The 112092-nt window shown below is 54.7% G+C and overlaps 2 protein-coding genes, 1 long non-coding RNA gene and 2 pseudogenes across 6 annotated transcripts; 2 read left to right on the top strand and 3 right to left on the bottom strand.

Annotated features, from left to right (window-relative positions):
- Nucleotides 1-7722: 7722 nt before the first annotated feature.
- LOC122910908 lies at nucleotides 7723-7908 on the bottom strand (annotated as a pseudogene).
- A 12873-nt stretch (nucleotides 7909-20781) lies between these two features.
- On the bottom strand, nucleotides 20782-28744 carry LOC122909798. 4 transcript variants are annotated; one of them, XR_006385184.1, is made up of 7 exons: nucleotides 28574-28744; nucleotides 27940-28059; nucleotides 27544-27651; nucleotides 26951-27027; nucleotides 26049-26199; nucleotides 22554-22659; nucleotides 20782-22140 (listed from the first exon to the last, which is right to left on the bottom strand). It is a non-coding gene; the product is annotated as an uncharacterized LOC122909798 (long non-coding RNA). The 4 variants fall into 4 exon arrangements; XR_006385182.1 differs by lacking the exon at nucleotides 27544-27651; XR_006385183.1 differs by lacking the exon at nucleotides 27544-27651 and having other exon boundaries at nucleotides 26049-26171.
- Nucleotides 28745-28974: 230 nt separating this feature from the next.
- ELAVL1 (ELAV like RNA binding protein 1) lies at nucleotides 28975-69263 on the top strand. The gene is made up of 6 exons (XM_044254361.1): nucleotides 28975-29045; nucleotides 40629-40816; nucleotides 50891-50994; nucleotides 56350-56503; nucleotides 61189-61414; nucleotides 64091-69263. The coding sequence occupies exons 2-6, from the start codon at nucleotides 40645-40647 to the stop codon at nucleotides 64413-64415; spliced, it is 981 nt and encodes a 326-aa protein (XP_044110296.1). The 5' UTR covers nucleotides 28975-29045; nucleotides 40629-40644; the 3' UTR covers nucleotides 64416-69263.
- A 9383-nt stretch (nucleotides 69264-78646) lies between these two features.
- LOC122910915 lies at nucleotides 78647-78765 on the bottom strand (annotated as a pseudogene).
- A 19275-nt stretch (nucleotides 78766-98040) lies between these two features.
- TIMM44 (translocase of inner mitochondrial membrane 44) lies at nucleotides 98041-111950 on the top strand. The gene is made up of 13 exons (XM_044254360.1): nucleotides 98041-98122; nucleotides 100208-100309; nucleotides 102999-103169; nucleotides 104106-104186; nucleotides 104917-105066; nucleotides 105790-105929; nucleotides 106180-106265; nucleotides 106993-107085; nucleotides 107172-107296; nucleotides 108606-108656; nucleotides 110323-110412; nucleotides 110984-111094; nucleotides 111396-111950. Exons 1-13 carry the CDS (start codon nucleotides 98078-98080, stop codon nucleotides 111513-111515), a joined length of 1365 nt encoding a protein of 454 aa, XP_044110295.1. The 5' UTR covers nucleotides 98041-98077; the 3' UTR covers nucleotides 111516-111950.
- The last annotated feature ends 142 nt before the right edge of the window (nucleotides 111951-112092 follow it).

Genomic DNA, 112092 nt, shown 5'->3' with positions numbered 1-112092 from the left:
ACATTCCCTCTCCTCCTGGACCCCAGGGCGTACCTCGGCTTCCCACAGACGGGCCTCAGGCTGCCCAGAGCCTCTGCCTTGTTCCCTGCTCCCAAGCCACCTGTTCCCATGGGGCCCTGACTTCACCCCACTTTTTTCTCCTTCCGCACAATGGGGAGCCTTACAGTTCTGCAGAAATGCCCTGGTTTTGAGAACAGGAAAATCCACAGAAGCAGAAAATAAAATCCGTCATTGCCATGGGCTGGGAGGGGAGAACAGGGGTTCGGTACCACGAGTATAGTAAGCACATGAACCTTACGCTTTCTTTTTTTAAAGATTTTATTTTATCTGTTTTAAAGTTTTATTTATCTGAGAGAGAGCGAGAGAGCAGGCACACGCTCAGCAGGGAGAGGGGCAGAGAGAGAGGGAGAAAGACTCCTCAAGCAGATTCCGGACTGAACCCAGAGCCCTGGCCAGTTGGAGCTGATTCCAAGACCCTGAGATGGTGACCTGAGCTGAAATCAAGAGTCAGACGCTTAGCTGACGGAGCCAGCCAGGCGCCCCTGCGACCTTCCCTTCCAGCGGTATGTGAATTTTCTCGAATATTATCTGGGGAAAGTTATTAACAACCACCAGAACAAAGACATGCTCTAGTTTGGGAAGAAATGCCCGGATTCCCAGGTAACCACGGCGACACGAAGCAAAGCAAAACCTATGCAGAAGGCCTCTTTTGCCTTCCCCTGGCTCGGCGTGGCTCACCCGGTCAGCGGTGCGGCCGGTGGGAGTGGGCGGTTGCCGCGGGAGGGGGCCTCTGCAGAGACCTCGCAGCTGATCGCTTGTAACTTTTAAGTTTTTAATCCCCCGCATCCTTAACTGGAGACCACCCCAGGTATTTATCACACTCGTACCCATTTCTCATCTCCCCGTCCCCCACCCCCAGCCCACGGGAGCCCCTTGGCAGGGACCCTTCAGGGGGGCTCCCCGGGATGGAAGCGAATTGCTTTGGGGGCGGGGAGGGGCGGGGCCTAGGCGTGGGGTGGAGCTTACGAGCCTTGCCCCGCCCCACTCTGGCGGGTGAGCCACGTGAGACTGCAGTTCCTCTACCTCCTGCTCTGGGGGGTGGGGGGGCGGGACGCGGCTCCGCGTGGCTGGGGGCGTAGGGACGCGGCGTGGCGGGCCGGCCAGCCTCTCTGCTCCAGTCTACTGCACCTGCTCGTCCCGCCAGCGGCAGCCGCCAAGACGTGGTGTGACCCAGACTTGGCTGAGATCCCCCGCGAACGAGCCCACCTCCCCTTTCTCCACCCCCCCCCCGCACGGTTTGTCCCACCCGCAGCCTTAACGGGGAGGAGACTGAGGCACACGGGCACAGGTGCTCCCTTTGGAGTGAGTTCCTCTGGGGGCCTGGCTAACTCTCATTTCTCTGCTGGAGCACCCTCCCAGGTGTTCAGTGTTGGACAACTTTGCAGAGGAAGAGACAGAGGGTCAGGGAGGCTCTGAGAGTCATCAGAAAGGCACAGGGGCCCTGGGGAAGTGCCACCAGCTGAAGTGGGGGTCCTTCTGAAGTTGCTGCTGCATATTAGATTCCCCCCCCTTCCCAGTGCTGTGGACAGCTCTCCTGAACCTCTGGTGTCCCCAGCTCCCTGCTCAGGTGGGCTGGGAAAGCAGCAGCTAGGGGCCCTCCCCCCACGCCTCGTTGTTGCGCATGTCAGGAGGAGCACACCAACCCGTCTGGGGGCCTGGACTCCCGTTGTGCCTAGCTGCCTCCTGCTCTGGCCCAGATGCACAGTGGTTACCAGGCAACTGGAGGAAGGGAGGAAAAAAGGTTTTTCTAGGATGCCTTGCAAGCCTCTGGCCTGACTTTCAGGGACTTAATTTATAGACTGTCCCTGTGTGACCCCTTTCACTGTGCTCCTGATGTGGTTGACCTTGACGCCTCCTAGAAAGCTGGCTTTGGGGGCTTCCCTCCCTGGGCTGACCAGTGGTCTCTGTGTTCCATGGGGTAGCTGCGGTGGCTGTCTGTCTAGGTGGGGGCCAGGCCGTCCAGAGGGACTTGGGCCACCAGCCCTGGTTGTATGCAGCCTTGGCCTCAGTCCTGGTGCTTCCCCTGCTCTCACAGGACAGCTGGACGGCCCCAGCTAGGAAGGGGGCCTACTGCCAGGCCTGCCAGGCTGGGGCACAGGCAGGGCTGTCGTGGGGAGGAAGGGCGGTGGGCTCTGCGGGGACGGGCCCATGGGACCCTCCAGGAGACCCTCTGTGAAGTTGCTGAGCTCCAGTCACCCCTTGTACACAGGTTTCCTGGGCGCCTCTCCCATGCTGGCCATTTGCTAGGCCCCAGGGTGATGGCCGATGTGTCCCAGCCACGGAAGATGACTGTGATGTCACCGATCCTTACCAAACATCTGCTGGGGGCGATTCGTTACCTTGTTCATTCAGCGAACACTTAGCAAGTGCCGACTGTATGCCAGGCACTGGGCTGGGTGCCAGGGGAACCAGTGAAGGAGACAGATGGTCCCAGGGTAGATCACACAAGACACGCGGCAAATGTGAAGCAAGATGCTTCGAGATTAGGATCACGGCTACAGTCCTGGTGTGACAGGAAGACGCTGGGGATGGCCTGGGCTCCTCCAAAGAGACTGGCCGGAGAGGATCACAACTCTGTAGGATTAACATTCATCCCCATTTCACCGGGAAAAACTCAGTCAACTAAAGCACAAGAGGTTACATTGTCTGCCCAAGTAAGCGGCGGGTTCGAAGCTCGGCTCTGAGCCGGTCGGTTAAGCGGCTGCCTTCAGCTGGGGTCACGATCCCAGAGTCCTGGGATCAAGTCCGGCACTGGGCTCCTGCTCACCTGGGAGCCCTTGTCTCCGTATCACCCTGCTCCTGCTCCCTAATAAATAAATAAATAAATAAATAAAATCTTTATTTTTTAATTTTTAAAACAATTTTAAAAAGATTTTATTTATTTATTTGACAGACAGAGATCACAATTAAGCAGAGAGGCAAGCAGAGAGAGGAGGAAGCAGGCTCCCCACTGAGCAGAGAGCCTGATGCGGGGCTCGATCCCAGGACGCTGAGATCATGACCTGAGCCGAAGGCAGAGAATTTAACCCACTAAGCCACCCAGGTGCCCCAAATCTTTATTTTTATAAAGAAAAGCATGTCTTCAAAAAAATTTTAATACTGTATTTTATTTAATCCTATCTATAAAAATATTATCATTTCCACATGTAATCAAATAAGAACGACTCATGAGATATGCGCCCCCTTTTTTGGCATAATAGAACTTGGCTATAGGTTCACAGCGCGTTTCAAGAGTCGTTCGAACAGCCCGGTGGGGCGGCTAGCGGCTACCTCAGTGGGCAGGGCAGCTCTAGCCCTAGATAATTGTCATTCATAATTTCATACTGATTCTTTTTTCATTTCTGTTCTTTATTAAGACTTTTTTTTTAAGGGGCGCCTGGGTGGCTCAGTGGGTTAAGGCCTCTGCCTTTGGCTCAGGTCAGGATCCCGGGGTGCTGGGATCAAGCTCCGCATCGGGCTCTCTGCTCGGCAGGGACCCTGCTTCCCTTCCTCTCTCTCTGCCTGCCTCTCTGCCTAATTGTGATCTCTGTCTGTCAAATAAATAAAATCTTTTAAAAAAGAAAAGACATTTTTTTTTTAAAGAGCAGCTTAATTTTCCCCTTCCCGAGGGGAAGGTGCAGAGATTTCCCACATACCCTTTGCCCCACGCATAGACAGTCTCCTTCGTTATCAATCCATCCCGCCCTGGAGCCCCGGACAGCACGTCGCTATCATCCAAAGTCCATAGTTTATATCAGGGTCCACTCCGGGGCCCTGTGTTCCATGCATTTGTACAAACGTATAATGATACGCATCCATCTTTATGGCATCAGGGTACTTTACTGCCCTAAAAATCCTCTGTGTTCCAAGCATGTCTTTTTTATGATGTTTCAAAAGCTGGGACCTCCCTGATCATGGAAGGACTGCCTGTCCCAAGGTGAGCAGATTCCTAGAGATCATAAATGCCTCCCAAGCGAACCTCCCATCTGCAAACGAGCCGATCCAGAGCCCACACCAGAGCCCCTTCCTTTCTGGCTCTCACACTCAGGGACACTGTCCCCTGCTCTGATCACCCCAGAGCCTGGTGCCAGACAACTAAGACACAGCTCCTACGCCCCAGAGTCCTCTGAAATCATGCAAACCAGCCAGTGAGCCTGCAGGGGCTGCCTCACCCTTCCCTCCCATGGAAACTGGAGTACAGGCTCTTACCCACGTTTTCCCTCGCTCCCTCTGCCTCCTGACCAACTCTTGTGCTTCCCCCCGCCGTCCAGGGTGGCAGGGTGTGCCCCCTACTCTTGAGATCTGTGAATAGCAACTTTTTTCTTTTTAATGATTTATTTTGAGAGAGAGAGAGAGAGAGCGCATGTGTGCATGAACAGGGGGAGGGGCAAAGGGAGAGAGAGAGAGTCTCAAGCAGACCCCTCATTGAGCAGGGATCCCGAGGCGGGACTTGATCCCTCTACCCTGAGATCATGACCTGAGCCAAAACCAAAAGTCGGACACCAGATGCCGACCCAGATGCCCCAGCAATCTGTCTTTTTAATGGCCATTGCCTCCTCATCTGTTGGCCTCACCACATCTGAAAAAGAACAAAACCTATCTTTGAAAACAGGTGCCAAGTAATGTGCAGAAAGCTGGAGACAGAGGGCAGCTCACAACATACCACTCCCCGCGTAAGGCCCCCAGCTGATGCGGGACCATAGTCCACATCCTGGAGGACTGTCCATGTGCAGACTGTGGGGATGCAGAGGGCAGCCCACCAGGTCTCCAGAGAGAACAGCTACTGAATGGAGACCTGCTGGGGAAGCAGGTGTCAGAAGTCAGACAGAGAAGGACACCTGAAGGACCTGCCAAGTGCAGGACAGCTGCGGCGGGAGATGGGGTGGGAGGGGACAGTCTATTCAGGGCCTCCCACACTGAGCCAAGAAGGGTGACCTTCATTGAAAGGACACCGGGGAGCTGCTGAGGAATTTAGCCAGGGGAGGGTTGTGGTCAGCCCCGTGTCTGAGCTCTGCCAAGGTCATGCAGAAGATACAGTGTGGGGACATCAGCCCAGGCAAGAGAAGACTCAAGAGTAGCAGCCTGTCTTTTGTTAGGGCTTGAGCAAGGCCCTTTCTAGTCCCTTCCGTGCTCTACACCAGCAAGAACTAATTCAGGAAATATTTACCGAGAATATTTACATGCCAGGTTTGGTAGTTACAACATGGTGACAAGACAGATTTAGTCCCTACTATCACAAAGATTTTTTTAATTTTACTTTTTAACAATGGGTTTACAAAGGCATCTGAGGAATGCTGACATGACATAAAACAGGGAACCAGAAAAGAGAAAACAACAACAACAACAACAAATAACTAAAATCAGAATGAAAATGGGGCAGGGGCAACTGGCTGGCTCAGTCCATACAGTATGCAACTCTTAATCTCAGTTCCATAAGTTCAAGTCCCACATGGGGCTAGAGAGCACTAATAAGGGTTACTACAGGTGAGGTGACTATATGTGCAATCAAAATCCCCCAGCATATTATGCTTAGTGAAATAAGTCAATCGGAGAAAGACAACTATCATATGATCTCCCTGATATGAGGAAGTGGAGATGCAACATGGGGGGGTTGAGGGTAGGAAAAGAATAAATGAAACAAGATGGGATCGGGAGGGAGACAAACCATAAGTGACTCTTAATCTCACAAAACAAACTGAGGGTTGCTGGGGGGAGGGGGGTCGAGGGGGGGGTGGGGTTATGGACATTGGGGAGGGTATGTGCTATGGTGAGTGCTGTGAAGTGTGTGAACCTGATGATTCACAGACCTGTATCCCTGGGGATAAAAATACATTATATGTTTATTAAAAAAATAAATAAATTTAATTAAAAAAAAAAACTCAACCAAGAAAATGCAGGCCCAGATGGCTTCCTTGGTGAATCCTGCCAAACATCAAAAGAAGAATTAACACCAATCCTTCTCAAACTCTTCCCCAAAAACAGAAGAGGAGGGAACACCTCCTACCTTATTTTATTCTATGAGGTCAGCATTACCCTGATACCACAGCCAGGCAAAGCCATTGCAGGTACCCATGTCCCTGATGAAGACAGATGCAAATTCCTCAACACATATCCCTGAAACTAATAGTACAGTATATGTTAATTAAGTTGAGTTTAAATAAAAAAATTTTTCAAAATCCTCAACACCAGGGACACTTGGGTGGTTCAGTCGGTTAAGTGTCAGCCTTTGGCTCATGTCATGATCCCCGGGTCCCGGGATTGAGCCCTGTGTTGGGCTCTCTGCTCAGTGGGGAACCTGCTTCTCCCACTTCCTCTGCAACTCTCCCTGCTCATGCTGACGTTCTCTCTCAAATAAAAAAATAAAATCTTAAAAAAAAAAAAGTCCTCAACACCAGAGTAGCAAACTAAATCCAGGAGCGTATTAAAAGGATCATGGACCATGAGCAAGTAGACTTATCTTGAGAATGCAAGGATAGTTCAACACTTGAAAATCAACTTAATATAGCACATTAATAGAATGAAGGAAAAACTACACGATCATCTCAACAGATGCAGTGAAAAGCATTTGACAAAATTCAACACTTTTTCACAATAAAAGCACTCACGAAACAAGGAATGGAAATAAACTTCCTCAACATCAAATGATAAAGGGCATTTACAAAATACCAGCACTGAACATTATACTCTGCAGTTGAGAGATTGAAAGCTGTCCCCCTTAGATCAGAAACAAGAAAATGATGCCCACTTTCATCACTTCCAATCAACAGTGTGCTCAGTGCTAGAGTTGGAGCAGTTAGGCAAGAAAAGGAAATTAAAAAGGCAATCAAACTGGGAAGAAATAGACTATCTTCACCAACGACATGATCATATAGAGAGAAAAATCCTAAAGAACACACACACACACACACACACACACACATGATTAGAGCTAATAAAGCCAGCAGAGTTACAGAACACAAGCTCAACACATAAAAAAAATCAGTTACATTTCTATACAGTAGCAATGAGCAATTGACTAGGAAATTTAAAAGACAATTACATTTACAATAGCATCAACAAAAAATAAAATACATAAGAATAAACTTAACTAAGGAAGCACAAGACTTATGACTAAAAACTACAAACCATGCTTAAAGAAATTAAGGAAAACCTAAGTACATGGAAAGACATCTCCATGTTTACGGAAGGCTTGACATGGTTATGACGACAGTACTACCCAATGTAGCCTATATATTCAGTGCAATTCCTATCAGAATACCAATGAAAATTTTTGCAGAAATGGAAAAAGGGAGTCTAAAATTCATAAGGAATTGCAGGGGACACTGAACAGCCAATCAAACAGGAGACAAGGGCTACCATGAGGGGAGTGGGACCAGCCAGGCAGGACTTGTCAGAACCTGCAGCTCCCTCGGGCTGCTATGGCTGTACATGTCCTTCCTCTGAGCAGCCCCAGCCTGGCACTGCCCCTTGCTTGGCTATGGAGCCCTGACACATCCACCTGGCCAGATTTTCTTCTTTACAGGGTTTGCTAGGTCAAATCCACAGGGCCTGACTCTTTAAGAAATGCTCTGCAGACCCCTTCACCCACCAAGAACAGAACAGATGAAAATAGAACTGTGTGGTTTAACCAGGGGTTGGGGTGCCTAAGAGCACCCCCAACCCCATTCACCCTAGGTATGTGGGAACCCTTAGGCCACTGAAAAGAGTTTGAAAAACCACTGGCTTAGCGGGGGTTGGGAGGAGTCAAATCCTTAGGGTAGCACATTGAACTGGTCAAATTTTCTATTTCTTCTTGTGTCAGTTTTCAATTAGCAATAATCGCGCCTCGGATAAACCCCACTGGCCACGATACTGCCACTGCGCAAAGCTCTTCTTGTGTCAGTTTTAGTAGTGTGTTTCTGTGAATTTGTTCATTACTCTCAGGCTATCTAATTTGTTGGCATTTAATTGTTCATAGCATTGTCTTACAAACTTTTACTTCTCTGAGGTCCAGAGTTTTGTCCCCACTTTCATTTCTGATTTTAGTTATTTCCTCTTTTTTATTTAGTCTAGGTAGTTTGCCAGTTTATCATAAAACCAACTGTTTTGTTGACGTTCTCTGTTGTTTTGTATTCTCTATTCCACTTATCTCCCTTATAATCTTTATTATTTCCTTCTTTCTGCTAGTTTTGGGGATTAATTTACTCTACTTTGTCTAATTCCTTAAGGTATAAAGTGAAGTTATTGGTTTGAGATCTTTCTTCTCTCTCTCTCTCTCTCTTTTAAAAGATTTTATTTATCTGACAGAGATAGAGAGAGCACAAGCATGGGAAGCAGTAAGCAGAGGGAGAAGCAGGCTCCCTGCTGAGCAGGAAGCCCGATGCAGGACTCAATCCCAGATTCCTAGGATCATGACCTGAGCCAAAAGCAGATGTTTAACTGACTGAGCCACCCAGGTGCCCCCACGATCTTTCTTCTTTTTTAACGCAGGCACTTATACCTATACACTTCTCTGAGCAGTTTTTGCTGCATCCTGTAAGTTTTGGCATGTTGTGTTTTTGTTTTCATTCATCTCAAAATAGGTTTTAATTTCCCTTGTAATTTCTTTTTTTGGCTCATTGGTGTTTAAGAGTGTGTTGCTTAAGAAATCCAGATGGCCAACAAACACATGAAAAGATGCTCAACATCACTCATCATCAGGGAAATACTATCAAAACCACAATGAGATATCACCTCACACCTGTCAGAATGACTAGAACCAAAAACACAAGAAACAACAGGTGTTGGTGAGGATGTAGAGAAAAAGGAACCCTCGTGCTCTGTTGGTGGGAACACAAACTGGTGCAGCCACTAAAGAAAACAGTATGTGGATTCCTCAAAAAATTAAAAATAGAGCTACCATGTGATGCAGTAATATCTACTACTGGGTATTTACCCAAAGAATACAAAAACACTAATTTGAAAAGATATATGCACCCCTATGTTTACTGCAACATTACTTAGAATGGCCAAATTATGGAAAGAATCCAAGTGTCCATCAACAGATGAATGGATAAAGACAACATAGCACGTATGCAACAGAATATTTCTCAGCCATAAAAGAAAAGGAAACCTTGCCATTTGCGATAACGTGGATAGAGCTGGAGAGTATAATGCTAAGTGAAATGAGTCAGAGAAAGACAAATATCATATGATTTCACTTGTATGTAGCACTTAAGCACCAAGATAAATGAACAGAGGAAAAAAGAGACAAGCCAAGAAACAGAGTGCTAGCCATGGAGAATGATGAGATGGTGACCAGAGGGGATGGGGTAGGGGATGGGTGCAATACATAAAGGGGATTAAGATTATGGTTATGCAATGAGCACTGAGTAGTGTATAGAAGTGTTTAATCACTGGATTCCACACCTGAAACTAACAGAACACTGTATGTTAACTGGAGTTTTGTTTTTTTTAAGTGGTGTTTAAATTCCAAATACTGAAGAATTTTCCAGTTTTCCTTCCATCATTCATTTCTAGCTTCATTCTGTTGTGGTCAGAGAGGATAGTTTGTGTGATTTCAATCTTTCAAAATTCACTGGACTTGTGTGGCCTGACTTATGGCCTATAAAGGAGGATGGACGACACGCATTTGAGAAGAATGTGTGTTCTGCTGTTGTTTGCTGGAGTATTCTCAGCATGTCGAGTAGGTCTGGTTATAACTATTGTTGAAAATGGGGATTTTCTTTATCGGGTAGGAAGGATGTTAGGTTTGAGGTTGGTGTTGAGGAGAATAACTACCATGACTTCCAGTGCTTTGACGAAACCTCATGCGAGGCCTTCTGGCCAAGCATCTGCGATTTCATGTTGTTGGAGCCTTTGTTGTAGCCCTGGGTGTTGCAGCTTTCTTTACGTTTGCTGTGGCTGAACCCAGAAAGAAGGCATATGCAGATTTCTACAGAAATTATGATTCCATGAAAGATTCTGAGGAGATGAAGAGGGCTGGTATCTTTCAGAGTGCCAAGTGATTTTGGAATGTACAGAATTTCTTTGGATTGAGTTCAATTGAAGTTTGTCACTGACATGTGTTCCTGAACTCTGAAGCACGAATATTGGGTTATGGAATCGTTTGTCTTGATAAATGAACAACTAACAAATTAAAAAAAAAAACCTGTTGTTGAAAATGGGAGTATTGCTGTCACCAGCTACTACTGTAAAAGGGTCTATTTCTTCCTTCAGTTCCGCCAATGTTTGATCCATATTTTCTGGGGCTCTGTAGTTTGGTATGTATACGTTTATATTTTTTAAAATATTTTAGATTTTTTAAAAATGTTAAGCAATCTCTACACCCCACATGGGGCTCAAACCCACAGCCCTGAGATCAAGAGTCCCATGGTCCACCTGCTGCACTGACCAGGCACCCTGGTAGGTGTAGGTTTATAATTTTCATATCCTTTTGGTAGATTGACCCTTTTATCAGTTGGTAATGTTCTTCTTTGTTTCTCATATTTTTTTTTAAGATTTTATTTATTTATTTGACAGACAGAGATCACAAGTAGACAGAGAAGTAGGCAGAGAGAGAGAGAGAGAGGAGGAAGAAGGCTCCCTGCAGAGCAGAGAGCCCCAATGCGGGGCTTGATCCCAAGGGAAGCACGAGTGGAAGGCAGAGGCTTTAACCCACTGAGCCACTATCCCAGCTCTCTTTCAATTACTATTTACATGGACTTTCTTTTCCCCTCTCTTTCATTTCTATCTATTTGTATCTGTGGATCTAAAATGAGTCTCTTGTGGGAAGCATGCAGCTGGATCCTGTCTCTTATCTCTTCTGTCACTGCCTGCCTTCTCTTTGGAGAGTTTAATCTACTTATCTTTAAAGTAATTACTGATAAGAAAGGACTTACTTCTGGGGTGCCTGGGTGGCTCAGTCGGTGGAGTGTCTGCCTTCACCTGGGGTCATGATCCCAGAGCTCTGGGATCAAGCCCCACATTGGGCTCCCTGCTCAGCAGGGAGTCTGATTTTCCCTCTCCTGCTCCCCCTGCTTGTGCTCTCTCTCTCACTCAATCTGTCATATAAATAAATAAAATCTTTTAAGAAAATAGAAAGGACTTACTTCTGCTATTTTATTATTTGTTTTACAAGTGTGTCTTATACTTATTTTGTTCCTTAATTTGTTCATTACAATTTTCTCCTGTGTTTCATCGATTTTTTTTTACAATGTACCACTTTGATTCCCTTATTTTGTTTTCTGTATATACTCCATTATTTTCTTCTTATTTACCTAAGGTGACAGTTAGTATCCTCAACTTGTGACAATCCAGTTCCAATTAGCACAACTTATCTTCAACAGTGTAAAAACTCTGCTCATCTGCATCCCTTCCCCTTTGTATTGTTAACTATCACAAATTACATCTTGATACATTGCATTTCCATTAACATACCTTTATAATTCTTGCTTTATGGACTTGTTTCCTAAATCATATATGGGGGGGAGGAGTTACAAACCAAGAATACAGTAAATCTGGATTTTATATTCACTTATGTGATTATCTTCCTAGTGTTATTTTTTCCTGGGTCTTCTAATTGCTAGCGAGTGTTCATTTCAGTCAGAAGGACTCCTTTTAGTAATTTTTTGTAGGCCAGGTATACTAGCTTCAAAGTCTCTGAACTTTTGTTTATCTGGGAGTATCTTAGTTTCTCTTTCCTTTCTGAAGGATAGTTTTACCAGATACAGAATGCTTGGTTGACAGGTTTTTTCCTTTCATCACTTTAAATGACTTTTGCTGTTTACTGGACTCCATGATATCTGATGAGAAATCAGCTGTTATTCTCACTGGCAATCCCTTGTATGTAATGAGTCACTTCTCTCTTGCTGCTTTAAAGGTTCTCTTGGTCCTTCTTTGTCTTTGTAAATATTTATTTATCTATTTATTTTAGTGGGGCAGAGGGAGAGAGAACGTCAAGCAGATTCTGTGCTGAGTGTGATCTCATGACCCTGAGATCATGACCTGAGCCAAAACCAAGTCAGCTGCTTCACTGACTGTACCACCCAGGCACCCCTCTTGGTTTTATTTTTCAATAACTTAATTATAATGTCTGGTATGGATCTCTGGTTTATTTTCTGCTTGGAATTTGTCAAATTTCTTGCACGTACAGATTCATGATTGTTACTAAACAAGCAGTCAGCCATTGTTTCTTTGAAAGTTTTTCTCCTTTTCTTCTGGGATGCCCGTTATCTCTTGCTTATACTCTGGCTGGTGTCCCAAAGGTCCTACTCATTTTTCTTCATTCTTTCTTCTTTTGGCTCCCCAAACTGGATAATTTCAATTGACCAATTTTCAAGTTCAGTGGTTCTTTCTTTTGCCCACTGAAATCTTCTGTTGAAACTGTCCAGGGAAATTTTCATCTTGTCTTATTTTATGGCTCCAGAATTTCTATTTGTTTCTTTCATATACGTTCTCTTTCTTATTGATAGTCTCTATTTGATGAGACATCATTCTCCTGATTTCCCCTAGTTCTTTGTCTATGGTTCCCCTTAGCTTTTCGAGTATACTTAACACAGTTGATTTAAAGTCTTCAAGTCTAATATATGTGTCCTCAAGGGATCACTTGTTAGTTTCTCATTTTCCTGCAAATGGGACATGCTCTTGTTTCTCAGCATGCTTCATTTTTGTTGTTGTTGAAAATTAGGTAATTTGAATACAGCTGTTGGACATTTCTTAAAGGCCTGAAGGAAGGACACAAGGAGGAGGAGGAGGGGGAGGAGACGGAGAAAGGTGGAAAAGGAGAGAGGAAGAGGGCAGGGTGGAAGGGAGGAAAGAGGAGAGGAGACAAAGTACTTTCTTGGTGTTTGCAGACTGACTCTGCATTGGGGCACTCCTGTAACTCCAAGCCAGGTCGCTTACAACTCTGCCTTAGCCTTCACTTCCTGCTTGGGGTGAGACTAAAGATCACCGGAGGTGAACACTTAGGGGCTTCTAAAATCTTTTCTGAGCACACATCCTGCCCCAGGGATGTGAGGATTTTCAAAGTCATTACTCCCCCAAGTAGCTCCTCCCCCAAGTAGCTCCTCCCCCAGCTTTTCCTCTCAGGCTTTCAGCACTTCTATTGTTTGTCCCAACTGTCATCTTTTCCCACATATGCAGCACTTTGTTCATTTGCCTGTCAGCTGTACTCAGGGAATGCCCTCTGCATAGTCCCTCCCTGCTTTGAGAGTTACAACGTGGGAAAAACAGAAGCCAGGGACTTGCATCATTCCTTCAAGGAACCCCCAGACAGGTCAAAACAGGCACACACAATTCCTCAGGAGATAACGAATTGCTCTATTTGAAGGAATGGTACAAGTGTATGAAGTGGACACCACTGAGCGAAAAGGGCATGGAACACACGGCACACGTTCACTCCCTGCCATGGACGTCACTCGTGGCTGCAGGGAAGCCTGGCGAAGGCTCTGTCGTCATCACCCTCCTGGGGTGTCCTTGTCAAAAAGAAACTGCCATGCAGGGGTTCTGGGGTCCCATTTTGTGCAGGCTGGTTAGGTGATCGCCCAAGTCTTTGATGGAAGTCACCCTCACTGAAGTTACAGGGATGACTTGGCCATTTTTGTCGATGGCCGCTTTGTGCAGTGCTGGTGGTGACCAAATCACATTTTGCACCAAGAGTATTCTATGCTCTGTGGTCTCCAGCTTGCTCTCCCAGTCACCACAGTCTGCTTTCTTGACATCCGATGAAAACTTGGCCACCTTGTGGGTCCCACAGTGCCATCATTTTCTCAGCATGGTCCCTCTCCTCAAGAGCTTGGTGAGGAAAATCAGTGGCAACATTCCTCAAAGCCAAACTCACCATGGTCAGAATAGAAAGATGGGGACAGGCAGATGCAGGAGGCACAGAGTTCAAAGGGGATCCGGTGGCTGACGGTGGCCTCCAGGTCCTGGTGGTGGTCTGAGCCCACCTGTAAGGGGGACACCATTGTCATGGTTGTCACCATGGCAGGTGGCTTAGAAGGGTGGTGGCCGAGGGGCATTGGAGTGGCAACTGGTGTTTTGGGAGGGTCCAAGGGTGCTGGGAGCAGGTGTTAGCACTTGTGGCTTGGGACAGCATGAGTACCATGGACGCTTCTGAGAGCCTACTCTCTGCCAGGCCACGTTCCAGAATAGGAGGCTACACAGTGAGTGACAGGAACTAAACCCCTGGCCTCTCACAGCTCACATTCAAGGGTAGGGCTTCTCAGTCCCAGCACTGTGGACACTAGAGGCTAGACACTTCTGTGTTGCCGAGGGTCATGCTGTGTGTCACAGGATGCTGGGCCGCATCCCTGGCCTCCACCCACGAGCTGTCACGGGCATGGCTCCCTGGTTGTGACAGCCCCAAATGTCCCCAGACAAAAATCCCTGGCTCCCCCACCCCCACTGGGAACCACTGCTCCAGTGAGGAACTAGGGGATCCGAGTTTCTGTTCTCACAGGCTGTGCTGCTGTATCTGTGTATGTTGAAGCCATCGTCCCTGTTTGATCCCTTAGCAGCTGTAGCAACAAAGAATGCAACCGCCACTGTCGTCTACTTGCAACACGCCAGGTCCCCTCCCCAGGAATTTTATATCCACTGATGTGACAACTGAGGCTGGGGCCAGTCAGTGCTGTGCCCGGGGAGTCAGGGATGAGCAGCTCGGCCAGGCCTGCTTGACTGCAGAAGTCTGGCACCTCCTAACTGCTGCGCTGAGCGGTGCCTCCGTTAAAAAAGGAAGGGACGGGTAAGCTGAGGGGTCCGAAAGCCCCACAGGGCCCCAGGCTGTGCCCAAGCTGACAGCAACAGGGGGTCGGGGCTGAGGGACTGGGGGGCATGGTGCGCGGCCCGCGGGCGGCTCTCCCCCAGGTGACTCTGGATGCCGGGGCCGTGCTGGGCGCGGGTCACCATGCGGGTGTTTTGGTGCTGCGGGGCGAGTGGCAGCTTCGTCCTGGGCTGCTGCGGCCAGCCAGTGCCAGCCAGGAGGGGGGCAAGGCCAGCTACCTCGCGGGGCTCATGGGGTGGGACCCGCAGAGGGTGAGGGCGTGGCGGCTCCGGTGCACAGCCCACGGGAAGCCCGGCGACTGCTGAGAGCGGACGGCAGCACAGGACGGGTCACCCCCTGCACACATCAGCTCCCATGGGCTTCGAGCTGAGCGAGCAGTCCCCCCTCCTCCAGTGTCACCCAGACAAGGGGGCCCGTGTGTCCACTCCCTCTTCCTCCTTTGGACACCATTTTCTCCTTTCTGGCCCTCCCCAGGGACAGGTGGGTCCCCTGGGGTTTTAAAATGTAGGTTTTATTATTATTATTATTTTTAAAGTTACATTTTTTAAAAGATTTTATTTAATTTGACAAACAGAGATCACAAGTAGACAGAGAGGCAGGTAGAGAGAGAGGAAGGGAAGCAGGCTCCCTGCTGAGCAGAGAGCCTGATGTGGGGCTCTATCCCAGGACTCTGGGATCATGACCTGAGCTGAAGGCAGAGGCTTTAACCCACTGAGCCACCCAGGTGCCATATGGTGAGGCTAACAAAGCAGGAGACAGTCCGTTACTCACAGACCCCAGGAGGAGGGGGCACCACACCCCGTGGGGCCACTTAAGGGAGCAAGCAAGGCAGAGATGTGGGCAGGAGCCTTCACAGTGTTTTCTACGGGACGGAAGGCAGGGTCAGTTGGCTTAGGACCGGCTGGTTTGAACGACGTCTTCGGGCTCTGGGGGACAGTGGCCGGCCTAGTCATCTGGTCCTGGGCCCTGGGGACATCAGGGCAAGGGGACACTGCCTCCTAGAGTGTGGCGGCCTGCTGATGGGTCGGAGGAGGAGCGGAGGCAGGCGAGGCGTGTGCTCTCGCTAGGATCAGCGAGCCCGGGGAGGGGCAGTTCCTCCCACAGCAGCGAGGCCCCCGGAACTCAAAGCATCAGAGCGGAGAAAATAAAAACCACAGCGGACACTTTCCCCACCTCTCTGCTCCCATCACCGGTTCTCCCGTCTTGCCTGTTTGTGCGGCCACCCCGTCTGCTGGGGATAAAGGCCAAGGATGCCTCTCCAGTCTCCCTGACCCCAAGAAACCTGGCATCCCCGACCCCTCCTGCCGACTGTCCCTGTCACCCCTGCTCCGGCTCCACGGGTCCCTGACGGCTGCTTGTGTGGCCCGCAGACCCCTGGTGGCTCCCCTAGGGCTCCCGCCTGCCTTGGCTTTGAAGATACACCCGCTCTGGGTCCTTCTCCCCTCCTTTCCGTCATCTCTGGGACAAGAGCATTTTCTCATGGTTCAGTCCCTGGTCCCTTTCTCTGGGGTCAGGCTGAGGCCACACAACCAGCCCCACTTGGTATTTTTGCTGCTGATAAAGGGGCTGGAGGTGCCTCATGGGCTATGTGTCTAATTGCAAACTTCTGAACGCAAAATTCACTTTCCCTTTTATGTTGGCTAAAAAAATCCAAGAGGCCTCTTCCTGGGGATGGGGGCGAAAGGAACGGGGCCCACGACGCCTTGAAGAACGCGAGAAGAATTTCCAAGTCTGCAACGTGAAGCAAAGACAGGAGCTTTCTGGTCTTTTTATGTGTGATTCTTGGGCGTGTGGAGTGGGGAGAAAAGTGCCCCCCCGCCGTCTGCTTCACTGCGGTGTTCTCAGCCTGAGAACGTCTGGTCCACGCAAAGCCCGACCCCTAACCCTCATACACGGAGTCCTCGGCACGAGTGCGAGAGACAGCAGGCCTGTGGTAGAGCACAGCTCGTGCCCCAAGAAGGACGGAGGCCAGCTTGACCGCCCAGTGCCCCCACCCCCGACTCGGGCTCCAGAGGGAACGCACGCCTGTCCCGAGCTCCCGCGGCCACGGTCATGAACTACCCCCAAGCAGAGTGGCTTAAAACAACATGAATTTCTGATCTTTGGGTTCTGGAGGGCAGAAGTGCTCAAATCAAGCTACTGGCCGGGGCCAAGATCCTTCTGGAGGCTCTGTGGGCCGTGTGTGTCTCCACCCCTCCAGCTTTCAGAGTGGCCCACGCTCCCTGGCGCACGGCCTTCCTCCTCCTGCAAAGCCAGCGGTTGGAGCCCGTTCCAGTCTCTCTCTGTGTCCTACTTCTGTTGTCTCTTTCTCTCTCTGGCTCGGAGCCTCCTGCCTCCCTGTCCTGAGGACCCTCGTGTGACGTGTCGCCCTCGGCATCATCCAGGATCCTCTTCCGTCTCCAGAGCCTTGCCTCAGCCCCGTCTGCCAAGTCCCTTCCGCTGTGGAAGGTGACAGCGTCAGGTTCCGGGGATGAGGACATGGACACCTGACACGGGGGACGATTCTGCCTGCCACGGCACCCACGGAGCACTTCTTGGGGGAAGTGGTATGTGGACCCCGTTCTGGAAAAGGGCGGGTGGGGATGGGGGTGGGGAGAATTCCAGGCCCCCGAACAGGGCACATCAAACAGCAGCCTCCCCGAATAGCTGCCCCGATGTGATCTGAAGGCCCTTGACATCAGCCTCCGAACCCCAGGCAAAGGAGGCCCCTTTCCAGGCTTGGTTCTCTCAAGTGGGGGATTCTCACCTGGGCCGATTTTGCTCGCAGGGGACACCTGGCAATGACTGGAGAGAGAACTGGTTGGCACAGCAGGGGAGGAGGGATGGCTAGAGCTGCACTGCCCCCGCCCCCCACTGGAAGACTCCTCCGGCTCAAAGGTCAATGGGAGAGAGAGAGAGAGAGAGAGAGAGAGAGAGAGACCCCGTTTACAGCACAGAGACTAACAGCTGCTTCCTGGCTCTGTCTCTCCAAACTTGGAGGGGCTCCCCCCACCCCCTAGAGGGATTCTGCTCAGAGACCTTTGGCCTTGCACAACAGTCCTGCCTTTCTTGGGAAAAGCAGCTTTCAGTTCCTCCTGACCCTTGGCCTGCCCTGGGTGCGCTCAGATGGGTTAAACACCCCTCCCCGGGGAATGCAAGACCCAGACCCAAGACGGCGGCCTGAAGAGCTGGAAGAGCCGAGGCGCTTCTCCTCACCCCAACCGACCCCGCTTCACCTTGTCCCGCCCCACCCCGGCTCACCACTCTGGCCTCTGGGTCCCCGCACGCACTAAGGACACAGGACACTGGTCACTGGGCAGGCACTAAGCAAGCTCATTCACAAAGCATGGGGCAGCAGGGGACAGAACCGGTGACAGGTGGAGGGGTTGGCTGTGTGGTCACTGGGCTGGGGCAGGAGTGGGGAGACCTCGCTCACCAGCCATGGAAGGGACCCTGGCGTGAGGGGCCTGATTCACCGCCGGGGGCAACAGTGGCGGGCCGAGCCAGAATGGGACAAACCCAGGCCGGGGTCTTAAGTGTGGCTGGCCTCCCAGGAAGGGCCTGTTTCTTGCTCCTTCGGCCAGCAAACCTCTGACATCCGGCTGCCAGGCCCTGTGCTGGGCACTGGTGGGGACGAGACCAGCCGGTCCCGCAGGAGCCACAGCGACTGGGGAGAGCAGGGCTCGTGCTGGCGGCTGCCGGGGCCTCTCAGCTCCGTTCTCATCACAGCACCTGTGGAAACTCGCTGGCTGCACGGCTGTGCCAAGGGTCGGGGGCGGGTGGCCAGGGGAAAGGAGGGAGGCAGGGGTAGGAGCAAAACCGGGCCTGGTGCGGAGGCACGGAGAGGAGAGGAAAGAGAGCACGTGTCCTGTGGGGCTTCCCTCTCGGTGGGAGCCCAGTGGAACCCCTGCTCCTGGGGGCAGGAGGACTGTCTGGGAGATGGCCAGTGCCCCCTCCCCGCCAGCTGCTCGTGGATCCCCTTTCCTGCTCCTGTGCCAGCTGTAGCTCATCTGGCCAGCCTCTGGGGACATCCAGGGGGCCCGTCACCAGGCCTGAGCCCCTGACGGATGCCCCCACACCCCCGTCCTCCCACCGGGGCTCCGAGCCAGCCCCATCCACCAGAGAACCTCGCATCCCTAACTGCAGAGGCTGGGCAGTGCCCATGGGAGCTAAGGGCCACCTGAGCTGAAACCCAGCGGGCTTACCTAGGGGGACGGACCGAACCGTGTGCCCCCTCCAACATTCATGTGTCGCAGCCCTAACCCGCAGGGCCTTGGGATGTGACTGTATTTGGAGGGAGGGCCTCTGAAGCGGTGATCAAGATAAAATGAGGCCATTAGGGTGGGCCCAAATCCAGTGACTGGTGTCCTTACAGAAAGGGGAAAATAGGACACAGAAGAACACAGAAGGAAGACCATGTGAGGCCACGGGGAGAAGGCGGCCATCTGCAAGCCAAGGAGGGACACCTCAGAAAGAACCAGCCCTGCCAACACCTTGAGCTTGGGCTCCTGGCCTCCAGAACGAACTGTGAGGAAAGAACTCTGTTTACTAATAAAACGATTTTACTTCAAATGCACCTTCACATACATATGATAATATCAAACATCTCTTTAGGGGCGCCAGCTGGCTCAGTCTGTGGAATGGGCGACTTGAGGTCTTGGGGTTATGGGTTCGAGGTCCATGCCGGGTGGAGAGATTACTTAAAAATAAAATCTTTTTTTTTTTTCTTAAGATTTTATTTATTTATTTGACAGACAGAAATCACAAGTAGGCAGAGAGGCAGGCAGAGAGAGAGAGGAGGAAGCAGGCGCCCTGCCGAGCAGAGAGCCCGATGCAGGGCTCGATCCCAGGATCCTGGGACCATGACCTGAGCTGAAGGCAGAGGCTTTAACCCACTGAGCCACCCAGGTGCCCCTAAAAATAAAATCTTTAAACAAACAAAAAACATTTATCTGACACTCTGTGAGAAATTAGATTTCTGTTGTTCCGGGGCCACCCAGACCGGCCGGCTTTGCTTCGGCAGCCAGAGCAAACCCAGGCGCCCGGGACGGACCTGAGTAAGGCGGGAGAGGTGTCGGGTGCCTAGGGACGTGGGGAGGGAATGAAGGCCAAGACAGGCCCTTTCCCCATGGCCTTGGTCTCCCCACTCTCCCACGCGGACCTCGTGCTTTAACTGCATACTGAGGATGTCCCCTTCCCTCCAAACCCAACCATCTTAAGCCACTGGGCTCTGGTTGAAAGGGGGAGTGGAATTAACACGTCAGAGACGCACTGTGGCCCCATGATGCCCACCCGCTGGGCTCTTCTCTTCCAGAGTCATCTACGCAAGCCTTCTCCTCGGCCCCTCCTCTCTCCTAGACGCAACCCCCCACACCCCCGCCTCTTATCTGCATCCTACGCAGTCTAACCGCCCATCCATCCCCTTGCGGTTGAGGCTGGGGCCTCTCTCGCGCTGGCCTGCACCCTCCCCTTTCTCCACTCTCCCCAGGATTCTTCCAGCTGCAGGTGGACGGCCACGTGTCATGTAGATGCACTTCTGTGCCCCATCCTTTTCTCTCACATCATGAGCTGTTTGGCCCTGTGGTCCCCACGCCTAGCTCCGCCCTGCCACCCTCTGGGAGTGTGTGACCTTGGGTTCCCTTGATCCTTCTGTAAAATGGGGGTAAGAGGCCCCAGCTCAGAGGCTTACCATGAGGACTGAACTGTGTCCGCACACGGGGCACCTGCACGGCTCAGTCGGTTAGGCGTCCAACTCTTGATCTCAGCTCAGGTCGTGATCTCAGGGTTGTGAGTTCGAGTGCCACGTTGGGCTCCATGCTGGGAGGGGAGCTGACTTTAAAAAATAATAATAAAAATTAAAATTTTCTTTTAAAGATTTTGTTTATTTGTTTGACAGAGATCACAAGTAGACAGAGAGGCAGGCAGAGAGAAAGGGGGAAGCAGGCTCCCTGCTGAGCAGAGAGCCCGATGTGGGGCTCGATCCCAGGACCCCAGGATCACAACCTGAGCCAAAGGCAGAGGATTTAACCCACTGAGCCACCCAGGCGCCCCAAAAAATTAAAAGTTTTTAAAAAGGAAAGGCATCCACACAGTGGCCAATCTAGAGGCCGGGAGCCACTCTAACTCCGTATGGTCACAGGCCTCTACCCATTTTTTCTAGTGAATGGGCAATTCATTAAGCCAGCCTCATCTCTGGGCATTTGGACCAGTGCCAAGCCGAAGGTCTAGAATGCCAAATGTCCTTCGGCCTACAGCCCTTCCATGGGTGGCTCAGGAGAATGGTCAGCACTTCAGCGACAGAGGCAGAAAGTGACCCTTTTTCTATGCTGGGCAGGTATCTTCCAATGGGTGTCTTTCTGGCATCACATGGCTGCCAGCCCTGGGGAAAGCCAGTGTGGGGGTTCTGGCAATGCTGGAATGATCTACACCTTGGGTCCTACCCTTGGGCCCCCTGGTTGACCTGCTCTGAGGTTTTTGGACTCTGCCTGCAAACTGTTTCTGACCTTTGCTCCCTTGGTTCTTATCAATTTGCGTGAGCTCTTAATAGACTGATAACACATGGCTTGTTCCTACCGCACACCTCGCTCTCCACTGCACGCCGGCAAGCACGGGGCGCTCTGAGAAACGTGTGCGTTTGGAAACAATGTCTGGGGAGCTGAGAGGTTTGAAGATTTTGTGATACGGGGAGTGGGGGTATTGCTGGGGAGTGGATGGGGGCAGGACCCAGAAACAGAAACACCCGTCCTCGGTGTTCCTGTGCCAGCACATCAGGGGCCGGCGGGAGGCACCTTGCACGCAAACCACAGCACACGCATGAGCCCCCCAGTCTGCTTGCTGTGAGTCGCCGTGAAGAACGAGGCTGGAGACACGTCGCAGCCAGCCGACAGCCTGCCGTGACAGCAAGCACGGAGCGTCCACCTCATTTATAAACAAAGGATTGGGGAAAACGGTCTCTCAAAACATTAAACATAGAGTGATCAATGGGACCCCGCCATCCCACTCCTAGGAATCGACCCAAGAGAACGGAGAACATATGTTCGTAAAAAACTCGTCCGTGAAGGCTCACAGCAGCGTTATTCCCAAGAGCCAAGGGGTGGGAAGAGCCCCATGTTCGTCACGTGATGACTGGAGCGAGAAAATATGGCGTCGCCACGGTGCAATGCTACTCAGCCACGAGGTACCAGTTCACACTCCAGTGTGGATGGACCTTGATGGAGGATGCTCAAACACAAAAGGCCACACGAGACATGATTCCAGTTCCATGAAGGGACCAGAACAGGCGAATCCCTGGGGTCAGGAAATAGACTCGTGGTCGCCAGAGGCTGGGGAGGGACTGCTACCGGGCATGGGTTTCTTTCACTCTGGGGTAAAGAAATGATCTGGAACGAAACAGTGGTGAAGTTTGCACCACTTTGTGGATATATTAGAAACGCCTGAATTTTCACTTAAAAAAAAAAAAAACAATTAAAAAGCATTGCAGAAAGCCCCACAAATACACAGGAAACATTAGCCCAGCAAGAAAGAGAACTTATATGCCATAAAAAGGAAACATCAGAAACCTTACAAACGGAAACTAAAAGTGCTAACGGCTGCTGCACGATCAGCGTGGGACCGAGGGCGACCGGCTGAGGACACCTGGAGGAGAAAGTGATGGCTATCGACAACCCCAGGACAACAGGGAAAGCCAGGCCATGCCGTGACCCTTGGGAACCAGACCTGCAGGGCCTTTCCTAACCTTTGACCTCAGGAGAGATAAAACGCCCAGTGCTGTTCTTGCCAGAAAGATACTCACGGGAATGGTTATGGGTCAGTTGCAGAAAGATCATTCTGGAAAGCAAAATGTGCCGCGGTTGTCCAGATCAGTGACCCACGTTATCTCGGGGGTGGCATTCCAGGAGCTGCGGTTTTAAGACAAAATGCAGACTGGGTGCCTGGGTGGCTCAGTCGGTGAAGTGACCAACCCTTGATCTTAGCTCAGGTCTCGATCTCAGGGTCGTGAGTTCAAGCCTCGCACTGGGCTCCATGCTGGGCATGGAGCTGACTTAAAAAAAATAAAATAAAATAAGAGCAGACCCTTCCTGCTCTCTGTGGTGTCAGTCGCGTTAGACGCTCAGCTCGGTGCCTGCTTCACGCCTGTCCCTGAGGCGGTGGTGCCACCTGCCTTTCACAGATAAGCAAACGGAGATGCAGGGAGGTAGGAGCACAGCAGTGCCGGAAAGCAAGCCCTGCATTCCTACGCCTCCTCCAGGGCCGGGTTTTTCGGGGCAGAAATGTGCACATGCAGGAACCAAGGTGACCCACACCTGGAAGGGGCCGGTGTCCTTGGCACAAGGCCATGACCTCCAAACTGTGGCTAACCTGAAAATGCATGCTGTTGCCTAAGGAAAAATAAAGAAAGTTTCTGTTTCTTGACACAACTGACCTATTGGGCATTTGAGATGGAATTGGATGGCAGCAGTAAAGCGTGCTGAGTTCCAGAAGGCTCTCTGGGCTTGTCCAGGCCCGTCCAGCCTCTGACCTCCTGAGCAGTGTCTGCTGCAATGCCTCAGCTCTGCTTGGGAGGCCAGTAACTGCCTGACAGTGAAACCCGTTTCTTGTGTCCCCAAAATAGCCCCCACCTATGTTCGCAGCCCTAGAAATGGTTCAGACGTCACGGCTTCCCCTCACATCCCTGGGTCTAATAAATCAGGACACCTCCTTCTCCACTTTTGACTGGGCACTGACCAGTTTCCGGATCCCACCTCGTCAACATCTGGAACCCTCCTGTCCATATCCAGCCCCCCGGTCCCTGCCCTGGCTATCCACCCCCTGCCTCCGGTTTGTTTTCCTCATATAAATAAGCAAAGGCAGTCTCTCATCTAAGATTCTCTTTAGCTACAAAATAAATTCTTGTCCATGCTCGTTGCCTGGGACAGGTGCATCAGTGCCCTGTGGCCGCTGTGACAAACGGCTGCCCTGCCTTCCCGCAGGAGTGCAGGCTAAGTCATCTTTGTGTCTCCTGAACAAACGCTTACTCTCTTACGACCCCCGAGGTCAGAAGCGTGAAAGCAGTCTTACGAGGCTAAAATTAAGGTGTCAGCCGCGCTGTGGGCCCTTCTGGGAGTGCTAGGAGGAAATCTGTTTCCAGGCCTTTGCCAGTTTCCAGAAGCTGCCTGCACCCTGTGGCTCAAGGCCTCTCCTAAACGGGCACAGCCGGCAACGGGCACACCGGCCGCTGCTTCCGTCATCACTTCTTTGCTCTGATCCTCCTGGCCCCCTCCCATGGGACCCCTGTGATTACACGTGCTGTGTGGATCATCCGTGATCATCTCTCCCTCTGCAGATCCTTGGCCGGGTTCCCTCTGCCAGGTAAGGTCACGCAGCTGTAGGTGCCAGAGATGAGGTCATGGCCGTCTTGGAGGGGCTGCGATTCTGAACAGGATTCATGTACTTCTGAGAAGGACCCGACAGTAAATACTGTAGGCCTGGCAGGCCATTCGGTCTCTGTCACTAGCCTGGCTATGTAATTTTCAGGGCCTGATGCAAGACAGAAACGAGGGGCCCCTCGTGCACAGATAACTAAGAATTTCGAAACGGTGACAGAGGAGCAGGGTCCAGTGAGACCCCACAGCATGTCCAGGCAGGACGCGGCCCTGCCTCTGCGGCGGGGGCTGGAAAGCCGCCACAGGCCACATGCAAACGACAGGTGACGCTGTGTCACTACCCAACCTAATAGGACACCTAAATTATAATTTTCTCACGTCATGAGATGCTATTCCGCTTCTGCTTTTCCTTTCATTTTTGTTATAAGTAGGCTCCAAGCCCAGTGTGCGGTTTGAACTCAGGACCCTAAGATCAAAAGTCATGTGCTCCACCCACTGAAGCAGCCAGAGCTCCTCTCCTGTTATTTTTCTCAACCCCTTCAAAACGTAAACATCAAAGGGGCCCGGATGGCTCAGTTGGTTAAGCTTCTGACTCTTCGGCTCAGGTCATGATCTCAGGGTCGGGAGATCGAACCCCGCCAGGGGCTCCATGCTGGACATGAAGCCTGTTTGGGACTCTCTCTCTCCCTCTCCCTCTGCCCCTCCCCACCTCCTCATGCACTCGCGCGCTCTCTCTTTAAGAAAAAAACCAGAGCAGCCCTCACTGTTAGTCAAAGGCAGTACAAATACGGTGTGGGCCGAGTAAGCTGTAATTTGCTGGCTCCTGGTCTACAGGATAAAATCCCTGTTTCTCTGCCTGACTCTCCAGAGCCCTTTGAGGCTGGAGACAGATGTCGCCCCAGTGCGACCTCACAAGCTGCATCCAGTGCTTCTGATGGCTCCCGTTTCCTACCAGATCCCCTGGGACAAATCCGTGCCTGCGCTCCTCGGGGCCCCTCTGTCCAGAAGCCCTACCTCCCACCTGCTCCAATGGTATTCCAGCTTGGACACTGAGCTCCATGAGAGGTGGTGCTCTGTGCCTATCCCTCGTCACCCTGGCTGGATTTATGTGTCTCTGTGTCCTCCTCTCCCTTGGGTAGTGAGGTGCCCAAGGGCGGGAATGCAGGCTAAGTCATCTTTGTGTCTCCTGACCTCACCAGCCCTCAGAGCTGGTACTCAGAGGGATGACAAGAACAACCCAGAATCTGGGTGGCTGGAGTATATTCAGATTCTGACCCCTAAGAACAAAAGCTGCTTTTTACCAAAAACAAACCAAAATAAGCCCCCCACCAACCAAGAACTTCCTCTCTCAAATTCAGACCAAGAAAATAAAGATCTCTGAGACTAAACAGAACTGGGTTCCAATCCTGACTGTCCTTGCTAGACATGTGCCCTTGAAAAAGTCACCTCCCTTGCTCTTAAGACTGAGTCTCAATTCGCCATGGCCCACCAGGCGCTGTGTGACGTGCCCCTTCCAATCCCATGAGTCTCCTCTCCTGTTCGTCTCCACCACTGGCCTCTTCTCAGTCCCTAAGTGTGCCCGACCGCTGCCTGAATCAGGGTCTTTGCACTTCCTGTTCTGTCAGAAACATTCTGCCCTCCCCTTTGCCTGGTGACTCACCCTTCTTGCCATAGCTGCAACCCCTCTGACGTGGGAAGCTTTCCTGGCATTCTGAACCTCTGCAGATCGTAATTATTTTGTAATGATCGTAATTGTGCAATTTCTGATCACTATAAACAAGAATCAAATTCAATAAACATGTCACACCAAAGGTTCTAAGAGTGGGGAGATCAATTTAATTTTCCCAGGGCCCTCCTGAAGTCTTATAATCACCCGCACCTCGCGGATGGGGAGGCTGAAGCTCAGAGAGATTAAGAAAACTTACCCAAGGTTGCACACCTTGTCAGTGCTGGAGTTGCCCGCTTCAGCCCATTCCCACAGGCTGACTGTGACTTCCGTGTGGCACGGCTGCTGTGGTATCCCCAGGGCGGAGCACCTGCAGGGCACACTGGGGCCGAGGAAAAAGTACTGAGGACCTAAAAGAAACAACACCCCAGTGGCAACGAGCACTCCGAGTGCCCAGATCTTGATTTCTAACACTACTCTCTAATAAAAGGAACCAGGCAGGGAGAAGTGGCTGATTCTAGGACTGGGGCAGGAAATATATGAGATGAGCCCGGAACATCTTGTAGTACCAGGAAGTTAGGAAGTGTTCCCAGGAAAACAAAAACATCCCAAGCCAAACACACTGATGGGAATGTGTTAAGGGGTCACAGGAGCCAGCTGGAAAAGCTCCCGATGGCCAAAGCTGGAAGAATTCGAACAACAGAATACAGTCGTGTTGGATTATAACCCAGAGTAGGAAATAAATATCCAGCGGCCACATTGTTATAATTAAATCATGGGTAAGCTAATAAGTCAGGGAGAGAAGAGAACGCTCCCATGCAGAAGAATTCCACATAATTCACATAGACATCTCATGTAAGGAAGATTTCTCACTCTTTAGGCGTGTGCTGCACATGATTTCCTTCCAAAATACACACTACAGAAAGGTGGGGGGCAGCAAGTAATTTTCCGGTGGAGAACCCTGACCAATGCTACCTCAGCCTGCAGTCAAGGTCAACATCAACGGTACAGATAATGCTGGCTGTAGGTGCCCTTACAGGAGGTGATGAGAGTCATGCTTTACCTCTGGGGTTCTTCCTCCCCCCAAACCCATCATCCCAGTCTTATCACAAGAAAAACACCAGACAGAGTCCAATAGAAGCGCATTCTACTACAAAATACCTGATCATTTCTTCTCAAAACCGTCAAGGTCATCAAAAATAAGGAGAATCTGAGAACCCACCACAGCCGCGAGGTGCCTAAAGAAACAGCACAGCCAAGTGAGTGGATCTTAAAAGTTCTCATCACAACAACAACAAAATATTTACAATTATGGGTGGTGACAAGTGTTAACTGAACTTTTGTGCTAATTAGCTTACAACATACACATACGTTAAATCATTATGCCGTACATCAAAAACTGGCATGTGTTACATGTCAGTTCTAGCTCAAGAAAGAAGAGAGAGAGAGACAGAGAGTGAAAACCAGGACAACTTTTAGTAATGTGGCACCCTGCATGGGACTCCGGAAGGGAAGAAGGACATTAAGTAAAAACAAAGGAAATTTAAATAAACCACAAACTTCGATTCATAATGTATCAAGATTGATTCATTAATTATAACAAATGTATCGTGCTAATGAACCCTGTTACTGATAGGAGAAACTGGGTGTGGAGAAAATGGTAACTCTGTACTTTCTTTCAAGTATTTCTGTAAATCTCAAGCTGCTCCAAAAGACAATGTCTACTAATGAGAACAAAGACAAAATATAAATACATGAAGGACTTCGTTCTTCCCCACGGCGACTCAAAGGCCTGCTGTGAGCATCACACAGGAGAACGCACACGAAGTATTCAGTGTGAAGAACGGCCATCCTCTATGTGACTAAATTTAAATTAAGTAAAAATTAAGGACGTTAAAAATTCAGTTCTTCCACGGCACCAGCCACATGTCAAGTGCCCAGAAGCCACATGCAGCGAGTGGCTCCTAAATTAGGCACTGATGGTGGAAAACATTCCCATCATTGCAGGAAGTCCTAAAAGACAAACAGTGCGTTAAACAATGAACGGCAATAATTACTTGCTCGGTTCCTTCAGCAAATGCCATCTTCCCGACCTTCCCCACCTTCCCCATACCTTTCTCCAATTTACTTTTCTTCTTACCCCTACCCACCTACTTGATGGGAAATCCACTTGGTGTCTCTTCCAGGACCCCATCTAGCACTGCAGGGTCAGCGCGGTAGCCACGTGGTTGCTCGGCTGTGGAAATGCAGCCAGTCCGATCTGAGATGCACTGTGTAAGACACACCAGATTTCAGAGGCGTGGACGGGGGGGCAGAAAAATGTAAAAAATCTCATAACTTTTATATTGATTACACATAGAAATAACATTTTGGACACGCTGTTAAATAAAGCACATTAATAATTGTAACATCACCTGGATTTTTTAAACTTTTCTTTCCTTTAACACAGCTCCTAGGAAATTTAAATCATACACCTAACATTTGTGGCTAACGTTTTTGCCCGTTTGCTGCCCAATACAAGCGACTGGCATATAGTAGACGCTCAATAAAATTTTAATGACTGACTCAGGATGCCCCTCTGAGAACCCGCTAGCTCCAACAGTCAACACTGATGTAAGGCAGACCACGTCCCATGCTCCACCTCCTCACCATACCAGATAAGGAAACTGAGGCCCGGCGAGGTGACGTCAGCCACTTCCCAACGGCACGTAGTGCGGAAACGTCGGGGTCGGGATTCGAACCCGGGTCCTGTCCCCACAGCCCTGGCGCGCTGACCATTCCTACCTGGCAGGGAGGCGGCGGCGGCGGGAAAGACAGGCGCGAGGCACACAGCATGCGCTCGCCAAGGGGCGCGGTTCTTTGGCCACCGCCTTCCGTCGGCCTCCATGAGCCCGGCCCCAGCCGGCCTCCTCCGCGGCCATCGCCGGCCACCCGCGTCTCCGCCGGCCGCCGAGCCCTTCGCAGGCGGCGCCGGCCGGAAGTCCCGCCTCCGCCGCGCGCCCCGGGGCGCCGAGACAGGCACGTCGGCCAATGAGAAGCGCGCCGTGGCGGACGCCGGCCAATGGGCGCGCGCGCCGGGGGGGCGTGTCCGGGCCGCGGGCCGGAGCGGGTCGTGCGCGCTGAGGAGGAGCCGCCGCCGCCGTCGCCGTCGCCGCTGCCGCCGCCGCCGCTACCGAGGCCGAGCGGAGCCGTTAGTGCCGCGCCGCCGCCGCCCGCCCGCCCCGGAGCAGCCCCGGGCCCGCCCGCCCGCGTCCAGGTGAGGCGGGGGCCTTCGGCGGCACCCGACGGGGTAGGCCGCGGCAGGCCTGAGCTCGCCTGGCCCGGCCGCGGGCGCCCGCGGGCCTGCACCGGCCGAGGCCCAGGCCGCACCGGGCCGGGAGGGGACGCGCGCGGGCCGCGGCGGGCGGGCGGGGGCCGGCCGGTGTGGGCGCCGGCGTCAGGCCCCGGGCCGGATTCCTCGGCCGCCGCGAGGGGCGGGCGAGGGGGACCACGGCGTGGGCACGCGCCTGGCGGCCGGGCTCCGCGGCCGGGGCCCCAGCAGTCCTGGGAGCCGAGGAGCCGGGGGCGGGAGAGCGAAGCCAGAGGCGAGGGAGTGGGGTGAGCGCCTTCAGCGCGCAGAGGTCACGGCCCACGGGCTCGCTCCCCGGGGAAATCCTACAGATTCTTTTGTAGTCGTTGTCAGAGAACCGCGGTCGATCGGAGGTCCTTTTAGAAGTGTGCATACCTTTCCGAATGTATGGGAGTCCTAGAAAAATATGTATTTTTTGAACGCCATCTCTAACAAAGCTGTTTTTGGGGCGTGGGACGTTGGGATTTGTAAAATATGTGTGTGTGTGTTGAAAACACAACCTGCATGCAATTGAACAATGGGGGATGGATGCTCTTCCTTTTCCGGTCTCTTCTGCTGCTAGGCTTATTAAAATGGGTTCTGATACCTACTGTGTGCGGGCAGGTGGAGAAGAACTTTTGCATGCGCTGCCCCGGGAGGGACAGAGCCCCCCCATTACCAAAAGTATTCATGTAGGATCTTTATGGTCAGTGGTCCAGAAGTGGGGAAATGGGAAAGATGGTCCTACTGGAGAAGGATTTCATAACCTGGTCACTACTGACATTTTGGGTCTGATCACGCTGGGTGGTGGTGGGGGTGGGGTGGAGAGGATGTCCTGTATATTGTAGGATGTTGAGTAGCATCCCACTAGATGCCTGCAGGATCTCTTTCCTTTCCTCCCTCCCCCCACCCCCGCCCCCAGTTGTGAAGATCAGAAATGTCTTGAGGTATTGTCAAAAGTATTACACACACAAGAGAAGCACCACTGAACTAAGGGATCTTTTACTAAAAGTTCCTCCGGCCTCATTTCTGATACATCGGGATCCAAGGCTCCCCAGAACTTGTACAAATTCAACTGTGGCAGCCTTAGTTTTCTTATCTGTAAAATGGAGTGGAAAAATTGCTGTGCAGATTTAAGGGTATGGGAAGCCCCTAGCAATGGCTTGAGCACGGTAAGCACTGAATAGATAATGTCATAAGTAATCACCAGTATTTAGTGAGGATTTACTACGGGCTTGTTCCTTTACAGATCTTTATCTCTAGCCCTTGAGATAGGTGCTGTTGTAACTTCCATCTTCAGGACAAACAAACCAAGGCTTAGATGGGTCACTTGTTATGACCAGTCTCGCACCATAAGATGGCCGAGGCAGGATTTGAACTCAGGCCCTCTGACTCAAAATCCTTACTCTTAATCATGAGATTTTATCGCTCTTACGGTCACAAGGGTCCAGGGAATCCCGAGAGGAATTCCGTTCAGTTTTCATTCACCGTCTTCTGTGTGCGAAGGTTTGTGCTGGGATCTATTACACAATTTTGTGACTTCAGGGTCTACAAAGAGGCTGAGATACACAAGCATCTCAAAATGTGGAAATAAATGTTTCTGTTGAAGCACTGGTTTTGGAGGAGGCAGAGTTCGCTTTGGATGTGCTGAGTCTGAGGTCATGGTGCAGCAAATGGAAAACGAGAGAATTATGAAAATACTCTTCACGGCTTGCTTTATTGCTTCTCTCGCTCTCTGCTTCCTTCTCGTCTCTGTCCTTTCATACTCCAGCAAAAGTTGTCTTTTTAAAATGCAGGTCTGATCATCATTCCTGATTAAAAGTTTTCTGTGTGGAACAGATTTTAATTTTTTCCCCTCTTTAGGTGATTTAAAAGTTTGGGATCTCAGGTCTTGCATCTTCTAACCCTCCTTCCCTTTTGCATTTCACCTGCACCTGGACCTGAAACTCCATCCTCTCTGCCCTTTGTCCACATGGCCTAGAACTTTCCAGTTCTGCTCCACCTAGGGATGCTTTCCTCATGCTGCTAGACCCCGCTCAGAGCTCGCTTACCGTTCGGAACCTCCCCTGATTGCCACTCTCCCTTGACCCGCCCTGGAAACGGCTAACCGTTCCCTCCTTCCCTCGCCTGTGTTCTTATCCCATTCAATTGAGCCAAATTAAATGCTGAATGGTGAGGAAAGTGCAGTTGCCGCCTTTTGCCCCTAGGTGGCAATAGTAAAGCAGCGAGGCCGGCCGGAGTCTGTAAGTCAGGGGAAGAGCAGAGGAAAGCAGCCTACAGAAGGGAAGTGAGTCTTGCTTCCCTCCTTTAACCAACCCTCCCTGCCCCGCTGCTAGGCTCTCAGAGGCAGTGGTGATTACAGTGTGGGCAGATTTAGCCACACGTGCGGTGAGGGTTATGCACTGGCTGATGTGTAAGCACAGAAAAGGAGACTGTTCACCTAGGCCGGGTAGGCAAAACAGATCACATAATGCTTCCTGGAGGAGGCCAAGCAATGGTGGGGGAGGTGCGGGTTAGCCAGACACAGACCACAGGGAACAGCTTTGCAGGATACAGGAAGAGCGTATGCAAAAGCATGGAAGTAGGAACATCTTGGTTTGTTCCGGGAACCATTTGGGGTCTGATCCTTCAGGGGCAAGCAAAGCAAAGTAGGTAGTGGCAAGAGGACTCCTGTGACTGGTGTGCAGCGGGGTTGTCCTGTAGGCCAGGCCAGGGGTGATTTTAGTCCACGAAGTGAAGGGTTAGGGAGTTAGAGCAGAGTTGGAGGGGGATGGTGCTGCAGGCCAGCAAACCAGTTAGAAGGTGATCGCTTTGCTCTATGTAGGAAAAGCTGCGGCTGTGACCCGGAGCTGTAGTGGTAGGGAAAGAGGGGGATGGGTTTGAGACATGGTTGGGGGGTAAGAGGACTCTGGGGGTATTTAGATGTGGGATGTGAGTGAGCAAGAGAGGACACCAGTGGGTGATTCTGGGTCTCCGCCTGAGGGACCAGTAGAAGGCCGGTGGTCAGTAAGAGAAACAGGAAAGGCAAGAGAAGGAGCAGTTTGAAATGCAGACACAGGAAAGCGTGCAGTGGATATGCTGTGAAGCAGAGAGGGGACAGAGGCATTGTCCATGTCCGTACATGCGGGGGTGGGGGGGGACTCGCTTTCATGAGCACTGTTGGTTTCACTTGACCCAGGGCCTGTGTGTGTCTTGGCCAAGTCGATGGTCACACTTTTGTAGGTTGAAAACATGAAACGTGACTGCTTGTGCATTGTCATGGGGAATAGGGAGAAGGGGAAGAAACGGCCTCTTTGAGGAACTTCCAGCCTGAGCTGGGGAGAAGAGATCTGTGTAGATATGAAGTAGCAAAAGGATAAGCGGCGGGGAGTGTTGAAAGAAAGGATTGTCTGGTGCTGGGTTTCTGTGTTTGATGAAAGAGCTGGTGTCCATACCGATCGTTGTGATCAAAGAGGCATGGGCAGGAGTCTTAAGGTGCAGCCAGTGGCCCAGGGTGAGTAAGAGAGGAGAGACAAAGTGGTCCGGAAGCCTGAGTGGACTGGTTGGGGCAGGCAGAGAGGGGTTGAGAGGGTGAACTTGGAGATAAGTCTGGAAAAGTATGTCAGGGTCAGGTGGTAGAGGGTTTCTGGATACAGACGAGAGGTGATCTTGGAAGTTTGTTTTCCTGGGGGAGACTTAAGGATGGATGGGCTGGTCAGGATGCTTTTGTGGTACAAGGTGGCCTGGTAATGGCCTGAACAGGAGGACCGAGACTGGGACTGTTCCTTTATCTCATATACCCAGTACCTTGCTCCGTGCCTGGCCATGTGGTTGGCACTCTGTGTTTTCTTGGGAGAGGGAGGGCCAGAAGGGCGCTCATGAGTGACTGGATCCAGCCTCCCAGCAAAAAGACATCTCTTCTGGAGGAAGGATTCACAGAGGGGGGAAACAGAAGGCAGAGGAGTGATTTGGAGGGAGAAGGCCTGGTTGGGTTTGGAGAGACTGGGTTTGAAATAATCCCATGGCGGGGAGACCATTTGGGACTCTGTCTAGGTTAGAGATAAAGGGACCCAAACCAGAATAGTGGCAGAGAGATGGAGAAGGAGATCCATTGCCGATGTGCAACTGGCAGATTTTGATGCCTGCTTAGGTATGAGGGAGGGAGAGAGGTGGCTTGGGGGACAAATGTGTCCTGCCACCAGGGGGAGAAGAGGCTTGAAGAGGGGGACAAGGGCAGGAGGGGAGGACTTGAGGGTGCCTGCAGTTGGAGACGGGGAGATCAGGGAGGCATACTCCCATTTTGTCAGTGAAGTCAGAGGAAGGGCACAGGGCAGGAGTAAGGTTCATGTCTCTGGTGGACAGAGTGAGAAACCAGATGACCCATCCAAGCTGGTGTGTGCAGTTGATGGTGAGTGAGCATAGACAGCACCAAGGTGTTCCACATACGTAAGGCTGCAGCCGTGAGCCTTGACTGGTGTGACTCCCTGTGACTCCCACGGAGCCCAGGCCCATTAGAAATGGCATCAGCAGTTTGGATCATTTCCAGGGTTCCGGGGCAAAGAGTCAAAGCGTTCCTTTGTGGACCTGGAGGCGGGTGAAGTGGCCACTTGCCAAGGGTCAGGAGCTGTGCTGGGCACTGCGAAGCAGGTGGTACCCCCCCCTCCCCCATTTCACAGACGAGGAGACTGAGGCTTCAGGAAAGGAAGTGCCTTACAGTCAGTCAGCTGATCAGCAGTAGGGTAGTATTGGGGCGCAGGTCTGTCAGACTCTGCATCCCGGGAGTTTGCCGTGCCTTGTTGCTCTGCGGTTCTCTGCAAGAGCCCTGGAGTGGCCTTGACCAGCCAGGAAGGAGTGAGAACTCTTTCACAGGGCTGTGGAGCCAGTCGTGTCCCCGCAGGCCCGCGCAGCACTCGGACTGGGCCACACACTGGCTACACCTCATGTGCTTCTACCCGAAGCTTTTCAGCCTGGTGGATACCGAATTGCTGTGACGTAGCCGGGGCTGGCGGGTCCAGCCGCTCTCCGCGCCGGGTGTTGCGGGAAGGGGCGAAGAAGGAAATTCGTGCCGTGTTCACTTAAGCCCTCGCCTCACATAGCAGTTATAACTGGGTCAGGGGATACATTCACTTTGTCTCTGGCACCCTCAAGTGTTTCCTGGGTGACCTGACATTGCTGAGGCTTTTACCTTGGAGAACTCAGAATTTTACATCTGGAAGGGACCTTAGAAATAATTGAGTCCAAGCCGCATCATGTGATGTGTGAAGTGTCAAGGTTGAGCCTGAGGACATATTTGACTGTTCTAGTTTTGCTCGGACTTGAGTAGTTCAGCAGGGCTGCTGTGTGAGTATCCAATGAGACAGATTCTCAGGGGTGCCTAATGGGAACTGGTCTTGGTGCTTTACATGTATATTACCTGTGTAAGTTCTCACGTCCTTTGTACACACACGTCTTCCCTATGTGCATAGTGGTAATACTTCTGATGGGAACAGCATTGCTGAAGTCTTACAGACAACCAGGATTGTTGAAAATAGTGCAATGGGGCTGAAAACCCTCAGAGATCATCCAAACAGGGCTTCTCCATGGGACGTGCAGTTACTGGAAGTGTTTCCAGCTCAGCAGGAATTGCTTTGCTAAACTGAGTTTCCCTGTTTGCCCTCTACAATGGAGTTTGATTTTGTGGGATGGGACGAGTAGTAAGTAAAAGTCAGGTACTGGGGCATCTAGGTGGCTCAGTCGGTTGAGCGTCTGACTCTGGGTTTCAGCTCAGGTTGTGATCTCACGGTTGTGGGGCCGAGCCCCCCGTTGGGATCTGTGCTCAGCATGGAGTCTGCTTGTCCCTCTCCTGCCCCTTCTGCCTCTCGCCTGTTTGCTCTTGCATTCTCACTCTAAAATAGTAAGTAAATCTTAAAAAAAAAAAAAAAAAAAGGTAAGGTACCGAATATATTAAGACTGTTAATACAATTTTCAGCTGCCCTTTAACTTGAAGTGGCAAATATACACGATTCCCAGGTGACTCTGAGACCTGGTGTCTGTCCATCCCCGACCCCACCGGCCCTCCAGGCTCTCACCAACGATGTGGGTAAAAAGCAAATAATTAGGGGGACGCCTGGGTGGCTCAGTTGGTTAAGCAGCTGCCTTCGGCTCAGGTCATGATCCCAGCGTCCTGGGATCAAGTCCCACATCGGGCTCCTTGCTCGGCAGGGAGCCTGCTTCTCCCTCTGCCTCTGCCTGCCTCTCTGTCTGCCTGTGCTCGCTCTCTCTCCCCCTCTCTCTGACAAATAAATAAATAAAATCTTTAAAAAAAAAAAAAAGCAAATAATTAGGAGTTAGAGTGATTCGTGCATCTGTAAAGTTTTGGGCTAATGGCGTGTGGGCCCAGGGAACTGGAGCAACCTATTGTCCGGGGGGACGTTTCACAGATGAGTGAGGAGGTGATGGAGAGAGCGGACAGTCTCTGTAAAGGGAGCAGCCGGAACAGGGGCACAGAGATGGGGAGGTCTGCCGCCCTCTAGGGAAGAAGCTGGAGCGAAGGGCCACGTTTCGAAGTGGGGGCTGCTCTGTAGCGACAGTTGGAGGCCCTGCGCTGCCACTGTGAACCGTGCCATGGCTGACCCTGACCGTGAGCACAGTACCGAAGACTCTGAGCCTCAGTGGGCGGCGCCGCCATGGACAGGGGCCTCCGAATGTGCTGACCTGGAGACGTCTCCCTGGAGAGCCCCCGAGCAAGAGGAGACAGCCGGACAAGCCAAGGGGCGGCCAGCAGTGGCTACAACTTGGAAGTCACTGATTGTCGGGGAGAGACAAAGGCCCAGCTGTGGTTGGTGCTTGACAGAAGCTGGCTTGGCCAGGGATTAGGGACGTGGATTTGGAAAGGTCAGGGGGAGGAACACAGAGAGCAGGGCGGCGCAGCCCTGAAGCTTTGAGAAGCTGTGCTCTGTTTGGGGTTTGGGTTTCTCCGTCATGGGCAGTCGACCTAAGAACTGGGTCCGCAGAGGCTGCTCAGCCTTCCAGGGGGCATCAGGGAGGACCCCGAGTGCTGTGGAGTAAGGCTCACTTTTCAAATCTTAAAATTTATTTTCCAGTTCACTTGAAATCCTGGTGTAGGATTCTTTGAGTTTTGACAAATGTGTAAAGTCGTGTTACTGCCTCCACCATCAAGACACGGGAGGTGCAGTCCCCAAGAAACAAAGTGCTCTCTTGTGCTCCCCCATGTACTCAGCGCCCCCCTTGCTCCCCGCCCCTGGCCACCACTGGTCCATCCCTGCAGTTCTGCTTTTGCCAGGACGCACCCTTACACTGCGGAGCCTCGGAGTCCGGTTCCTTTCACTCTGCGGAGTGTATTTGAGGCCGATTCAAGTTGCGCGGACGGCAGCACTTGGCTTACTGGGAGCAGAGCTCCATTGCATGGCCTTCCCTAGTCTGGCCGCGCTGATGGCTCGAGGGGCACCTGGGCTGCTGCAGTTTCAGGTGTGACTGAGTAAAGCCGCTGTGAACACTTGGCGTGTGGGTTTTTATACGAGCGTAGCTTTGCACTTCTCTTGTATGTCTACTGGTGTGGAATTGCTGGGTCTTGGAAAGCGTATGTTTCAGAAACTGCCCTTACGTCTTCTAAAGCGACTTTAAGGGACACCTGAGTGGCTCAGTTGGGCGGCTGCCTTCTGCTCGGGTCGTGATCCCGGGGTCCTGGGATCGAGTTCTACATTGGGTGCTCCCTGCTGTGCGGGAGCCTGCTTTCCCCTCTCCCTTTGCCTGCCATTCTCCTTGCTTGGGCTCTGTCGAGTAAATAAATAAAATTTTAAAAAAATTAAAAACTAAAGCGACTTTAACATTTTTACATTTCTACCAGCTATGCATGAAAATTCTGGTTTCTCCATATCCTTGATAACGTCTGTTTTGTTGTCGCCTGCCTGCTTTTGTTTTATTTTGGTTTAACCGTTCTAAATGGGTGGTGGTGTCTTGATTCTCATTCCAGATGGGTAATGGTATCTTAATGTAGTTTTAATCTACACTTCCATAATAACTAATAATGTCGAACGTCTTTTCATGTGTCTGTTTGCCATCCGTATATCTTTTTTGATGCATTGTTTGTTCGTCTTTTGTCATCTTTAAAATTAGGTTGTCTTCTTATGAAGTTTTGAGAGTTAATATATGTTCGGAATTCAAGTCCTTTTTCAGATATGTGATTTGCAAATATTTTCTTCTTCTCTGTAGCCTGTAAGCTTTGCAGAGCAAAAGTTTTACATTGTGATGGTATCCAGTTCTTCAATTTTTAAAAAAATGGATTGTACTTTTGGTGTGGTATCTCAGAAATCTTTGCCTCACCCTGTGTCACAAAGATTTTCTCTTAGAAAATTTCTTTTTTTATATTTTAGAACAGAGGTCGTCACACTTTTTCTGTGAAGAGCCAGATGGTAAATATTTTCAGCTTTTTGGGCCATCTGGTCTCTGTCACAACTACTCAACTCTGTCACTGTAGTGCAAAAGCAGCCACAGACAATACATAAACAAATGAGAATAGCGGTGTGCCAATAAAACTTTATTTATACAAACAGGTGGTGGGCCATCCACTGTTTAAGAAAGTCATCTTTTTACCGGGCATGCAAGACACCCCACTCTGAATAATGAGAATGAGGTCATTGTTGCTCAGTTCATCATCCATGAAAGTGGGGGGAGGGAGAAGATGGGAGAGTATGTCCCTAACTTAGAACAAAGGTGAGGAGAGGGAGGGATGAAGAAAAACAAAGGAAGGGAGAAGAGAAATATTTGAATCACATTTCGAACAAATATGTATTTTAATTTTTCAGAGTTAACCCTTGCACTTGGGTTCAGGCCTTAGCAAATGTGTGTGTTTGTGTTTGAGCTGATGATCTGTCTGAAAGCCTCACGGCTACAGATGCATCAACAGATTTCTGGAGTTTTTCATGGTTAAGCCCATTAATGCTGGTGGTCTCATGCTTTCTCCTGAAAATTGGTGTTTATTTAATTCATATTTAGATTATATCCAGCATTTCACTTGTACCTGCTATGGGGTCCTGGGGTCCTCACACATACTTCCCCGCATGTGTGTGATTATTTCTGGAGAACAGGTCCGACGGTTCTGAAGCAGAGGGTGGCATTGGTGTGAAACTCAAGGGCATCCTCCAGAAGCCTGTAGCGTTTCATGCTTCTATCAGCGGCATACCAGGGTGTCCGTCTGCCTTATCCTTCTCTACAACGCTAGATTTTGTCCATCCTGGGCGGTCTTGTATGTGACCGACAGAAGGTGCCATCTCTTTTGACTTCACATTTTCCTCATTATCTATGAGTTTGGGCTCTTGGTTTATTGGCATTTGAATTGCTGGCATCTATTAGTTGCGGCTCATATCCTTTGTCCCCTTCTCTGTTAAGGTTGTATCTTCTTTCTGGTGAGTTTGTAGATGCTCAGAATCAAGTGGTCTAAGTGTTGGGAGTGTTGACATTGGGGGCTGGACAGTTCTTGGTTGTGGGGACCATCTGGGACCTTGTGGCACCGCCGGCCTCTCCCCACTAGGTTCCAGTGGCACATCACCACCCGCAGTTGTGGTAACCAGAAATGTCTCCAGACACGGCCCAGTGTCCCCTGGAGAGCCGAATCACCCACGTCAAGAACCGCTGGCCTAAATAATGTCGTAGGTAGCGAGCATTTTCTCCCAAGTCCGCTGCTTGTCTGCCTGTGGTGCCTCTTGCCACACAGAACTTCTTAATCCTAGGAAATCTGGCTTCCCAGTATTTCTTTTATGGCTTTAGATGCTAACCTATTTTATAAAGAACAGGGAGCATAGAACATTTGCAGGTAAATAAAAGAAATACTGGGAGAGTGCACTAACTTCGCACATTGTGTATAGTCCGAAGTAAATCAGGAGGCAGGAAGGAGAGAAGTCCCACCTGTTTCCAGCAGGGGAAGAAAAACCCAAACCCAAAACCACACCTAAGTCCTCTCCCAGTGCTGACTCAGGGGGGGAGGTGGGAGCTGTGTTCAGGTTTTTATATAACCACTGGCAAGGCTATTTTTAAAGAAGGCTCAGTGCTCCTGACAGCGGGCACTGGGTTTTCAAGCATAAAAGCAGGGCTGGGCAGAGGGATCCGGAGAAAGGGGTGGGCTGCCCCCGAGACCTCCCGGCTGGTGGGCTGCGGGGCCTTTTTCCTGCACTTCAGCCCCATAGGGGTGAGTGCGTGCATCTTTAGAGGCAGGGACGTGGGACATCTTAGATGACGCGGCCCGGCGCGGCAGGACTTGGGAGCAAGCCCAGCGCGAGTTGTGCTTTCAGAAGAGCGTCCCGATGCTCTCGGCCGCGTTGATCCAGACTCTCCTTGAAGCCGTCGCTGTGCCGTGGTGTTTGCCACTGAGAGCAAGACCTCTGCGGGTGGCTCAGGGCGTTCCAGAGCCTGCAAGCTTTGAAAACCACGTTCCGCCAACTGGTAGAGAAACCCTGACCTCTTCACCAGCTCTGTCGCCGTGGCCGTTGGGATAGAGGGATGGAGGGAACCGTTGTCTCCCTGCGTGAGGACAGAGACGGGGCGCCGGAGTCGCGGTGCTCAGGTGCACCTCGCAGCCTCCTCAGTACCCAGCGGCACTGTGGTGCGTGCGGAGACGCGAGGAGGCGATCGGGAAGCTGTGGAAAGCTCTCGAGACAACCCGAACACTTTTCGCAGGAGCTTGAATGATGGTGCTGGAATTGGTTGTCGGTGTTTTGTTTCTAAGTCAGCTCCGCATCCAGCGTGGGGCCTGAACGCAGGGCCCTGAGATCCAGAGTCGCACACTCCACCGACTGAGCCGTTCGTAGTGTTTTTGAAGCACCCGAGTAAGTAGAGGCGGCTCTTGTTTTAGAGCCGTTGCAGGTTTACAGAAAGACTGCGAAGGAAGCACAGAGCGGGCGTCCGTCAGAATCTTCCCTCTTAGGGACATCGTGTGTCGGTGCGGTGTTTTGCTAGACTCCACGAGCGTAGTTTGCCTTCGGGTTCGGTCTCCATGTGCGCCTTCGGTGGGTTTTGCCCGGATGGTGCTCACCTGTATGCACCAGGACCGCACGACCCCGAGAGCCGCCGCGCCGCACGGAGTCCTCTGCGCTCCTCCGCGCCTCCCGCCCTTCCTTCTGAGCCCTGACAGCCACTGGTGTTCTTACCTATTCTGGGTTTCACCTCTTCCACGATGCCCTATAACCGGGGTCGCCTGGTGTGTTGCCTTTCAGACTTAACGATACACAGTTAAGGCCTCCCCCAGTCTCTGGCTCCGGAGCTCATTTCCTCCTGTCACCGAATAACGGTCCATTGTGCGCAGGCCGCGGACAGTAGCAGTTTGTTCCTTCCTTCGCCGACTGAACGGCACGCCGGCTGCTTCCCGCCGCTGGGCAGTTATGAATTAGGCCGCCGTAAACCTCCACTTGCGGGTTTTTTTGTGAAGTTGAACTTGCAGTGTTGAAAAGAAAAAACCCTAAGTGCCAGTCATTCGTTTTGCCTTAATGTTGTGCAGTATGGACGTGTGGAATTTACTTGGTTTTTCTCCCCCCTCTGCAGATTTTTAAAAAATACAATGTCTAATGGTTATGAAGACCACATGGCCGAAGACTGCAGGGATGATATCGGGAGAACGAATTTAATTGTCAACTACCTCCCTCAGAACATGACCCAGGATGAGCTGCGGAGTCTGTTCAGCAGTATCGGGGAAGTCGAGTCTGCAAAACTCATTCGGGATAAAGTAGCAGGTAAAGAAACGGAGAGGGTTCGTAGGGGGTCTTGGGGGGTCCCACTAAGCACCGGCTTCTGTGCCCGCGGTTCCTTAGGGCAGAAGAGCCACAGCCCTGTGACGACGGTTGTCAGGTGCCGTTGTTATCGCAGACTGTATTGTGCCACCGCCCTGGTGGCAGATTGGACATCGGTTTCCAAAAAAGGAAAAGCTCCTCCTGAGACAGAGCATGTACAAAGTGAGATGGTGGGAGGGGTGGGAAGACGAGGGGACACCAGAAATGGGGACAGCTCTGACAGCTGGAAGAGAGCAGAGAACGTGCGTGACAGCCCGGCCTGGCTCGGCCCCATGCGCCGAAGGGACTCTGGTCCAGGCAGGTCCTTCCCTGTCTTCCTGGGTCCCCGTGCGCGGCCAGGCCCGTGGCAGAACACAGAGTGTCTCTGTGCTGCTTGCCAGCACACCATCAGCTGGGACATCGGAAACACGCGGAGCTTGAACTCTTGGGGGGTGAGAGCGGGGCTCCCCGTGGATCGACAGGCAGGCTGTCTGATTGGATGCCGGCTGAGAGCCCTGCTCTCCACGGCCTCCACGTGCGACCGTTAAAGCTCAGTGTCCCCACACCTAAAGTGGGCATGGCTCCTACGTCCTAGTGCTTACCTGCCTCATAAGGGTTTGCAGACACCTGGGAAGGCTGTCCTTACGGCGCAACCTCCGCCCCGAGAGTATGGTTTCAAGGAGGAAAACATGGAAAGATCAGGTGCTACGAAGCACTTCCTTCCTTCTGTCCCTAAGAGGAACATTGCTTTTAAGGAGCTGTCCTCCTCCTGTCTCCTGCTTCCTTTCTTTCTACCCTCATTCTCCCCCGCCCCCGCCCCATTCTCTTCCTTCATCCTTCTTCCTCTCTGCTCCGTGAGCTGAGGAATGGGCAGACAACCGCCCCCCCGAACGCCACCCCCCAAAGAGGACTCTGGCTGCCACCGTGGGTTGTGAGACTGGTTCTCTGCACTGAAAACTAATTTACAAGTTTAAACACACACACATACACACACACAAGAAAAACTTTATTATGGATGTAAGATAATATCTTGTATTCTGATCTGCATGAAAGTAATATATTAAGCCTGATGTACCCATTGTCTTACTTCATTGATTCTCAGCTTTTGCCAGGAACCTGAAGTTGCCTGTCTCTGGGCTGCGTCCTGTCGAGGCCGGCTGACTTCTGTATAGGGAATTAGTTCATCAGTGGGGGCACTGACTTCAGAAGTTTTTTAAGGACTCTTCCAGTTCTGAGTCTGTGATTTAATAAACATCTTCTAACCAGGAATTGTAGATAATACACAAATGTAATGGTGTTAAGAATGTTCTAGAAGCCATTATCTTTCTCCTGTTTCGGGAGACCATCTGCATGAGAGTCCTTGTTCAGAGGTGTTTTAAAATTCTCCTATGCTACTAACAAGTCTTGCCTTTCTCCTCTTATGTTCAGACGGGAGGGAATTTTTAGCCCCGTGGATATTCCTGAACATTACAGTCCAATTTTGCCAGCATTCTCACGGTACCTGACTCTTTGTTCACTTGTTGTGGTTTCAAAGGAATGTGAGCTCTGATGATAGGAACACCTAGATTTGGCAAGATCAGTCCAGAGAGAACTGGTTTCGGGAATGGGGTAAAGGCAACAAAGTGTAATTTGGAAATTATTTCAGTTCAGAGATAAACTTTTCCTCCTCTTCAGGCAAGATAAGTGTAACCTACGAAGCGGTGTGGAGTCTGTGGTCGCAGGCTCCGTCTCAGCTCTGCGTCCTGCTAGCAGTTCTTTACATTGCAAACAGCCAACCTGCACAAGAGGCGCACTGCATCTGCCTCTCCCCTCCTGCCGCTGGTGTGCGGAAACCTCGCCAGCTGCGCGGCCCCTCTGCCCCCTGTTAGGCTGCTCCGGTGAAACCCCAGGCAGGGAAACGTTCGTCCAGCCGTTCCCTCCTAGCCGGGCTAACGAAGGCCATCCTGGAGAGAGTCTTGCGTCGAGGCAGGCAGATGGATGCCCTCTCAAAGCCCCTTCCCAGCGGAGCTCAGCCCACAACACAGGCATCCCCGGCCCCCACAGCAACCGCGTCTGCACCCTTCACTCTGGGCTAGTGATTGCCTCCCACCTTGCTGGGAAAATAACAGCCGTCTCCACCCCTGCCCGTCTCCACGTCCTGGGAACCTCAGGCTAGACGAGCACCTGCTTGCCCAGGTCTCCTCGCGATCGTCTCGCTGGCGTTCAGACACGCTCGCGTCTCTTCACTTGAAAAGAATCCTTGCTGAAGCTCCGGACCCTCCAGCTCAGAGTGTCTCTACTCAAGACACTTGGGACTGGACAATTCTTGTGGGCAGAGGTTGCGTCTTACGTTGCGGAATGTGGAGCAGCATCCCTTCCACTTGCTAGATGCCAGTGGCATCTTCCAAGTCGTGTCAACTAAAAAAAAAAATGCCCGTAGACGTTGCCAGGTGTCGCCAGTATCCTGCCTCGCTGCTCTAGCTTTGTCCTCCCTCCCCTCGCATTCACAGAGCCCTCAGTTGATTGTCTTCTCTTCCTTCTGGAAGCTTCCCCTCCTCCTTGGCTTCCGTGAGCTACCTACCTGGCTTTCTCCCAGCCCTGAGGCTGTGCTTTCCCTCTTGCAGCTCTTTCCTGGCCATTAACTTAGACGGTCCTTAGGGTTATTCCCAAGCTGCTGCTTCCCCCGGGGAGAGCAGATGCACCCCCGGCGCTTTCCTGTAGCCTCAGTGGTCCACCTGTGCTTCAACAAGAATGTTCTCCCGACCTTCAGGCCCCCTCCACCCGTCACCAGTCTTTCCCCAGCCTTTCCCCAGCTTCTGCATCTTACCAGGTGGCCCCAGTGTTCACTCAGTGACTCCAGTCAGAAATCTAAGCATGACTTCTGATTTGTGTCCCTGGCTGGGACTCCTTCTTCTGGATGCTTCCATCCCTTTCCTTCCACCCCTTCCCCCGCCTCACTACCCGCCACAGATCCAGATAAGGCCATGTTGTCTTCTGCCTGCGCTGGCATTCTGGCCTCCTAACCAGCCACCCGTGTTTCCTCCAGAAGGCTCTCTTCACTGTGGCAAAGGAATCGAAACAGTCTGCTTGTGCCCCCGTCACTGTCAGTTCCCGGGCCCTGCTTGCTTCAGGTCACCTTTCCTGGCCCAGCTGTGTCAGCGTTGGATGCTCCTTGTCTGGGTTGCCATAGCAACTGCGCAGCTGGCAGGGTGGGTTTCCACACTGCACTAAGTTAGAACTTTCTGGTCCAGGAGGTCCATATGGTTTTCAAAGGCAGGGACCCTATTAGCTCCTTAGATACAGTCATAATCAGTGCCTGTTGAGTGAATGAATGAGTACGTCTAGTGAAGGGGGAAATGCTAATCAGCTCGGCCATTCATTTGCTCAACAACTATTTACCAAGTGCCAACCACTGGCCAGTCATGGGCGACAGGAGGAGTGAGGACCGGATGGCGGCTAGGATGCTGGGAAGGTTGGACGGGCTGGCCTCAAGATTCAGGGTGTTTCTGGCTGCCAGGCCCCAGCGCCTGTGTTGGGGACACGTATTTGTATTGCGAGTCCATCCACAATTCTAGCTAGCCCTGCCGTGCAGCCCTGCCCCACTTTCTGGCCTGGTGTCCGGTCCTCTGCAGACGCCATATGGCCCAGGAATCATCCTCTGCCCTCCTGCACTGCCCTGTCAAAGCCCACACCCCGCCTGCAGCCCCCAAGTCTCCTCGGGGACCTGTCCTCCTCCTCCCCAGCCACTCGGCTGTCCACTCCCCCTCCTAGCAGGCCCGACTGAGCTGCTTGTCATTTCCCAGCGTGCCCTGGCTCTTACAGTCCTGTGATTTTGTGAATACTGTTCCCTCTACGGGAAAGCCCTTCCACACCAAGCCAGCCTGACCTTTGTTCCTTCTAGAAAAACAACATGAGGCAGGACAGGAAACGGGAAAAAAATGTTTAAATTACCCCAAATCCTGTTAGCTTTGTAGTTCGTGTCCTTCCGGACCTGTTTCTTTCCATACTTGTGGTGATGAGCAGGTACGCGCTTTCAGAAAAACGGGCTCGCGCCACCGAAGCCGTGCGAGAACCTTTGCTTCCTGTACCTGTGAATGTTTTTCTGTCACTGAGCATAACTACCTCACCAGAACAGTTACACGGGGTCCCATCGTATGGCGCTCCTGAGTGTACAACAGGATAGAACCATATTGCGTGTTTATGGAAACCTCTGCGTCCTGGTGCCTGTCTGCGCTCCTCAGTGATTGCCGTTGGAGGTCCTCCTGGAGGTGAGCCCGTAGCGGGGACAGCACGTACCGACTCAAAGCCATCACCAGTTTACTCTGGTTCTGCCCCGCCCCACCATCCCCTAGGCTGGGAGGGCCGGGGGCTCTCATCTCGCCCAGCCTAAGTGAAAGTTCGTGTCTTTGCTGGCTGTTCGTACTCTTTGTTTATGAAATAACCTACTTGTCCTTTGCCCGTTTTTTCTTTTGGGGGCATTTGCCGTGTCTTATTTATTGTCTCTTTAATCCAGTCACCCCTCTGCCTCCGCTAAGACCCAGCCTCCCTCCCCTGGGAAGCCCTCCCTTGAGCCCCTGCGGACATTTACAGGCAGAATTTGACCCTCCCTCCCCTCTCACGCTGCAGGGGAGGCCTTGGCCACAGGTGCTCCCTCCCCCAGCCGCCCGCCCCGGGGTCAGTTTGAGAGAGCGTCTGGCTGCTCTGGCCGCTCGGGTCGGCAAGTGTAATAGGAGATGCCGGGGCGTCATTTCTCGGTTTTGACCTTGTCTAGAGAGAGGGCAGTGTTTGGACCTGGAAGAGCAGTGGTTGTGAGGCCGCCAGGCCCGGCACGGGCAGTGCTTTGCAAGGAGGCAGCCTGGGTCTCCTCCAGGCAGCGGCTGTCGGAGTGCGGGCCGCCGACCCGCAGCAGCCCCTCGGAGACGCACACATCCCAGGCCCTACCCAGGCCCCCCTGAATCAGCCAGGCAAGGGTTTCCGCACATCTGATTTAACCTTCCTGGAGGTTACTGTGCTGGTGCAGGAGCAAGTCCGAGACGAGGAGCTCTGCCTGCAGGGTGGGGAGCGAGAGCTGGGGGCAGCGTGAACCGGGGGGGAGCGCTGGCCTCTAGGACGCCCGTTGGCCTCAGCCTGAGTTGATTCATGCTTCATCCCTACCTGTGTGTGCGCTCTCTCTCTCTCTCTCTCACTCCTCACCTACCTGCTCCCCTCTTCTCCAGATCTCCCATCATGGGCTTCTGGTTGCCCTCACCTGCCAACACTGACTCCAGGCAGGTCCTGCCCTCCTTAAGCCCCAGCAGCCTGTGCAGGGTCCGTACCCGGCCCGAGCACTGTCCCTGAGCACCCCTGTTCCCCGACCAGACCTCAGACTTTCCTCCATCAGGGCTCGTCTTCCAGTGCCCTGAATGAGAGGGGGCTGCCCCTGATCCGCCTTCGTGGCCGGGATCCTGGTAGGCTCATTACCTCTAAGGGACAGGAGAATCATCTGTAGGGAGACTGGAAGTCTGCCTGCCTGACATCGGGGATCCTCAGGCTGAGGCAGGCCTTGGGAGCTGTGGCCTTGCCCGGCATGGCTTACAGACCCTGTTAGAGACGCAGTAACATGGGGGCTGCTTGGGGAGGTGAGGGCCTTCCCCCAGGCGCCTACTCTGAGCCACGCCAACAGGCTTCTGTGCCGTTGGAGGGCCCCCTCTCCTCATTCACTCCCAGCAGCAGCTCTCAACTCCTCACTGCAGTCGCCGGGGAGCTTTCACAACAGCTGATGCCACCTCCCCTCCTACTGCACACACCCCCACACCGCTGTCATTGGTTCAGGTTAGGGCCCGGGCAGTGATCGTTTTTAGAAGCTGCCCTGGTGGTTCTAGCAAGCAGCCAGAGTTGAACACGGTTGCCTTACGGGCAGCAGCTGGGTGGAGGCCGAGACTTGGCACTTCCGTGTGTGGCCTCATGTGGGTGCAAACCAGGGGCTCCCCTTCATTCCTCAGCTGCCTGCCCTCCCACTCTACGCAGGTGCCCACCACAGAGGGTTGAATAGACTCCAGGAGGACAGGGCCAGACCCAGAACGGGGTGTGCAGAGATCCGCCCCACGCAGCTGCAGGCCCCAGAAGGCGTGGCTTGGGCATGCTGATGGTGAGCTACTCCGTGGCACTTAGGGAAACTCGGCCTCCTCTGAGCTCCCTCCTCCAGCAGCCGATCTGCGGGTCCTCTTGGTGGGTCCTCCTGCTGCTGCCCCGGCCTGTGCATCCACACCTGGTCTCGCTCCTGGGCCCGGCGGCCCAGCCCCACTCCACCCAGCAGCCACCTCTGGGCCATTTCCCAGCTGGTTTTGTTCAACTGTGCTGGTCGCCTTACATATTTCCTGGAACACACCAACGTCTCCTCTGCCTCACACACTTGGCACTGGCTCTTCTGTCTGGACTGCTTGTCCGCAGCCATCCCAGGGTTTTACTGCAATCATCGGCTCCTCAGAGGGCATTCCTAGCTGCCCTGTCGACCCTGGCCCTGTCCCATCAGTCCCTGTCAACCACAGCGGGGACTGTCCTCATAGCGCCTTGGTGGCGGTTTTGTTCATTACGTGCTGGTTCGTCACCCAGCTTGCCCACTGGAATGGGACATTCGTTGAGGCACAAGCTGTCCTTCACGATCATCATCGAACCCCCTGGCCAGCCTGGCATGGGTCCTGACACGTAGTAGCTGCTCGGTTAATATTTGTTGGCTCATTGAGGGGGAGGGAGAGCAAGCCTGGGAAAGGAGGCAGTGGCCGTTTGGCAGTGGCCGTCTGGCAGTGTGTGACTTCCTGGGCGATACTGGCAGGTGTGGGTACATGATGCTCAAGGAGGCCACTCAGGAAGGATGTATGACTGAGACAAGAGCCAGAGGCAGAACCCTTGGGGGCCATCTCGATGGGATGGGTAGAAAACTAGGAGCTTGAGGAGGGACCGTTGGGGAGAAAGAAAACTTGCTGTTGTCATCACATCCTGGAGCAGGAGGCGCCTGTCTGTGGAGTGGCACTGAGAGTTGGTGCTCCGGTGAGGGCAGAGCTGGCATTCTGCAGTGACCACCCTGGGAGCCCGGCCAGGGCCACCAAGCACCAGGGAGGCAAGGAATCAGGCAGTGGGTCCAGGTAGGACCCAGGTTTATACGCTGCCAGGAGCCACCTGCGGCTGAGACACAGGAGCGCAGCCTGGGCCCGGGTCCTCCTCAGTTCCGTACCAGGGCTCAGGCCACCTGCGCCACCAGTGAAGGAGACGGGTGGTCCAGGACTGGGATTGGCCTTGTGGAAAGAGCAGGAATACAGGAAGACCCGAGCACTGGTTGTGCGCACCAGAGAGGCAGAGGAGCCCCTCTGGGGCTGGGCCAAAACGGGCTTCATGGCCTGGGCCATGACAGATGGGTAAGAGCGGGGATCGGAGAGCAGCTGTTTATGAGGGAAAATCCCAGCAAGCGTGTAGTTCAGTTCGGGAGTCCATACCACAGGCGTTCTGCGTTCTCAGCTTCGACATTGTAGTCTGGACTGTTCGCAAGGGGCCCTAAAGTTCCAGCCTGGAGCCGACCGCAGTCGTGACCGTGTTTTCTGAACTTTGGCGTCTGACTCCTGCTAGATGGGCCCCAGCCCGGTGGGCACGCGGCTCCGGGGTCCTCACTGCCCACGGTCAGAGCGAAGTCTCTCAGACCCGTGGAGTTTCGTTCGAAGTTTGGGTGTGGGGGCGCGTGGGGGGGGGTCAGTCGGTTAAGTGTCCAGCTCTTGATTTCAGCTCAGGTCATGATCGCAGCGTCGTGAGGTCCAGTCCTGCATTGGGCTTTGAGCTCAGTGTGGAGTCGTCTTGTCCCTCTCCGGACCCCCTGCTTGCTCTCATTTACTTGCTCTCTCTCTCTCTCTTTAATACGAAATAAAATCTTAAGAAAAAAGAGAAGGAGTTTGAGTGTGGAGGGTGAGGTTTGGGGTTTGTTTCTTTAAAAAAGAAAGTGGCCCGTGCAGAACTGCGGACAGTTTATGTAGCTACTCTGCCCGGAAGGAGGGAGACTACATCTCCTCAAGGCACTCCTTTGGTGTGGGCTGTGCACTGCCTGCCTTCCGCAGCCTGCAGTGTGGGGCGAGGGGGGACTTGACAGTGGGGAAACCTGGCAAACCCACGGCCTCGGCCAGGGGATCCGGGCCAGCATTAGCAGTGGTAAGTTACGGGGACAGCGCACCCGCCCATAGGGTGTCAGGAGGGCACTTCACTCCGGCGTCTTCCTCACAAAACGCAGCAGCCCAGCCTCACCATGGAAAACATCTGACGGACCCAAGCTGCAGGAGACTTCACAACATTCCTGACCAGCCCTCCTTGAAACGCTCAGGGTCATCAAAAGCAAGGGAAGTCCGAGAAGCCGTCCCGGCCAAGAGCAGCCTACAGGGATCTGACGGCTACATGTCCTGTGGGGTCCTCAATGGCCTCCTGGGACAGAAAGCGCCGTTAGGGGAAAACAAAGGCCATCTGAATCAAGTGGGTTAGCTAGCCACATATCAGTCCTGGTTCCTGAGTTGTAACAAATGTCCCCTTCTGGCAGAAGATGTTACCACCAGGGGAAATGGGGTATAGGCTCTATAGGAACTCTCTGTATTATCTTTGTAACTTTAAAAAGTAAAGTGTTTTGTTGGTTTTTTTTTGTCTGTTTTAGGAAAGCGGCAAAACTGGGTTAGACTGCTAGGTTCCACGTCTCATTACCTCCCAGAGGGCCTGAGTTCAGCAGGCACCTGAGGAATTGTGCGTCATGTGGCTAAAGGCCTGGTGTTTTATACCTGCTTGTTGTCGCCCTCCACCAACTGGAGGAGGAAAGCGAGGCTCACCGCTCTATCTCTGTGCCCAGAGCAGTGCCCAGCACTCAGTGGCTGCCCCCTAGCATGGCACGTGGGTGGGTAAGGGTGGGCGCATTTGTTCTCTTCTCTGGGCCTCCGCCTGCCCCTCCTGTAGGGAAAGGACTAGGCTCCTTCTGCTCCATCCTTCAGCCTTTGCTTCTCTGGGGGCCTCCTGGGAACCCACAGCCCCTCCCCTCTTAGGCTGAGCCCCTCCCGTGGCATGCCAGTGGTGGTCGCTGTCCCCACTTGAATGTTTCACCAGGGAGAGGGGACACCTTTCTGTGACCCTAGATGTCTTTCTTAGTAACCTGTACTTCCTCCCCCTAACCGCCCCCTCCCCCCGCCGACCTCAGCTGCTGCGGCCACCACCACGGGCCACCGCCAAGGGCAGCCCTGGAGCCTTGGCCAGGGCTGTGATGCCCGGCACGGGGCTGGCCTGGGACTGCTCTCAGCCGCAGCTTCTCCTCGAGCTCCCTGGCATCTGCTCGTAGCCGAGCTGTAGGTTTTGGAAAGTGTGGGACCCGACGCTGGGTGGCACCAGAGCCCAGCAAACCTTCCCACTCGGGCGTGAGTTGTGGAGAAACCCCTGGACACAGACAGCTGGTCACCATTCGGCCCTCCCTGTCTGCCTGTCTTTCCAGTTGTGACTGTCCTCTGTCCTCTGTCCTCGCCCTCGGAGTCCCCACGTCTCAGCCGGCAGCCGGTGAGACTGATCGTTGTCATTGCCTTCTTGAGAGCTTCCATGGGGAGCTCTTAGAAACGGCGTTTCTTCTTCTTTTTTTATTTTCAAGATTTTATTTATTTATTTGAGAGAGAGCACGTGTGCGCAGAAGCAGAGGAGAGGGAAAGGGAGAGAATCCCAAGCCGACTCTGCGCTAAGCGTAGAGCCCAAAGCGGGGTCTGACGTGGGGCTCGATCTCATGACCCTGAGATCACGACAGTGGAGATCAGGAGTTGGACACTTAACTGACTGAGCCACCCAGGCGCCCCACACAGTATTTCTTTTTAAATAAAGGTAACATTTGTTCGTTGTAGAAAACTTGCCAGGTTGCCAAGAAGCATAACAAAAAGCGAGTATAGATCGTGACCACCGGTCTCTGAGCCCATTTCCCAGAGGCCGTGGCTCTTGGCAACCTCCTCCTCCCGAGCCCCGTCAGCCGTCGCCCTGGTCACCGCCCTGGCTCTCGGCTGTTGACCATTGTGCGCGTGTTCTCCCACACAGGGCACAGCCTCGGCTATGGCTTTGTGAACTACGTGACCGCCAAGGACGCGGAGAGAGCGATCAACACGCTGAATGGCCTGCGGCTCCAGTCAAAGACCATTAAGGTAAAGCGCTGCCGCTGCCACCTCGGCCCAGCCTGGGGGAGCGGCCTCCCCTTGCCTCCCCCGGATGAGGGATCTCCCCCTTATTACTTCATCGTCGCTGATGAGGGGACCGCTGCCCATGGCGCTGCTGCTCTGGGGGCGTCTGCTCAGGGCTGGAGTGGTGCCTGTCCAGTGCGTCCCCCGCCCCGTGCTGCTGCCACTCAGCCGCCTCAGCTCAACGAGCAAAGGGACTGTCACGGGAAGGGCACTAAACTGAGGGCGGTCATCCCCCGCCCTGGGCCCAGGCGGTGCTGGACGAGCGTTTGTGCGGCATCCCCCTCCCGGCCGACGTCCCCCTTCCTCCCCATGACGGCCGGGCCCGTCACCTGCTCTGCCGCTGTTTACGGAGCCCCTGCTGCGTGTCCGAGCACGTGCACGCAAAGGTTCAAACGACATCCCGTAGATCTGAAAGTCACGTGTGGGAGAGGGGCAGGGTGGGGGACGGTCTGTGGGGTGGCGTCCCGTTGACCGGTGGCTTGAGCAAAGCGGGCAGCCGTGCAGCGCAGCCAGGGGGCCCTCCGGCAGGACGGCACCACAGTCGCTCCCCGTTCAGGGGCTGCGGGGGCTTTCTGGGACGAGTTGGCAAGTCTTCCAGGCCTCACAGGACGGCTTCGTGTTCTAGGCTCCTCTCACTTACCACCCCCTCCTCGTCTCAGCCCGGAGCCCCGCCTCCTCCCCCTCCCCATCCCCAAGTGTCTGTTTGCAGGCTCCTGCGATCCTCGGCAGCTCCAGACCCAGTCTGGGACTAACTGCATGTGTTCCTGACCTTTACTTCCTGCCGAGCCCTCCTTGAGGACACCTGTCCTCGCACTGCCCCAGGCCAGTCCCCCGGCCGGGCTTCCTGCAGCCGGGCAGAAACCGTGTTTGCCTGCGTTCCCTCCCTCGACGGGAAGCCACTGGGAATGAGACCGTCCCGTGTGAGCCTTTGGACCTCAGCCCCGCATCTCGGATCACTGATATGTGGGTGCCCAGAAAGGTCCCTCGTGGGACCTGTACCATGGCCGGCTTCCCAGGCTTCCCAGGGCATCGGGACCATGGGGGTGCTTGTATGATCAATAAAGGTTCCCAGAGTTGCTGCGTGGGGCCTCCCAGGTCAAACCTCGGGGTGGCCCTGAGAGCCCGTGCTCCCTCCTGCTAGGGAAGTCTTGGAGCCTGGCTGTTGGCCGCGCACATTCAGTTCGGAGGGCGGTGATCTGTTGCTTCTGCTGAACTGTTCGTGATACGGGTTATTCCGTGGTTTATTCATCCCCAAACCCACAAAACACTCCTCAGCTGACTTCCTGGGCCTGCCTACATGTAGGGCCTGTCGCGTGCTCCCTGAGGACAGGAGCGCGGCCCACGTAACCCTATGGCTAGCTCTGACTCCCAGAGGGGCCTTTCCCTGTGGGGGCTGGTGAAGGAAATCACGTGTCACGGCCTCTCCACGCACCGGGTGACTTTGGTTCCTCTCCGCCAGCTCTGGATTGTTTATTCTCAGCCCAAAGCTCCCAGTCTGTTAGGAATTCTCTCCTGCATTTAGAAAATCTTTGCAGATGCCAGGAGAGCAGACAGTTACTCGGGTGCAGAACACTCATCGTTACACAACCAGTACATTCCAGGGGCCACGTCCTCTGCCTGGTGCTGGGTTCCATGGCCTACAGCTGCCCTCAGATAGCCCGCTTGTTAACAAAGATGTTAAGTCCAAGACCACTACGTGACTGTACCTGGGATGGCCTTCTCGCAGCTTGGGAAGCAGAGAGGTTCCCTCAGGAAAGTCAGAGTTGAGATCTGGGACACGAGGAGTTGGGGTAAAGAAGGCCAGGGTGAGGACAAGGGGTACTTAGGCAGAGGTGTCTTCAGGGGCTAAAGTGTGCCACTTGTGGTGGGGCACAAGGCAAGGGTGGCCATGCTGGGGGATACTCAAGGGCCAGCATGTTTTGGGAACTACAAGTTTTCCCCAAGGTTGAAGCCCCACTCTCACCACGAAATCTGGATCTTTCCAAAGGCCCCCCAGACTCTGAGGTCCCGCACCCCGCGGCCCACCTGGATGTGCCCTGGACCTCAGCAGCGTTCAGTCCATCCTCTTTGGTTCGAATGTCATTCCTCGATCCAAGTAGGGAGTGAGGAGTCTCCCTGCCCCTGTGTCCTGTGCCAGCAGCGCAGGCAACTGCCGTGAGCGTGGGCCAGGCCCTTCCGTACCTTGTCTCTGTTATCCTCACCACAGCCTGGGAGAGGTGATCCCCAATTTAGGCTTGAAGCTGATGTTTCGAGTAATGATAGGTCTCCCAAGGTCATAGAGGTAGAGAGGGGCAAAGCCAGGGTTTGAAACCAGGGCTGTGGCTCGGGGCACTTAACACCACCGCCAGGCTGCTTCCCTGCGCAGCGCGGGAGGTAACCACCGGGACCCGGAACGGTCTGACTGACGAGCTGCGAGCAGAGCGCAGGAGACGGCGGCGTAGGCAGGCATCGCTCGCAGGAACAGCAGCTGCTTCTGGGTCCTCGCTCAGCGACTGCTCCCTGCCTGCTTGTGGTCCGCGGGTGACCGTGCGCGGTGCTGGCGATACCACAGCAAACATGAAAGTTCCACCCTCTTAGGGTATCGTACACCATTAAATAAGTGAGACATGGACTTCGTCAGATCGGGGTCCCTGCCGGGGAGGAAGATCCCTGGGGGCTGGGACTGGCTGTGGGTGGAGCGGCTCCCTGGCCAGCCGGGTGCCCCGGAGCAGTGGAATCGGTCCTCAGGGCTGCCGCAGCAAAGCACCACAGATGGTGTTTGTGGGGCTCAGGGCGTCACCCAACTGACACTTGTTCTCATGGTCCCAGACGCCGTAGGTCCGAGATCAAGGTGTGGCCAGGTTGGTTCCTTCCGAGGCCGTGAGGGAGAATCTGTCCCAGGCTCTCCCCTGGCTTGGGGGTCACTAGCCATGCCTGGCGTTCCTGGGCTCCCAGAAGCCTCACCCGGACGTCTCCCTTCACCTTCACATGGCGTTCTCCCTGTGGGCGTCTCTGGCCACTCTCCCCCGTTTTTCCGAGGACACAGTTACTGGATTTGCAGCCCACCCTGCGCCAGTGTGACTTCATCATGAATGACCTCCGTGACCATCCTCTTTCCCAGTGAGGTCACATTCTGCAGCACTGGGGACTGGGATTGCAACATATGACTATGAGGGAGGACGCAGTTCAGCCCTAGGAAGGTTTCTGGACAACGTGACAGGAAAAGACCTGCTTGCAGCAAAGCAGCCTGTGATGCCAAGAGCTTAGGAAAGAGGTTGTGGATCTCGTGTTGTGATGCCTACCGGGTGCCAGGTGCTCTGGTGCAGTCTCCTTGGCTGCTGCTCTGACTTTGAACTTGATGGTGGTTGAAGGGAAGGAAAGCTGCAGTGGTCTTGAAGATCCCGTTGTTGGAAGGCGTCGAAGCGCATTTGGCCGTAACCGGCATCTTCGCTCCGGTGCTTTATCAGCGACGGTCACAGTCCTTACCAGCCTCGGCGCTGCTTCGCCAGTGCCGGGCTCTCGGTCTAGGGATGCTCTTCCCCACCATGTCCTTCACTGAAAGCCGAGGGCGGACCCCAGCTGCAGCCCTGTCCAGACAAATCTGCAGAGGAGCAGACAGGACGGTTCTGAGAGGCACTGCCTGTGGGCCCCGCCCAGGCAGGCCTGTCTTCCCCCTTCAGCCTTCGTGCCCGAAACAGCGCCCCTGCCTGGGGCCGTTGGTGAAATGGGGCAGCCGGCTGGCGAGGCCCGAGCGGGGTGGGTTCTGCAGGCTGCTTGATGCAGACCCGCCACGTCTGGGCCCAGATGTGTGAGAGCGTCGAGGAGTGTGACCAAGCCCCAGCGGACTGGCCAGCCACCGCCTCAGTGGAGAAGGGTGTCGGGGAAGTCCCCGCACGCCAGGGCGGCCTGGATCTCAGGGGACAATGCCATGTCTGCCCCAGGCCTTGGGTGCGTCACCGAGTGCCCACAGTGTTCCTCCATTGTAGGCCTAACCACGGTATCGGGCCTGGACCCAGCACGGGGGAGCTGGCGGGGAACGTGCGGCTTGGGCAACACTACTGCTTGGGGGCCGCCTGCCCCTGATGGGACCTGGTGTCCCGGGGTGTGCTTCCAGTCAGGGCCACTTACTTGTCTTCCACTCTTTTCTGATGTCCAGGCTCTGCGGGAGGAAGCCGGGCTCTGACCGCACCCAGTTTCTCTTTCCTTCTGCATTGCCCACTGGACTGCTTCCTGTCTGCTGGCAGGCGTTGCGCCTGTCGTCCCCTGTTAGGGCATGGCGTGGTTCGGAGTCCGCAAGCGCAGGAATGCAGGGGGACTTGTGTGCTTGCCACGAGGAGCCACACTCGGCCCCTCCTGGCAGGCCTGAGCGTTGTGGGGGGAGGACACCTGTTGTCCGTGGCCTTGTGCTGCCCGGTGACCCCCAAGAGCTTGTGTCTTCTCCTGGGTTACGGTTTCAGGCTCCTCGTCTGCTCAGCTCTGTGACCCTCCCGCGTGATTTGGCACGGGTCCGAGCCCCCCACCCTTCCAGAGCCCCCTTCCCTGCCGCTGCCTCGTCTCCCAGCCTCCTGACTCGGTTCTGACTCCACTGGGTGCGATCGAGTCCTTTCCCTTCAGGCCTCCCGTTTGCAGAGGGGGCCTGGCGCAGTTGCTCCTTCCCCCGTGGCCTCAGTCCCATCTCTCCTCCTGGCCAGCCACAGCCGTGGCCCTGACCCTGAGCTGGGAAAGCACGAAGGCCGGCCGGCCGCGGAAGCCTCCCCGCTCCAGGGCGCACACGTGCCGTTTTATGGACGCTGCTGTGGAAGTTTCTTGCTGGCTTTTTTCAGTTTTACAAAAACGAAGGCCCAAAAAGCGTGGAGTCCTTTCGTATGGAGCACTCGAGTGTTGGACGGCGGGTTCCCCCAGCAGCCCTGGGTCCCCTCTGGGCGCCACTGGCAAGTTTGCCTCAGGGAGGTGGGCGGCACCCAGCTCCAGAGCCGCTGCCCTCCGGGCCCCTCTGGGTCCCGTGTCTGGCCTGCGCGCTGCCGGAGCGGGGAGGCCACGGTGGGAGGAGAGATAGCAGGGGTTGAGCAGTCCCCTGCCGCCAGCTGCGGGCCCTCAGTCCCTTGGCTTTGAGAACTCGGACTATGTCTGCCTCGCCGTGGGGTGTAAAGTCCAGGCTAGGCGCTGTCCGGCTCGCCGCTCGGCCCAGGTGAGCTGCTCGCCTGCATCGCCGCAGGTGACAAGTGTCGGCATGGTTTCTCACGGGACAGGTGGCTCTTTGCCGCCTGAAAAGTTAACCCCCTCCCTCGATGCTTTGGCCACACGCCTGCCCTAACCCCAGAAAGTGGTTTTGTTTTCAAGGTGTCGTACGCTCGCCCGAGCTCAGAGGTCATCAAAGACGCCAACCTGTACATCAGTGGGCTCCCGCGGACCATGACCCAGAAGGACGTGGAGGACATGTTCTCTCGGTTCGGGCGAATCATCAACTCCCGAGTCCTTGTGGATCAGACCACAGGTACAGTGGGCGGCCCGGATGCGGGCTGAGGTTTTCCTGCAGCGGGGGCGAGAGTTTCCAGGAGGACAGGTCGCTGTCTGAGTTTCAGCGGCAGAATAGTTATTCCCCCAGGGAGGACAGACTCCAAACGAGAAGACCTTGGCTTTTGTTTTACGAGGCTGGGAAGGTAAAAGTGGTAGCAGAGCCGCCCCCGTGTCCGGCCGGCATGTTATGGTGAAAACACCAAGAGATCCCGGCACCTTCCCTCAAGCATCCAAATGTCCCGGCCTGGCTCGTGAGTGGGTGAGAAAGGCCCCCGGTCAGCCGTTCGCCGCTGCTGCTCTCGCAGGCGCGCGGTGTGCGTGCGGGATGGTCTTCCCGCATGATGCAGACGCCCCGCCTCTCACTGGCCCGAAGCCCCAGGGTGGCTGCTTCTGAGGAGCCGGTCTCCAGTCCCTTTGGTCTGGATGCCCCTGCCCCTCGGGTGGCACATTCAAAGCTCAGATTGCTTAAGGCGGTAAATTCCCCTCCCTGGCCATCCTGGCCCTTTCACCAGCCCCTCCTAGGTCGTCTCAGCCCGGGAGCTGAGCAGCTCGGGCTCCGGGCTTCACAGGAGGCAGTGAGGCACAGCTGCGCTGAGGAACCCCCGCGCCCGGGAGCAGCCCTGTGCGGGAGGCTGGTGCCGGCCCTGACCGTGCGGCCTAGAGACAGGGGTCAGGACGTCAGTTGCCGGCCCTGGGCCTGGCTCTGCATGGGGAGCAGCGAGCTTGGGCCGCACCTGCTTTAGGACTCCTCGGTTCTATTCCCACCACGAGTGGGAACTGCTGACACACTGGCAAGGAAGACTTCTGCTCGTGGAGCCCCACGAAGCTGTTGCAATGCTCTGCGCTTGGTTTTCATGTTCTTCCAACGCAATGTGTTCGCCATCCTCTTGGCTGTGGTGTTACAGCAAACCCTGGGTAGTTTGGTCGCAGGAATTCCTCTAACTCGGAGGGGACCTCCCTTCCAAGAGACTGGCAGCGCCCCCAGGAGGCTGCAGAGCCGATCCCAGGGAGCAGGTGAGCTGGGCCTTCCTGGCCCATGGCCGGCGGGCGTGGAGGTGCACACACTTACCTGCGTCTCCCTGAGCTGTGTGCTTTGGGGTGGGTGGCCTTGCCACCTGCCCTCCCTCCCCCACCCCCTCTGTGGAAGCTCAGCTCTGTGTATGCTGGCCCCGCTGTCTGGGCCGAGGCCTGGCCTGGACAGGAGTGGCCAGCGAGAGTCCCCAAGGCCTGGAGGGGGAGGAGGGCCTTCTGGAGTGTGGCCCGCAGGTGCAGCTCGCCGGCGTTTCCCAGGAGCTCTGAGCAGCCCCGTGCCTGCTGCAGACACCTGCTCTGACGCCAGGCTCTGCTAGAGGGACCAGGATCACACCGCAGCCTCTGTTCTGCACCTTCGCCCTGGGGTGGGGGTGGGGGTGGGTTGGGGTCGGGTAGGGATCCCATCTACTCAGTATCAACCCCCTTGATTGCACCAGGATGGTTTCCTGTGGTCCCTGAAGCTCCCCTAACTAACCTTCAAGTGGCAGTTGGGAGAGATCAGCCAGTCGGCTGGCGGGTACGTGTATTTGTCCCCAGCCCCACCTGTGTGGGCCGCCCGGGGACCTGGATGGCGTGACCGTGCTACATTCTGTTCCCGTGGCCGTCCTCCTCCTGCCGCACGTCCTGCTGTGCCTCTGCTCATCTCCGTGCAGCCCAGCATGGCCGGAGTAGAGCCGGCTCTCCCCAAGAGCACCCCCGCCCCGGCCACTAGCTTTCCCAGGGGCTCCCGCCACCCCGATAGAGGTCACTTCTGCAGACCGTTGCCCACAGCCCTTTGTGGGGCCTCTGGTCTCCCATCCCTCTGTAAGGCTGCTGTCGCAGTGGGGGGTGGCGCCCCAGGATCGGAGGGCTCCCGACTTGGCCATGAGCTCAGTGTGGCATCCACGGGAGCTTCACGCTCCCACAGGCAATCCCGGGGAGCAGAGAACAGCGTGGCTGGATGGCTTGCGTGTCCGACGTGCCTCCTTGCGATGTCCTCGTAGCGTGGACGGCAGGGGGCAGCTCTCTTAAACTTCTTTGTTGACAGAACTTCATTTTAAAATCTCTTTTGCCTTCTTACCCAGTTTAATTGTGAACTTTATAGTTTACTCATCTGGAAATCATGCCATTCGGTGATCTCTGCCCTTGATTCTGAAAGCATAAAAGGGAAAAAACCACAGGGCCGGCTTCGAAAGGTGTTCGTTCCTCAGATCGTTCAGTAGGTTGGTTAGTTAGGTGGATGTTGCATCAGACCGCCGACCTTCTCTTCCTTGGGTTCTCTTCATTTCACCTGGGCGGTTCCCATTTGAAAGTCATTTTACAAAACCGAGCAGCAAAACCATACCCACACACACGCTTGCTCTCTGCTTAACGGCAGAGTCCCTCAACAGGCTCCCTCTCCGTAGAGTAGAGCCGGGAACGGGAGCCCTGAGGGCGGCTTTCTGCAGGAGCCGGCCAGGACGGCTACTGTCCGTGCTGCTCAAGAGTGAATGCAAACCATGTATGTTGAGTGTGTGGTTTTAGGTGTTCCTTCTGAACTGAAATTGGAAAACAAGCTCAGTGTCTAGAATTTTCTTGGTACACGTGTGAATTGCTGGGTTTGTTCTCAGTAATTCAGTGCCTCTGGCTGTGTGAATTTTTTGTTTGTTTGTTTTTAAAGATTTTATTTATTTGGCAGACAGAGATCACAAGCAGGCAGAGAGAGAAGCAGAGGGGGGGGGCGGAGGCAGACTCCCTGCCAAGCAGAGATCCCGATGCGGGGCTCGATCGCAGGACCCTGGGATCATGACCCAAGCCGAAGGCTGAGGCTTTAACCCACTGAGCCATCCAGGCACCCCTGGCTGTGTGAATTTTAAATTTATATTTCAACAATCATGGAGCCAAGGTGGAGGCAGTCGGGAGTCCACTAAGAGCAGCCGTGTGGCCCCCCCAAGGGTGCTGTGCTGGGGGGTGCCAGGAGGGGGGGTTTCCCAGTTGGGAGAGCTGGGGTTTGTGCTATTGGACTCCCCACGGAGAGTCTGCGGTGTGTAAAGCTGTAAACAAAGAAGCCGTGGCCTGAGGGTCCTTGGCTGCTGTCTGGCTGCTGAGGTGGGGCCCACGATGGTGCATCTGAGTCCGGCTGAGGCATGGGGTTCTAAGCCCAGAGTGGGTGACTGTGCCTCACAGTGCACTTGTCACTTCAGCATCCCACCTGGCATGTCTGAGTCTCTCTGTGCCCCTCTGCGGCCTTTGGGCCAGCAGGGGAGGCCCACAGCCTGTGCCTGTCGTGCGGCAGTTGGTGGGGCTCTGTGGGAAGTGGGAGCTGCCTGGGGGACACCTGGTGCGCTCACTTAGCTGGTGGCCCAAGGCCCTGGGCTGTCCTGCTTTAATAATTGCCATTCACTGTGTGCTGAAGGCATTTTTCTGGAGAAGAAAATGTGACTTCAGACAGGCTATGACTGGCAGTCGAGACAAGGGTGTCTGGGATAGGGCGTCTCCCACAGTCACCCCCACCACCACCCCAGAATATATCCATGACTCCCGCCGTGACGTCATACTCAGACTGGCCTTTGGCTGTCCTGTCTCCACTGCACTTGGACCTTCACACTTGACCCCTTTTTTTCTCCCCAGAGAAGGAGCTGGTCCTCTTCACGGCTCCACCTTCCCTCACCCCAGCCCCACCCCGTTCGTCAAGTTCTGCAGGGGACGGTTCCCACTCCTCCCGGGCCTAGAATGCAGCGGGATCAGGGTAGAGTGTGGCCGAGCCCCTTCTGCCCGGTTTGCAAGGTTTCACGCATGTGCCACAGCAGCCACTGCCTTCATAATTGGGCCTCGGAGCTCAGGCAGCCTGGATCCGGCCCACATTCTCACTCTGTAGAGAGATTAGGTTACAGCAGGGACCCCGGGCTGACTTCAGGAGGCTCAGTCTAGGTAGCAAGAGACAGTGCCTTCCCCAGGCAGCTGGAGGCTGGGGACAGGGGGTCCTGGGCCTTGCCACGCAGGAGCAGAACGGGTGTGGAGTGGGACCTTAGAATGGAACATCCAAAAGGTGAGTGAGCCGAGGGCAGGCGGAAAGGGCTGTTCGCTAGGACTCCATGCCCTCTGGGGATGACGGAAAAGGCCGAGCCGCCAGGGACTCTGTCGGGCCAGCTGGGAAGGCGACAGCCTGCAAAGGCCCGGCAGGACCATGGGACTGACCATCACTCCTTGTTCACGGCGACTGCTCCCGGGCCCTGCCGGCCGGAGCACAGGGAGAGTCCCTCAGACCCGACCCCGTTGCCCACCTGCCTGCTCCTTGGCCTGGCCGTGCGCTGCCGGTGGGCACCGGGCGCTGACGGGGCGATGGCGGGCGGCGTCCCTTCCGCCATGGCTTGTTCTGAAAAAGAGGTTTGAGTGAGAGAGCCGTGAGCAGGAGACCGTTCGGCAGAGACCGGAGCTGCTGCTGCAACTCAGAAGGAAGTCCGGAAGCTTCATCTTTTATCAGTCTGTGTTTTTTAAAAGTTCACTCATTCATTTCCCTATATAGGTTTTTAATTTTTGTTTGCCTCATGAAGATAGCGTCCGGTTTGAAGCACAGCAGCCTGACTGACTTGATTTTTTTTTTTTCTTTTCAGTTTGAAAAAATCATTGCCTTTTCCCTCCTAACTCCGTTTCTGTTGGTTTGTTGAAAAGGTTTGTCCAGAGGGGTTGCGTTTATCCGGTTTGACAAACGGTCGGAGGCAGAAGAGGCAATTACCAGTTTCAATGGTCATAAACCCCCAGGTTCCTCCGAGCCCATTACAGTGAAGTTTGCAGCCAACCCCAACCAGAACAAAAACGTGGCGCTGCTCTCCCAGCTGTACCACTCGCCCGCCAGACGGTTCGGAGGCCCCGTCCACCACCAGGCGCAGAGATTCAGGTGGGTCGGGAGGCGGCGCTCTCACGGGTGCAGCTCTGCCCCCCCGCGGCCCGCGGGGCCCGTGAGGCTGGTCGGAGCCCTGGCCCGTCCCCACGCCCCCGCCCCCACTGCAAGGTGTCTGTGCAGAAGGTTTCCATCCAAGTCTCCTGGGTTCCTTCTCCAGCCAGCCTGGGGAGCGGGGAGTGCAGGGCACTCCCGGGTATGGGGTCTGGTGCCCCGAGTGGGGCCGGGAGTGTACAAGTGGGAACACGCAGCCCCAGGCGTGCAGAGGGGAGAGCTGCCCTGCTCCCGGGCCTGCGGGGAGCCCTCGCTCATCCACCGCCCCAGGGCTTCGCTGGGGAGAAGCCCCGTCCCAGAGGCGAATGGTGTTCCGACATCCCTTCATCTTTCCAGATTGAAAGTGACCAGTCGCCAGGATCTGGTAGGACAGACAGTGAGAGTCAGCAGCTTGGGCTTGCAAGTCGGGTGTGTTTGCTTCTTAAGGAGCGGCAGTCCTGACGGCCGGGCCAGCAGCAGCGTGAGGGTTTATCTCGGGCAGGTTAGGGACCTTTTTCTGCGACTTTGCAGGTTTCCCATCTTTGTGTAGATCGGTGAGGTTGGGTACAACCTTGCTCGTCGGCGCAGAGGCCATTTGGGGAGGCACTGATTTTGACACCTGGTAATGCAGAGTTCTCGGCTTGGCTCAGGTTCCAGAGTGGGCCTTCCATCGCTGGCTTTTCTAGTTCAAGAACAAAAGCAGGGGAAGTGTCTTGGGGCGGAAGTGAGCTCCATCCATTTTTGAAGGTCAGGAACACAGTCCAATCAGGTGGGATGCGTGGACAGCCACGTGTAGCGGGTTCCGGCTCCCCGGGCAGCCAGGGATGGGTGCAGGAGGGGGAGGGGCTCTGGTAGCAGGAACGAGCAACAGCAAAGGAAGGGGGCCAGAGCAGCCGAAACTGCTGGCCAGGCAGGATGGGGATCCCTACAACCAGAGAGGTTCACAGCGAGAAGAGCCAGAGGGCAGCGAGGGTGGCCGGGGAGGCAGGAGGGAACACATGCCACCGGAAGACAGACTCAGCAAGTAAGAGGAAGAGAGGCCAGCGGAACGGAGAGTTCACAGTCCGTTCTCACAGCAGGAAAAGCCCCCAAATAAAGGAAGGTTCAGCTCTCCTTTGTATCATCAGAAAAGAATGGAAAGGTGGGTTTCATGGTGGTCAGGATGAAAGAAACCAGCTCCAGTGAGCCAGAGAAGAACCAATTAATGCTGATTAGTAGGACTGAGAACCTATGAAGTAAGACTTCAGGTTACTTTCAGTACAATAGGTACATGAGGTTCCGGTTAACCGGCATAACTCGGGCCCATATTTGATTTCCCACAAAACCGGGGGTTGGGGGGAATGAGGGTCCATTAAAAGTTTAAACGACTTTCCAGTTTTCATTGAAAACCACCGTGGCTTACTATCCCACAGATAACAAGGGTGCTTGTTCCTACCTCCGCTTCAGTGACATTGGGATCACTGTTCAGGCAGAGTCAAGTCCATTAACAAGCCACCTGAGTCATTTTAACCAACTTAGACATCCCGGTGTGAGCTGTTCACAAGTACTTTTGCAGATTCAGAGGCACGGCCAGTCCTGTATCTTGATTCTTCCAAACCCGCATCGGAAAAAATCTCTAGATAAGCAGGCCGTTCCCGGGGAGCCCATCACCCCAGTCTCGTGTCTGTCATAAGATTGATCTGTTGAGTGGTCCTTGAAAGCTCCTGCTCCCCCTGGGCCAGCACCACAGCCCAAAGCCCGATTCTGTCTCAGAGCAGGCCGTAACTTCCTGCACGGCGTGACCCCACAGATGCTGTGTCACACTTGGGTGTTCTTAAACCGACCCAGAGTCCATTTTTCTGAAACCTTCAAGGCCATATGGCTTCAGCAACAGTTTTATCATCTCCTTTATCCTGTTGTAGTGGCCACATGCTTGTAGAAGGCTTATCGTGTATGCAGTTGAAAGCATTGCTTTGGAAAGGGTCCCAGGGTGTTGGTCCAGCTGGGTGGACTTCTAGTTCACGGCCATCAGTTGGGCTCCTGGCCCTCCTGGGATGCTGTGAACCCGCAGCGGAAGGTGGCCTGGAGCCATGGGAAGGAATTCCCTGTGCCCTGCATTGGCCCTTCAAGGGTTGTGCTCCCCTGGCACCCCGCTGCCAGGGTGGTCAAGATGAGGGCAGGTACAGAATTTAGGTGGTGGGGGAAGGAAGAAAAAAATCCCCTGCTCCCACCGGCCAAACATACACATAGGCATAGGGTGTAAAGAGGGAGTTTTCCTCTCGGGAGATCTGCGGGTATGACAGCACCTAGGAGGACGTGGAGAAGCTTCCATCCTTTAAAACAAGGGAAGGCCGGGAATGACTAAACAGGACCTACCCACCCCCCAACCCCCGCCCCAGCGATGGTAGGGCTGAAGGGAGCGGCTGGTCACTGACAGGCCGTCACTCCAAGGGGAGCTGGTTGAGGCTCTGACGCTCTGCAGGTGGCAAGTGTCTCTCCTTGGGGCCAGCTCTCTGCAGAGCGGGGAGCAGTGCCCCCCGATACCAACTTCCCGTTCGTGACCCATGGGGGTGTGCCCGCCTTGCCCGCTGTGCCCCTGCCCCTGTGTCGCACACCAGCCCGCGTGACCTTGACCTGCATGCTGTGCTCTCTGTTTGCTAGGTTCTCCCCTATGGGTGTAGATCACATGAGTGGGCTTTCTGGTGTCAATGTCCCGGGCAACGCGTCTTCGGGCTGGTGCATCTTCATCTACAACCTCGGGCAGGACGCCGATGAGGGGATCCTCTGGCAGATGTTTGGCCCCTTTGGGGCAGTCACCAATGTGAAAGTGATTCGCGACTTCAACACCAACAAGTGCAAAGGCTTTGGCTTTGTGACCATGACAAACTATGAAGAAGCCGCCATGGCCATAGCGAGTCTGAACGGCTACCGCCTGGGGGACAAAATCTTACAGGTTTCCTTCAAAACCAACAAGTCCCACAAATAACTCGCTCATGCTTTTTTTTTTGTACGGAATAGATAATTCAGAGTGAAGAAGTTGAAACTTTTTTGTTAGTGTACAACTCATTTTGCGCCAATTTTCACAAGTGTTTGTCTTAGTCTAAATGAGAAGTGAAAAGGTTTTTATACTCCGGGATGCAACCGACATGTTCAAATGTTTGAAATCCCACAATGTTAGACCAATTTAAGTTTCTTAAGTTATTTCCTTTAAAATATATATTAAACAGAAATCTAAGTAGACTGCATTGACTAACCAGTCCCTCGGGACGGTGGTGACCCTGAAGCATGCTTTAACTTCTAAGACTGTCTAACACTCGTTTCATTCGGTGTCTCCACAAACTGGATATAAAAAAAAAAAAAAAAAAGAAAAAAAAAAGACATGACCTTTTAGTTTTAGTTTTCCAACTAAAGACGTTAGACAGATGCTGAGTGTGCGTTTTCTCAACCGCTTCAACATTTTAAGCGATTTCTGCTTTGGTTGACAGGAAATTGCTTTCCCCAGCAGGTGCCATTGCCACCTCCTGCTCACTCAGCCCCGGGGCTCTGCAGCGGGCCGTCCGCCGGGGGCTGCCACCGGGGAGGGGGTGGGCCACACGCCGGGCCGCGCCGGGCCCTCCAGAGAAGGACACGCACGGGTTTCGTAAGCCCAGGCGCCAGTGGGAACGGACCAAAGAGTTTCAGGGAAACTCCAGTATATTCCAGAGTCAGACCTAACTCCAGGCGCGCCTGAAGACGGGCTGCTCCTCTGACATCCCGGATTTCTGTGCACACATTGCATGCGTGGTGCCCCGCACACCGGGCACTGGTGTTCCCGGTCATTTCTCCACTTTCCAAGAGCAGTTCACACAGCTCGAATGCCTAAGATCGCTCTAGACTTTAAGAACACAGAAACATTTGAGCATTGTATTTCTCGCATCCCTTCTCGTGAGCGCTAGACTTGTTTCTATTTTAGTCGGATTTTGTTTTGAAACTTTGCTTTCGTATGAACACTCAGCAGAAAAGTACTTACTTCTTGCCAGTTATCTATTAACAAAAAAAAAAACAAAAAAAAACAAAAAAAAAAACCTTTGATTTGTAGTTTTAAAGATTAACCCTCCCAAGTTCTCTCCATAACTGCCTTGACATTTTGGGTTGTTCTGTTCTGTTAATTTTCTTTTGCTTTTTTGTGTTTTTTGTTTGTTTTTACTTTTGCATTTAAGACCATTAAATTTGATTTTGTTTTGCTCGAATTTTGTTTTGTTTTTTATTTTACCTTTTCTTTCTTTTTGGCTAGGTAAGGTCCAGACGGCCAGCATTCAGGGAGGATTTGTAAAAGATCTTAAGAAACAAAGACTTGCCTCGAGACAAAGCATTTACAGGTCTGTGACGTAGGTGTGTGCGGTCACAGACACCGTTTTTTAAAACGGGGGAGCCAGTAGGGAGAGTCCGAGAGAGAGCCTGAGAAGTAGCAGGGCCGGACCTCTAGGCAACTCCTCAGGAGTGTGATGTGACTTTGACAAATATCTAGTGTTTAGAGAGAATCGAAAACAGGAGAACTTAGTACCAGCAGTTTTTAGCCTTGACGTAAGACTAAAACACATAACAATAGGCAGTTTTAGTTGATCAATATCATGCAATTGTGGTATTATTTATCTCTATTTATCTACCTACCTACCTATTTATTTATTTATTTAAGTGGAAAAAGAAAAAAGAAAAGTGGGCACAGCCTTCTCCAGAGCAGGTCAGTGTTCTGAGAAGCCCCCGGACCACTTGAGGCTGCCTGTCCCAGCCCCGTATCCCTCAGACTTCGCCGAGGGGCTGCCAACTGCTTGCATTATCCTCCCCGACTTGAGATGTTGTGCTGTGTTCCCACAGAAGGGGCCAAGTTCATACCTGGAGGCCTTCTCATGAGTTGGCCATGTGCCATGGAGGACCCACCCACCCCCCACCCCCCGCCTCCAGCGGAAGTTTCCAGATACTGAGTCAAAGCCAGCTTACGTGCCGCCTCCTGGAACCCAGAGCCAAGGCCCGTTTGCCTGCTTTTGACACAGGAGAGGGTGCTCCCCTGCTCTGTCCGCCCCAGAGCCCTCCTCACCGCAGACCAGGATGTTTTCCTGGAAGAATATGCCTTTCAGCTTGTGCTCGCTTGGGCCAGCGTCTTCTCAGTGAAGATGAGATTCCCAGTTCTGAAAGCGACCCTTAGGTCTCTTCCTCGACACACATTCCTGCCCGCCCTCACTAGTGTTCCATGTCTTCCTCGGATTCTGTTGGAAGCCTAAGCCGTGAAACGATGGTGGGCCCAGAGCCAGCCCCGCCGCCCCTCCCCTCCCCTCCTGATTACTCTGATGCTCGCGTTGAGGAGAAGAGCCTTTGAAAGTTGCCTGAGCTTTCTGAGTTCAGTCAAATCCTCGTTTCTCCGGGCTCCACTCTGAACAGCCTTCTCGCCAAAACCCCAGTGCGTTTCTGTGGGAGCGCGAGTCCGCAGGTGTGTAGAAGGCTTTCCCTCTTGCTGTGCTACTTAACCCTGAAAAGCAACTGTCGCTCCCGGTGATGTATCAGGTGCTGGCCCTGTGTCCAAAAGGTTCATTTTCTCTTCTCCAGGCTTGTTTGCAAAAAGGAAGATCCCGTTTTTTAAAAGTCACGATCCAAAAGAAAACTGTTTTTTAAAAGTTTTTTACATAGGTCAATCATATTTGTATTTCGCAAAATGAGTGCTCTCCTTTTATTTGGGAATTTTGATGAAAAAAAAAAAGAATTAAAGAGTAGATAATGTTAATTTATCGAAAGTTTGGTTTGGTACATAAATACCAAAGAGGCTTTGACTGAATTTTCTTTTGGCGTAACTTCCCCTGATAGTCGTTTGCTAAGAAGCTCTAAATTTCTGAACCTGGTTCCGGTTGAATTATTAGTCACTTTCTACGCCTTGGCTCTGCCCTTCTTTAGTTTTCCATGGTAATACGCCAAGCTGTGGTTTTCTGCGCTAGCTGTGCCTCTGGTCGCACGTCCTGTGACTGGGACACCCCCTACCCCCCACCCCCGCCACCATCTTGCCGGAATAGCTGCGAGACGGGCTTTCTTAGCCTGTGGGCAGATGGTGCTGGGCAGGCTCTGCCTTCTTTGTTCCCTGAAGGTGAGTCCTTCCCTTGCCAAGGGCAGCTGCCTTAACCTGTGAGAGTCTGCACTTGGTGTTCATGCCGGAAACCCAGTGTCCAGGGCCAGACCCAAGCTGCTGTAGGGAGCTGGTGCTTTCTGAGCCGGCAGCTGGGGCGCGGGGAGGGGGGCGGGGGGCGGGTGGCTGTGGCCCCTGCTGGGTCAGACCAGGGGATGAATCTGTAGACGGTTACTGGCAATAACTCGTCCTGGTTTGCCTCCAAACTGGGGCCGTTGACCGACCCCAAGTCTGCTGTCGGCCTTGAAAATCAAAGTTAACATCGCCCAGCTGTTCCGTTTCACATCCGATTCAGCCTGGTTTTATTTCTCTGTGCTTTCTGCAGCCTTCCTGGGTTGGATGAGAGAGTAAGAATAAGCTGCCAAAGGTCTCTGTTCCCCAGCCACCGCCCTCCCCGAGCCCTCCCCCTGAAATCTCTGCCACCTTCCCAGGACCTCTGGCACCTCTGCGACCTGAGGCAGCTCCTCAGGAAGCACCTCCTGCTGTCCATCAGATTCCCAGGCCCGGCCCCCGGCCCACGTCGCCGGTGCTTTCTGTTGGCGGCGCTGACGATTGGCCCGCGCTGACCGTAGCAGTAGAACCCGAACCCCAGACCTCCGGCAGGGTGCACGCTTCCAAACCTTTTGATTTGCCTCTGACTTCTAATGATTGTATCGTATATTTTCCCACAGCCTTTTGGTGACCTAGTTTCCACTTTTCTGCTTGGTCATTAAAAAAAACAATTATTTGTATGTCACCGCAGGGACCTAAGTTAGGCTAAGCGACGGCTCGAGCAGCGGCTCTAAGTGGGCTCTGTGGCATTCCACCGGGAGAGAAGCCTTGTCCGTGGGTTGGGGCCACCTCGTTACCATGTACTGTTCCGTTTCCAGTGACTTGCTCTGGGGGGTGGGGGCGGGCGCTCGACCAGCTGGTTCCCGTGTTGTACAGTAGATGGGTAGTTTTGTATATTAGTGTGTTTTAAGTTATTGATTTGTTTTATATAAAATAATTTATTTTTCAGGTACCATTTTTCATTTTAACTTTGTTTTTACATGGGTTTGTTTTCAATAAAGTCTGACACTGCTGTCCAAAAGTCAACAATAAAATGAATCCCATTGTGTTCTTTGGAGGATGCTTATGTAACTAGCTCTTTTTTTATTATTTTCAGGGAAAAAAAAAAAAAAAGCCCTTCTCAGTTTTCCATCTCCCCATTTGCCTTTTTATCCTTGTGAATAAATGTTCTTTAGTGTTTTAGGAGGAAAAAAGCAAACCTAGATTTTGATAATCCAGAAGATTTCAGATTAATAAAGAAGCTTTGAAAGAAGACCATTTTTCAAAATTTTAGTGAAGTGTGAATATTTTTTGTCAATGGCTTTCTCAAAGAGAATGAAACTTTTGCACCATTTTCAGAGTTTTTATAGAGATGCCAAATTGATATATTTACATGTAATGGAAACATGAAAAAGTTTTATTAAACAATTGTTCATAGCTGTGTAGACATTTTAATTCAGTTTCCAAAGCTCTCAAAGCGTATTTTTGGAGTACGGAGTGATATGGGTTTGGGGTGTTACTTACGGTTCCAAATGACTCAATTGTCCAAATACTTAGATCTTTCCACAGGGATCAGGTTTGTGTTCAATGCTGTATGTTAACTCTTGACTGGAATTGTGTGATATTTTGGTAATAAATGAAGTGGGCTCATCGAGATGTGGGGGTGTAGGGCTCATGGTGTGTGACTATAAGCAGCCCCGCTGAGCACAGCGCCGCCCAGGGCCGCAGGTGACTCCCTCCTGGCTAGGTGAGCGACAGCTGCCTTCTGCCCGCCTGTCCCCTGTGTGCCCAGCCACAGAGTGCACTGGGACAGCCCAGTCCCGGGGTGTAGAGGGGGAGGCCCCCTCCCACCCCCACCCACTGCCTCTGCCCAGATGTGCCCCTCATCTGGACGTCCACACAAGCCAGCCCCCTCCCCTGGGAGACCCAGAGGCCTCTCTTCTCCAGAGGTTCTCTGAGAGGTTTGTGGGCTTCCTGCGTTGCCCCTGGGCGTTGCCTCTCCATCTGCTCCCCACACCAGAGCCCCGTGGCCGTGGCCATACTGAGTATCTTCTGATGCTAATCTCCTTTGGTGATGAGAGAGTGAGTTCTCACGTGGAGGCACAACGGAGCACAGGGGTCCGTAACACCCACCCATCTCCCTCGTTTCCAGATGTGGCTAAACGGTCCCATGGGTTCCCTGTAGAGAGGGTCAGTCTGGTGCCTCCTGGGGAAGCAGGTTGGCATTCCAGCAAGAAGGGGCTCTGAGGGGGTCGCTCGGGTCCTCAGACCCAGGGCCAGCTTGGGGCCTCCAGCCGGGGCTCCTGGGGCCCCTGGGACCCCTGGGCAGCCTCTCGGGTGCCGGTAGTCCTAGGCATCAAGGAGGAAAAAGGATCTGGGTGTCAGTCCTTCTCCGTGTGTTAGACAGCAGGGCTTCCTGGACCAGAGCGCGGTCCCCCTCCTCCAGGAGCCTCGTTTAGAAGCAGACTCGGTGTCGGCAGGTCCGGGGTGAACCAGAGTCTGCATGTCTAACCAGCGCCCCTGGGGAGGCCAGAAGTGGGCTTCAACGAAGCCTACCAGCCCCCCATCTCCACCTGATGGCTGCCGATTCCCCCTCACCCCAGAATGTTGAGGCCCGAGAGACAGCCCCGTGTGCAAGGTGGTTGGGGGCGGGGAGCTCTTTTCACCAGATGGTCTCCCGAGCTGCTTCCGTTTTTCTGCTCAAGGTTACGCTTTCGAGGACCTGCCTCCCTTTATCTCTGAATTTTGTTTTTTTGTTTAACCTCAGTAATATCTTAGCCCGATTTGAAAGGATTTCCAGGAGAGAAGGGAGAAAATCACAGGCACCACTGTCATCTGGGAAACTGGTTTGTGTTTAATAAGATCCAAGTCGTGACATGAGAGAGCGGCCCGTGGGGGCACCGTGAACTGACCCTTACCCTCTGGGGCTCGAGAAGGATGGTGGTGGCCGGGGGCTTAGAGCCTCTGACCCCTGGCAGAGCCCTGGGCTTTCCAGCCCCCAGCTCTGGGAAGCCCCACGGCCGTCCTGCACCACAGAGAAAGCTGGCTTGGGAGCACTTGTCCCCAGCGAACGCCTGCTTTCCTCCACGTGCTGGGGCCTGGCAGTGGTCGGAAAGGACCAGCCTGAAGACCCCCAGCCCGTGCGGGCGAGCCGAGAGCCAGGCGGGTGGCCGCGTGGGGCCGGCGGCCCAGAGAAGAGTGGGCGGTGGCTGGAAGACGGGGACAGGCAGGCGTGGCTGCTGCTGGCGACCAGTCGTGCCGCTCGCTTTGCCGAGTGCTTGGCAGCCCTTCGCGGGCTCATCCCTGTGAGGGAGAGGTCAGTTCGAGTGCTGTGCAGGTGCCCATTTTACAGATGGTGCAAATGAAGCTCGGCCGGTCGGAGAGGAGACGGCATTCGGTGCTTTGCTTTTTGTTTTTTGGTTTTTTCCTTTTTACCCAGTCTGGTATAGCGCATTCCAGGTTTCACTTGCCTCTTAGTTTTGTGAGAGTGTCACAGACGCGATCAGATACAGTCTGTGCCGGGCCAGGAGCTCCAGAGCCACCAGGGGCCGCACAGGAAAGACCCCGGAGTCCAGGACAGGAGGACGTGCGGCCCCCGCTAAAGCCAGTTCTCTACAAGCGGACGCAAGCGTTCTTCGTCCTCGTAAACAAAATTGCCACGTCCCAGGGGAACCACGGTGGGGGTCGTCACCAGATGTGGACGGCGTGACGGGGACAGTCCGAGTGGACACACGGAACTCGTGGCAACTGGCAACTTCCCACAGGGGCCCCTCCGATGGCCGGGCTGCCGAACCCGGGGCCACAGGACTCCCGAGGAGGGTCACACGTGCTTGAACTGGAGGCTCAGGGGCAGACGCTCCGGGGCAGGTGGAGCCAGGGCGGGGCCAGCACGGCGCGTGTGTCTCCCGGGTTCGCAGGTCTCCCCGGCAAGAGGGCCGGAGGCCTCCAGGGCTGAGGCCACCCCCGCGGCGAAGGGGGACTGGTACCTCCGTCCCTCCCCTGCCTCCTCGCCACCAGCGTTGGGCCTGGAGGAGGCAGGTCCACTGCGAGTCCCCACAGGGCATCCGCGGTGGGTGAGCTCACGGGGGACAGGCCCGCAGCACAGCGGTTCCAGGTGAAAAATGGAAGTGAGCAAGTAAAGGGACTCTTGGCAAGGGATGTGTGCAAGGCGGGGGTGTCGGAGTCCCGCACGGACCGCTGACGGCCGAGGGGGCCGTCCCAAGAGACCCGGTTGGCGGTGGAAGACGCCCACCGTGGAGGCGTCTGGGGCCCGGACCCACAGAGGCGCAGAAGCACGAGCCTTAAATGTGCTTCGGCAAAAGGGCGTCCAGATTTATTATGATCTTTTCTGATCATTTTTAAAACATCTTAAAACATTCCACTCATCTGTTTTTGTGACCCAAGGAAAAAGATGTGTTTGGTAAGTTATTTTTAAACCTTTCAGCCACATGAAGATGCCATCTTAAATGTTGGAATTTAAAGAGGTTGTGTGTAAAGCACCCCGTTTTCTTCCCTCTCTTTCCCCCTTGTTCGGGTCCTTTTAATCCCCCCCCTGCCCGACGCAGGTTATATCCCTGAAAAAGCCAGGAATCAGACTGGAAGGTGTGGCAGCTTGTCGGTGAGGACGGGGTCGGCAGGGGACAGAGGGAAGGAGAAGTCAGGGCCCTCCCAGCCACCCCTGGCGACATCCTGCAGGCTGGCGTGAGTCTCAGAGGCAGGGGGACATTCCTGGGCTTGTAGACATGTCACCCGGTCACACGGCCGGCTCCCGTCTCTGCGTGTCCATCTGTCCAAACTGCCCCTTTCTATGACCTCAGTCCATTGGGTCAGGGCCCACCCTACTGACCTCAGCTTTCAACTTGACCACCTCCTTGAAGACCCCGTCTCCAAATAAGGTCACATGCGGAGGTCCTCCGGGTTAGGACGCCAACACGTATTTTTCAGGCGACACAATTCAGCCCATACCTGGCCTTCTCCAAGGTTTGTCAGCAGGTCATCTCCGAGCTCCCCCAAAGCAGTGCGATGGGGGTCCGCTGCGTGCCCCAGGAGACTGAGCTCCCCTCCGTGTGTTTCGGGAAGGAGACTGAGCGTGCTTCCTGCTGCCTGGAAGGGTTTCTTTTGCTGGATTCCATGTGACAGTGGCTGGCAGGACGGCTACACGATTTGTGAGGCGCAGTGCAGAATGAAAACGGGCTTTGTGCAGAAATTTCAGACCAGGGGCGCCTGGCTGGCTCAGTCGGTGGAGTATCCGACTCTTGATCTCAGGGTCGCGAGTTCCGGCCCCGTGTTCTTAAAAAAGAAGAAAATATTTCAGATAAAATGTGGTCCATACGTTGGAATATACGCAGCCTTAAAAAGGGAGGATATCCCGACCCCTGCCGTGGTGTGGAGGGACCCCGAGGACACGGGGCTCAGCGAGAGGAGCCGGACCCAGAAGGACCCGTCCCGCAGGACCCCACTCCCAGGAGGGCCCCGGGGGAGTCCCGTCCACACAGACTGAAGAGGAGAGGGTGGGAGCCGGGGCTGGGTCAGGGGCTGGGGAGTCCGTGCTTCGTGGGGACGGAGTCTCTGTTTGGGGAAATGGAAGGTTCTGGAAACAGGAGGTGGGGATGACGGCAGGACAGTGTGAGTGCGCCTCATGTCACTGAACTGGACGCCTAATGGTTACGATGGCAAATCTCATGTCATCCGAATTTTACCACGATTAAAAATAAAGTTTAAGGGGCGCCTGGGTGGCTCAGAGGGTTAAGCCTCTGCCTTCGGCTCAGGTCATGATCTCAGGGTCCTGGGATCGAGTCCCACATCGGGCTCTCTGCTCAGCAGGGAGCCTGCTTCCTCCTCTCTCTCTCTCTGCCTGCCTCTCTACCTGCTTGTGATCTCTGTCTGTCAAATAAATAAATAAAATCTTTAAAAATAAAATAAAGTTTAAAAAATGTACTGAGAACGTTAAAATGGCCACAGCAGAGCGCGACACGGAGCATGGGGCCGTGTGGGTCTGCGGAGGGTCACTCGGCCTCCCAAAGCCGCCCACCTGGCTGCGTCTCGCACCACCTGCTGCATGAGCCTGCAGGCCTCCGGGTGCGGCCGAGACTCCCTTGCCCTTGGTGCCCAGGTCGGCGGGGGAGGTACCCGCTCCCCTTGCTGGTGCTGACCGCAGCCCAACAGACCTAGTCCCGGCCAGTCCCCGTGAGAATCCGCACTGGGGTTGCTGGCGGAGAGTACTCAGCGCCAAAAGAAGCAAGGTGGGCAGTGGCCTGGGTGTTTGTCTGGGGCGCGGCCCCTCCTGGGCTCCCGGCCCACCCTGAGGGCTTCTGCCTCTGCAGGCAGCCTGAGGTCAGGGAGCCCGTCAGCCCTGGCCCCGAGCCCCTGGGGGCAGGAAGCCCACAGAGGACAGCAGCCTGCTGTCCCCTGCCACCGGCCGCTGGTGCACTGTCCTCCGCATGTGCTCGCCCTGCCCTCCCTCTGTCACTGCCCACGTCCCTCCTCACCCACACTCCCCACTGGTTCCTGGCCCTGCCAGCCTGGGCCGCTGTGTCCCCTACGGCCTCCATCCTTAGCCGTTCTTGCACTCAGTCTGCACATAATCACGGGTCAAACACTTGAGAGCGCGTGGTCCATGGGCGAGCAAATCGTGGTCCATCCGTGCAGCCACGTAGGACTCGGCCATAAGAAGGAGCAAAGCTCTGGCAGACTACCGTGTGGATGAACCTAGAAAACATGCTGAGCAAAGGAAGCCAAGACACAAAAGGTCCCATATTGGGGCGCCTGGGTGGCTCAGTCGGTTCGGCGCCTGCCTTTGACTCAGGTCATGATCCTGGGGTCCTGGGATTAAGCCCCGCATCTGGCTTCCTGCATGGTGGGGAGTCCACTTGTCCCTCTCCCGGCACCCCCAACTTGTGTTTTCTCTCTCTCCCTCTCAAATAAATAAAATATTACCCCCCCCAAAAAAAAAGTCACATACTGTCTGATTTCATTGCTAAGAAATGTCTAGAACGGGTAAATCCATAGAAAGTAAATCAGTCACTGCCCGGGCCTGAGGGTCAGGAGGGCTGGGAGCAGCTGCTTCGTGGGGACAGGGGTTCCCTTTTAGGGTGATGGAAATGTTCTAGAACTCCAGACTGTGACGTTTGCACAACTTTTATGCGCCAAATGCCGCGGAACTGCTCATTTTAAGAGGGCGAATTTTCTGTTACATGTGTTTCACCTCAGTCAAAAGACAAAAATCATCTTAGGTGTTCCAACTGCCAAGAATCCGATGCCAGTGAGTGCGACCGGCTGACTCACCCACGGGGGCTCGGCCCTGGCGGTGCCAACCTGGAAGGCTCCAAATGGGTCTGTTCCCACAGGAACAGGGAGTCGGGAGAGCTAGGTATCTGTTGGCAAGGGGGGCTTGAATAACATGATACACTGAGCTGGCTCAGTCAGTAGAACTGTTAGGGTCCGTGATCAAAGGAACGAGACTGATACAAAGCGAAAGTCAAGCAAAACTTTATTTCGCGCCAAGCATCAGGAATCAAACTACCGGTCAGAGCTACCTCTTACGAAAAGGCGGTGACGATGAACCCAACAAGGTCACTTCCAAGAAGGCCACTCTGGACGAGGCTGCTCTAGATGACGTTGCTGCTCCACAGATGAGGCCGCTCCATGATTGGAGCCGTTCCCAAGAAGAGGCCACTCCCAAGACAAGGCCACTGCTCAATGAAGTTTCTCCCCGGACAAGGCCGCTCCCAAGAAGAGGCTGTTCTGGACAAGACCATTTCCTGGATGAGGCCACTCCCAATGACGAAGAAGCAACAATGACAAGGAGGACAACCCAGATGACACAGACTCTGCTCCCCACGATGCTACTCTGACCAGGCTTCCACCCAGAGGAAGCCACCACTGCGGACAAGGCCACTTGTGGTACGGGGTGGCGAGGCATTTTGCAGGGAGGCTGCTGGTGTCTAGGGGCCATTGGCATCTCAGGGTTGCTTACGCCTCCAGACTGCTGGCATCTAGGGGCTGCAGGTGTCAGGACCGACTGCTGGCCTCTAGGGTCTGTAGGCATCAGGACCGCAGGCGTCGAGGGACCGCTGGCAACTGGACCGCAGATGTCTCAGGACCGCAGGCGTCGAGGGACCGCTGGCAACTGGACCGCAGATGTCTCAGGACCGCAGGCGTCGAGGGACCGCTGGCAATTGGACCGCAGATGTCTCAGGACCGCAGGCGTCGAGGGAACGCTGACAACTGGACCGCAGATGTCTCAGGACCGCAGGCGTCGAGGGACCGCAGATGTCTCAGGACCGCAGGCGTCGAGGGACCGCAGATGTCTCAGGACCGCAGGCGTCGAGGGACCGCTGGCAATTGGACCGCAGACGACTGGACTGCTGGGCCGCCGGAGGCTGCAGGCTGCAGGCGATGGCTCGGGGCCGCCGCCGGAGGCTGGAAGCTGCAGGCGGCGGTGCTGGGGGCCGCCGCCGGAGGCTGGAAGCTGCAGGCGGCGGGGCTCGGGGCCGCCGCCCAGAGGCTGGAAGCTGCAGGCGGCGGTGCTGGGGGCCGCCGCCGGAGGCTGGAAGCTGCAGGCGGCGGTGCTCGCCGCCGGAGGCTGGAAGCTGCAGGCGACGGTGCTCGGGGCCGCCGCCGGAGACTGGAAGCTGCAGGCGGCGGTGCTCGGGGCCGGAGGCTGGAAGCTGCAGGCGGCGGTGCTCGCCGCCGGAGGCTGGAAGCTGCAGGCGGCGGCGCTCGGGGCCGCCGCCGGAGGCTGCAGGCGGCGGCGCTCGGGGCCGCCGCCGGAGGCTGCAGGCGGCGGCGCTCGGGGCCGCCGCCGGAGGCTGCAGGCGGCGGCGCTCGGGGCCGCCGCCGGAGGGTGCAGGCGGCGGCGCTCGGGGCCGCCGCCGGAGGCTGCAGGCGGCGGCGCTCGGGGCCGCCGCCGGAGGCTGCAGGCGGCGGCGCTCGGGGCCGCCGCCGGAGGCTGCAGGCGGCGGCGCTCGGGGCCGCCGCCGGAGGCTGCAGGCGGCGGCGCTCGGGGCCGCCGCCGGAGGGTGCAGGCGGCGGCGCTCGGGGCCGCCCCCGGAGGCTGGAGGCTGGGCCGCCAAACGCGGTTATAGCTCTTACAAGAGCTGTTACAGCTCTTCTATACACCGTTGACTCCCCTGCTGTTCTGCGACTTCCACCGCTCTCCGCTCCACTTCACCGCTCTCCGCCGACTTCACCGCTCTCCGCCGACTTCACCGCTCTCCGCCGACTTCACCGCTCTCCGCGGACTTCATCCCTCCTGTAGCAGCCGCTGCTCTCCTGCAGCAGCCCCCCGGCCCTCCTGCAGGAGCCCCGGCTCTCCTGCAGGAGCCCGCGGCCCTCCTGCAGGAGCCCGCGGCTCTCCTGCAGGAGCCCCCCTTGGCAGCCTGGCAGAGCAACCTTTATGGGGGTGGTTGAGCCCCGCCCCTACACAGGTGGCCAATTGAATTTCAACCTTCCCAGCGGATATACATACGGCCTACTGATTGGATGACTCCACTCAGTCTGCCCCACCCTTACATTCCCCCCTTTTCTTTGGAGATTAGTCAAATCCTTGACTTTTCAGATGGTTCTACCTTATATTGAATATATAAGACTAACATTTTATCGCCCCAATTTTCTTTAGTATAGCAACAATACACTCACAGTTTCTTTAGTCTTAGTCTATGGTCAGCAGGGTCTTTTGGCTGCATTTCCCATTTCTGGAGGGCATCCTTACTCTCAGCTCGTTTGACATGACCCGCATGAACCCAGGCCCTGATGCCTTCCACTTTTACTGCTGTGGGGGTGGTTAGGATAACAGTAAATGGTCCCTTCCAACGAGGCTCCAAATTCCCCACTTGATAGCGACGTATCCAAACCAAGTCCCCGGGTTGGTAAGGATGTGGTTCCACCGTCTCTGTTCCAGTATAGGCAGTTTGGATCCCTTCTTTTTAAGACAGACTGTAATGCCTGCAGTGACTGGGGTATAGACTGATCAGTCATTTCTGCTAGGGCAACCTCCTGTAACCTAGGACAGAGCTCCCAAACATTATTTTAAATGGGGTCACCTTGTTTATTACATCGTGCCCTGAGAGTAAAATGAAGGAGATTTTCTATCCACCGCCAGCCTCCAGAATTAACTTTGTCAAGGTCTTTTCGAGAGTCTGGTTCATTCTCCTTGCTCAGAGCTCTGGGGCCAGTAGGCACACTGTAGTTTCCAGTTAGTGCCTGTGGCCTCGGCCATCTGTAGTGCCTTGGTGAATGCAATCAGCTTTGCTTTTCCACCGAGATCCTATGTGGCAGGGCTGACATCCAGAGTCTCTGCCCAGGAGAAACCACCGCGGCCCCTGCATACCTCTTTCCATTGACTATGTAGCTGCTCCCATCTGTGAACAGAGTCATCTCGGCATCTGGGAGGGGAATGTCTCTGAGATCCGGCCTTATTCCTGTGACTTGGGTTAAGACCTCCCCACAATCATGTGGATGGTCAGCTAGCTCTTCTGGCAGCAGTGTGGCTGGATTTAGCACTGCTGGGGGTCGGAAGGCCACTTTTGGTCCATTGAGGAGAAGGGCCTGCTACCCCGTTACTTGGGCGTTCGTCATCCATCGGTCTGGTGGAGTCCGGAGAAGGCCCTTGATAACGTGGGTGGTGGTCAATATGAGATTTTGACCCAGAGTCAATTTGCATGCATCCTTGACTAGGAGGGCCATGGCAGCAATTATGCAGAAGCAAAGGGGGAACCCAGCTGCTACTGGATCTAGTTTCTTGCTAAGATAGACCACTGGCCTTCACCATACCCTAGAGTCTGAGTCAAAACTTCTTTAGTCAGCCCTGCCTTCACATACAAGTGGAAGGGCTTGGTAACATCTGGGATGACCAATGCTGGGGCACACAGTAAGGCTCTTTGTAATTCCCGAAATGCTCCTTCTGCCTCAGCTGTCCACACTCTACCATAGTGAGTCCTCCCTTAGCCAGTTCGTAGAGAGGTTGTGCCATCTCCGTGAAGGTAGCATCCACAGCCTGCAGTAGCCCACCGTCCCAAGAAATTCCCTCTTGGAGATCAAAGCAAAAGCAACCGGTATTCCCTGGCAGTCTTCCATCCAAGTACTAACCAGGCCCGACCCTGCTTAGCTTCCGAGATCAGACGAGATCGGGCGCGTTCAGGGTGGTATGGCCGTAGACAATCATAAGGTTCTTACCCGATATTCTCAGATGAGTGTACGTGACACCCTATATAACATGGAACCATCCTCCCCTTGCTGGAGGAAGCTGAACTTTCTCATACCCTACTGTCACCTTAATTTGTCCAGGCTTGGTTAGCTACCATATCTCTCTCGTTCATAGTTACATTGGCCCCTGGCCTTCTTGGGCTACTGATGCCTTGTGGTCATACCCATTCTGTACAAAGGAGGAGGTAGTGGAGGGTTTCTAAGTGCTTGGAACAGAATGATGTTTCAGACAGATGGACATGTTGTTCAAAGATGCAGAGGCTGCAGAGAGCCAGCATATTCAGAAACGTGCCAGCAGCTGCACGTGTATCAATCGGGTCAGGTCCCTGGCAGCCTCCGATGGCCAAGATTTGAAGCCTTGACTCCCGAGCTCCTCCCATAGGCCCTTGTGTGACCCATCGAGTCCAGACATCAGAGAAGAGGGACGAGCAGCTCACGGAGCTTCAGAGAGTTTTCTTCCTCTTGGAAGATGGCTTCCTAGACTCAAAGTGGACCCTCAGGCTCTCGTTTTTCTAGGGCTGAGAGCCAACACAGAGGTGCTAAGCAGAGTCCAAATTCATTGCACAGAATTTCCCCTGTTCCATCTCTCAGATTCTGGGTGGAGGAGCCCAGAGAGAACAGCTGTGATCTGCTCTGCCATTAGAGCAGGGCTGTCCCTGTATGCTGTCCTGCTCGTGTCCCTCGTGGGAACTTAGGAGCCTCTTATTTAAGGTCTGTCTGTATAAACCCTGGACTGGGCTACTCCATTGAGTAGATGACCGTTATGCCATATGAAGCCCTGCAAGATTTAGGGTGCAGTCCATTCAGACTCCATAGTGGAAGCGGTGGAGCCATAGAGATACATTCACACAGTCAGGCATTTTCCAGATTCAAACAGGTTGGACATCCTCCCCTTTTGGTATCCCTGGCTAATGGGAGGTGATCAGTCTCCCCTTCCATTCTTTTACGAATGGATTTAGCTCTGACAGTGGCCTTAGGGCTGTTTATCTCTCTTTTACATATCTCCTACTTTCTACATACAGAGTTGCTTTTCTCATTTCCATCAGTCTTAATTACACTTAACAGAATTTTGTACTCTTAGAAATACCTTAACCTCTACTTAAGACTAAATATAAACCAATGGTGAGTTGTTACAACAGAATTCTTTAGATGGCAAATTTATCAATCAGTTAAGCACAGAATGTGTTCACCAGCAGATTTCAAAAGTACAAACCCAGTTCCAGCAAACAGCGCCCTAGCATTTCATCCCATTTGGTTAGGATCTAGATGTCCAACAAATTTAACTCCATTTGTCATTCAAGCAACCCTTCACAGTTTCAGATTATCAGAGACTTCGGAAGCCACTTTAACAATTACTCATTAAACCCTTGAAACAGACAGTTAACCATCAGCCCAGCCATCCCTTCGCCAACAGACCTCATGTTCCACCTGGGCCCATTCCACTTCAGATGCCATGCTTTCCCTGCCAGCAAGGGGGAGGGGCCAGACAGTCCACGTCGGGCCAGAGAAGGCAAGGAATTCCCCGAAACAAAAGAAGTTTCGGCAGCTGCTTGGGAATATTCCTTAAAGTCTCTGTCTCGAGGTTGGTTCATCCCACAGTACCAGTTCTGCTTACCAAAAGTGGCCCACTAGGCACTTATTTTCCATGCCCGGCTCTAATGAGCATCAGCATTGGACACCTTAACCCGGCATTTGACTAACTCTAGGTAGCTCGTTATAGCCCTTAACACACAAAATGAGTGAGGGAGAAGCCCCACATCTATTATGAGGAACAGAGAGATGAAAGCTAGCGTCCCCTTACTCTCTGCTTGCCACATTCCTTCAACCATAACAAAACACAATAGACAACAAAAAGACAAAAACAAACAAATAACCACAACCCCAGTGGCCCTCGTCCAGAGCCTGCTGCTGGAAGTGGGGGGGGACTTCCTTTCCTGAGCTCCATGAGCTTTTTCATATTCCCCTATTATCTTGTTATTTACCTTTCTATTTGTTGTTCCTTTAGAGTTCCTATAACCTTTAAATGGTTTATTGAAATGTATACTTTAAAAGTATGAATTGTGTCCAATCAAGTTCTGGACATTTCACATATAAACAGGATCATACATGTAGTCTTTTATCACTGGCTTCTTAAATTTGGCCTAATGTTTTCAAGGGTCATCAATATTATAGCATATATCAGTTGCCTTATAGAGTACAATATAGTTTCTGATCCTTTTAAAATTTTGTATATTGTATGAGGTAGAAGTTTAACTTCATCCTTTAAAACAGGTGCTTACTGCTATAATTTCCCTTTAAGTACTGTTTTAATGGCATTCCATAAGCTTTGGTGTGTTGTTTTTGTTTTTGTATAGCTCAATGGATTTCCTAATCGGATTTTTCTCTTTGTCCTCCTGACCAAATTTATGGAGTGCATTGATTTCTATGCACTTTTAATTTACCCAGAGCTTGCCACTGGTGGGGGCTATCTTTATCCCCAACCGTCTAAGGGGACTTGAACCCCTCAACTGTCAAAGGGAAGGCAGGGGACTCGAACCCCCGACCGCCCAGGGGGACTTGAACCCCCACGACGGCGCAGGGGGACTCGAACCCCCCGACCGCCCAGGGGGACTTGAACCCCCACGACGGCGCAGGGGGACTCGAACCCCCCGACCGCCCAGGGGGACTCGAACCCCCGACCACGCAGGGGGACTCGAACCCCCCCGACCGCCCAGGGGGACTTGAACCCCCTGTCGATCTATCAGCAGAGGGATGGGGCGTCCCCGCATCCACTCCAGCCCTGGGGAGCATGGCTGCGTCCAGCTTCTCCCCGGTGGGCTATACCCTGGAGCTCCAACCAGACAGACGGATAGGATCCCAATACCTCGGAACCCAATACTTAGAAACCCAATACTTAGAAACCCAATACTTCCAGAGGCTTTCCCTAAAAATTCTGATGCTGGCTCAGTTCTCGTCGTTTGATCCCGGACGAGCCCCCAAATGTTAGGGTCCGTGATCAAAGGAACGAGACTGATACAAAGCGAAAGTCAAGCAAAACTTTATTTCGCGCCAAGCATCAGGAATCAAACTACCGGTCAGAGCTACCTCTTACGAAAAGGCGGGGACGATGAACCCAACAAGGTCACTTCCAAGAAGGCCACTCTGGACGAGGCTGCTCTAGATGACGTTGCTGCTCCACAGATGAGGCCGCTCCATGATTGGAGCCGTTCCCAAGAAGAGGCCACTCCCAAGACAAGGCCACTGCTCAATGAAGTTTCTCCCCGGACAAGGCCGCTCCCAAGAAGAGGCTGTTCTGGACAAGACCATTTCCTGGATGAGGCCACTCCCAATGACGAAGAAGCAACAATGACAAGGAGGACAACCCAGATGACACAGACTCTGCTCCCCACGATGCTACTCTGACCAGGCTTCCACCCAGAGGAAGCCACCACTGCGGACAAGGCCACTTGTGGTACGGGGTGGCGAGGCATTTTGCAGGGAGGCTGCTGGTGTCTAGGGGCCATTGGCATCTCAGGGTTGCTTACGCCTCCAGACTGCTGGCATCTAGGGGCTGCAGGTGTCAGGACCGACTGCTGGCCTCTAGGGTCTGTAGGCATCAGGACCGCAGGCGTCGAGGGACCGCTGACAACTGGACCGCAGATGTCTCAGGACCGCAGGCGTCGAGGGACCGCTGGCAACTGGACCGCAGATGTCTCAGGACCGCAGGCGTCGAGGGACCGCTGGCAACTGGACCGCAGATGTCTCAGGACCGCAGGCGTCGAGGGACCGCTGGCAATTGGACCGCAGATGTCTCAGGACCGCAGGCGTCGAGGGAACGCTGACAACTGGACCGCAGATGTCTCAGGACCGCAGGCGTCGAGGGACCGCAGATGTCTCAGGACCGCAGGCGTCGAGGGACCGCAGATGTCTCAGGACCGCAGGCGTCGAGGGACCGCTGGCAATTGGACCGCAGACGACTGGACTGCTGGGCCGCCGGAGGCTGCAGGCTGCAGGCGATGGCTCGGGGCCGCCGCCGGAGGCTGGAAGCTGCAGGCGGCGGTGCTGGGGGCCGCCGCCGGAGGCTGGAAGCTGCAGGCGGCGGTGCTCGGGGCCGCCGCCCAGAGGCTGGAAGCTGCAGGCGGCGGTGCTGGGGGCCGCCGCCGGAGGCTGGAAGCTGCAGGCGGCGGTGCTCGCCGCCGGAGGCTGGAAGCTGCAGGCGACGGTGCTCGGGGCCGCCGCCGGAGACTGGAAGCTGCAGGCGGCGGTGCTCGGGGCCGGAGGCTGGAAGCTGCAGGCGGCGGTGCTCGCCGCCGGAGGCTGGAAGCTGCAGGCGGCGGCGCTCGGGGCCGCCGCCGGAGGCTGCAGGCGGCGGCGCTCGGGGCCGCCGCCGGAGGCTGCAGGCGGCGGCGCTCGGGGCCGCCGCCGGAGGCTGCAGGCGGCGGCGCTCGGGGCCGCCGCCGGAGGGTGCAGGCGGCGGCGCTCGGGGCCGCCGCCGGAGGCTGCAGGCGGCGGCGCTCGGGGCCGCCGCCGGAGGCTGCAGGCGGCGGCGCTCGGGGCCGCCGCCGGAGGCTGCAGGCGGCGGCGCTCGGGGCCGCCGCCGGAGGCTGCAGGCGGCGGCGCTCGGGGCCGCCGCCGGAGGGTGCAGGCGGCGGCGCTCGGGGCCGCCCCCGGAGGCTGGAGGCTGGACCGCCAAACGCGGTTATAGCTCTTACAAGAGCTGTTACAGCTCTTCTATACACCGTTGACTCCCCTGCTGTTCTGCGACTTCCACCGCTCTCCGCTCCACTTCACCGCTCTCCGCCGACTTCACCGCTCTCCGCCGACTTCACCGCTCTCCGCCGACTTCACCGCTCTCCGCGGACTTCATCCCTCCTGTAGCAGCCGCTGCTCTCCTGCAGCAGCCCCCCGGCCCTCCTGCAGGAGCCCCGGCTCTCCTGCAGGAGCCCGCGGCCCTCCTGCAGGAGCCCGCGGCTCTCCTGCAGGAGCCCCCCTTGGCAGCCTGGCAGAGCAACCTTTATGGGGGTGGTTGAGCCCCGCCCCTACACAGGTGGCCAATTGAATTTCAACCTTCCCAGCGGATATACATACGGCCTACTGATTGGATGACTCCACTCAGTCTGCCCCACCCTTACATTCCCCCAGGCGGCGGTGCTGGGGGCCGCCGCCGGAGGCTGGAAGCTGCAGGCGGCGGTGCTCGGGGCCGCCGCCCAGAGGCTGGAAGCTGCAGGCGGCGGTGCTGGGGGCCGCCGCCGGAGGCTGGAAGCTGCAGGCGGCGGTGCTCGCCGCCGGGGGCTGGAAGCTGCAGGCGACGGTGCTCGGGGCCGCCGCCGGAGACTGGAAGCTGCAGGCGGCGGTGCTCGGGGCCGGAGGCTGGAAGCTGCAGGCGGCGGTGCTCGCCGCCGGAGGCTGGAAGCTGCAGGCGGCGGCGCTCGGGGCCGCCGCCGGAGGCTGCAGGCGGCGGCGCTCGGGGCCGCCGCCGGAGGCTGCAGGCGGCGGCGCTCGGGGCCGCCGCCGGAGGCTGCAGGCGGCGGCGCTCGGGGCCGCCGCCGGAGGGTGCAGGCGGCGGCGCTCGGGGCCGCCGCCGGAGGCTGCAGGCGGCGGCGCTCGGGGCCGCCGCCGGAGGCTGCAGGCGGCGGCGCTCGGGGCCGCCGCCGGAGGCTGCAGGCGGCGGCGCTCGGGGCCGCCGCCGGAGGCTGCAGGCGGCGGCGCTCGGGGCCGCCGCCGGAGGGTGCAGGCGGCGGCGCTCGGGGCCGCCCCCGGAGGCTGGAGGCTGGACCGCCAAACGCGGTTATAGCTCTTACAAGAGCTGTTACAGCTCTTCTATACACCGTTGACTCCCCTGCTGTTCTGCGACTTCCACCGCTCTCCGCTCCACTTCACCGCTCTCCGCCGACTTCACCGCTCTCCGCCGACTTCACCGCTCTCCGCCGACTTCACCGCTCTCCGCGGACTTCATCCCTCCTGTAGCAGCCGCTGCTCTCCTGCAGCAGCCCCCCGGCCCTCCTGCAGGAGCCCCGGCTCTCCTGCAGGAGCCCGCGGCCCTCCTGCAGGAGCCCGCGGCTCTCCTGCAGGAGCCCCCCTTGGCAGCCTGGCAGAGCAACCTTTATGGGGGTGGTTGAGCCCCGCCCCTACACAGGTGGCCAATTGAATTTCAACCTTCCCAGCGGATATACATACGGCCTACTGATTGGATGACTCCACTCAGTCTGCCCCACCCTTACAGAACGTGCAACTCTCGATCTCCGAGAGGTGAGTTCAAGCCCCACGTCGGGTGTGGAGTCTATTTAAAATAAACAAACAAATGGTATTTGAAATTGATCTGGGGGAAGTCAAGTCAGAACAGTAACATATACCCACCTTCTTCCAACTGTTTTATTCATCATCTCAGGAAATACTAGGTATGAAAAAAACTGAAAATAAAAAAATGAAAGAGGAAAATTCCTGGAATATAGATGTGAGTAGATTTCTTTTTTTACTCTCCATTTTGATTGAATTGAAAAACAGATGACGATTTCTTTAAAATCACGAAAATCCTCAAGATACAAAGTGTATTTATTACTGTGTAGCCTCAGTTTCCCCAGATTGTGCTACAAAACTCTCCAGTGTGCCCAGAAGATCACTATAGTTCTTATACACTATGAGCAGGTCTCCTGGTACAAGGTCAAAGGCACCACTTGCTTCTGCCAACAAAGTATACTGTGCCTTTTATCCCAGAGGGAGCCCAAGGATAGTTCCTTCACGTGTTCCCTCCGAGCGACTTTTGATGTGGAATGTGGCCAGTGGATGTGTTTCTAGCGGCCTAGAACTCAAAGGTCCGGAAGTAAAATTAATGTTGGCAGCTGTGCGTGTTTATTCCCACAGAATTTCAATACCAGCGACTCAAGACTTTCTCACCCTGTCCTTTTTAACTCCCTGAGCAAGGGGATACAGGAGGAAAGGAGCTAATCTAGCCACTTCTCACCTCCCTGAGTGGGATTTCAAGCAGGCTGAGAGGAGAGAAATGGGGGAGTAGCATCGTGTCCACGCACGGTGGGGGGGGGGCGGCTGACTTGTCTGGCGCTGACACCAGCTGACACCCTTGATGCAAACGAGGCCAGCCCTCCACAGGGCACTGAGTTCCACCCCCACAGCATGACCGAGCTGGGGGAGAACCTCGCCGAAGATATGCTCTGTATGGGCGTCTGACCTAAGATGCCCTTGAGTCTCATAAGACTTTTTACAGGGGTGCCGGGAAGTGGGGGGCTCAGTTGGTTAGGTGTCTGCCTTTCGGCTCAGGTCATGATCCCAGAGTCCTGGAATCAAGTCCCACATCAGGCTCCCTGCTGGGCAGGGATTCTGCTTTTCTCTCTCTCTCTCTCTCTTTCAAATAAATCAATTAAACTTTAAGATTTATTATTATTTTAAAAAGACTCTTTGTTTTTTAAAAAAGACTCTTTTTACATTAGAAGAAAGCAGTGGTATTGCCCTCCTTGCTCAGAGGAAAGAACGGATCCAGAACACATCTAAATGTGTTGGATAGAATGAAATCTTGGAAGAAACACAAGCCGTCGGTAGTGACAGATTAGAGAGCATGAGACTTGATAAGCGATGTGGCAGATTATGAATTTGATAATCCGGAAATGTTTTTATCTGTTTTGCCTTCTGCACACAACCGCTCTTCCTAGAAAGAGGCTTTCTGGATCTGACACCAGGAAGATCGTGAAGTCTAGAAAACTTAACAATTACAGCTATAACAATTGTAGCCGTATTTGTATAAAACGTTCTCCCGTCCTCAGATTTCTGTTATTTTGTCATAATGAGGAAAAACTCAAAGATGCCAAAATCTTTCATCTTTTGTTTAGGCGGGGAGGAGCAGAGGGCGAGGGAGAGAGAGAGAGAGACTCCCAAGCTGGCCCCGCGCTTCCCTTAGCACGTGTCTCCGGTCCATTCCTGTTGCAACAGTGCAGAGTGTTATCCCCTTTTTGGGCTGAGAACCGTTCCTGCGCGTGGATGCGCCGTGTGACGTTTTTATCACTCATCTGTCAGTAGATGCTGGGGTCACTTCCCCCCTCTGGCTGTTATGAGCAAGGCTGTGTGAATCTGGGCATGTGCAGGCCACTTCCATGCCAGCCGTTTTTCTGTTTTGTTTTTTGTTTTTTCTCTTCTCCCCTCCCCATCTTCCCTTTCTGGATCACGGTCACAGAAGCGGGGTTGATAATCGTACCGTACCAAGACTGCAAAGACAGACCCTAGGATGATAAATCCCCCAAAATACACTCAAAGCATGCCCCACTGCGATTTACCTGCGCCCCGGGTGCTTTGGCCTTCATGGGTCCCCCAGGCCATAAGGAAAAAATGCATATGTATATTAAAAGTTAAAATTTGCAACTGGGGCCGGGGGCGTAAAGATGGATATAATCCAAACTAGATTATAGGTGTTTTTCTTTCTGATTGTAAAAGAAACGGAAACATTTGCAAGGCCCCCCAGAGTACTGGGGGCCCTAGGCATTTACTAGATAAGTCAGCTCTGCTAACAGGTCCGACCCGGCTCTTGGGAGGGCCCGAACTCACTGACCACCCCACCCACAACCGACCCAGGCTCTGATGAGCGCAAATGATTTCGAGAAGAGAGATCAGCGCGGTGGTTACTAAGGGCCTGCGTTGCCGACCTTATACCCGAACAGGAAGGTGTGGCCATTCCACCGTCACCGAGCCCCGCCCAGCCCGTCTCCTGGCTTCTCAGCAGAGCCCCCCCGCCAGGTCCCCCGGTTTGGGACACTATGGTGGCTCCTAGTGACCTCCAGTGGCCTCCTCACTGCAACCAGAGGGATCTTTCTGCAAAACAGAAAGAACGGTAGGGCTCGCAGGACACCCAATCGCTTTTGGCCCATACCACAGACCTCCCCGCTCGCAGCCCTTTGCTTCTTTGCCTAGAAAATGGGGGGATGCTTGCTGTCAACTTCCCAGACTTGAAGAAGTCAGCGTCTGCCTATGCATGGCTCTTGCTTCTTCGTCACCCTGCCCCGGGGCCAGGGGTGCCCCCTGCTCTGACCTGGGACGCCAGCCCTGCCCTTGCTTTCCAAGGTCACATTCTCTCCGAGGCTCCCAGCGGCTGTGGGCAGCTTCCTTCCCCTCGGCAACTTTGGGCGCCCATCTGTACCCAAGAGCTTATGCTAGCATCCGCCTCAAAGGTGGGGGGGCGCGGTGGGGGGGCTGCTAAAGGAGCCGGCACTTGGGGGGCGGGGAGGCAGGCGGGCTGGAGCAGAGGAGGGGAGCTCCAGTGCCAGTAGCTATTATGGTACCTGGAGGAGGCGAGAGCAGGAGATGGAGGAGAGAGCCAGCCGGTAGGGGAGGGAGCAGGGACGGGAAGGAAGCCAGGCAGAAGGCAGACAGAACACGGAGGCCTGTGGGCAGCAGCAGCTGGGCGTGGGCAGGGGCTCTGGGCCCGAGGCAGGACTCCCAGAAGCTGTTGGAGGAGTTTGCAAGCGGGGCCCTAACAAAATACCACAGGCTGGGGGGAGGGGCTTACACGTCAGAGGGCTCCCCCGCCCCCGCCCCCCCTCCTCACCCCTCCCCCCCACCCCAACCCCCAATCCCCAACCTCTCACCCCACCCCCCAGCAGGTGGCGGGGCCTCTGTCCTTGGCTGGCAGGTGGCCCTCTCTGCACCCGTGTCCCGTGTCCCGTGTCTGCCTCCTCTTCTCTAAGGGCACCAGTCACACTGGACCGGAATCCATCCTAATGACCTCATTCAAACTTGCTTATTGTCACTTTTAAGGCCTTATCTCCAAATCATCGTGTTCTGCTGGGCTGGGGTGGGTAAGGAGGTTCACAGATGAACTTGGGGGGGGGGCGGGGATGATGGTCAGCCCAGAACAGCCAGCGAGGGGCTTGTTGGAAGAGGGGCTTGTTGGAAGACGGGAAGCGGGAGGAGCCGTCGGTTGCAAGGAAGCAGACTTCTCTTGCTAAGGATGTGTCTGGATGTGTCCAGTCTCCCTGAAACCAGAGTGCTGTCCGGAGCGGCCCGCGGGGAAGCCTAGCTACGTGGTGAGATGCCGGACTCCCTCATTCGGGTTCTTCACGGCTACAAAGGGCCTGATGAAGCCAGGATGCGAAGCTCTTGGCACATTGCCTGGCCTCGAGAGCTTAATAAATCACAACTATCATTCTTAATTAAGATGATTTGGCCAGCAATATTAATCTAGGAAAACCACCATTTGGGCCAAAAGGAAAAAAAAAAAAACAGCCTGATTACATAATGATAAACATCCCAAGAAGTTGGAGACATGGCATTATTAAAACTCCGTGCCTCATAGAATATAATCGCACCACATGGAAAAAATGTTCGAAATAGAATAAACTGCCAGAAACGTAATTGCAGTGAGAATTTAAGAGACTCCGTGGCAAAGCGAGGTACGAGAACAGAAATCCTCTCTCTGACAGTCGACAGTCACACTGCGCGGTATTATCCAAACTTACAACCGCACCCCCAAACGCACAGGTGTCTAAGGTTGATTGACTCATCAGCACCCAAACCCGGAAGCAGCCCAGACAGGCTTCAGCGGGGGCGAAGGGACAAACTGCGGGACATCCCGCCAAGGGGATGATATCCAGGGTGAGAAAGAGATGAGCTCCCCAGCCCTGAAAAGGCTCAACGGGGGAACTTCAAATGCAGATGAGTAAGCCAGAGAAGCCAGTCTAAAAAGGCTACTTACCCGCTGTAGGAGTCCAGCCCCGTGACATTCTGGAAAAGGCAAAGGCATGCAGACCATGCAAGGATCAGTGGCTGTCAGGGGGGCGGGGGGGGGCAGGGGGCGATGTCGGAGCCCAGCACAGGGGAGTTTTAGGGCAGTGAAACACTCGGTATGTCAGCACAACCATGGGTGCATTCATTAGCCATCCGTCCCAACCCATGGAGTGAACCCCATTGTCACCCTGGCTCTGGTCGATAACGATGTCGGTGTGGGTTCACTGATGGTGACAACGCCGCCCCTTTGGTGCCATGTTGACGGTCGGGGAGGCTGGGCATCCGGAAGGGCAGAGGTTTGTAATGTGAGGTAAATGGGAACTTCCTTCACTTTCCACTCAATTTTGCTGTGAACCTAAAGCTGCTCTAAAATGCAAGTTGTGCTTTAATTTTTTAAAAGAGGCCCTTGTTTGTTTGTTTTTAAAGGTTTTGTTTGTTAGAGAGAGAGCACAAGCAGGGGGCATGGCAGGCAGAGGGAGAGGGAAACGTAGGCTCCCCGCCGAGCAGGGAGTCTGATGTGAGACTCGATCCCAAGGGGCCCTTGTTTTTTTTTACATTAATGCCTTTATTGAGAATACAGTACCCTTCAGGGAGATAAATATATTAAATGTATGCATTCATAAAAAGTAATGACACAGGGGCGCCTGGGTGGCTCAGTGGGTTAAGCCACTGCCTTTGGCTCAGGTCATGATCTCAGGGTCCTGGGATCGAGCCCCGCATTGGGCTCCCTGCTCAGCGGGAAGCCTGCTTTTCCCTTTTCCTCTATCCACGTATTCTCTCTCAAATAAATAAATAAAATATTTAATTTTTTAAAATATTTTATTTATTTGACAGAGAGATCACAAGTAGGCAGAGAGGCAGGTAGAGAGAGAGGGGGAAGCAGGCTCCCTGCTGAGCAGAGAGCCCGATCCAATACGGGGCTCAATTCCAGGACCCTGAGATCACGACCTGAGCCGAAGGCAGAGGCTTTAACCCACTGAGCCACCCAGGCACCCCTGAAAAAAAATTTTTAAACTTTCTATTTAGAAGATTTACAGAAAAATTCCAAAGATGGTAGAGAGTTGGGGCGCCTTCATGGCTCAGTGGGTTTAAGCCTCTGCCTTTGCTCAGGTCATGATCTCAGGGTCCTGGGATCCAGCACCACGTCGGGCTCTTTGCTCGGCGGGGAGTCTGCTTCCCCCCTCTCTGTCTCTGCCTCTCTGCCTACTTGTGATCTCTGCCTGTCAAATAAATAAATAAAATCTTAAAAGAAAAAAAAAAGATGGTACAGAGTTCCCATGTACCTTACAATCGTTCCCCTAGTTATAATATCTTAGAATAAAGTATTTGTTATGATTAATGAACTAACACTGACACATTATAATTAACTAAAGTCCCTATTTTATTCAGATTTTTTCAACTTTTCCATGATGTCCTTTCCCTAAAATCACCTAGCTGTCTTGTCTCCTTAGCCTCCTCTTGGCTGGGCCAGCTTCTCAGACTTTCCTGGTTCGTTATGACTTTCCTTGACAATTCAGAGAGGAACGGATCAGGAATTTTATAGAATCTCCATCAGCTGGCACCTGTCTGATGCTTTTCTCACAGATAGACTGGGGTGGGGGGTTTTGGAGGAAAACCCCAGAAGGGAAGGGCCCCTCCAGTCATAGCACATCCTATCCAGACGGAGTACATGCTGTCCGTGGGACTAATCTCGGGTGTGTGTTCGAGGAACAGTAACAAAGACGGACAACATACATAGGCCAAGAAGAAAATCTCTAAGCACAAAAAGTAGACACTGCCCAGGCCTCAGGTTCTGTTACAGTACAACTACAGAAAATGCAGGGGTCGCTACCCCTGAGCCCTGAGTCTCAGCCTCTCCAGGCTGCACAATCAAAACACCCTAACACTGATGGCGGCGGGTGGGGGGCTCTAAATTGGCCCCCATGGTTCCCATCTCCTATATTCGTGCTCCTGTCTGATCCTCTCTCCTTGAGGACAGACAGGATCTAGTGAGTCCATTTCGACTAAAAAGAATACGATCCCTGGGATCGGAGATTAGGTTACAGAAAACCGTGACTTCTGTCTTGCTGGCCCTCTCGTACACCCGTGCATGTCCGCTGGCTGTCGTGTTGGAAGCGGCCGGATGCCCACTTGGCAAACCCTGCAGAAGGCCGCCAGCCTGCGGTCCGTGAGAGACGGAGGCCCTCGGTCCGACAGCCGGCCAGGGACTGAATCCTGCCAACAGCCGCAGGAGTGATCCTGGAGCAGAACCTCTGCACCGTCGGGCCTTGAGAAGACCCGTGAGACGCTCTGAACCAGGGGACCAGCTGGGCTGTGCCAAGATGCCCGACCCCCAGAAACGGTGAGAGCCTCCAAACTGGTATTAAGCCATGACATGGTGGAAAGATAAAAACAGCTTTATTGGGGCGCCTGGGAGGCTCAGTCGCTAGGCTGACAGAGAGATCTGCCTTTGGCTCGGGTCATGATCCCAGGGTCCTGGGATCGAACCCCGCATAGGGGTTCTCCGCTCAGCGGGGAAGCCTGCTTCCTCCTATCTCTCTGCCTGTCTCTCTGGCTGCTTGTGCTCTTTCTCTGTGTCAAATAAATAAATAAAATCTTTAGAAAATAATAAATAAAGTAAAATAAATAAATAAATAAATAAATACAGCTTTATTGAGGTAAAACGGATATGCAAAATCTGCAAATCCTGGGGGGGTGCCTGGGTGGCTCAGTGGGTTGGGCCTCTGCCTTCGGCTCAGGTCATGATCCCAGGATCCTGGGATCGAGCCCCGCGTCGGGCTCTCTGCTCAGTAGCGAGCCTGCTTCCTCCTCTCTCCCTGCCTGCCTCTTTGCCTACTTGTGATCTCTGTCTGCCAAACAAATAAAATCTTAAAAAAAAAAAAAATCTGCAAATCCTTAGCGGATATAATGTGACGAGTATGAACCTACGCACGCACCGATGACACCATCGCCACAATCCGGTAACCTACCCCTCACCCCCAAGGTTTCCTTGTATCCTTTGTTTTTGGGGTGTTGGGGGGGAAGAACACCCAACATGAGTTTTCTTAAAACTGAAAAGAATTTTTTAAAGATTTTATTTCTTGGGGCACCTGGGTGGCTCAGTGGGTGAAGCCTCTGCCTTCAGCTCAGGTTGTGATCCTGGGATCGAACCCGGCATCGGGCTCTCTGCTCAGCAGGGAGCCTGCTCCCCTTCCTCTCTCTCTGCCTGCCTCTCTGCCTACTTGTGATCTCTGTCAAATAAATAAAGAAATAATCTTTTTAAAAAATAAAGATTTTATTTCTTTATTTGATGATGGGACGGGGCGGGGCAGGAGAGCACATGCAGGGGGAGTGGAAGAGGGAGAAGCAGACTCCCTGCCGAGCAGGGAGCTGGATGTAGGGCTTGATTCCAGGACTCCAGGATCATGACCTGAGCCGAAGGGAGATACTTAACTGACTGAGCCACCCAGAAGCCCCTAAAACTGAAAATTTTAAAGCGCACAATATAGCATAGAGAACCGGAGGTCCTGTGTGCACAGCACAACTCGAACACTCACCTTGCTTAACTGAAACTTGCATGCGCCGAACTCCTGCCCATTCCCCCACCCCCTAGTCACCCGGAACCTCCACTCTGCTCTCTGTCATTCTGTTTTGGAAGAATCTGTTCCATGGCCATGGTGAAATAATAGTGTTTCTGTGATAATCCCAGCCCCAAATCTTGACCTTCGTCGATGAACACTGCATGCATGCACACTCCCAAGAATAGGCTTTCTGGATGCTTCTCCAGAGGGCAGCTCCCTGAGTGCCTTGGTCCTTGTCCTGCTCTTGGTCTTGCCATGGCCTTGCCCAGTGCACACTCACCACACGGCGCAGGGAAGGTTGCCTGCATCCTGCCACCACACCAGGCATCCTGGAGCACACACACGGCTTGCTCTACTGATCAGGGGAAGGTCTTCTTCGTCAGCTGCACCGGGGGAGTACGGGGCGCTAAACCACACACAATGATGTCTCACAGCCTGGAGTCTTAAAAGTCCAAGATTAAGGTGGTGGCAGAATTCAGTCGTTGGTATGGGCTCTCTTTCTGACTTAGAGAGTGGGCGCACGCGTGAGAGAGATCTTAACCAATTTTTTTTTTTTAAGATTTTATTTATTTATTTGACAGACAGAGATCACAAGTAGGCAGAGAGGCAGGCCGGGGAAGAGGGGGAAGCAGGCTCCCTGCTGGCCCTCCCACCCCATGCAGGGCTCCATCCCAGGACCCTGAGATCATGACCTGAGCTGAAGGCAGAGGCTTTAACCCACTGAGTCACCCTGGCACCCCAGATCTTAACCAATTCTTTTTTTTTTTAATTTAATTTTATTTTTTTTTAAGATTTTATTTATTTGACAGAGAGAGAGAAATCACAAGTAGGCAGAGAGGCAGGCAGAGAGAGAAAGGGGAGGAAGCAGGCTCCCTGCGGAGCAGAGAGCCTGACGTGGGGCTTGATCCCAGGACCCTGGGATCATGACCTGAGCTGAAGGCAGAGGCTTTAACCCACTGAGCCACCCAGGCGCCCCCTTAACCAATTCTTGAGTGTACAGCACAGGATCGTCAACTACAGAGCCCACTATTGTAAACATTGGGGGATGTTTCCCAAATCTGGGTGTCCCCCTGAGGCAGAGGCTGTGCTCTGCGTGTTCCTCCAGGCTCCTTCCGATGTTGGTGTACACAGTGCCGCAGCGAGCGCCCCGCTGGACTGCTGCTTACAGAACTAGGAGCTAAGGAACGGGTGTGTTTTAAGCCACTAACTTGGTGGTGAATTGTGGTGCAGAAATGGAAAAATAACATCTCACCACATAAGGTCGTTGGAGAACTTAAACGAGACACAGCACGCACAGCACTTCCTCCAGCGCGTCCGGGTCAGAAAATCAGCGACTGTTGGTATCACTGACCACCCACTTCGTGCCCAGTACAAACCAGCTGGAGCACATCGCTGGCCTGGAAACCTCAACTCTTTCCCCACAGGGGACCAGGGTGATGAATGCAGAGCAAGGTTCTCTGCCCACACCTGCCGGGCTGGAATAATGCCAGGATGGATAGACACACCTACAATGTCCCCTGGGCCCAGCATGACATTTGCCAGCTGCTGCCCTCATCCCCTCCCCATCCTCCCTCTAGCTCTGGCCGCCCAGCAGCTCAGCATGTAAATACACTCCTCCCTCTCCTGTCACAGACATCCTAAAAGATGGAACCTTTGACCAAGCCAGCAAACTGAGCGTCCCCCGATTACATCATGAACCTCCTGTTGGCGCGCAGTCGGAAACACGCATCACCTATGGGACCTCTTGACAACATAGGAACTAATCATGCTGAAATTAGTCACCTTCAGAATGTGGGGCATGTTTACAAGACAACAGCCCTTCCAAATGCTCGGTCATAAATGATCCCTCCCCCCAAAAACAAGGGGACTTGTATAGATTTCTTTTTCAAGATTTTATTTATTTGTTTGACAGATAGAGATCACAAGTAGGCAGAGAGGCAGGCAGAGAGAGAGGAGGAAGCAGGCTCAATGCAGGGCTCAATCCCAGGATGACTCGAGCGGAAGGCAGAGGCTTTAGCCCCCTGAGCCACTCAGGCACCCAGGGACTTGTTTAGATTAAAGAAAACTGAAGGAGGCATGACAACCAAAGTGACGCTTGATGGAACCTTGGATTTTTCTTTTTTTGAAAAGTTACAAAGCAGGACACCTGGGTGGCTCAGGGGGTTAAGCCTCTGCCTTTGGCTTGGGTCATGATCCCAGAGCCCTCAGATTGAGCCCAGCATCGCATCGGGCTCTCTGCTCAGCCTGCTTCCCCCTCTCTCTCTGCCTGCCTCTCTGCCTACTTATGATCTCTGTCGAATAAATAAATAAAATCTTTAATAAAAAAAAAAGCTACGAAGAGAAAATTGGGGAAGGAATACTAGAGAGTTTTATTTGATTGATTTAATTGCCAATAATAACTGTCTCAGGGTGATAAGGGCATTGTGGTCTGGTAGAGAATGCCCTTATCAGAAATGTGCTTAGGTATTTTTTTGTTAAGATTTTTTATTTATTGGGGCACCTGGATGGCTCAGTCATTCAGTGTCTGCCTTCAGGTCAGGTCATGGTCCCAGGGTCCTAGGATGGAGCCCCTACCGGGGGCTCCCCGATCAGCAGGAAGCTTGCTTCTCCCTCTCCCACTTTTCCTGTTTGTGTTCCCTCTCTTGCTGTGTCTTTTTCTGTCAAGTAAATAAAATATTTTTTTAAAAAGAGATTTTTTACTTATTTATTTGAAACAGAGAGAGAGAGAGAGAGCGAGCGCAATGCAGGGCTTGATCCCAGGACCTGGGGATCGAGACCTGAGGTAAAGGCAGACACTAAACGACTGTGCCATCCAGGCGCCCCAGAAGTGTGCTTAGGTATTGAAGGGGAAGTGTCCTGATGTCTGCAACTCTCTTTCAAAGGTTTAGCAAAACAAACAAATCTGCTTGTATACATTTGTGTCTATACATATAAAACAGAGATGGCAAGGGTCAAAATGAATCTAGAGGAAGCGTCTATGAGTGTTCATTATACCGTTCTTGCAACTTTTTTGGTGGCTTTTAAATGTCTCAAAATGAAAAGGTGGAGAAACACAGCACCCTCAGGCCTCCCCATATGTTCCTCCAGCTGCCATCATTTCTTCCGCTACACACAGCAAAGATTCCTCAGCGGTGCCCATGCCTGCTCTTCGGGCCGGCTGAGTGTTTACTAATGGGCCCTCTAAACGAGCCAAAGCTCAAGATCTGTAGTGTCTGCCAATTCCCGTGGTATAAATACTCCCACCGTGGCTGATTTCAAGCCTTGGATGCAGCGTCACGGAACACGGAGGTGATAGAAGATGCAAAAGTGCACAGGACAACATTCCCAGCATCCAGATGTGACTTACGTAAATACCTCCAGTAGCACAGCTAGCGAAACGTGGAAAAATAACGAGGAAGCGCTGCGTTTTGAGTATTTATTACCTTTGTCTAAATACGATCCATGTGATGGGGAAGTTTACCCATGAACTTTTCAACAACGGCTGTTTGACAACTAGCTCCCAGATTCCTAAAAACTTGACAATTAGCTCTCGCCGGCCAGTACAGGTTGACTCCCGCTTATCTCTGTTAAAAAAAAAAAAGGAATCTCAACCCACTGAAATCTGGCTTCCACCATCACCATTCGACCAGAATGCCCTTGCTTCTCACTAGGGACCTCCGTATTGCAAAATGCCAAGAATGACGGACCCGGCCTGGCTATGCCTGCCTTGCCCGAGTGCCCGAGTCCCCCGCAGCATCCAACACTCCGCACGCCACCTGCCTTCTCTGAGGTCCTCCAGATGCTCTCCCTACCTGTTGACCAGTCCTGCCCAGTCTCCTTCCAGGGCTCTTCTCCCTCCACTTTACCCTCGGCCTTAGATATGCCCATTTGACACACTCCCGGGTGCCCTGATCCGATCTCATGGTTTCAGCTACTATGAAGAAGCCCAGACCTTCTTCTCAGCAACAAACCTATATAGCCCAACCACTTCACTAGTTTGCTCTTCTTGGAGTCAAGATATTTCAGACAAATCCAAAGTGGATCGCAGACTCCCACCTCGAGGTGGAGCTTCTGAGAGACAGAGAATTGTCCAACCCTGAAGCTAGAAGGAGTGTGTGTTGCCTCCCTTTCAAGTCCCACAGACCTTATCACAGTTTAAAACCTCAAAAGGCTACAAGAGAGCAAAGGCAACAGGCGCGGACTTCCCCACCGTCCCCATCCCTCCCAGACTCAGACTGCGCGGCCACGTCAAGGTACCGCCACTTGGTGGCGGCATTCTCTAAATGGAAAATAGTGTCCAGGAGCTAAAAAGACAAAAGGCCTGATCTTCTTCAGGGCCAAGTGTGTCAAGTCACACGGAATCCGTGGAGGAGTGGCGTCCACCCGGCCTGGTCTCAGCTTCACCTTCCTGTTCTGGACTAAAACCAACAGGCGCTTTCTCAAAGTTTTGCAAAGTGGGCTCCCGGGCTCTCGCTTTGGAGCAACTCACTTGCCCTTCTGTCGGTCCCTCTAGGCCACTGTCAATGAGACCCAGGGTCAGTCACTACAGGGCCGGCCCGCGGGCCCATCGGTCAGAATCCAACGGAATCCGTCCTTGCAGTCAGCCGCTGCCCTCGTCCTTCCAGCCGCTGCAACCCCGCGTGATCTGCAGGAGAGCTCACCGCTCGCGACGCAGCACGCCCTCACGACCCGCCCCTTCGCAGTCTTATCCAACCATAGGTCTCCGCTTCAAAAAAGTGCCCGCCCCCCGGGTGACATCCAGGACCAGGCCCCGCCTTCCGAAATCCTGCCCTATCAGAGGCCTAGCTGTCTAGGAATTTCCCCCCTCATTACGCTCCGCCCTATGCCTCTCCGCTCTCCAAGGCTCCGCCCTCCCCGGGAATGCTGTCTAGTCATTGGCTGTTTCCTCTCCGAAACCCCGCCCCCAGAGCCGGCTTTTCCCAGGCCCACGCCGCGCCACATCGACGCGGCGGGTGACGCCATCTGGCCGCGTCGCAAGAAGGTCACACGGGATCCTGCAACATGGCGGCGGCGGCGCTGTGGGGAGGCTGGTGCCGCTGCCCGCGGGTAAGTGGACGTGCGGGGTTAGGGTGGGGATTGGGGGCGGGTCCAGGGAGCTCCAGGCCTGCGACCTCCAGGGCCTTTTTGTCCTCAGGCCTTTGGCCCCCTCCGCCCTCCCTTGGGCTCGGCGAGAACCTTGGGGTTCGGGCATTGGGTCGGCGGAGGCCGGGCCCGGGATCCCGGAGCGAAGCTCGTGGGCAGGAGCAGAGCGTGCCGGGTCGGAGGCCGCCATGGGCGGAGCCGGGCGGGGGGCGAATCCCCCCTCACTCCCTGATCAGACTCCACGTGCATCGGGGAGTGAATGGTGGCCTGGGCGCCCAGTAGAGAAACGGCGAGAAGTCAGAACACCGTGACAGTCGCGGCTCGCGTTTATATGCCAGGTTCTCTACCAAGAGCATTTCCTGCCTCGCTCCTCCTAACCCTCCGTGTGAAAGTGCGGCTGGTAGTTCTCGCCCTGGCTGAGAGCTTGGGTTCACAGGGGCGGTGGGAGTTGAGGTGTGTATAGCGTGCTCAGAAAACAGTAGTGCTTCATGTTGTTGGGACTGGGTGAGGAAACCGCGGCTCAAAAAGGTTAAGCAACCTGCCCACAGTGTCAGCTAGTGGGGTAGCTGACCTGGCCAGCACCCTGGGTCAGGCTGAGGACAGAGCGGGAATGCAGGGAGGAGATGTCTCTTAGGGATCCTAGTGTGGGGAGAAAGAAGCTCTCTGATTCAAGGCTGGGTTTTTGTTTTTTTTTGGGGGGGGGCGCTGCTTGTCTTTTGAGTCAGGGCTGAGAGATTGAATCTCTACGTGTTTGGATTTGGGCACAAAAACTGGTGGGGAACCAACCTCAGGTTTGGGCATACTGTGGGATTTCTTTCCTAAGTTAGACAGACTGTTGCTGAAGTCAGTGGCTCCAGGATCAATAATGTAGGCAGAGAAGAAGAACTTACTTAAACTCTTGGGAGTTGCTCTCTCTCTCTCTCTTAAAGATTTTATTTTATTATCTGGCAGAGAGAGAGAGAGAACAAGCATGGGGAGCAGCAGGCAGAGGGATCGGGAAAAAAGCAGGGAGCCTGATGCGGGGCTTGGTCCTAGGACCCTGGGATCATGACCCGAGCCAAAGACAGATGCTTACCGACAGAGCCACACAGGCGTCTCAGGAGTTACTGTTTTTAAAAAACAATTTTTTTGGTAAGTTTATTTATTTAAGTCATCCCTTTCCCCAGCATGGGGCTCGAACTTAGCACCCCAAGATAAAGAGTCTCAATCTGTTCCAACTGACCCCGCCAGGCATCTCAGGAATTACTCTTGAGCTATAGGACATGGTGACATTTGGGATGTTCCTTAAAGTTCCTGGAGAATGGAGGAGTGACACAGGGAGAGGAAAGGGCCAGAGAGTGGAAATGGAAGCGTGATTCCGCGGGGTTACTAACATCAGCATACCTGGCTTAGCTCTGGGTGCTAGGGTTCAACATTGAACAAGACCTGCACAGGCCCTTCTCTTAAGGGGCTTAAGTTCTTCATTTGGTGGGAGCAGAAATGCCTTTTATATGACATTAAGAGTATCTTTGCTCAGGTGGGTCCCCTCAGTTGTCCCGCTGGCAGCCCAGCCCTGGACCAGGACATGGTAGGTTTGTCCCAGGGTTGTGCCTGGACCAAGAAGTTCTCCGTGTTTTACCTCTGAAAGCCCAGGTCTCTGCTCTTCAGGGCTGGCAGAAAGGGGGTAGGCTGTGAGAGAAGACTGCTTACTGCCAGCGTCAAGGCTCTGGGTGCCCATTTCAGGCTCCGGGATCAAATCAGACTGGCAGGATTCGCCTTCTTCCACTGTAGGTTGGCCTTTCCCAGGACTCCTCTGGTTTCCCCCAGGTTCAGAGGCAGGAAAGTAGACATGGACTCTGGAAGTGCAGATCCAGTGTCGTCTTTTCTGCAAGATTCCACTGGCTTCTCAGAATTTAGCAAGATTGCCGAGCAACTAGCATGCGGCACAGGCATGCGGTAAAAATTGGCGAATCAGTCTTGGGCAATCCCCCTGCTTTTTAGTGTGGCCTACCTGCTTCCCTGTCAGTCTCTTACCTGTATTGGGTCTTTTCTCTCTTCTCGCCCAATTAGAGATGCCTCGGCAGTGGGGTCCAGTTCCTGTCCAGCCACAGCCTGCTGCCGCTACGCCACCGTGCCTCTCAGACGCGCTGGCCCAGGAGAGAGCTGCCCGTGGTGAGTGACTCAGAATGCCGGCAAGCAGAGGGCAGGGGCACGTCTTCTGAAAGATCGGGCCTAGCTGACAGGAGAGAGGGCCTCAAGTGTTGCCCACACTGCCCGGGGCCGCTGATAGGCTGACATTCCACGGCTAAGCCCTTCGGGGTTGCGGAGCCCAGCGTGCCGGTCCTCTAGGGAGGAGCTCCAGCCTGATGGAGGGGATGATGTGTCGGCTCTGATGGCTGGGAAGGCATCCCTGGACTCTGCTGAAACGTACCTCCCTGCGACTCTTCCCTTTTCTCCATGACAGCCCTCCAGGCATTGGAGCAGAGTCACCCACATCGGGAGCTTGGTTTCCTGTTTCTGTTGTTCCTCATGACCACATTTTCTAGAGCTTTTGCCCTTCCCTTCATACCTCTTCAACCATGCTTCTTTCTGTGGGTGCCTCACCGCTACTGGGAGCCCAGAAGCTGACCTACCTCCCCAGACCCACACGGTGGGGGCAGCCCATGCCCTACCCTTCCCTCTGGGTTTCCTCTCAGCACTAGACTCTCTCACATAGACAGTGGTGCAGTCCCAGACAGTCTTGGAACCTGGACTACCCCCCACCACCACCAGAAGGCCTGGCCAGGCTGGCCCTGCGGCTTGATGGGGGCTCGGGAGTCGGTCACCCTGAAAGTGGGAAGGCGGGCCGTGTCCACGGTGGCACACTGGCACACTGCGAAAGTGCCCATTGTCCCTTGGCTCGACTCCCTCGCGTGGCTGTTCAAGCATTCCCTTTTCGGAGCCTACTCTCATGCTTGTGGCGAAGCGGGGATCCGAACCTGGCCTAGTCTGACCTTGAAGCCTGTGTCTCGGGCAGTGGACTGACTCTTGTTCCTGGAGTGGGGCCTTGGCCTTTCTTGTGGCCTCCCTCGGCTCTGGCTTCTGGGTTTGTTGGGTTTTCCTACAAGAGAGACCCCTGAGCTTCAGTTCTTGGTGACAGTGATCCTGTGGGTTGATGAGGGAGGTTTGTGCCAAGCCCTGGGGTGACACGTGAGTCCCAACTTTGGACTTGAGAGTGACCCCCAAAGGAAGCAGTTATCTCGGCCCCAGAAGCCCAGGGAGCAGGGTCCTATGCCAGCTTCTTTGGGATAAGGGGCCACGGAGTCCTTTGAACTCCAGTCCTAGGACAAGGGCCCCTTTGGCTGTTGACCTTCACCTGGGGTGAGCACATTTGAGTCCCTCTGAGGATTCTCACCTGTGCCTCTTTCTTGTCCAGGGTTTCCTCTGTTGGAGAAGGAGCCTGGTAGTTTGTTTTGTTTTAGAATAGACTTTATTCTTTTTTTTTTTTTTGAGATCTTATTTATTTGACAGAGATCACAAGTAGGCAGAGAGGCAGGCAGAGAGAGGGAAGCAGGCTCCCCGCTGAGCAGAGAGCCCGATGTGGGGCTCCATCCCAGGACCCTGGGATCATGACCTGAGCCGAAGGCGGAGGCTTAACCCACAGCCACCCAGGCGCCCCAGAATAGACTTTATTCTTTTGTGCACTTTTAGATGTACAGAAAAGCTGAGCACGAAGTACAGAGTTCCCATCAGCTCCCCCTCCCCCTCTCCTCCCACCTGGGCACAGTGTCCCTGTGAGGTATCTCTGCATAAGGCGCGTTTTGCGTTAGTGTCATGCGGTAGCTACGGCTGGTGAGCCAGTAGCGATCTGTAATCATCTTACCCGACGTCCGCGGTTTACCTCAGGGTTCGCTCTGCACATTCCTGGGCTGAGGACAGACGTCCGCTGCGTGTCCACCGTCATCATGTCCCAGAGAGTAGTCTTGGTGCCCAGAAACTCCTGTGGGCTCTGCCTGTTCATCTCCCCCGCCAACCCCCCACCAACGGGCCCCTGACAACCACTGATCCTTTTACTGTGTGCGTGGTTTCATCTTTTCCAGAAGGTCCTAGAGCGGGATCGTACTGTTTGGAGTCTCTTCAGATCAGCTTCTCTTACTTGGCGGTATGCAGCCAAGGTTTCCCTGGGTCTTTTTTATTTTTTTTATTTTTTTATTTTTTTAAAGATTTTATTTATTTATTTGACAGGCAGAATCACAAGTAGGCGGAGAGGCAGGCAGTGGGAGGAGGAAGCAGGCTCCCTGCTGAGCAGAGAGCCCGACACGGGGCTCGATCCCAGGACCCTGGGATCATGACCGAAGGCAGAGGCTTTAACCCACTGAGCCACCCAGGCGCCCCTCCCTGGGTCTTTTTTAAATTGAGATGTCATTGAGATATGACGTTGTGGCAAGCCACTGCATCTTTTCATGGCTTGCTAATGCATTTCTTTTTATTATTGGATAATATTTTATTGTCCGGACATTTCACAACTTACCACCTGATGCTTTTTTATTTTTTTATATATATGTTTTCTAAAGATTTTATTTATTTATGAGAGAGGGAGAGACAGATTGTGAATGGGGGTGGGGACAGAGGGAGAGGGAGAGGCAGACTTCCCACTGAGCAGGGAGCCCAACTTGGGGTTCCATCCCAGGACACAGGAATCATAACCTGAGTCGAAGACAGATGTTTAATTGACTGAGCCCCCCCCCCCAGGCACCCAACCCGATGCTTTTTTGATTTGACTTTTGTCACTCAGGAAAGAGGTAGCTGTTCATTGTGAAACCGTATCGGTGCAGAGGAGAAAGTACAAACCCTTTGGTTTTTTTTTCACATTTTTTTCTAGTCCAGATCTTATTCTTCTGGAAACAGGAAAGGCTTTCTCTCTGGCTTGTTGGATAATATCAAACAAGAATTAGCCAAAAACAAGGAAATGAAAGAAAGTATAAAGAAGTTCCGAGATGAGGCCCGCAAGTTGGAAGAGTCCGACGCGCTCCAGGAAGCCAGGAGGAAATACGTGAGTCCCTCTGCTGCGCGTGTCCCCCGCTGGGACACTCACTTCCCGTGCGGTGCCCGTGTGGCAGGGGCAGGCGAGGTCCCTGTGCTGGCACTGGGGGGCAAGGGGACAGGAGTCCGCCGCCAGCCCTCTGTGTCCGTGGTGAGACGGAGCGCGGCCTGTGCACACCGGCAGCGGCATCCTCTCCTGGGAGCTCGTGAGAAATGCCGGGTCTCGGAGCCCCGCCGCTGCAGGATCCCAGTGTGCATCCGCCGGGCACCCCTGGTGACCGCGGGAGCAGTAGGCTTGAGACGCGCTCTCCTGAGAGGCGCTCGTGGCTCTCTGAGTGAAGTGGGTAGAAAGCGGGTCACAGCACTGCGGGTGTCGTCATTGGTGAGCAGCTGCGAGACGCCTGCCACGGCGAGCCACGGCGAGCGGCTGCACCGCCTCTGCCACACAAGGCCTGGGCGGTGGGGCAGCCCCCCACCCCGTCTCAGCAGGGGGCACCCGCTCTGGGTCTCTGGGCTGTTTGCCCTCCCGAGCCATGCGCAAGGTCTGCTCCATCTGTGGCGGATCACCCTTCCTCTCCATTAAGGAAGGGAAGGGGGCTGAGGGGTGGTTTGGGAGCAGGGCAGGTGGCACCGTGGCTGTGGGGGATCCGGCAGGGGCTGGCAGCTGCAGGGGTGCCGAGTGAGGCAGGACCAGGTCAGTTAGTGTCAGATACGGGGGAGGGGTGGGGGAGGGGACGGCTCTCCCTTGCACCTAGCGAGAGAGTGGCCCCGAGGGCTGGGCCTAGAGGGTCTCCACGGGTCAGCCTTCCGGCCCGCTGCAGAGGCTGTGGGGCAGTGAGAGGCCCCCGGGGCGGGGGAAGGAGCCTCTGAGAAAACACTTCTCTGGACCCTCGCCTGTAAGAGAACTGTGGCGTCATAACCAAAAGAAACAACGTCCCTACCGTAGAGAACCATCGAATCGGAGACCATGCGGACGAGCGAGGTGATAAAGAAGAAGCTGGGGGAGATCTCGGGCACAGTGAAGGAGGTAATGGTCTCGGGGCCCCCGCGCTCCGTTGGCCTCGCTCCGGGGCCATCTGCTGGGCACCTCTGGGAGGCGCGCGGGGCGGGAAGCAGCAGGCAGAGCCGGCGCCCGGGACTCGGCAGGGCGGGACTTGGCCCAGGCGATGAGTGGCCGTGGGCGGCGAGCAGGGAAGAGCGTGCCTGGTCGGGCGGCTTCCGGAGTTCGGCTGCAGGGCGCCCCCGGGAAGGAGGGTGAAGTCAGACTAGCCCACGTGCCCTGCAGTTTACCACTTGGGTGAGAAGCTTGCTTGCCGCTGGCAAAGACAGAAGGCGAGAGGAGGATTTTTTTCTTCCTGCCGAAAACCTGGGAAGCGCTGCCTGGCCCGCAGGCCGGGGTGGAGACGGGAGGGAGACGCTGCGGCCATCCTTTTCGGGGCTTGTTTTGCTTTTCTCTGTTCTGGGCAGGAGAGAGGGTCAGGCCAGTGCCGTGCTGGATGCAGGCTCCTCCCCTCTGTTCCCCAGGCTGCCACTCCTGCCCGTTCTGGGGATAGCCCAGCAGACCTGGTGTCTAGCCCGGAGCCCAAGGGCCCAGTACCCTGGACATTGTACACAGGGTACCTGAGTCTCGGGGCCCCGTGGGCCAGATGCTCACCTGTTCCTGCCCTTCGGAGGGCTAGACCGGCCGTAGCTCTGGGGGAGCTCGTGCGGGCCCCAAGGGGCGCTGTGCTGACGTCCCCGTCCCTCTGTCTCAGTAGAGTCTTGACGAAGTCAGTAAAAGCGACCTTGGCCGAAAAATCAAGGAGAGCGTGGAAGAAGCAGCCAAGACTGCCAAGCAGTCCGCCGAGTCAGTGTCCAAGGGCGGGGAGAAGCTGGGGAAGACGGCCGCCTTCAGAGCCCTCTCCCAGGTGGGTCAGGCCTTACGGCCGGGGGTGCCCTTGCCTCCCTTGGTCTGCTCTGAACCCAGGAGCCAGAGCTCCCAACTCGGAGCGCCGCCCTGGAAGGGGGAGCCCCCGCCCAAGGCACCGGGTCTGTGCTCCACTCGAGGCCGGGCAGCCTTGGGCGAGCGAGATCCTCTGAGCTCCTGACGGTCTTTGCTTATGGCCCTAAACCGGGGACCTGTTGCACTCCGGGTGACTGGAAGTCCTGAATTCGTTCCCCATCACCTGTCGAATCTTCCCTTGGCTGGGTCCTCTCTGGCCACGGGGGTCCCAAGATAGAAAGCCCATGTTTCTGCTCTCAAGGGGCCTGGGGGACCCGGCAGGGATGAGCAGTTCCTGAGCGACAAGTGAGGGAGGACTATATAGGGAAGAGGCCACAGGTGGGGGGGGCAGGCTCTCCAGAGGGGGGCACGCATAGCCCCCTGCACGCAGCCAGAGCCCCTGTCTGGGGGTTTGAAACGGAGGCCAAAGAAAAGCAGGTTCCATCTAGAACAGTCCTGCTGTCCATGCAGGGAAGTCAAGCAGGTTACTCTGGGCCACATGACCTCAAAATTGCGGGAGGCCAAGGCCCTGGGTTGCCATCAGGCCCTACACTGGGCTTCCCAGTGCACATGCACAGGCCCGCCGTGGTGGTCTGCAGTGTCGGGAAGGTCCTGGGTGCCCTCCGCGCGGTGGGCTGCTTTCCTCCAGGGGGTGGAGTCCGTGAAGAAGGAGCTGGACCAGAGTGTGCTGGGGCAGACTGGGCCCTATCGGAGGCCAGAGCGGCTCAGGAAGAGGAAGGAGTTTGCGGGCGAGAAGTTCAAGGAAGAGAAGGTGTTCGAGCCCAACGAGTAGGTAGCAGACCTGTCAGCGCCCCGGCCCCCCCACCCCCGTGCCGTCCTTTCCCCAGCTCCCAGCTGCTTTTCTGCTCTGAGTTCCTGCTCCCTCGGGCCTCTGGGGAGAGGGTGGGGCGGTGGGAAGGGGAGGGAGGAGGCAGGAGGCTGAGAGCCAAGGGGCTGTCCGGCTCCTCCCCTCCTGGCCGGGTGGGAGGGAGGGCTCGGGCGCTCCCCAGTCACCGTCACCGCGGTCGGTCTTCCCTAGAGAGGCCCTGGGAGTCGTGCTGCACAAGGACTCCAGGTGGTACCAGCAGTGGAAAGATTTCAGGGACAACAACGTGGTCTTTAATCGTGAGTGTTCACATCTCCAAGGCTCAGCTGACAGCGTGGCCGTAACAGCAGACACTTCCTGAGTGCCCCCCTGGGCTGGGCACAAGCCAGACCCCCCCACTTTACAGAGGAGGAGACCAGGGTCCGAGGGGACCAGCCGCTCCCACGGGCTCGCCCAGCCAGTGAGCAGCAGAGCCCTGGCCGAGCACAGGCCAGCAGTGGCCAGCCCTGCTCACGCGGGCAGCCTGGGACATCTTGGGCCGGTGGGCCAGGGACCCTTCCGTGGGGGCCAAGTCACCCGCCGCTGTCATTGCCAGAGCTGTTGTCAGCAGCTGGGCGGCCGGGCACACCCGCCTCGCTTGGGCCACGGCTGTGGATTCCACCATGAGATACTCCCCGGTAGGGAGAGCGCTGGTGGGGCACAGCCGGCCAGCTCGCGGGCCCGGCTTGCTCTGCTCTCGTCTGGGGTGGGGGGCCTCCCAGGGGCTGCACACCCTCGTCCCTTGTCCTGGGAGGCTTGCTAGAGGCCTGTTTCCTGTGGAGGGAGAGCGCCAGGCAGCGGGGCGGCCCCTCACTGTTCACATAGCCCCCTCGGCCCACTGCTGGGGACACAGGCTCGGAGAGGGCCCCCCATTTACCTTTTCTGCTCAGAGAGTGGATCTCACAGGGGCCCCAAAGAGCCCTCGGGAGTCGTGGAATAGAGGCATCATTTTGGAAGGGCCCCTGACCCTGGCCCACGCCCCCACAGGGTTCTTCGAGATGAAGATGAAGTATGATGAAAGCGACAACGCACTTATCCGGGCGTCCCGTGCGCTGACGGACAAGGTCACGGACTTGCTGGGTGAGTGGCTTGCCCGTCCTTGCCACTGGGGCCGGCCTCGGGAGGGCCGTGGGCCCTCGACCCACTCCTGGCTCGGCTGCCTCCAGGGGGCCTGTTCTCCAAGACCGAGATGTCGGAGGTGCTCACGGAGATCCTGCGAGTTGACCCTGCCTTCGACAAGGAGCGGTTCCTGCAGCAGTGTGAGAACGACATCATCCCCAACGTCCTGGAGGTGGGTCGCCCCTCAGTGGGCCCGCCCTGTCCTGCCTTACTTTGGTCACCCAGGGCTACGCACGGCACACGGGCTGCGGCCTGATGGGGCACTGTGCCAGGGGCAGATGGCCGTCCTGGCTTCAGAGGTCTGAGCTCCCCCACGCCTGGCCGTTGTTTGTCACGCGCCTCTGAGAAGGCACCCGGGGCCGCCCGTGGGCCCTGCTGGTCCCCACGATGGCAGCTGCTCTCTGCCTTGCCTTGCCTGTGGGGTGCGTCTGCTCCTGGGACTGAGTTCCCCATCACGATGTCCGGGAGCAACTCCTACCTCCCTTGCAAGCTGGCCTGGAGCCTCCTGCCCGGCTCCGTCGTGCTCGCTGCTGGAGGCGGTTCCCTCGAAGCTGCCTCGAGCGGCCGCCTGGGGCCTTTCAGGAGTTGGGGACACTGTGGCACGGGGGCCAAGCCACAAGGAGGTCCCTGAGGGGGCTTCCCTCCGAGGTGTCCTCTCTGTGGGAATCCTGGTCCCATCTTCTAGCCCCTCTTTCTGGCTCAGAAGCGAGGAGAGAGCAGTTTGCTCAGGGTCCTGCCACAATGCACCCTCCCCAAGGCCCGTGCCCGAGGTTGGTGGCCTTTTCCCTGCCATGTCTGTTCCTTTAGCCCCCACGATGTGGCCGGACCTGGGGAAGGTCCTGATGAGACCACAGAAGGGCCCTGCACTTCCTGATGGGTTCCTATCCCCGCCTCCTTCCTCCTCCATCTCAGTGACCTTCCCAGGGTCCCCTCCCCCTCCGATTTCCCAGGTCCCTCAGGCCACTCTGGGCTGGGCTGGGAGGCTGTAGAAATGGAGCAGTCCCCAGAAGCAGCGGTCTGAACACAGACGAAAGGTTTCTTCCACGGGGGAGGCTGTCTCAGCCCCCAGCCTGCCTGTGTTTACCCTCGGGTCCTGGGCTCCGGGTCCTGGGCTCCTTCATCACCTTCTGTGGGTGTGGCCCTGCCTGTGCTTCCTGCCTGTGTGGACCCAGCCGGGCAAAGCTCCGTCCCCAGTGGAGCGAGAAGGCAGCTGCTGGCCTCCTTGGCTTAGTTTCCCGGCCGGGGTGAGCCCACCACGATGCCACCTTCCTCGCCTCTCGTATGAGGCCTTTGGGACCACCCTGGGCTTCCGGGGGGTCAACACACAAGGCCCTTGGTCCCTGGGGCCTGACCGGGCACCTGCTGCCACAGCCCAACCTGAGGGCCCCTTCTCCCCAGCTAGAGTCTGTAGGGAGGGCCCCCCACCTGGATCGTCCCTTCTGAGACTCAAGCTCATTTTTTTTGTCGTTTTCCCCTTTTAGGCCATGATTTCTGGAGAGCTCGACATTCTCAAAGATTGGTGCTATGAAGCTGTGAGTACTTCTTTCTTTTTATTTTTTCTAGTTAGGCCTAAAAAGAATCACAGCCTGGAGATCCGCTTGGGCAGGACGGTCAGAGAAGGGCACGACAGGGTCCGGTGTCCTGATTGTGGGGGACCCCGGGGGCCGGGGCTGGGCGGAGAGGGGCTGTGAATAGCCCTGGGTGTGTGTGACCTTCCTGTCCCTGGGCCAGAGTCCATCATCACGCGCATGTCACAGGCGTCATGAGGAAACAGCACGAACACAGATGCAGCATTTGCAGGACGCGATGCTCTGATGGGACTCATTCGCTGTTCTCACTTCAAGTTCCCGAAACACAGATCAAAACAGACGGTGATAGATTTCCCGCACGGGGAGGAGCTGCGTGTCCTGACAGGGCCTGACGGGGCTGCCTGGAGCCGGGGCTCCGGGTCCCGGGGCTGCACGGCGCCGGGCTGTGGACGGCGGGCCAGCCCTCCTCGGGAGCACACTCTGTCTGCCCGGGGCCTGGCAGCCTCTGCGTCCCCGCAGGGCTCTGGCCGGCCACCTCGGCTCACCCTGCTCACTCCCTGACCTGTGTCTTCATGGGGCTTTTTTTTTTCCCCGAGCTTATTTGTATTAAGCAATCCAGAGCCTTTTTTGGCTGATTCTATTCTGCTTCCAGCTCACAAACAACTTGGAGAACGCAGAGGAGAAGATGTCGGGTTTTTTTTTTTTAAAGTACTCCTCTGCATGGTGACTAATCCAGCAGACATTTCTGAGAGTGGGGGTGGCGGGTTTTTTTTTTTTTTTTTTTTTTTTAAATACTTTGGGACCATTAGGATGTGGTTGATTATCTTTGCCAGAGAGCTGCTGGTGCCCCTGGAAATGCACTTGAAATTGCAGGTGCTCTTAGAGAGGGTGTTTTTTAAATGTCGTTTTTTTTAAAGAATCACACCAGAAATGGGAGTGGCAGCATTTTGGTTTTTTTCTTGGTAGATCAGTTATTTCCATAAAAAGTAGGTGTGATTGGAATGTCTTCCATCATAGTTGCTGAGTCCAGAGAAGGTTCCAGAGGAAAGCTGCAAGGCTGCCCATGTCCCGGGCCTAGGCGCAGGCTTGGGGAGAGGGCTGTTGGGGGGGCGCTGCTTCCCCTGGGGAAGAACGAGCTGCCTGCGGCCAGCAGCTTCTCAGAGGAGCTGGTCAGCGAGGAGCAGGCCTCCTGGGCAGCCCATGTCAGAGTAGCCGCGGATTAGGGCAAATCCTAGAAAACGCGTTTGATTCCAGGCCAAGACTCAGGACTGTGAATATGGGCAAGTCCAGGATCAGCCAGAGAGGCCTCACCGGACGCCTGGGCCTGTGGTTTCAGATCCTGTAGCAGGAAAATTACCAACCCTTCGGGGCTACCACTTGTAGTTCATGGTCTTGATGCAGTGCTGCCTTTGCTGCGAGGGAGGGGGCCGTGCTTCGGGCCAGCAAGCGGGTGGCAGCAGCCGGCTGCTCGGAGCCGGGCTCCTGGCATCTGCCACTCCTGGCATGGCAAACCCAGGCGCCGGGAGCCGTTGCTGGACAGTGCCGGGGCTGAAAGCACGGAGCTTGGCTGGTGAGCCAGGGAGAGTCTCCCAGGCCTGTGCACCCGGCCCCGTGGGGCGCCGGCCCCGGGGCGTGCTGGGGGCTACAGGTGTGCGGCTTCTCATTGCAGACCTACAGCCAGCTGGCCCACCCCATCCAGCAGGCCAGAGCGCTGGGCCTGCAGTTCCACTCCCGCATCCTGGACATCGACAACGTCGATGTGAGTGTGTCTCCCTGGGGGTGTGCTCGTCACAGGGGCGCCCTGTCCCTGGAGGAGCCGTGACACGGGCAGGTGCTTGGGTTAAGGGACCTCCAGGGTCCCTTTCAGTGGGAGCCTGTGGTGGGAGAATGCTTGGGCAGGTGGCAGACACACTGGATGCCTCTGCCCTGACCTCGGGGCCCCGGAAGGCAGTGTGTGTCCCTGCAGCTTTACTGGGAAGGGTGGGCGCTTTGTCAGGACCGCTCAGGTCCCGACTGTCCCTATGGGGAGCTGAAGACACGCCAGCGCGTGCTTCCCTCTCCCCTGCCTGTGTGCAGAACTGGCCCCTCTGGGAGGCCTTGATGTGTGTGCCCGGCCCACGTCTGGGGAGGCCGCATGGGTTCTTAGCAGTTGGGACTTGGGCTCACACTGGGAAGGACCTTGGAATCCCCCACCCAGAAACGGGCGACCCCTCAGAAGGGGCCTGGGCAACAAGGGGCACAAAGGGAGTGCTGGGGCCGCCCCCTGCAAAAGGGAGGAGCAGGGAAGGGGTGTGGCCACTCTCTGAGCCCCCGCCCCCCTCCCCCAACAGCTGGCCATGGGCAAGATGATGGAGCAGGGGCCTGTGCTGATCATCACCTTCCAGGCCCAGCTGGTGATGGTGATCAAGAACCCCAAAGGCGAGGTGGTCGAGGGCGACCCGGTGAGTGAGGGAGGAACTGGAGCGGGACGGGTGGGTGGCCGCGCTCAGCTCCCCGCGCTCTGGAGCCAGGAGCTTTTATGACTGCAGAAGCAGCAGGGCTGGGCCTCCAGAAGTCGAGGCCCCTAGCTGGGCCTGGTGGAGGTCAGAGCGTGACGGAGCTGTCTGGTTGTGCCACATCCTGAGTTGCAGCCTCTGGAGCCCAGAGCCAGGCTTACCGCCCGCTGCCCCACTCCCTGGTCCCTTCCAGTGTCCCCTCTCAACAGTCCCTCATCCCCAGCCCTCACCTTCCCCCCCTCGACAGGACAAGGTGCTGCGCATGCTGTACGTGTGGGCGCTCTGCCGAGACCAGGACGAACTCAACCCCTACGCAGCCTGGCGGCTTCTGGACATCTCCGCCTCCAGTACAGAGCAGGTCCTCTGAGCGTGGTGGCCATGACTGGGGGCTTCTGGGCTGGATCAGCACACAGTGGACACCCGAGGACTGGTGTCTGCCTACAGCAGTTAGACCTTTGGGGACAGGACTGTTGGTTCTCTACTAGGGTGACTGGAAGCAGCTGGATGGGGAAGGGCTGGCAGCCGCAGAGGCTTCTCTCCACACTGCGGGCCCGCGCTGCTCCTCTGCCCTGTGGGGCTGCTGGGCGAGGTCACTGCGGTGCACAGGCCAGATGGTGCCAAGGGGCCCCTGCCCAGGGATCCTCTGGAGGCAGGACGGCAGGGCCCAGGCCCCTGCCACTCAGAGTGGCCCACTGGCCACTTCAGCCAGGCCATTTTGGCTTTGTTTTTTAACAGTGCCCTTATTACCCTGTATATATGCCTGATATTTGGACAGAATAAAAGACCAAAGTGCAGGAGAGCAGCTTGGGTCGTCTGATGTGTCTGTCACTTGGGAGGAGCGGGGCGGGGGGAGCTGGGACTGATGATGGGGTGGTGGGAGCTGGCCAGGAGGCCTCAAGGAGGTGGGCAAGGTCACTGAAGGAACTGCGGCCCTGGAGGAGCAG

The sequence above is a fragment of the Neovison vison genome, chromosome 6 (genome assembly GCF_020171115.1).
Source record: "Neovison vison isolate M4711 chromosome 6, ASM_NN_V1, whole genome shotgun sequence".
NCBI classification, from domain to species: domain Eukaryota; kingdom Metazoa; phylum Chordata; class Mammalia; order Carnivora; family Mustelidae; genus Neogale; species Neogale vison.
The sequence above is the reverse complement of the archived record's forward strand: the minus strand, read 5'-3'. Positions and strand labels throughout refer to the sequence as shown.

What these genes read in the sequence shown, in the direction of transcription:
- ELAVL1 (XM_044254361.1), top strand. Translation starts at nt 40,645, where the DNA reads ATGTCTAATGGTTATGAAGACCACATGGCCGAAGACTGCAGGGATGAT. An exon ending in CCTTGTGGATCAGACCACAG is followed by an intron (nt 56,504 to 61,188) that starts GTACAGTGGGCG and finishes TTTGTTGAAAAG; the next exon opens with GTTTGTCCAGAGGGGTTGCG. An exon ending in CACCAGGCGCAGAGATTCAG is followed by an intron (nt 61,415 to 64,090) that starts GTGGGTCGGGAG and finishes TCTGTTTGCTAG; the next exon opens with GTTCTCCCCTATGGGTGTAG.
- TIMM44 (XM_044254360.1), top strand. Translation starts at nt 98,078, where the DNA reads ATGGCGGCGGCGGCGCTGTGGGGAGGCTGGTGCCGCTGCCCGCGG. An exon ending in TCATCCCCAACGTCCTGGAG is followed by an intron (nt 107,297 to 108,605) that starts GTGGGTCGCCCC and finishes TTCCCCTTTTAG; the next exon opens with GCCATGATTTCTGGAGAGCT. An exon ending in TGGACATCGACAACGTCGAT is followed by an intron (nt 110,413 to 110,983) that starts GTGAGTGTGTCT and finishes CTCCCCCAACAG; the next exon opens with CTGGCCATGGGCAAGATGAT.